The sequence below is a fragment of the Sinohyriopsis cumingii genome, chromosome 3 (genome assembly GCF_028554795.1).
Source record: "Sinohyriopsis cumingii isolate HCF-2022 chromosome 3, ASM2855479v2, whole genome shotgun sequence".
Lineage (NCBI taxonomy): Eukaryota > Metazoa > Mollusca > Bivalvia > Unionida > Unionidae > Sinohyriopsis > Sinohyriopsis cumingii.
In genome coordinates, this window is record NC_142963.1 from 78,732,251 (window position 1) to 78,846,148 (window position 113,898).

Below are 113,898 nucleotides of genomic sequence, written 5' to 3' on the forward strand. Positions count from 1 at the left end.
TCAGCATTTTTTTTATTTATTAGGCATTATTAGTGATAGTTTCAGTAATCAGAATTTTTTGGAATAGTTATTTATATAGTTTTTGCCAAGAAAATGTAACATAATATATGACTTATTACAATTTGAGTGTTTTATTATTATGTAAAGTAATATAATCAAACTACCTTAAATTAGTCAACTCCTTTAGAATTGTGATCAAAGATAGCAAGGTAACCATGCAAATGAGTACCTGGAAATCAAAATGCTTTATTTCACATATATGGTTTATTATCGAGAAACAAGTTCCAGAATTTATTGTTAACTTATAATTCCTGACTTGGCATTGAGATTTTCTCAAAGATTTGCAATAAAATCATGGCATCAATATTTTGCAAAATGAACATTCTGCTAATTGAACAATAAAAAAAACTGTTTTGATGTTACCGGTAATTCATTACCCCTGGAGATGTTTTTCATTTTTGCCTCAAAATGGAGTAGGAAATGTATTTTGATGGTTACTTTTGAATACATCCAAATACATCTGATTCCAATAGATTTTCACTGTGTCACTGAAAATTTACTCAGTCTGTGTGTTAGTATAGCCAAAGTAGAAATTTACAGATCTTTCAGGATTTTGAGCTCTAACAGCAATGCAGAGAGAGGATTCACAGGTTGCCTTGCTCACTGCCCATCTCCAAATGTTAGCATGTTGGTCTTCTTCCAGGTCTGGTCCAGTGTTCAAAGTAGCTGATACAAGTACTGTCTATACTCGCTTATAAGTCGAGCCAAACAACAAAGAACCTGATCTGAAGTAGTATAATACTCCTGCAGATCAGGGTCTATGTTGTTTGTTTTATTGATTACTCCATTCATTCTGCTGGTAATGTTCTAAATGAATCTTTCACATGTATGACAAGTTTATCTCCAATGCTCTCTTGGTTTTTTGTCACTGCAGTCAACACAATGCATTTTGCAGGACCACCTTTGTCAAACATCATATTGGTCAGTCTACGCATTTGCATGAGACTTGTACTTACACTACAACTACTTCCACCATGATCACCACTATGAACACCACTAGTACAGTGACACCTGTTTTGGGTGAATATTCATTCATGTGATTAGGTCAGGTGTTCTGCTGAAAGAGGTCATCACATTGCTGAATTTGTTTTTATGAAGCAATCAAAAATTAATTTTGTTACTCTTTGAAAACAAACAATGTTTGTTTCCAATTCCATTATTTAAAAAAATCACATGGCTTTGTAGTGGTATTTACATGCTAATTAAACATGCTACAGCTGTATTCAGTCTTTCCAAGATAATACCTGTTTGAGGTCAAGATTCTGCAAACCAGATCAGATTAGCAAGGCTACTAATAGGGAAATGAGGCCACCCATGTGTATTATGAATACTGTACCATATAGTTAAAGGAAATGCCAGGTGGTTACTACTGTAAATTTCTCAGTCAGTGACATTTTTGAACTTGCAGATGGAACCGACAGCAATTTAATATACATCTAGCGTAAGCAAAGATCAAAAACAGTTGCCGCCTAAGTACAGGAAGAGAACATGCACTTAAACAAAATTTTAATTGTTGGGAATGGACAGGTTGTTATACTTGCAAAATTAGTATGCAAAATGGTCATTCTTGGGATTTAACCAGATGGAGACAATATGGATATAACCATTGTGAATATTTAAACCCTAAAGGAGTATGGTGTGTATTTTCATAGTTTACATTTACTCTTTCATTTATTAATGTTTTCTCTCTTTGACAAAAGCTTCAGCAACACAGGGGCAATAAGTAATAAAAAAAAAGAACCACAAAATCCACAAAGAGCTGAACTCTTACTGTCTCTCTCATATATTGGACCATATTTGATTTTGATCACAAGGTGCAAAAAGAAAAATGCTATGGAATACATATGCATCCTTCTCTCTGTACCCACCCCCAACCCCTGGAAAATGCATTTTAGTAATGATGATGCAATTTCCCTATTGCTGGCATACTGAAAAAGCATATTTTTTGTACTGGAAGTTATTGTAATTTAATTCCACACAGAATTGCAAGTTTACCCTATCTGTAACTCAATAAATATTCAGGTCAGCGTCATTATATATAGCTAAAAGTACATAATATGTTTAAAATACTTCTTGTGAAATAAATTAGGTACTTTTAGTTACATTTAATGAACCTGACTAGAAAGGTAACCGATGTACAGGTAGGATAAATATTCACTATGCTGTGTGGAACGAAGTGAAAAACACAATCTGAGGTGTTGATCTGGCCTTGTCTTACATAAAAATGAAGAATTGAAAATTTGTCCAATTTGCTGATTCGATTTATACTCTGCATCAACTTATAGACCAGCAAATATGGTATGGATTCAGCACCAGACCAAAAAACAAATTAATTAAAAAGATGAAAAAATTCTGAGACAAAGTGACCAAATTGACTCATATACATTTATGAGGTTAAACTTGTATCAGATTGGCTGAGTTTGTTGCCACATTTAATTTTGCTTAAATTATACTATCATCATCTGACTGGTTGAGTTTATATTTATTATCCATTTGCTTTAGATAAAAAATTTAAAATATATTTATGTCATCTAGACCTTGGATGATATTGACTGTGCACAAGAGACATTAATTGTCCCCTTATCTTATGAAATACTGTGTCCCAGACTAAAATAAAATGAGTCAAGATTGTTTTTGCATTGTATTCTTACAATAGTACACAAGTCTGTTCAGTAATATTGTCCAATGTTATGCTATGCCTGTCTCATGAGCAAGTTCAAGGTCACTTGGCCTCTTGTTTCAATATGAATTGGCTCAATAACCAGCATCTTGAAAACATGTCAGAAATGTGGGTATGTGAGAAAGCTTGCCAGTAGCTTCTCGTGGGTCTCTTGAAAACATGTCAGAAAGTTGTTGACAAAAATATATTTTTAAATAATATAAAGCTTAGATTTCAAGTCTTTAATGTCATTAATTTAATGTCATTATGAAAAAGCCTGAAAATCGCATTTTCCTTAAATGATTTTTATCAATTAATTATCACATATACAGTCAAGACCTTTAAGTCAGTACTTAGAGTAGAACACATTGTGGAATTTCTGGATGCAAGTTTATATAAAAAGTTAAAATAATGTAATATTACGCCATAAAATAAAAGAGGAGCCAATTAATTCTTATAAATTTAAGGTCATGTTTAAACATGGCTAGGGGCTCCAAGTGGCTGAGTGGTCTAAAGCGCTCTCCGTTAAGGATCACTGCCATCTCACCTCTGTCTGCGTGGGTTTGAGTTTCAGATTTGGCTAATGTGGGTATGTGAGAAAGCTTGCCAGTAGCTTCTCATGGGTCAGTGGTTCTTTATGGGGTTTTCCCGGGTTCTTCCTCCACAATTAATACTGGCTGCCATGTATAGCCTATCGTGTGCTGAAAAATGGCGTTAAACCCTACAACAACATAAACATGGCTAAAGTTGTATCATACTTATTATACAAAAAAATCAGTAATGTGAAATTTAGTCTTATATTACATACAGAATAATGCAAAAAATAAACTTTTGTATCTTCTTTTACCCATACAGAGAGGATTCTACTTGAATGCTCTGTTCGTATCATATTTATCATAAAAAATCAGTCATTAATTTCACAGATGTTTTGGGAACCCTAAGAAGAGATGTAAATCATTCATCGATTTTCATAAATTTCATCTGAAATTAACCTGAGTGGATGATTTTATTTCTTATATAAGCAGCTTTTTATGTAAGTTAACATGTAGGACTAACTTTAATTGTGATGACTGATACAAGACTGATATATTTTATGACATTTTGATGTGATATTAAGTATAAATCAATGTTATCACAAATAGGAAATGTCTGTATAAAATTCCCATAGTTATGACATTTTGAGATATTTTTCATTTGAAAAAGGCATATTAAAATAATATTCTCATGGTTAGTTTATAACTGTCCAGGAAGCTTTGCAAAAAGCTGTCTACATTTTATTATGCATATGCTCCTAAAAAGAGTCTTGAAGGGCTCACAGTAAGCGAACAATAGTAATTAGCAGCTACCTCAACTGAATTACTTGCCTTTAGTGCACTGTGACCACTGTGAGAATGAAATGAAATAAATAATATTACGTCTGCTACTTACGAATTAGTTGATTATTAAATGTAAGAATTTTCTTCTTTATTTTTTTTTTTTGCACCACTTAATCTTCATAATCAAACAAATAACCACCAATATCTCTAGAATTTGTTGACAGAAAAAGAAAAGTTTAGACAACAAATCTTTAAAATAATTTGCTTTTTTCTTTTACCATACAGATTTAGTTAGAATTTTTTGTTTTCTTTTTTTTAATGCAGTTAAAAAGAATGCCTATATTTTATTACACTACTACATCAAAAATAAGTAATTAGCATCTCTCAAAATTCTGAGTATGCATCCAATTTTAGTAAATTTAAATTTGCTATAATATTGTTCATCATAAGCCTAGAGATTAGGATGCAAGGTAATGCAGATTATAATGAGAAAATATGATGCATTTCTATGAATATGTTGGATTTACAGAGATTGCAAAAATGTATTATCATTAAACTGGTATTATTTACACCAATTAAATCCTAATAAATTGGCTTAAGTAATGTTGTCAACATGGAAAGGTGATCAATCTGCACCTCTCATTACACAAACTTCAACATTTGGAGATGGATTACACAAAACATACAAACCCATCCAAACATATCTCTGATATGCATAATATACAAACTATGTGCTCTTTAAATATTACATAAAACTATCAGAATATTGGATAAGTTGGTTACGAATTTCATTACACAGCATAACTTATAGTTCAGTATGCAAACCGTAAAACATTAATGTTCACGTTCATTTTTCATTCTATAATTTTTTTTATAATGTCATCAAAATTGGGTATTGCTGACTACTTATCTGCTGTTTTCTTCTCCATAGTTTTAATGACAGATTTTTAAAGAAAAACTGAAGCCCATCTTGAAATCAAACTAAACTGAATTGAATGACTACTATGAAATGCTAACTAAATACAAAATGTAAATCAGCTGGCAAACAAGCAATTAAGCATGAGTTGAAATTATTATTTTCTCCCAAAGAACCAGAATATTGTATATTGAAGTTTAACACATTAACCCCTTGAGGTTTTGTCGTTTTCGCCTGAAATTTGAGTAGGAAACACATTTTTGAAAGCTATTTCTGAATACTTCCTAATACATCAGCTTCCAGGTGATTTTCCAATAACCTAATGCCTAGTTGTGTTTTTCATTAGCTAATTGGCTCATGCATGAGCAAAAGGGTGAAAGTTGGGAGTTCTTTTTCATTTTTTTTGCTTAATGGACCCATTATTTTTGTATCAAGACCATTCTTTATTCCAAATGCCCATCTTATCCTACTTTTTGCAAAGCTTCATCTATCTGTTTGCAGTTCATACTTGTCTGCCTTAGATCTGAGACCAAAAAGTCTAAAATACGAACACAAAATTAATTCCAACTACAGGCGAATTTTGGGTGGAAAAAAATCAGGTGCAAAAAATGAGGTTTTTCCCTCTGTATTTTGTAGTGCAACTAGAACTTCCAGATTATTTGGCATCATTGTAGAGCTACATCTGTCTACCTTTCTACAATAACACCCACGTTAGTGTATTATACATGACCTTGACGCTACAAAGCTCAGCAGTAGGCTACTACCTCCTTTCACATAAACTCATCGCCAGGAGTTAATGTATTAACATGACACAATTACTACAGAATATGCTGCATCTGATAATACGAATATTAAAGATTAAAGAAAAATAGCATATAAATCCAACTCACAGATGCTTCAAATGTTTCATATGAAAATTCCTTACAAAATTGAAAAAGGACTTTAATTTTATACAATACACCAGAATGAGATACATCTTACATTTTATACAATACACCAGAATGAGATACATCTTACATCATTGTTAATGATATAAAGAAAAGGATCACTGATAAAATCTCCAATTGACTGAAAACAGTCTAAATTTTCAAATTAATCGATACCTAAGGGAAAATGATGAAATACAAATATCTGCATCTGTAGAATCAACTATTTTTCTGTCAGTAATAGCATTAATGACAACATGAACAATAATAATAATAATAATAATAATAAAGGTTTCCAAAATTCCCCGCCCCCCCCCCCCCGAACCCATTTGTTTGCTAAATTCCTTATTTTCTGGGCACACATATACACACAGAGAGTTCCACTCTACAGTTACTGTGTACTTATAAGAAAGGAATCAGTATGTGGTAAAGTTTTTTGCACAGACATCATCCACAATGAAGACTGCTGGCATACTTCTATGCTGCTTTCATGTACTGTGACTGAAAGTTGTTTACACGTGGTATTTCCAGAATATGGTCCATCTCATGTGGGAACTTTTCAAAATTATTTTTTTTAGAAAATAAGTATGAATTGTCCAAAGTACACCAGCTTCAGTGGTTTTTAAAAAGGAAATTTAATTTTGTCAGAGTTGACAATAGCAGCTTGTGATAGTGCAATAAATTAATTTTAAAATTAAAAAAAAAAGTAAAACAATTATTGGCTATGAAAATTTACCACTGATGTCCAAGAAATGACAATGACTAAGCAAATCTAGCAGTCATTTGAGAGGTGCACATCTGAAGTAAGATGAAAGTTAATACGTTAGAACCCAAACTAAACCTCTTCAATTGTGTAGGTACACATTGTACTAAAAAGTTATGTTAACAATTCCTAAGATAAGCAAGATCTAGTTTTAAATCACTAGGATAATATATATATATATATATATATATATATATATATATATATATATATATATATATATATATATATATATATATATATTTGTCATTATAAATAATATTTCTTTTGATATACTGCAACTTTCCATTTCAAGGAAATTTTAATATCAAGCGATTAGCATTAGGCACACTGTTGTTTTGTAGGACTCTGTAAGTCAGGTTTTACCACTACTTTATAATGTCAGCTTTCTTTTTGATCATGTCATTCAAAATCACCCTTAAGTGGATTAATCAGATCATGTCATTAAAATCACCCTTAACTGGATTTAATTGGATCATGTCATTCAAAATCACCCTTAAGTGGATTAATCAGATCATGTCATTAAAATCACCTTTAATGAACTGAGCATTCATTTTAAAGGTCTGACAATTACTAACATGAACCTAAGCATTCATTTTAAAGGCCTGGTAATTACTAATATGAACCTAAGCATCAATTTCAAAGGCCTGGCAATTACCAAAAAGACACAGGTAAAAATACAGAAACAAAAGATTTAAATTTTCTTTCATTATAAGTCTAGATCATAATAATTCAGTCAATGAATTTCAAGAACTCCATACCTTTAGCTTCTTTATGGAATCCAATTGTAGCAATTTCCCATTAAGAAAATGCATATTCTATTAGAATCTTGCTCTTATTGATAAATAAATGATTTGTACTACCTATAAATGCTTGTAAATCAAGTCAAACTGCAAGCAACAAGGATCCTGATCTAACATAGCATAATGTGCCTGCAGATCAGGATCTATGTTGCTTGTTCCATTGATTATCCCTCTGGTGAATAATGCAACAGCAGATCTGGTCCAGAGCAGTTTGCAGTTGGACTAGTCTTTTAAGCAAGTACATACGTAAAATGTTGTCTTCTTAAGTTTTGACAAATATACAATTTCCAGAAATGATTGTATAATAAAAAATAAAAATATATCAGGAGTCTTTTTTCAAAATCTTCAATTTGAAAATAATGAACAGTGCATGTTATGAGAAAATTTCTTAATTATCAAAACTGGCAATGACTCCATGAACCTGGGATCATGTTCCCTGATTATAAGTATAATAATAATACATATTTCAACAAGACATACTTTAGAATGTTCAGTGTCTCTGTGTCAACTTTTCATGATTACTAATGGATTTAGAAGCAAGACTGTGTCATCCATGTCCAATATATCTGTTGCTGTGAAGTTCTTCACAATACTGTAATCACTGATATTCATGAGGTCTTTATTCAAACATCTCTTCTGCCACTTTTTCCATTTTGACATCAAACATAGCTACATTAGTGACTTCTATACCAGAATATGGAACAAGAAGCACTCTCAGGACTGACACAACTGTCTCGAAGAATATGCAGGAATTTGTGAGAAGTCTGTTTCCTCCCTCCTTTTACCTTTTTCTGTTGAAACAATCTCAAATATTGATGACAAACTCCAACATAGCAAATTTGGTAACATAATTATTTTCTCGTATGTTGAGGTAACATTTTTGCAAGATAAGTGCAGTACAAAAAAAACGAGGTTACGATCTTTAACCTTGAACATGTTATCATTGACAATGACTTAGATACTGTCAACAAATGCATTTAAGGTTTGATTTGATAACATATTATTTTGCCTGGGAGTTATAATGTTTGGTTTTTGAAATGTTAATCCATTCGGGTTTCCCTGCATGGGTTTGGATCCCATCCTCACTGTCATTGTAATCTTTGGGTCTTGTAAAGAGAGAGGAAAAGACCTGTTTCTACAAAGATGCTGATTCAGCATAGGGAAAGTCTATATTACCATATAGCACTGCTTCTAGAACACTACATAAATTATTCAACTGGTATCATTCAAGGTATTCTTGCTATATCCTTAATTTTGTATTCATACTTGATACCATGATCATAAGCCATCACAAAAATAATGAAACACCTAAGTCTGGTTAAAATGTATTTGCATGTGTATGAATCACTGTGTGTTGAAGCTCAATAAAAATGCAAGCAGTGATCTATGACTTCAAGGTTATATCATGTTGAGAAAACTAGAGCTTTCCCAAGGACACACCAAGGCAGCTGTCCCAAGGACACACCAAGGCAACTGTCCCAAGGACACACCAAGGCAGCTGACCAAGGTTGGTCTGTGGTCATGATCCTTAGCTTACAAGCTGGATGCTCTACCAAACTGACAGCTATCTCTCTTTATATGAAGTAGAGATAACAAGATTTTTTAAATGGCAAGAACAGTTTACTACATATATGTGATTTTTTTTTGTGTGAGAAGTCCATATTGATACAACCATTCTTTTAGTAGAACAAGCCTTAATAAAATAGTTAAGAGGCCACCAAGGTAGCCATTTTAGAGTTCAGATCAGCATCATTTTAACAAAAGACTAGCTAAACTGCAAGAAGTGATGGAGTGAAAACACCATGCTGATACAGCCATCCTTTCCAGAAGAGTAACCATAACAAGAGTTTCATTATAACTGCTGTGGCAACCATATTAGAAGGTAACGTCCACACCATTTGTATTCAGTACCTATATACTATAAAAAGTCTTTTGGCATAAACTCTATGTTGATACCACCATCCACTTATAAAAAGTAGCAATAATATTATTTTCAAGATTAGTTTCAATCTAGGACACTGGATCAATGTCATTTTCACCTTCTGCCCATCCAAATCTAACTACTAGTCCCTCAGGAAAAACATCATATATATCTGACCATCCATGCAGAAGAAACAGTGATACAATTTCAAAGATGGCCACCATGCTGGCCGAGCTAAATGAAAGATTGGTGCCATTTTCATTTAGGACAATCCACATCTTAAGAAATGTGATGTCAATAAGACCACCCATTCAGGAGAATAAGATTTTTAAAATGGCCACTATGGCATCCATATCTGATTCCAGACTGGCACCATTTTCATCTAGACCATCAATAAACCATAAAAATTCTTTCAATGAAAACAGCTCATCAATATGACCATCAGTTCTGGAGAAGTAAATATAAAGTTTTAAGGCAAACAGGAAAAACATTAGACTGGTACCATGTTGTTTCAGAGCCTTCTAAATGTTAAAAAAAGTCCTAAGACGAAAACACCATGTGGATATAACCATTCTTTCATAACAAGTAGCAATAATAAGATTTTCAGGATGGCCATCCTGGTGGCCATTCAGGATATCATATTGGCACCATGTTCACTTAAGACCAATGGCATCATCAGAAGTGTTTCATTGAAAACATGAAGTCAATATGACCATTTAGAAATGTGTGTCAAATTAGCATTGGGTCTTCAATGACCTCTATCAATTTTTAAATCATATATGTTCTAAATCATATGACTTTGGCAAAGACCATGGCTCCCTCAACCTGGCCAGGTACTTCCCTGCCAGACAGCACAACAGTTATGACTGATTTCTGTGGTACATGCTTTAAAATCTTCCATGTCCTTTTGTCCAACTTCCGTAGATGCTTCTGAAAGATGTAGAGGAAGTTTATGAGAGAAAAAAAGGTATGCTATTCTGGAATATTAAAGAAATTTAAAAGCAAATCTAAAAATAAAAATTAAAAAATGAACAGACGCAAAATAGAGTCCTCTTGGCACAGATGAGTTTGTGTTCAGAAGTACATCTCTTCAACCAACAATCAGAAACAGGAAAAACTGTCAGATCTACTTCTATCACGTGGAAAAATTGTCAGGTTTATAGATCCTGCAGAGAAAGTACCTAACTTAAATGGAAGAAAGAAGTATATTATCCTTACCACTGTATGTTCCTTAGATGTTTGATTTCATCACTTTGATAACTACTGGCTATTATTACCACCTACAATTATCAAAATAACAAAAGCACAGTACTGTTCAGCTCAGGTCAGCATGACATCTGCCACAAAGGAACAAGAGTCTCTCAAAGTGATTGATGCTCTACTATCCAAAAATAATGTTCAGAAATTCCTGAAAGGCCATTTTTTCTTAACTAATGCATGCTGAAACCATCTCTGATATTCTTCAGCCATGAGGACTTTACGTTAGCTGCTATGCCAGCCGTATTGTATGTGAGATCAGTACCATTATTACTGAGGACAAATTAGACACTATTAAAAGACTTTGTTAAAAAACCATTCCAATAATTAGTGACATGATTTTCAATATGTTCATTGTGGTGGCCATATTAGATGTCTGTGGGGCCCCATTTTCAGTTAGGATCAAACTATATTATAAGAATTCTTTTGGTGAAAATCCTATTTTGATATCACTAGCAATTCTAGAGGAGTAGCTATTGCAAGATTGCAAGATGGCCACTATGGTGGCCATACTGGATGTCAGCTCTGCTTCGTTTTTGTTTGAGGTCAACTAGACACAACACGGCTTTCATTTAAGAGCTATAAGAAGATTTTAAAGATGACTACCATTGAAACCAGACTGGAGACATTCAGGTCCAACTAGTTATCATAATTAGTTTTGTGGTGAAAAACCCATGTTGATAAAACTTTCTTTTTTGAAGTAGTAGCAATAACAAAGTTTTCACCATGACTGCCATGGCAGATACTTGATGTCAGATTGGCACCATTGTCATTTAGGTCCAACCACACATCATAATAAGTCTTTTTGTGAAAATCTCATGTTGATATCACTATCAATTTTGATGGAGTAGAAAGATGTTCAAGATGGGCATATTTGATGTCAGATCAGCACCATTTTCATTTAAGACCAAGTAGATGTCATAAGAAGTCATTCTGGTGAAAGCCCCATTCAAAAATGACTTTCCAGAGTGGCTATAACAAGAATTTCAAGATGACTGCCATGGCAGCCATACTGGACATCAGTTCAGCACCACCTTCAATTAAGGACCAAGTAAACATCTGAGATGCCTTGGCAGCAGTATTTTGGTTTAGGTCCAACTAGACCTAGGGATGAATATTTGTGTAAACTTCATGAGGAGTAATGATAACAAGCTTGTATTAACAGATGGACACAACAGATGACAAGACAAAACCTAATGGACAACGTCTTCTGGTCTATGACCTGTAGTGCTAGAAATGGTATGTTAGCCATCATACTTTCTCAGATTACAAAATCTACTTGAAAGTGTGCCAAACTAAAACCAGTCAATCATGTGACAAGTTCACTTCCTTTCCTGTGCATTTTGTTTAAAAACTATTACGGCCAGTGAAGGAATAATTTGTTTTAAAAACTGCAAAAAATATTAATAGACATTCCCAGTTTAAAAGTAAACGTGAATGCAGTTTGGCTAACAAAGAGAGGAAAATTTCTTTGATCACTGCCATAAAATTAGCAATCAGAAAGATTAAAAATAAACATCATCACAGCAGTGGCAAAACTGAATGGATGGATAATGATAGTTACACCCTGATTTTATTGACACCATGACTGATGATTATTCATAATTATATAACATAAATTTTGTCTTACTGATTGATATTGTGATTTTTAAATGAAATATTAAGTATTTAAAATTAGTGATGCCTTTCATACTTTATTATTCTCACATTTCTATGATCCTCCTTTAGAAAGGCCAACCTTCTTATGCAGTAACATGACAGTGCATATTATTTTACAACAGCCAAGTTGTGACACAAGAACATACCAAGTTTCATGAAGATGCCTCAGCTGGTTAGGGAGACCAGAAGAAAATATGCAGTCTTAATATATGATGAGGGAACTCTGAAAGTGTGCATGTGGTTTGGATTTTTAAAGTAGCTTTAAAAACATTTCAGTCATATCGCTACAGTGTCTGCAGTATGGCAGTTTATAGTGATGTAGAGCATTTGGGCATCATGCCACAGACACATAGCATGATATCCCACCCAGTCACATTATCCTGACAACAGGCAGATTAGTCCTAACACTAATCCCTTTATGCTGAGCACCAAGCAAGACAGCTGTTAGAACCATTTTTTATATGTCTTTTGTATGACTTGGCTGGGGTTCAAACCCGTGACCTCCCACATCTGAGGCAGACACTCTAACCACTGGGCCACTGGAGTGGTCTGATTCTAAATCTGTTGAAGATGAATCTTATTTTGACACAATCATCCATTTGATAGGAGAAAAATTAACAATATTTTCAAGATGGCTAAACTGAGGGTCAAATTTGCATCATTTTCACTTAGGACCAGTTTGACACACCAAAAAAAACAAATGTTGTGATGAAAACCTGGAGTTAAAATTTCTTTCATTTAAGAGTAGTGATAACAAGATTTTCAAGATTTACCACAATGGTGGCCATATTGGATGTCAGTTTAGGACAATTTTAAATGAACTCTTCTGATAAAAGCTCCATGTTGATATGACTCAACATATTGGAGGCATAACAAAAACAAGATTTTCAAGATGGATGCCATGGTGGCCATGCTGGGTATCAGATGTGCACCTTTTCCATTTAGGACCAGCTAGACATCACAAGAAGTCTTCTGGTGGAAGTAAAATGTCAATATGAACAGGAAGTGGTGATAATAAGATTTTCCAGAGGGCTACTGTAGTGACAATATTGGATCTCTGAGTGCCACCATTTTCACTCAGGACCAACTAAACATCATAAGAAGTCTTTTATAAAGATGATTAAAAAAATCTTCAAGTAAAATATGTTTCTTTTTCAATACTTACCTAATCATAATACCCTAGGAGAACTACTACTACCTTGCAAATCCAGCCCTCCTAGGTTAAAATCTTTTAGCTAAAAAACTAAAAGTTATCTGTCCACCTAGGTGGCAGATGGGAAAAGTGATCTCCCCTTGGTAAAGGGATTGGTGGCTAATTTTATGAATGTCTTAGATACTACTCAAGCAGAATGTATGCTCTCTAAATGGATGTAACTGCAGGGAGGCAAGGAGGGTATATATGTATTATGAATGGGTAAATATATGCAAAGAAATACATTTTACTAGAAAAAGTTTAATCTTTGAATGTGGTACCCAATCATAATACCTTAGGAAAATAGGCAAGAGGCAGAGGGAGATACATTCCTTTACCCTGGGGATGCCATCTCGGGTCCCCTAAGGTATGTAAGACAGCTTCTGGGTAACCAAACTGGAGAAGACTCCATCTGTTGGGGAGTGGTCTCAAAAAGGGAAACTTTTCCCTCCCACAGATCCATCAGAAGTTGTAAAGCCATGTCTTATGAAGCTCTCCAACAATCTGGAAAGGTGACATGTTGCACCAGTTATAGGTCCTACTGGATCAAGTTGAGCTCTTTGGGTTGAAGGATCTCTGGTCAAATGCTTCTTTGTGGCAACATCTCTAACCTTGAGAACTGAAATGTATAATAAATTCATTTAAGCTTGGGTTATTTCTCAATATCAACAATGAATAACCTGCTTAATCTAGGATGAAAGGGTCTGTACTGATACATCCAGTTCCTGTTTGAGAGGAAAAATTAAGTGTGATCTCCCTTGACACATTGGCCTTTTCTTGGCAATGAAAGATGCCATCGTGAGTGAAACTTACCCATCTTGTTGGATCTACATGTAATTTGGATCCACTGACAAGGCATATAATCACAATTATGCCTGCCATAGCTAATGCAAATGTGGAAGGTCATGTATGAAGAGTAAGCCACTGATGTCCTTGCAAGTGGGGGCTTCATGAGCAATATTCATCCATCATGTCGGAACTGTAAGTAGATGGGTCCACCAAGCAATGTATTGCTATTTTTGCCTGCCAACTACCAAAATAGAGTGTTGGCAGGAATTTATGATTAGTGAACTAATGTAGCTCTTGAGTGCAGTTTTGTTGTTAGAATCACATTCAGAATCCAAGGTGTTTAGACATGTATACCTTCAGCCAGTCAAAAGTATAGGAACCAGCAGTTTGCCAGATCTTAGGGCTCATGATTAGTGTGACAAAGTTTTGAACTGTTGGCAATCCACCTTGTCATTAGGGTCCATCTTAAGTCAATCCCATGCATTACGTATTGTATGAAACAGTGGGATAAGAAGGCCATTCCATTCAAACAAGTTCATGCTTGCAGAAAAATGAGTCTACTAAAACAAATGCCAGCCTGTCAAAATGAAATCAGGATTGTCACTGACGGCACCATGTTTAGAAAATCCCAAAAATAATCCAAAGGTCCAAGTACATTTGGCCTACTTTGCTGTTTAAGATCAGTTACCACAGTGAAGGTATCAAGGAGAATGAGAACCTTATTCCAAACCTAGTTTGCCAGCCACCAACAACAGGCTTTCCAAAAAATGGTGTCCATTTCGATGATGTGGACAAATAAATTATGTCAGTCCAAAACGGTCGGAGGCTTGCTTCCCCCTTCCAGTCTCTGTGTGCACATCCATATGAATAATAACTGCTGGAGGATGTGTTTGCAGAGGTTCAAAATACCTTCATGATTCAACCTTGAATGGTTGCTGACAGAGAGATGGTAAAATTGTCAAGGTTCAGTCTCCACCTGGACCATGTAATCATGGATAAGAGAGCCCAATAAAGCCACTAAGGACTAAGATGTCCACTGCCAAAATGAGCCAAAAATCAGTCCCCAAATGAATACTGTCACAAATGGATTGCTCCAATAAGGCAAAGAACCTACCATTCCATGAATTCAAATCTCGATTCCAGGGGACAATTTATAAGAATCCAGAGCTAGTTGACCCAATCTTGAAATCGTATGAGGTTTAAGATGTTCTGGTTGAAAATAGATAGCGACTGAGAGGAGTAACATGTAAATTCATGTCTTGATCCAAAATATAACTAGGCGAATCACAGAACTTGTGATTTTTCCATCAACCAGATTATTAAGAGGGAACAGATGATGAAGGTTGCAAGTGTATCTTGGAGCATGAGGGTGTCTATATAAACTGTACATTTTCCACAGGAAGTGCCTAGCAGGCCAGCATAGTTAAACTGATTGATGAGAGTGCCTGTATAGCAGAATTGCCAACCCTGACAAGTCTGTCTCAGTAAGTCAGCTGATTTTTTTCCTTAGATTCACTAGTTTTCAGTATGGTAAAACAAAAATCATAACTGCTATTGTAATGATGGAAAAAGTAATTAAAAGTTCGGTATTCAAAACATGCAGTGAATATAAACATTATGTTCAACTGAAAAGTTTTTAAAGTATGTGCAGACTTTATTTACCACTAGTACAGCTGCAGAAACTTTAGTTCCAAACCCTATGCAACTCAATGGCTTGTCACTATCTCTCAATCTGACATAATTTTTGGAAGCGGGAGGTTGTGGGTTTGAACCACCGGCCGAGTCATACCAAAGACTTACAAAAATGGAATTCAGTGCCGCCTCACTAGGAGCTCAGCATTAAGTGGTTAATGATAGGACTGGTCGGTTTGGTGTCAGGATGATGTGACAGGGTGGGACATCATGCTACATGTCTGTGGCATGATGCCCCAGTGCTAGACATCACTATAAACTGCCACACTGCAGACATCATAGCAATATGACTGAAAAATTGTTAAAGCTACCTTAAAAATCCTGCAAACACAAACACCATTTCACATGATGACAGCAGTCATGTCTCCTGCCACGAGATATACTCAAACTGGAATGTGATGTCCAATAAAGGTAACTGTGTCCCTTCCAGCTTTTAATCACAAGAATCTGAATATTCCTTTTTATTCTTCTGTGTTGATGATTAACACTTTTCTAGAAACTTACTTTTCCCTTTTGTCGTAAACATGCACTGCTTGCTGGATGCCATTAAAAAAATAATCTATAATCAACAGTTTGATCATGCAGACGCTTTACATCAACAAATAGGTGCAGTTTAAAGCATATGGGGTGCTACTGTAAAGTTAGTCTGGTTCCCTGACCAATTTCACTAATTCTAATATGAAACCTTGATCCAAACTAAACATGGATGAACCAATTTTGTATTTTTCAGCAACGATCATTTTTCCATAGTTTTTGCCATATCTTAAGGGTATATTTTGTAAGACTTACGGCACAATTGTAAGAGTTGGCAGATCTGATATAGACTGGGTGTCATCCACAGGCAGTGCCCAGCTCAGCACTATGCAAATAGACTAATCCATGTATGGCTGGTTCTGTGAAGTAGTTTCATCAGAATAACAACTCTAAATGGGGCATCATACTTGGGAAGAATCTGGCAGCACTAATCCATGTATGGCTGGTTCCATGAAGAGGTTTCATTGGTGTAATGGCTCATAAATTGGCATCATACCCAAGAAGAATTTGGTAGCACTATTCAAGGCATAGAACTGGACAAGTTTGTTTTTTGATGGCTGACAATGTATGATCAACTGCAATCAGTTTTATGACCCTGAAGGAACATGGCCATCTTGGCTGGTATTACATAGTCCAGTTCTTGGGGAAGGGATGTGTTACAAAATGTTTGATCCATATATCTAGTCCATAATTCTGATATGAGAGAGTGTAACAGATGCTTGAAGCTGCTATCCATCTCACTGCCCTTGTGTACAATCTGATGCGTTCATACCCCAATTTATGATAGGCTTCTGCCAATAAGATGCAAGTCTGACATGTAGTCAAAGGGTGACAACCAGAGAAACTACACCTGTTGAGTGGTTATCAGAATGGTCTTGCCAAAGGTCTAAATCTGCAAGACAAAACAGATAAGACTTCTAGTGTAGTGTGTCCTGTTTTATAAGCAATTGAGCATCCATGCAGAATTACTCACGAAGATGACTACCTGTAAAGGGGTGCACATGACCTGTACAGATAGATAGCTATTAATATTTAGAAAGTGGATGCTAAAGAATCAATTCTAGCCACAAGAACCAGTAGGCATGTGAATCTGACTGCTTCAACAGGTGGAATCACTGGAGCATGGTTTATAGTAATGCATGTACGAACAGGAAGACAAAAAAAAAATAATTAATTTTAGTTACAGCTTACCTGTAGGAAGGCTAATGGATTGCCTTTACAGATAAACATCACTCAAACATCACTACATTAACATGCAGGACATGACTGAGTAAACCATGTGTAGAAAGCTTACCTATACTTGTCTAACCAGAACAGAAGCTATACGTGAACATGCACAAGTCTCTATATTACACACAAAAGACCTGTACATACAAAAAGGAAATGAAGCACCATTATTAGATACTTATTTATCCATCATGAGACAATTTTACCTTTAGGTAAAGGCACAGTGACATTCTGTACAGGTAAAATCAATAAAGTGCCATATGTATAAGACTATGAATTAGTGCTAACAGATGACCTAATGAGGGCAATGATGCATCAGTATATAACATCAATTTCCATTTACAACAATAGCCTGTACAGGTAAGTTCAGTCCATATGATGTTGTGCCTGGAAATTAATGATAGCAGACAAGCTAATAATGTAATGAAGTGTCCAGGTATAATATAAGTTACAATACTACCTGTAAGGTACAAGTAAAATCACTGATGCATGGCACCAAAATGCTAAGAATGCCTTGGTATAAAAGACTCAAATGCATGTACCTGTTCATAGTGGAATTAAAATATATAAAAGTTGTCTATAAGCTCTAAAGACTATAGCCCGAACATAACGTGAAGTCCCAAAGGCTATGTCTGCAAGTAGCTAAATGAGAGACAACAACAAAATATTAGAAAATTAGGAAGAGAAAAAGGTAGAAATATAGATGGAGTATCCTTTCATTAGAAGTGAGAAAACTCCTCCAACTTGTAGTGGTATTTCTTCCAAGTAGATTCTGGCTTTTCTCTGGTGATGAGAACATGCTTCTTGGCACAAGCAGAAATAGTAAGTGGGATATTCTTGGGATTTGGCGCCAATCTCTGTACCAAGGGGAGATCAACCTGCCCAACCAAAACTTGGCAGATAATTTTTAGCTTTTTAGCTGAAATCTTTTTAACCTGAGAGGGCTGCATTTGCAAGGAAGCAATAGTTCACCTAAGGTATTATGATTAAGCAATGTATTTAAAGAAGAGTGAATAAATTGTCAAATCTCCAGATTATAGCTCACAGTATAAAACATCTCTCATATACTTGTATAAAAATGTTCACCTAACTGCTAACAATACAGAAATTTGTGGGGCCCTGAGTGGCTGAGTGGTCTAAAGCGCTCTCTGTTATGGACCACTGCCATCTCACGCTGTCTGCGTGGGTTCAAGTCTCAGATTCGGGTAATGTGGGTATGTGAGAAAGCTTACCAGTAGCTTCTTGTGGGTCGGTGGTTTTTTCTGGGGTTTTCCCTGGTTCTTCTTCCACCATTAATACTGGCCGCCATGTATAGCCTATTATGTGCTGAAAAATGGCGTTAAACCCTACAACAACAACAACAACAACAGCAACTTGTCTGACATAATGTCCCAGCATATCATGGCCCATGCAGTTCATGTAAATATGATCATCTGTCCAAGGTTGGCATATTTAACTTGTTTAAAATGTCATTTTATCCATAGCAATCCAAAATCACTAAATATTTATCAGTGGTATACATTTGCTTATACTATTCTTTGATCAATATCTATTTCAAACTAAGGGTCATAGAAAAGTACAGGAAAAGGTACCATGTCCATTAAATAATATCTAAATGAGTGAAATAAGAAGTTATGTTGTCAAGTGAATTTTTATATTCATTAGGACACAATTATTACAATGGCATCAGTCTTCTGCATGTGGCCAATTTGCAGCAGGTTGTAGACTGCTCAAGATTTTTCCTCATGGTATTGTAAACTTTTTTCAAACAGCTGTTATTGCAATTCATAAAATTTCAAATGCATTTTCTTTCTTTTTTTTACAAGAGACAAGTTACAAGAATATTTTATATCCAGTATATATGAAGCTTGATAGTGTTACAATACAACCAGGTAAAAAGGTGACTTCATATGTAAATGTCATAATGTAATCACAATATTTGGCAAAAAACATGTGCATGTTTCCAATCAGCAGACTGTCCTTGTTTTTGTTGCTGATCCTGGCACATTCCCTCAAGCATAAACAAAATAATTTTAAAAAATTGATTTGTGCATCTAATTAAGCTGGTTTTGCCCATTATTTGAAGCACTTATTACATTATATATACTAATCATTATTTTATATATAATATTTTACCAAAAAAATACCTACCCTAATTTTAAAACCAGTGCAATAAGCAACACATATTTTAGGGGGCTCTATGAACTGATTATATATCAAGTGACTACCTTAAAACAAAAAAATAAACATTGGAAGTTGAGATGCTGGGGAATTATGGCACAGAAAGAAAAAAAATGCTTCATCTCTCTTCAGTTCTCCAGAAAAGAAACATGCTAAAGACTTAGACTAAAGTAAAATTCTTAAATTAGAAACAAATAAAGCCAAAAGCTTTAAAACCTTATAATGAGATCAGACCATATTTTCTAAATATCATCACTCCAGGTACCTTTCTTTCTTCAGGATCCATTTCCTGGCCTACACTTTCCAATAGGAAATTTCTGTAGCCATGGAATGTGACATAAATGAAGTCTTTCTCTTGTAAAGAAGATCTAGCCAGTCTCATCCTCAACCTGTCAGATTCAGCTGTTAATGTATTCTCCTGGTTACTGTTTGGTAACACTGGCAGGCTGTCTTCTTCATCAATCACAACACCTAAGAGACAAACAAATAATTATTTTACTGTAGTCAAAATGAACTGAACTGAATAGAAGGAATAAAGCATAAGGCATTTCTCCAAAATCAGGTTAGCCCTATGACAAGGGTAAGTCTAATCTTAGATGGAATCCCTCTCTTTTGGGGGCAAGCTTTTAACTACATGGTTCCCACGCTTTTCTAAAGATAAATTTCCAGGGTTTTTCCAGGATGAAATTACTTTTTCAAGTTCATATATGACCATTACTGAATGGAATTAAAGTACATTTTAGACTATAAAACATGCATTAGCTAAATCTAAAGATGTTTCCCTTTCAAGACTCTCCAAAACAGGTAAGTCAGAAAAGATGACCATGTACAAAACCACAAAATGTATCACACGAAACAAGTTCGATTATATTCCTATAAACTGGCATGTAAAGTCATTTTAATTTACAGAATAAAAATTCCAGCTTAACTTTGCTGACCTGCATTATGTTACTATGTTGCCAAGTGGGAACAACATAATGAACACAAATTAGTTTTGTTTCCTTTCAAGCCTGTAATTCTAAAGCAATATATATATATATATATATATATATATATATATATATATATATATATATATATATATATCTGCATCTTATACGAAGTAAACATTTCCTATTACAGTATAAAAAAGCAAATTTTTAGTAAATTATGTTTCTCCGAGAATACTTACCCGATCACATTAACGTTAGGGATATAAGCCTGCTACCTCTTGAATCCAGCCCTACTAAAAGACGAAAATTCATCTTTTCTGTCTATCTCATATAGACCAAAGGGCAATAACTCTTGCCCCTTACCTCCCCTTGCCACTGCCAGGTGTCACTAGTTTTTTTAAGCTGAGCGATATATATTATACGAGGATGCTCGCATAGCGGGGTGGTTGGGAGGTTTTTAAGTAATGTGATCGGGTAAGTATTCTCGGAGAAACATAAATTTACTAAAAATTTGCTTTCTCCTTCAAATACGTTCCCCGATCACATTAACGTTAGGAGAACAGGCAATAGGAGGAGGGAATGCTGAGCATCCTACCTCTACCCCGGGTACCTTCTAGGGAATGATGGCTGGATTCCCCATTTGAACAATAACCCGTTCTCCTAATTTCATTAGCAACACAGCCTAGGGTCCCGTGATATGTGACCCCTATTTACGGTTAAGAAGATAGTTATTGAAATCTTCTTACGTACGAAATTTCACCGGCGAAGCTGATAAGCTGTGCTGATTGTTTTAAATGGGTCTGGTGGTCATCTGGGCTGCCGACACCGGACCTACCAGATTCAAGGTTTCCCTCTGCGAAGCCAAATCTCTGAGATAAAAACTGGAGAAGGTTGACTCTGCATGCCAGCCAACAGCATCTATTATATCTCGGATCGAAACATTGCGTTCGAATGCAAGGCTCGCCGAGATTGCTCTAGTCTCATGAGCTGTAATCTTCATGAGGCAACTTTGATCTTGTGAGACCTCAGAGTATGCTGAGCGTATAACCCACTTCAGCCATGAAGCAAGGGCTTGAGGGGTGATATCCTGTTACCAGCTTTGACCGGAAGAAAGAGGCGCTTACATGTGTCCCGACACGCCTCTGTGCATTTTAAATAGTGCTTGAGTGCACGAACAGGATCTTGCATGGCTGTTGCTCTTGACTTATCTATGTAAGAGAGCGAGCGAATGACGATTCTTTGATTACCAATGGATGGTAACCTATTTTTGGCTACAAAGCCTGGTTGCGTCAGGAGGACCACCGAACCATCTGATCTGAACTGAAGAAAGTTCGGGTCACTGGAAAGGGCATGTAACTTGCTCACCCAGCATGCTGAAGCTAAGGCTATCAAGAAACATGTTTTGTACGATAGTAGCTTTAATGAAGTGTGGGCTAAAGGTTCAAATTTGTCTGAATTGAGCCATGTTAAAACCCAGGACAGATTCCATTTTGGAAACAGGGTGAGGGATTTTGGTCAATTGAAATCAAAATTGGCTAAAAGATCTGACAGATCTTTGTTATGCCCAATATCACATCTACCATGATGGCGGAATGTGTCTGATATCATGGAGCGGTAGCCTTTGATAGTAATTGGGGCCAACTGTTTCTCCTCGAAAAGCCAGAGAAAAAAGTCGGCTAGTTGAGGAATTGAGACACTCAAAGGGGGGGCCCCCGAGTGGCCGACTGGTCTAAAGCGCTGTCCGTTACGGATCACTGCCATCTCACCTCTGTCTGCGTGGGTTTGAGTCTCGGATTCAGCCAATGTCGGTATGTGAGAAAGCTTGCCAGTAGCTTCTCGTGGGTCGGTGGTTCTTTCCGGGGTTTTCCTGGGTTCTTCCTCCACCATTAATACTGGCTGCCATGTATAGCCTATCGTGTGCTGAAAAATGCCGTTAAACCATACAACAACAACAACAACAACAGCAACACTCAAAGGGACGATGTTATTGCTATGGCACCAGTCCCTGAAAACATGCCACTTTCCCTCGTAAGCCTTCAGAGTGGAGGGCCTTCTTGTTCTTGAGATTCTCTCCATAATCGAAGGTTTAAATTGTTTCTCCCAAGGCTGTCCAGACAAGAGCCAAGCGTGAAGAAGAAGACGGTCCGGGCAGGGGTGGAACACCCGTGACCGCGGTTGTTTGAGAAGATTTGGGCTGGTTGGAATCTTCCTGGGTAGATCTATCGCTAGATCGAGTAGATCGGTGACCCAGGACTTGTTCCATCTGAGAGGGGCAATCAGAATTATCCGACAGTTCTGACCCCTTAACCTCTGGATTATTTTCGGTACCAAAACCGTGGGAGGGTAGGCGAATGCCCACAACCCTTCCCAGCTGATTGACAGAGCATCCACGGGCCAAGCCTCTGGGTCTGGAACCTGAGAGACTAAGGTGGGCAACTTGTGATTCCACCTTGTCGCAAAAAGATCGATCATCGGACGCCCCCAAAGTGTGCAAATCCGAAATAAGACTGATTGATGGAGTGACCATTCCGTGTGAATGACTTGACCTTTCCTGGATAGAGTGTTGGCCAAGACATTGAGTCTGCTGGGAAGTGTCTGATTTGTACATTGATGTGGAGGTTGTCGCACCAACGTAGAAACTGCCAGATCAGAATGCACAGGTCTGGTGATTTGGTGCCCCCTTGTTTGAGGAGGTAAGTCACCACCACAGAGTTGTCTGACATAATGAGGATAGTTTTTCCTGACAGTTGATCCTTCCAGAAATGAAAGGCATTGATGACAGCCCTCATTTCTAAAAGGTTGGTGTGGAAAGGCCTCTCCCCTGGCTCCCACGTGCCGCTGACTGTAGTGAAGTCCAGCAACAGGTGGGCACCCCAACCGTAGGTACTGGCGTCGGTACATACCGTTATCTCCGCTTGGGGCATCTCCAGAGGAATCCCCTTGGACAGCCAACCGGGGTTGTGCCACTGATGCAGGAATGATCGTATCTTGGGTGTGATCATTGTTTGATTGAGGGGACTTGAAAAGGGGCGCCATTGTGCCAGTAACGTCATTTGTAAGGGACACATAAAAAGACAGCCAAGTGGAATCAAGTCCGCCGCCGCATTGAATAATCCGAGGAGTTGCAAGCATTCTCTCGCTGAAATCCACGTCTTGTTGGAAACGGACTCGATGAGTTCGATGATCCGGATTACGCGAGCGCGAGGAAGCCATACCAGATTCAGATTGGTGAGAAACTCCATACCCAGATGGACAAAACGCTGGGATGGATGGAGACAGGACTTTTTCCAGTTCATGAGAAAGCCTAGATGATCTAAAAGATCGTTTCTGCCTTTGAGCAGACTAGAACTTACCATATGTTTCTGGAGGATGTCGTCCAAGTACACTGCCATCCCTGTAGATGAAGTCGAGCGGAACAGGGTGAGGACACAATCCATAACCTTGGTAAAAGCCCAAGGGCTGATGTTGAGGCCAAAGGGTATGACCTGGAACTGATAAACCGTGTTGCGGTAAGCGAATTGGAGAAATTTCCATGACGCGGGGTGGATAGGGATGTGAAAATATGTGTCGGTCATATCTAGACTGATGGCATACTCGTCCCGTGGAATGGAAAGATGGATTGATCTCGCTGTTTCCATCTTGAATTTCGGTGGTAAAATGTATTGGTTGAGGCGACTCAGGTCAATGATCAGCCTCAACTTACCGTTTGCCTTCTGGATAAGAAACAGCCTGGAATAAAACCCTGGCGATTGCGTTTTTTTTCTTTCACAACATCCACCGCCTGTTTTCCTATGAGCGACCATATCTCCTATTGTAGAAAGGTATCCTTCTTCCGATCGGACGATATGTCCGTGAAGAGGGGAGAGGAGGACAGGGGAGGGGGTTGGATAAATGAAATCCGAAGCCCCTCTGAAATGACCTGGATCACCCAATTGTTCTGAGGAAAAAAGGTGGTCCAGTGGTCCTGAAATTGCAGGAGGCAGCTGCCCACAAGTAGGCTGTCCGCGGGTGTTGGGGAGGGTATGTCAACTTTTAGAGTTAGGAGGCTTGAAGACAGAGAAACTTTTGTTTCTTACCGCCTCTGTATGGTTGCCTCCTAGCTTGATTAGACTGCTGTCTCCTGGCATTGGGTTGGGATCTATACTGCACATTTGATTGTAAGGATCCCTTGTCCCTGGTCTGCCAATCATCCCTCCGCTGTGGCAGGGGCTGATTTTTTTTTTCTAAACGCCTGCGAGGGTTGGGCGGTGAGTTGGAGGGGCAGTTTCTGAGCTGCCTGCTTCCGAACTTCTTAAATTTTTTCCTCCAAAGAGTAAAGGCGACCCAAACTGAGTCATCCGTAAAGCCAGAGTATGATGGGGCTTGAGCGACGTGGACCGCAGACATGCGTCACGTCGTATCAGGTCTAAGTTGGCAGAAGCAGTCAACGCATTAGCCATGGAATGGTGAGCTGCCCTGTTAATAACTCTAGCAATCCGGGCCATCGCTTCCCAAGCGTGGTCATTGTCAGATTTTTCTGCGAGTCGGAAAATGGCTAATGAAGCCAAGTCTAACATTGAAGACGTAGCGACTACGTTCTGGACTAGCTTTGACGTGGCATGGAACACATTTTTTTTTGTCCACTTTGTAAAACCGTGGAGCGGACATGTGAACTGCTGCCATATTTTTTGTCCAGGGCCGGAAGATCCGTACTGAAGGCATGGAAGATCCGTACTGAAGGCATCTGAATGAGTTTTGTACCAGCGACACGAGAACGTTGCTGGTACTTGGCTTTCTGAAAAGAACGCCTTAGCATTCCCCGGATCACCTATTCGTCCTGATAGACGTCATTGATCTCCTTAATTTTTGCTGACTGGGGAAAGAGCCGGAAGGAATTCTGAAGTTGCCAACACCCTATAAATTGCTTCCACTGCCGCCTTGAAGCCAAGCTCAGTCCGTTCCATGGTTGGATCTGTGTACGACTGATTTGCAGGAGTTTCGTCACCCTCACTGTGTGCCGAGTTGTGTTCTGGAATAGCTTGCATCTCTGGATACAGCATACCAGGTGCCACAGATGATGCAATTCCGTCAGCCTTGACACTGTCACTATCTCTCCCTTGTGGATAAGCTGTGAACATATGGACGGCCAGCCCTGCCGGCTGGTTTGTCTGGCTTGTGGTTGGCCTGAATGTTGGCGACAGTCCTGCAATCACCGGTACCGGCTGCTCCAATGGCTTGGCTGGAAGGACAGATTTCTCACTAAAATCTCCGCCATAGTATTGGTATGTTGGCGGCGATACAGCTTGACGGACGGATTTATCACTAAGATCCCCGTAAATCATATTTGGTCGGACCGTTTTAGCAATAGGGTCCCCATGCTGGTACAGCTGGACGGCCGGTGACGTAGAGGTTGTATAATGAAATGGATCCGATGGATCCAGTAAAAACCCCATGCGTCCTGACTTACAGGCCCGAAGGCCATGCTCGGACATGCGGGGGGACTTACGCCCACTAGGCAGCCTAAAATTGGGGGAACATTCCCCCAAAGAGTCAGAAAAAGCTGTGGAAGCGAGCGAGGGAAATAAGGGTAATATCCGGCCTGATGCCAATAGCTGCATTGTCGTTTCCTGGACCAAACGACGCATCTGTTCAAAGGTGGACTGTTGTACCCTGTCAACATTATTTTCCTCCATTGCCGCTGATGTTACTGTGGCTGATGGTTGCAAATGACGAACTTTAGGTGGAGGGGGGACCCCAACGTCCCCCACTCCCTTTTCTGCCTTCTGGACTACATCAGCCCACATTTGCTCTGTCCAAGTATTACACACGCTGCATGGTATAGATGATGTACACTTGGTACATACAATACAAGAGTTATGGTTGTCTTCTTTTGCTTTGAACTTTTTGCATTTCATGCATTTGGTTGACATTTCTATTGAAACGACACAAGAAAAGAAAACAAAGCACAAATTAGCAATTCAGCATGTTATTAATTCGCTAATACTACAACCGTTACTAACGGAGTAAGCGAAATTAGTCAGTGTCGCGTTAACTCTTAATTGACAACACAAGTTCAGCAATAGTGTGTGTAACATGGTCTTCAGTAGACGAAATCCGTAAGGGTGACAAAGTCACTCAATTTTGAAAAAATTGTTAAAATAATGTATACAACCTGTAGAAGAATGAGTGTCAATGCAATAAATCCAAATTTAACTTCGGATGGTCCAATTTAATGCTTAGATGGCTTGGATTGTTTGGAGGTATAATGTACTTGTTATCAGTACAAGCGAAGCTTAAAAACTAGTGACACCTGGCGGTGGCAAGGGGAGGTAAGGGGCAAGAGTTATTGCCCTTTGGTCTATATGAGATAGACAGAAAAGACAAATTTTCGTCTTTTAGTAGGGCTGGATTCGAGAGGTAGCAGGCTTATATCCCTAACATTAATGTGATCGGGGAACGTATTTGAAGGAGAAAACAATAAACGTAAAGAATTAGAATCTTGTCTTGTAACAAAGAGAGTTTAACCCTGAATTTATGTGCCAATAAAATCCCAAACAAGTGGGTTTAACCCTGAATTTATCTGTGCCAATAAAATCCCAAACAAGGGAGTTTAACCCTTAAATTATCTGTGTCAATAAAATCCCAAACAAGTGGGTTTAACCCTGAATTTATATGTGCCAATAAAATCCCAAACAAAGGAGTTTAACCCTTAATTTATCTGTGCCAATAAAATCCCAAACAGGTGGGTTTAACCCTGAATTTATCTGTGCCAATAAAATCCCAAACAAGTAGGTTTAACCCTTAATTTATTTGTGCCAATAAAATCCCAAACAAGTGGGGTTAACCCTGAATTTATCTGTGCCAATAAAATCCCAAACAAGTAGGTTTAACCCTGAATTCATCTGTGGCAATAAAATCCCAAACAAGGGAGTTTAACCCTTAATTTATCTGTGCCAATAAAATCCCAAACAAGATTTCTCAAACACCCTAATATCTTAAGATGATCCAGTTAAAATTCCATCATTCAAAAAACATTTTCAAGAGGACTGATTTAAATTTTGACAAAAGACCCTCAAAATTAGATATTGTTATATAAACAAGGACTGAATTTTCAGTAAAATCAACATGTCTTCTTGTAATTTGTTAAACCAGTCCCAAACCTGTACTGATACAAGGGCTTGTATTGGTTTTTAATATATAATACAAGGGATGACAATTTTTCATTTCAGCTCTTAGATTCGAAAATATGGACAACAAATTTGGCTTAAAACGAATAGCAGTCCATTTTCTAATCCAGATTTCCTCAGAATATTCCCACCCTATTTTTCACATTTGGACATTTATGTTGGGGTGTGGGATCATTGCAATTGCATATAGAAAATATGGAATTTGCCGTCGACGTGTGGCAACAGCATATGGTAGTTGCTTACCAGCGGGCCCAGAAAATTTAAACTTACGTTATATCAACTCATATCAGTATGAAATTGATAGGAAAATAATTTATTTTCTCATAAATGGCAAGTATTATACGCATTATGTCTTTGATCTGTTGATAGACTAGACAAAACTACGGCATAGATGAAACCTGACCCGGTATTCGCCACTTACTAGTCACATGACTTCATACATCTCAAACGATGCCATCAGAAGTCCAATCGTCACGTGATATCAACAACACACTCCTTTTTAATGTTGTTGAACAGAAATTCAATCATATTAAATGAAAGTTAGATACCTTTTGTAAAAGCCAGAAAGAACATACAATTCTCAACATATTTTGAGGACAACTAGAAGCTTGTCGCTGTCGCAGCAATCTGGTCAGTCTGATTCATCAAGCAGACAGCACATATCAGCATGGCAATCATGTGATACATCAAAACTCTGGAAGTTGCTCTCAGAATAAATATGGAGAATTTTGTGTTTTTGTCATTTTGTATTTTTATTACCAGTATGCAACTTTCATTTAATTTTTTTTCTTCTCTACAACATTTATCGATCCAGTGGCCTAGTGTTGGAGCATCCTCCTCTAATGCCAGAGTTCATGGGTTCGATCCCCAGTCGAGTCATACCAAAGACTTACAAAAATGGTACAAACAGTTGCCTTGCTTGGCGCTCAGCAATAAGAGGTTAGTATTAGGACTGGTCAGTCTGGTGTCAGGATAATGTGACTGGGTGGGACATCATGTTACATGATGCTCCAGTGCTAGGCATCATTATAAACTGCCACACTGCAGACATCGTAGCGATATGACTGATTTTTTTAAAAAGCAATGTTAAAAATCCAAATCACACACACACACTATAACATTTTAAAATGTGTGTTGTGAAATTTGTGTACTCATGCGACTAGCAGTGCAAATACCGGGTCAAATTTTATTAACCCATAGTTTTATCTTGTCTTTCAGCAGATTAAAGGCATAACGATTTTAATACTTGCAATTTCTGAGAAAAAAAGTAATTTTCATATCAATTTCATGCATGTATGACTTGATTTAACAATGTTTAAGTTTGCTAGTATATCCGGTAAGCGGCTACGCTTTGCCACCACCATGTTGGCCTCTTATGATGCTAGCCTGGTTTTCATACCTTCAATGTAAGGAAAGATACGGATATCATGATGACTGTGAAAAAAAAGTCTACTAGACAAATATATCTGTTGAGAGTTTGGATTGACTCAGCATAGATGTTTATTGCAAGCACCCAAATGATCCATACTGCACCCTCCGAATATTTTGGCTAGAACTCGATAAATTCAACTCACGATCAATTTGGTTATTGTTTTGGGCATCAAGTGGTGGCAGAAAATATATGGGTGTTTCCCTGACTTTCATCAATATTTGCAAAATTCAAGGACATTTCGCGGATGGGAAAAAAATATAATTTCTCCTGACTTTTTCCCAATTTCTTGCTAGCATGGAAACCCTGTAACTAAAGATAAGTCACGTTTTTGAAATCACACAAATTCTTCTGTATCTCTTAACTCTGATATGGGGCAAGTGAATCTTTAAAATTTACTTGCCCTTAGCATGTCTGTGAGAAATATTTTTTGAAGCTTTGCTCCTCTGACCTGAATCTCTTCCCCAAATGCCCCTACTTTCTTCTGCTTCTGAAGTTTGCTCTATCAACTTTAATATATGGAAATCACCCAGGACTATGAAAATCTAAATAGACTATTTTCCAGAAATTAATATTTTTGTGAAACGTTACAAAAGTCAGGATTTTTATTTCACGTACTATTCAAATTATTTCAAGTAAAAAAGTTTAATTTGCCAAGCAATGTCTGAATTTGTGCTGGGAAATGGAATTTTCGTTCATGAGTGAGTGAGCAAGCAAGCAAGTAAGTGACCTAGTGGTTACAGTGTCCATCTCGGATGCAGGAGGTTGTGGGTTCGATCCCCGGCCAAGTCATACCAAAGACTTATAAAAATGGTACTAAACAGCTGCCTTGCTTGGCGCTCAGCATTAAGAGGCTAGTGTTAGGACTGGTCGGCCCGGTGTCAGGATAATGTCACTGGGTGGGACATCATGCTAATTGTCTGCGGCATGATGCCCCAGTGATAGACATCACTATAAACTGTCACACTGCAGACATGGTAGCCATATGACTGAAAAATTGTCACACACACACACACATTAAAACTTAAGGTTAAACCTGTTAGATAAAGCACTATTGGTAAAAAAAATCCAAGACTGTTTCTGGTGGTACATAATCTTCTTCAACAAGTCTGAATTAAAAAAATTGTCTAACAGGGTGCAGGTATGATTCACAGTAACCTAGTTATGTCTAAATGCTTCTCAATACACATCTGCATATCAATTTACATGATGCTTCATGCATTAGTGTCCAAGAAACTGCTAAAGGCAAATCTGAACCAAAGCAATGATACTAGAAAGATGGACAGACTGATGAACACACATTTTAAATTCATAGGATGACACGCTTTGAAATTAAACCAATATGGCATTCCTCCCCACAAAAAATTCAGATTTCATGAGCAGATTACCTACCCAAATGTGTCTGTTGTTCTGCTCTTTAATTTATTCAGTGCTTCTAAAGTTATCCATAAAGAAAGTGACTATAAACTTCTTTGTGCAACCACTGCAAAAACTAGGGAATAACATTAATCATCCATGCCAACTAGAAAAAAAAAATTTTGTCTGGAAAACTGGTTGTCCAAATATAACTGTTTTTTTGATTGGGGATCTGACTTTTCTGGGGACAGGGTTGTAGTCCATATAAATGATTTTTAATTGGGGATTTGACTTTTCTGAGGGACAGGGCTGTAGTCCATAAAACTGATTTTTGATTGGGGATTTGACCTTTCTGGGGACAGGGTTGTAGTCCATAAAACTGATTTTTGATTGTGGATTTGTCTTTTCTGGGGACAGGGTTGTATTCCATATAACTGATTTTTGATTGGAGATTTTTTTACTTTTCTGGGGACAGGGTTGTAGTCCATAAAACTGATTTTTGATTAGGGATTTGACTTTTCTGGGGACAGGGTTGTAGTCCATAAAACTGAATAATCTGGATACTTGGAATTCTACTGTATATCTATAATCTTTCAGTCACTTTTTCAATTGTTGAGATTTTAAATAATTGTTCAACTAAACATTTCATTAATATGCAGCTCTACTGTTTTATAATTAAATGTAATTGTATTGAAATTGTACACTGAAGTCTTTGAGGTGGCAAATCTTTGGCTAGTCCCATATCTTTCATTATGACTAGTATGTCACTTTCAACAGCCACCTGTCCATGTGACTTGCAAAGAATACTTTTCTCAAAACAAAGCACTTGTACCTGTCAAGCAAACAGACCTAACACTGAACTCTTGGCTCCATTTTATGTAATTTATCTTAACAATCTGTCACCTAAATATACATTACCTGTTTTCTTAACATCTTTAATTGCATCCATTATGCTGTGAGTAATGTATCCTCTGTGGAAGAAAACATTTCGATTTTTCATCCCTTGTGACATTTTTAAAAACTTCGCCCTTTTTTTGTACTTCAGCTCTTGATTTTTCTGTTTCTGTAAACACTTTGCACACAACACTGAAGGAACAGAGGCAATTTCAGTATTTTCAGCATTTTGTCCACTGCCTTTATTGCATTCTGAACACAATTTGTCCAAAGTCAACTGAAATGTTTTATCCTTTTGACATAAGCACATTCTTTTACTTGCTTGACATTTCTGTTCTGTACTGCTGTCAAATGAACTTTTGTGGTTTTCTGCAGTATTCATCCTAACTGTATCAGAGCCATTCCTTTCAAGCTGACAATCTGGACAGAAATCATCTTCATTTCTACTCTCAGCTACGTGCCCTGGTGGGTCTTTACCGTCTTTGACTGAGGAGAGAGATTCTGAATCTTTCACAAGTGCATCATCTTTGGTTTGCTGCAAATCACCCTCCTGTTTAGTCTCTATTAAATCACTTCTGTAACTATCAAAGATAGCTAGAGGACCTCCATTCACATAGTCACCAAAATGTACACCTGAAAGAAAAATTTTAAATATCAAAATTCAAGATAACAAATTTTTTCATTCAAATTTCTTTTTTAAACAATACCTACTGATCATAAAACACAAAAAGATATCTACTACCTTACAAATCCTGTCCACCCATCCTGTTTTAAATTCATCAGTTACTACTTCCCCTTGTACTTGGAAGTATGCTCTTCACCAAGGTAGCAGATGTACCCCTAATGAATTATGATCAGGAAATGTATTTGAAGACGAGATCCACATACGTATTGAAAATGATCACTTCATTAAGAGGCAATACAAATATTGTCCCCCTTGGTTACATCCCCAACCACCACACCATTCATTAACAGGCAAGACACACACTATCCCTATTGGTTACATCCCCCACCACCACAATGTTCATTAACAGGTAAGACACACACTGTACCCTTTGGTTACATCCCCCCCACACACTATTCATTAATAGGCAAGAAAAACATTGTCCTCTTTGGTTACTTTCCCCACTACCAAATGTTCATTAAGAAGCAAGACAAACATTGTCCCCCTTGGTTACTTACACCACCACCACACTGTTCATTAAGAGGTAAGACAAACACTGTCCCCCTTGTTTACTTACACCACCACCACACTGTTCATTAAGAGGCAAGACAAACACTGTCCCCCTTGGTTACTTACACCACCACCACACTGTTCATTAAAAGGCAAGACAAACACTGTCCCCCTTGGTTACTTACACCACCACCACAATGTTCATTAAGAGGCAAGAAAAACACTGTCCCCCTTCGGTTACTTACCTTTACCAAGCTTCAGGAGGACTAGTTCCATTGTGGCTTTTGCATCTTCCACTGAATTGTGCCCACTCTGGCTATCCTGAATGGATTTTCTGAAACAACAAACTGAGCAAATAAAGTAAGAACTTAAGTGATAATGACTCTGAAATCATTTACTTTTGTAAATGTCAATCTTGGCTGAATTGTGAAAAAGGACAACTGAAACTTGACTATTGAAAGATGTCTTATTTTCTTTCCAAACATATGATTGCTAATCAGTCATAAAAAGTCATGATTTGTAGCAATGAATAAAAGTAAATTCACTCTTATGTTGTACAATGCAGCAGCAGCTGATATTTAAACTAATACTATAATAATACTGCTCTCTGGACAAGACACTGGTAACATGCTCACCTTGCACCTCTCAAGTACCAATTTTGATGCCTGGTTTCTGGGGCGGGGGGGGGGTCAAGCAATCACCCATTCAAGATCCAAGGTCAGTGGGTTTTTTTCTCGATTTTTTAGTTTCTTTCAACTGAGAGGCCCCTCTGTAACCAGACGTGCACTGTTCACAGTACATGTACAATGTTCCTTCTTTATAATCAGCCATTACAATGTTTCAGCTTTAATTTTCTTGAAGGTGAATGAATATTTTGTTCCTTGGTTTTACCAGTATGGGATCAAATTCTTCTTTGAAAGTTTCACTTCCTGTTTCATTTTTATCTTGGTTTTTTTCTCTTCTACTAACCTGTTCACTACAGTCAGTGATATGTTTATTATGTTTCTCATAGAATACTTACCCAATCACATTAACATCTGGAAAATAAGTCTGTTACTTACAAATTACAGCCCTTCCTGACAAAAATAGTCCTTTCAGTGTATAGGTCTCACTGGATAGTTTCGTATTTTGACACCTCCCTAATTTTTAAGGTAGAAGGCATGAACGCCAGGTTGGAGATCAAATGCGTAACTTGGGCTGCAAATGAACAGCCCACTTAGCACACATATTTATGTATGACTGTTTCACAGGTACATATCTAAAAATCGAGATGGTTGAGAGGTGATGAAAGGTATGCTAATTTGTTATAGTACTAGTGAACTTTATTCATGCATAAAGCACAAACTAATTCTTTTAGCTGCCTTGTCACTGGAAAACAATCAAAATAGCTCTTTGCAGTGTTGGTTGAATATAAAAGCCACCAGTTGTATAAGAAATTAGAGTAGATTTTTGATGCAGGACTTGTCCTATCTGAGAGGGGCTTTCACGATCAGTTTGCAGCTGCAAGGTCATAAGGGGCACATAAAAAGGCAACCCAGCAAAATCTGACCAACTTACAGTTGGAAATGGTCTCTATGAATTCAGTGATCAATACCATGGGGGGGGGGGTCATACAACACTGAGAGTGGCAACTCTATACCCAGCTGGACAAAACACTGGGATGGATACAGATTGAATGTTTCACAGTTCATGAGGAAACCAAGATAACTCAAAAGGGGTAAGAAATCAATCCTGACATGAATAGAACTTGTGATACTGGAGGATGTCTTTCAAATATGCAATCATTATATATGAAATCTACTAGAACAGGATGATAAAACAGTTCATAATCTTTGTAAATGCTTAAAAGGTGACCAAATATAAGAGATTTAAAACGTAAATATTCTCTCAATATGAAAATCAAAGGAATTTATGTGATGCTCTGTCCATAAGGAAGTAAAAGTACACATTGTTCAGATCAGGACAAACAGCCAGTTCATCCATTCCAATAGACAGATGGATCAATTATGCCATCTTCATCTTGAATTCTGGTAGAACTACATAGTTGTTAAGGTAGCTTATGTGTATGATTGAACTGCCAACATGCTTTTAGCCTTCTGTACCACAAAAAGCCTAGAATAAAACCAGACATTGCAGTTTTCGATCAATCTCCACTGCCTACTTGTCGATTAATGAGCTGCATAACTGTGCCCGTCTCAGTGTCTGACGGTATATTCACTGTAAGCAGGGAGGAAAGAGGTGGGGAGTTGAATGTATGAAATCTGAAGACCATCTGAAACTTCAACCACCCACTCATTCTGCAGAAATAGAACAATCCAACAGTAAAATGCTCAGATTTGTTGTGGGACTTGCCCACTTGGCTGCCTAACAATGGGGTGGGACAGTCCCCCATATAGTCAAAATTATCTACTGAGGTTTGAGAAAGATATACAATCAGATACAGCTCAAAGTTTCATAGCTGCATCATTGCCTCCTGCACGAGGTGCCTCATCAGTAGTTCTAACAATGTTGTAGAAGACTTCAACGACAGCAAACCTGCAGTGCCTTGCTCCTCCATTTCTGCTGATACAATGTAAGCAGATGGTGCCATACATCTAAATGTTTGGTGAGAACATCAACATCATTTAGGACAAAGTAGACATCATTAGAAGACCTTTGGTGAAAACCCCATTTCATAAGGACTATTTATTCAGAGGACAAGACTTTTAAGACAGTCAACTATACTGGAGGTATGACTAGCACCATTTTCAATTAGGACTTGGTGATAATCCATTCAAGAGTAGCAGTGATAACAAAATTTTAAGACAGTTGTTGTGGAATCCATATTTAGATGTACATCTGGCACCATTTTCATTTAGGACCAACTAGATATCATAAGGGCTGCTACATTAAAAAATACGAAGGACTCAGGTAAGGCACTTTTAAAGTGGGGTACTCACCCATAGATACAATTTAAAATTTCTCATCATATTAATATGAACTCTGTGAAATCAAAATACCCTGGCATATACTTTTTTTCAACTGCATTCCATGTGTGTTTAAATAGAACAGCCATAAGAAGTCCATAAGAAGTCTACTGTCCATGTTCATATAGCCATCCATTTGGAAAGGAGTAGAAATTTTCCATTCAGTAGTAGCAATAACACTTTTTAAGATGGCTGCTGTGGCAGCCATATTGGATATCAGATTGGTCCATCTTCATTCAAGACCAACTGGACATAAGAATAAGTTTTCTGGTGAAAACCCTATGTCAATATGACTTTCTATTCAAAGAGAGTTGTGTTAAGAAGATTTTTAAGATGGCTGCCACGGTGGCTATACTCAATATCAGATCAACATAATTTTTGTTCAGGATCAGCTCAACATAAGAAATCTTTTAGTGAAAAGCCCATGGTGATATGTCTTTTTGGAAATACTGGATTGGGGGAGGGGGTAGCTTGGTTATTTTCTGTAGTGTTTTTGCAGTTGAGGAACACATTTGAAGGAGAAGGCTGGTAACCACTAGTAGGCTGTCTGCAGTCAGTCAGGGTGACAAGTCAACCATCAGGGTAACAAGTCAATGGCAATAGTTAGGAGACTTGGGGAATAAGAAACTTTTACACCTCCTAAACTGAGTAGGTTGTTGATTGTTGCCTCCTGAATCTGATTTGGATTCAGCTGATTCTTCCTCCTGAATCTGATTTGGATTCAGCTGATTCTTTAATGCAAAAGTAAATGGTCCCTCATCTCCTTGTATCCAATCATCTCTCTTCTGATGTTGGCATTGATTTGGCTTGTATGATTGCTGAGGCCGGACAGGAAGTCGAAGGAGCTGTTCCTGAGCTGAATGCCTCCTCACTTCCTTAATTGTGCCTCCAAAACAGCAATGGTGATGCAAAAGATGTTATCCTCAATGTCAGGGCATGATGTGGCCTAAATGAGGTCAAACACAGGCATGTGTTTTGTTGCACCAAGTCCAAGTTAGCAGATGCAGTCAAAGCATTCACCATGTTAAGATTTGCTGCTCTGTTAAGGATGTTCACAATTCAGGCCATTGACTCCCAGCATGGATGCTATCTGATCTTTCTGCCAGCTGGAAAACTGCTAACAATGCTAAGTTCAACAATGATGACATAGCTATGATATTCCATGCCAGTTTCACTGTAGCATGCAAAAAATGTTGTTCACTTTATAAAAAGTAGAAGCAGTCCTATTTACAGCCACAAATTTCTTGTCTAAGGCCAGAAGCTCAGTCTAAAAAACATCTGAGTGAGTTTGTATCATATGAAGGAGGTATTTCAGTCATCCCTGTATGTCTTACAGTGCTGCCACAATGGTTATACCATGAATATATATCTAGCTGTATCCATAGGATACATTTATCATACCGGTACAGATGGCTGGTTTGCTGGAAGAATGGTTAGTATAGGTGTCAATCATGTGGATGGCTCTGGCAAAAGCATGGCAAAATCTATCAGTCAGATCTCTGTAAGTATCCCCATAGACTTGTATATGGTACACACTGCTGAAATGACCGATCTATGATCACTGGGCATAAGGTCCAGATGACCTGAGATCTGAAAGGGCTGGGATGGCATCACACAGTATCACAGAATGGATCATTAAAATCTGGTAAAAAAACGACATTGTGGTGATACTTACATGCCTGAAGGCTATGCTCAAATAATTGGGGAGAGTGGGGGCAAGACATGTCTTGGCTGCCAAAAAATGGGGAGGGGGAACAAGCCCCACATATGGTGAAAATCTATCTCTGTCTGTCTGTCTTGTCTGTCTATCTAACTATCTAGATAGACAGATAGATAGATAGACATACAGGTGGTAACTGCAGACCTGCCAAACCATCTCAGTATTAAGACAGCTGATTATATCCCACACATCTGACCAATTTTCAGTAAGGTGTAATAAAATATGTACTGCTATTGTAGAGATTGAAAACATGTATTTAAATGTTTTGTATTCAAAACTGCTGCAATGAGAGTAAACATTACATTCAACTGAAAAGTTTGTAATGTAAACAAAGACCTTGTTCACCTATAGTACATATGCTCAATCTTCAGTTACAAACCTATGCAGTTCAATGGCTTTTTGCTATGTCAACTTCACCTAATTCCTGGACTTCTTTTATTTTACATGTCTTTGGCAATCGTATCTCTCGCTATGAGATCTACTAAAACTGACACATGATGTCCAATAAATGTAACTGTGTCCCTTCCTACTTTTATTCACAAGAATCTGAACATTCTTTTTTATTCTTCTCTACTGATTATGAACACTTTTAAAGATGCTTAGCTTCCCTTTTTTCTTTAATATGTATTGCTTGCTGGATGCCTGTTTTTTGAAAAAATTTATATAATCAACAGTTTGATCATGCAGACACTTACCATGAAAAATATGTGCAGTTAAAAGTGTCAGAGGTAAAGTTAGACAAGTTCACTGACTAACTCCACTAAATATAATACAAAAGCTGGAACCAAATGAAACACAGATTAGCCAATTATATGGATTTTACTGCAACAATTATGTTTCCATAGTTTTTGCTTTTATTTCACAAGTGAACAAATAAAACACTCAGTGAAAACAAGAAACATAGAAACATGAGTCAAAACACACCTGAGCAATACTATCTTGGAGCATAAGGTCAGAATAAATGAAGGCCAAGAATCTGACAAAGTTACATGAAAATTTATATATATAAATGCCACATTTGCCGTTTATTTACTAGACATTTAAAACCCAAACTTCTGGAATGGATGGTTGAAAACCACAATATACATGCTGGATTTTCAGAAGGTTTATAGCACGATGTTGCCTGTACTGCAGCAAAAGATTAAAACTAGCAACACCTGGTGACAGCAAGGGAAGGTACTGTGCAAGAGTTACTATCCTTTGTCTATGTGATAAAAACAGAAAATAATCTCTTTTTTTTTTTGTCTTTTTGGGAATGCTGGATTTGGAAGGTAGTAAGCTTATTTTCCAAATGTTATTGTTGGGGGGGGGGGGCAATATTTTTAAGAATAAACTGGTTATCTGTTGTTGTTTCATATTTACATCACAGCTAACTTTTGACACCTTTACAAATGTAAATGGCACTCCATATAGTCATATCATTTCACTGGCAGTGTGTCTGGTAATTAGGATAATTGTTCCCAGTGCTACAGTATTGAATATTGACTGAAACCAATTCTTCATCATCTTACCCCAAGAAATGAGCTGTCAGCTTCTTCAGTCCTGTTTTTATCTTCCTATGTCCAGACAGGTTGTAAATCACACTGGTGTCAATAACATAGGGGTGAAAAATCTGTAAAAATATGAAATGAATATATTATCTTTTTTCCTTTCAAATCAAGTCTTGCAATATAACTGTACAGTTCACAAGAGACAAATAATTATTATATGCTCATTTTTGTCTCAGCTAACTTTACATTGTCAGAATCATGCAGTATTTTACGATACTGAACACCTTCATATTGCACACAGTGTATGACACATGTGCCTAAATACAGTATAGCGTATTAGGAACTACTTTGTAAACACTGAGTCTGAAAGGGATTGCTCTGAACTGGAAAACGGTCTCTCTGAAGGTGAAGCATGTGAACTTCCTGCAAGATTTGTGAGCTGAGACAAGATAAGAGCTGGGTACTTCTGAACATACCATGATATGTACAATGGTATACTGTCATTATATTAGAGACCAAAAATTAATTTAATAACAAAATTAATCAGGAATTTATGAATATTCCTTGCTGAAAGGAACTACCAATGTACTGGTATGATGAAAGAGTACTGTGTATGTACCTCCAGAAAAAATATGGCAAACCTGTAAACACCTTTGCAGCTTTATACTTAAAGCGAAGTCTCTATCCTGAAGGATTTAAAGCCAATCTTGATGTTTCCAATCTGAAACATGATGCATGTATGAAACAACCGTGAGCACTTAAGTCTATAACTGGTCAAAACATTAGCCAGGAACAGTCTTATAAAAAAGACTGGTGATTTCACATTGTGAAGAATCTCTATATCTACTTTTCTGGCTAAGATTGTTTATTTCTCACTGCAGGATGTCTGCCTTGAACAAGTCTTTGGGGAATTCTGTAGCTGAGAGCTGTTAACTGTATGGGCAGACAACTTTTAGATTTCATAAATTAAAGTTTTAGCCTGGGAGGACTGAATTTGCAAGGTAGTAGTAGTACTCCTATCTTTGTGTAACGTATTTGAAGAAGGAACATGAATTTAATGTCTTAGACTTTAATTTTTCTTTGACACAAATATGCTGTTTCTTTGCTACAAATACCAGAAGGTCTGTTTGTACTTGTATTCTGTATATGCTCCTTTATAAGCATGCACTTATTATGCAATTTTACTGAACTTTGCATACGATACCTCTCACAATGAAGGTGGGGAGAGGGAAGATTTTGAAAACATGAAAATTTACTTTCTGAAATGATGAATCAATAATTTTGTTTCTTTTCCTTTTATTTCTTTATTAATTTTGACCACTCCCTCAACAACTTGCATACTTTGTCCAAAAAAATAGCTTTGTTTCAGATAGGATCATTGTGGAGAACCGAGTTTCAGAGATTTCCTGAACTGGCACTTTGAGATATCCTTAAGGATGAGAAGTATCACTAATATATGATGGCATCAATATGTTACTGACTGAGCAATACAAAAATTCTGTTTCAACATAGACAATTGTTTCGTGAAATAAATGCTGCCAATTTGGGGAAAAAGGAATCTGGTTTTGTGATATATCAACAGTTAGTCTAGTCCTTGTTTGTAGATTCCCTGCTTCAAACTTCCTATCCATCAGTGATGCAGGAAACCAGACTAATCAAACACAACAAAAGCAATGACATAAGACACAAAAGTTCTATACACATATGAATGTTGTTTGAAACCAGTTGGAATAATGTTAATGATCTTTCTTTCAGATGTTGAGCATCATGAAAATGAATGTAATTCATACTGAATAACAAACAACTTTATTAAAACAGGCACTTTATTAACAAGTATTCTCGACATGATAATAAAACGAGTTACCAGACATGTCCAGCAGGGATGGATCACTTATTTATTGGTGGTCCCTTGGTAACTCATGCCCTCATTTATGGTGCATTTTGACCCCGCTGTGCATGAGTTATCAAGGGAGAGGTGTACTTATTTCTTTTTTTTTAATTCCTAAAGTTTGAGCAAATTCATAACTTTGCAATAAAAGAAGACTCTTTTTAAGCTAATTCTAGATATTACAACCTTACTTTTAAGCAATGAAAATGTTGCACAAATATTAGTTGCCAACCAAGTAATGCAAAAGATATTTTAAACACTCAATCTGTGGAAGAAAGTTTAAGATTGTTAAAGAATCCATTTGTCAGATCTACATGCAAAATACCATCAATATGATGTTGCATAAGCAGTGTGAACAAAGTCAAACTAACTGGCTATGAACATGTATTATTGACAGAAAGTGCCTCTTCCAAACAATGTCTGAATAAAGAAATAAACTATAAAAAGCCCTAGATAGCTCAATTAAACCTGCTATTAAGAACAACTCAAACAATGGACACTGACTGATAAAGAAGAAAATAAGTAATGCTTACATAACTGTCCATTACATATAGAAAAAAAGTCCAATGCATACAACTCAACTCTACTTTAAATCTTATGAAAGATGCCTTTTTATACAAAACAAAAATGTTTGCTCCATCTAAAGATTCCCCTATACTGACAATTCACTCCATCTAAAGATTCTCCTATAGTGCCAATTCACTCCATCTAAAGATTCACCTATATTGACAATTCACTCCATCTAAAGATTCCCCTATAGTCACAATTCACTCCATCTAAAGATTCCACTATAGTGCCAATTTGCTCCATCTAAAGATTCCACTAAAGTGACAATTTGCTCCATCTAAAGATTCCACTATAGTGACAATTCGCTCCATCTAAAGATTCCCTTATAGTGACAATTCACTCCATCTAAAGATTCCACTATAGTGCCAATTTGCTCCATTTAAAGATTCCATTAGAGTGCCAATTCGCTCCATCTAAAGATTACAATATAGTGACAATTTGCTCCATCTAAAGATTACACTATAGTGACAATTTGCTCCATCTAAAGATTACAATATAGTGCCAATTTGCTCCATTTAAAGATTCCACTAGAGTGCCAATTCGCTCCATCTAAAGATTACACTATAGTGACAATCTGCTCCATCTAAAGATTTCATTATAGTGCCAAGATCATTAAATGTCGACTCCTTTCTAGAAATGGCTGGGTGCTGAACAGTAGCAGCAAAACATAGTTGCCACCTTTAGAATAGGCCTGGTTACCAACCTTAAGGGCTACTAAATCCCCATTTAGGGACTGACCACATAGAATAGTGTCTGGGGTCAGAATCCTTTTCAGGTCCCTCTGTACATCTTCTAATCTGGTGGTCACTGGTTCCAGTAAATCCTTTGTTATACCACTGTACCTGTAAAAGATTCAAAGGAAGATGCTGTATCACTATCTAGGCGTACCTGTATGAGATGGCTGAGGAAAAACTGTGTAATTTGAGTTTTGCATGACTTAGTGCCCATCTTGAATCCAACACAACTGCAATTCTGTAAATTTTATGTGCTACTCTTTAAACTAATTTCTCAAGTTTTTTTTAAAAACTGTAATATCTGGCTGCATGTTAAATAAAGCAAAATATAGCAACAGCAGAATACTTTTACTGGGAATAATCCAAGCATTCTCTCCAAACAAAGAAACTCAAAGCTGGCAAGCTCAGCTTGAGTTGTACTCAAATATTCAGAGTTTAAATTTAGAAGAAAAAAAATGTATTCAACTAATCTACAAAGAGAACTGCATAATTTTCTCCAGTGCTAATTAATGTTGGAGTACTGTTAATATATGGCCAGTCTTTGTTATAAATTACTCAGAATTATTATTACTGTTAATACACAGATGGTATTTCTTATGTTGGTCAGATTTATATTAAAGTACTGTTAATATACATCCACTTGTTATTATATATTAGTCCAATTTAATAATATACAGCCAGTCTTTATTACAAATGTGTGTGTTTTGGGAATTTTTAACATAGCTTAAACAATCTGAGTCATATCACTATGATGTCTGCGGTGTGACAGTTTATAGTGATGTCTATCATGCCACAGACATGTAGCATAATGCCATAAGCATGTAGCATCATGTCCCACATAGTCACATTATCCAGACACCAGGCTGACTAGTCTTAACACTAACCTCTTAATGCTAAGCACTAAGACAGGCAGCTGCTAGTACAATTTTTATAAGTCTTTGGCTCTGGTTCGAAAACATTATCTTCTGCATCTGAGATGAACGTGCTAACCACTGGAGCAGTCCTTTATTACAAATGACTCAGATTTAATATTAGAGTACTGTTAACATGTCCAGTCTTCATTATAAATTAGTAAAATGAAACATTACTGTTAATATAAGGCCAGTCATTTTTATAAATTAGTAAAATGAAACATTACTTTAATATAAGACCAGTCATTTTTATAAATTAGTAAAATGAAACATTACTGTTAATTAAGGCCAGACATTATTATAAATTAGTAATATTTAATATTATTAGAATACTTTTAATATTATAAATTAGATTTAATATTAAAGGCTTATCACAGGCATATATGTGAATAACCCTCTGGCAATTACAGTGCAATCTCTCTGATATATAAAGCCTAAGAACCCAATAGGCTTTACATAAGATAGTATGATGTCTTCATGTAAGAAAATTAATATCTCTAAGATTAAAAATGCCATCACCTCTACCATAAAAACTGGTTGGTCAAACTTGGGTGATGAATATCAACAACGGTATGATCCGTCTAAGATGTTGCATGTCAGTACCATTATGGTATTATCTAAAAATAGGAGAAGGGAAGTGAGTGTAAATTAGAGTGGTAATTTTACTTTCAGAAGTTGCTCACTCAAATTGGCAGCTGAAAAATCAATTTTATTCCCCAATTTGCATCTGTATCAAGTGTGAAGTCATGCCTGTTTCAGAACTTAAAAAAAGTATACCCATCTGGGAAAGAAACATAGATGCCTTTGTGTAGGCATTGGTTAATGCAGAAAACTGCACAGAAAAACTTCTCTAAACCAGATACTGTCCAGACCAAATACTAAGGTTACTTTGCTAGTGTTATGTGAAGGTTTAAGTAGTGTTAGAATGGCCTTATTGGGGAAAACAAAATACCTCTGGCCAGTTTAGAGGGAAAAGGTTACAGAGGGGTTATTATGTAGGACAGAATGGGTTACACAGGGGCCCGTTTGCAGGAGAAAATAGATTACAGACAGGCCAGTCTGTAGGAGAGAATGGGTTACACCAGGACCAATTTGCAGAACAGAATGGATTCCAGAGGAGCCAGTTTGCCGGACACAATGTGTTACAAAGAGGCCCATTTGCAAACAGAATGCATTACAGAGGGGCCTATTAGCAGACAGGATGCATGACAGAGAGGCCAATTTAGAGAACATTCACTGGATATGTAATATATCTTTCACGTAGTCTAATTTCTTTTCAAGCAAAAGAGATTTCTTTAAGATCTCCATGCTTGTTTCCATTCTCCTCAATAATTTCTTTGCATCAATTATTGAATGATCCATCGATAAATACTGTTACAACAAAATGATGTTGTGTTCCCTGGCTAAAATGAAAATATTATTATTGTGATGCATGACTAAAGGGAAATATATGGAAAGCCCTAGCAAGGAAAAAGTGTATTCCAAGTGGACAATAAGAGTAATCCAAGCAGAAAAAGAGTAATTCACATATAACATGATAAAAATTTAATGAGCATATGTACAAAATTATTTATTTATCCCTTTGGACTTTTAACATCAATTACTGCTTCAAGTTTCTGTATAAAACACTTAAGCTTCAAAAAGCAACAGACTCTCATTTTGCATTTCAAAACACTTGTACCAGCAAAGACTATGAATGTTTTGCACACCTGGGTTACAGAGCCTGGATCTGATTTCAGTTTTATTTTTGTTAACAATACTGAACAATCTCTCACAGTCAGCATTAGAATGGTAAAGAACCAATATTCCATTCATAACCTGACAAAGAAGAGGAAATTTATATCTTCCAGTTATTGGGTCTTTTAGCTGGGAAATAAGATGAAAAAACCCCAACTCTGCATGAAGTACATTGTCTGGTAGTGTGCCAACTTGATAGTTCAGGAGTTCTCCTTCTAATTTATAAACAGCTTTTCCTGCAGCATCGTGCATCATATAACAAGACAACCTGATACTTACAATGATGGAGACATTTTTCAAAATATAGAATGCAATTCCTTTATGAATTCTGAGGCCCCGAGTGGCCGAGTGGTCTAAAGTGCTCTCCGTAACGGATCACTGCCATCTCACCTCTGTCTGCGTTGATTCGAGTCTCGGATTCGGCCAATGTGGGTATGTGAGAAAGCTTGCCAGTAGCTTCTCGAGGGTCGGTGGTTCTTTCTGGGGCTTTCCTGGATTCTTCCTCCACCATTAATACTGGCCGCCATGTATAGCCTATCGTGTGCTGAAAAATGGCGTTAAACCCTACAACAACAACAACAACAACAATTATAAATTCCAGTCATCACTGATGCAGTATCAGTTGAAAACCCCATACAGTTCTGCCAACTTATATTTATTCAAAGCATTATCAAGCCAATAAAAAATGTTTTCTCCAGTGGAATCTTCTGTTAATTCTGGTAATGAAAGAAGAGCACTCCGACTTTGCCCTTTTTGTTGTCAAAGTCTCTTACACAGACTGGGTACAGCTTTTTGTCATCATAATCACTACTCCGGTCTGTTGCAATACTAAATGGCCCAATTTACATGGCTTCTGCAATTTAAGTTAAGTATCTTCTGTTAAACACCTAACAATATTAGATGATTTTGTTCTTGCACATGCATATTTTCTACAATTTCGGAATCAGGAAACATCAGTCTGAACAAAGGACCCATGTAGTCTTCTACTGCTAGGGGTAGTCCATGTTCTATTAAGATCATGTTCTGCATGACTAAAGGGAAATAAAATTGTTGTGATGCATGACTAAAGGGAAATAATGTTGTGATGCATGACTAAAGGGAAATGATGCTATTGTGATGCATGACTAAAGGAAAATAATGTTGTTGTGATGCATGACTAAAGAGAAATGATGCTATTGTGATGCATGACTTAAGGGATATAATGCTGTTCTGATGCATGACTAAAGAGAAATGATGTTGTGATGCATGACTAAAGGGAAATAATATTGTTGTGATGCATGACTAAAGGGAAATAATGTGATGCATGACTAAAGTGAAATAATGCTATTGTGATGCATGACTTAAGGGATATGATGTTGTTGTGATGCATGATTTTAGGGAAATAATGTTGTGATGCATGACTAAAGGGAAATAATGTTGCAATGTGTGACTAAAAGGAAATAATCTTGTGATGCATGACTAAAGGGAAATGATGTTGTTGTGATGCATGACTAAAGGGAAATAATGATGCTGTGATGCATGGTGAAAGGGAAATAATAATGTGATCAATGGTTAAAGGGAAATAATGATCTTGTTATGCATGACTAAGGAAATAATAACTTGATCAATGGCTAAGGTGGCGCTCTACAGTTTTGTATTTTGTATAGGGGTAGAATTTTAAACAAAAAGAATTTCCCTCACTTTCCTCACTGGTTATACTGGCTATTTAAAAATAACCTTGTATATCTTAGGTATAATTAAAAGAACCTTTAATTCCCTTTATTTTCATGTATGATTGATGGGTGTAATATGGGTTATAGTGTATACAGCTTGGCCTTACTCCAGATGTGCACCTTTCAAAAAAGTGCTAGCTCTACTTGGTCATTTTCACTTTCTGAACTTGAGAGGTAAACTGTATAAAAAAGAGCCGATAACTTTTTTTACATTTTACATATTTGGTAATTCATTCATTGCACTTTCAGAAGCTGGTATTGTCTAGTCCGGCAAAATTCATTTTAATAAATTTTATGGATAGTGTACTTTAGACTAATTCAGGCTGATTTTTTAGCACAAGGGAGCAGTCATTTTAGTTAGCAGTGTGCTTAGATCATGTACAATTTCCAAAAACACAATATCCAAAGAAATATCATCCACATTACATTAATGTAGCATAGATGTATGCCAACATTCTCTCCATTGTGCATGTTTTAAATGCAAACAACTTCATCTTACATGTCACTCTCTCAAACGTACATAATAACTGGTGAGCGCCCCCTAAAGTGAAATAATGACGTTGTGATGCACAGTGAAAAGGAAATAATAATGGCTAAAGGGGCACAATAATGTTCTGATCAATGATAATGGAAGATAATGATGCTGTGATGCATGGTGAAAGCGAAATAATGCTGTTATGCATGACTACAGGGAAATAATGATGTGATAAATATGAGAATGTCTAAAACTTACCTTGTGAGGTAATCTTTGATGGGGTTATAGGGTTTAACCAGTGTATCATACACAGTCTCTAACTCTTCATTTGCTATGGATACTCGAGTTACTTCATGTTTCCCAACTACTGTCAAGCACTGAAAATGCAGATGAAGAGTTAATACTTCAGACTGCTGTGAGAAGTTAACTACTGCAACAACTAAAATTATTGCATAGTTTCAAAATGTAGTAGTATTTAGTTCAGGTATCATATGATCTTAATTTTCTAGAGGTCATGTGGTACCTTTTGAAATTGCCACAATGAATTCATCTCGAGACTTCAGCAATATTTTAAAATTAATTCATTTTCTCTCCACAAGTTGCAAAAGTTCTAGGTACAACTTTAAAACCAAACTCACAGAAGAAATCAATTTTTTTCTTCAAGGAACTGTTTAGAGACAATGCCACACAAACATAACCTGACTGGTAATATGCATCTAAATGCTGAATATTAGCTGAAAGTTAAGTAAATTAAGATCAAAATATTATCATAGCTGCCAACCCTGAGTAAAAATCTATGGACTGCTTATAACAAAAGTACTGATTTTCAGAAACAAACACTAATTTTTAAAATGTAATGCATATGTAATTATTGACATCATCTACAACCATCAGTAAAGAAGAACAGTACAGAAGGACAATGTTCCATTCGGGTGCCCATTCAGAAGGTGCAAAAGTGCAACACACTAACATCAGGCACAGACTGTTTATAGAAGCCTTTTTTGGACCTTGTTTTTCTCCAACACTTATCGATTCCAATGTACCATCTTGCATATATGATCTTAATTCTGTGTGATTTTCTTACTGAACTGTTTTGGTTCTAGCACATGAGTAATCCTTTGCAGTTTTCCTATCTGGAAAACGTATGCGAAATAAATTGCCAGCAACACTAGTAACTGAAAGAGAAAGGTTCATTTCTAAAAGAAATTTAGAAAACCGAACTTTGAATTACATCAAGGTTCTCTCTGGTATTTATATAAGTCATAAGTTCAGGTTGAGTTGTTGATGATGAAGCAGTAAGCTGATGTTTATTAGCTTTTTCATGCTGTTTCATGTCAAGGGTGCCTCCATGAACCAATCATATTTTTTTAACTATTCCTATATACATGCGATACTTTTCTATCAGAATGGAACTTCCGTTCTAAACAGAAAATTGCAAAGGAAATTATTCATTACATTATTTTAAAATTAGAAAACAAATTTTTAACAAGAAAAACATACACCCATATTCAAGTTAAAAATATGGGACAAATAAGGAGAAAATGAGACAAATGGCAGCTATGTATGATTCTTAAAGAACAAAAAAAACTGCATGTTGATTTTTATGATAACAGGGTTAGTAGCATATTTCTTTCAAAATATTCAAGGTTTTTCAAGGTTTTGTCAAGGTTTTTCAAGGTTTGAAATCATGTTTTTCAAGGTGCATTGTTACATTAATTTTAAAGAATACATCAATGAAACTGTGTGTAAACATAACTTAATACTATTACTTCTTACGAGGAAGATTTCTTGCAAATTTATTACAAAAAAACTACATGAAGTCAATTGAGAGTATGATCATTGATATCATTCCCATTACTAAACATCCTATATCTGGACATTAGAATAATGTACAGTCACTGAACAATGTTCATTTTACTCTGTCATCGCTACATTATTTAAAAGTCCAAAATATTTTAGAGTGAATTTTTCAGTCCTTGTAGCTTGTCATCAATCTGTTTTTCAAGAGCTCCAAGTTCAGTGATTTTGTCCTTAACACTTTTCCTCAAACTATTTGATGTTGTGATAAAGAAAATTTTCCTATTAGTCTCTGCTTTCAATGCACAATCAGCAGCAGCTGTCATTGTCTCAATGTTTTTTTCCGTACTTGCTATTCTTTTTCACCCATTCCCATAAAACAAACAAAAAGTAACAAAGACATTTGCTTTATTTACGTTATCACTTATATAAAAACAGTGTATGGATATATTAAACTATTTCATATTATAATATGATTTCTCTCACCTTAGCTGTATTCTATATTTTTAGATTTATCATGTTCATTTCAATTATTTTCAATCTTATTCCCACTCAATCCAAAAACAGAACCTGATGGAACTAATTTCAAAGACTTTACACAGTTTCTATTTTAAAATTTGAATCTCTTTGTTCACAGATACCCCTTTCATGTTTTGCTGTAATATGTGTAATGGGTGTTTTTTCCCCAGCTGCATGTGACCGAAAAGCACTCTCTCCCACTGCACACAAATCAATATCACTCTGGCATAATTTGCATTTTGCAAAGATCTAATAATCCAAACTTTATATTTTTCTTCGTCTAGCCACAAAAGTTGGAATTGGCAGCCAGACATTTCAAAGTGTACAAATTATTTGAATTTAAACTGCGGCTACATCTGGGCTTTGTACAACTGAAAGTTCAAAATGTATGACTGCGCAGTGGTCAGATGTGAAAATATCCATTCCAGCACAAACTTAGCAAGAGATTGTTTTGTTTGGGTTTTTTAAATTATCTTTTTCGTTTTTCTTTTTATTTAAATCTTTTTAAATGAAAACTATTAATTCCTTTCGAGTTCAATAAAATCAAGGCTTTTCAAGGTACGCAGACAATATTTTGAATTTTCAAGGTGTTTTCAAGGCCTTGAGGGACAAATTCATTTTTCAAGGCTTTTCAAGGTCTGCTACAGACCCTGTGATAAATTTAAATCATAAAATTATATAAAATATTTGGTCTGTATTTTTTCTTGGGCTTTATTTTGACATCCTTACTAATTTAACACCAATTCCTAAAGTATGTATATCTTGTGTTTTGTATGACTCAAAACCTGTGTAAATATCATTATGTAAATATCATTATGTGCTAACATAAAATTCAAATTAAGCAATGAAGTTATAAAATTGTATGGCAAAATTATGAACATAATTTAGAGACAGAATTAGAAATTATTTGAATTTCTTATGCACCCTCTAAGTGGGAGATAACTAAGTAACGAATGTTCAAAATAAAGTTAATCTTACTTTTCGTGAAACTTTCTTGTCTGTGGTTGCTATTAGAGTTAAATGGGGGGGGGGGCTCCCGCTCTGAAAATCAGCACAAAATATTCAGAACATTTCCTAAAGTTTTCTTTATAGTCAGATGGTTAAAATTATGCCCTGGAAATGATTAAAACAGAAGAGCTTTTGGGGGTTTCATCCCTTGGTACTCACTGTGATTCCATTTCAAAGACCAATCACCTATTTGTTTACACCCAAATAATATTTTTAGATCTGCCTCTGGCAATGGATTCAGAGGATACTTGATAATCAAAGATAAAAAGGACATGACGATACAAATGAATGGTTGATACTTGTGTCAAAACTAAGTTACCATTTCACAATCAACAGCCAGCAATGGACTCCTGATTCCAACAGGTTCATAGTAATCGGAGGAGAAGACAAAGCTGTCATATTTCCCTGAAGAAAAATACAGTATATGAAATATACTTCTTACAAATCTGCAACTGCCTGGAAAATCGATGGACAAAATAAAGACAGCATATGAAAGATATAATTTTCTGGTACAAAATTCTGACAGCTTAAAAAGAGGAACAAAAATATGAATAATAATCTAGTTTTAAAAAATATACAAAAATCTTCAGTTTAGAAAAAATTCAACCAACATTGAGATTTCTGAAAATGAAATTAATGTAAATAACTGAAAAATAATAAAGAAATGATCAAATGAACAGAAGATACTTGCATGTGTGTGTGTGTGATTAAGATTTTTACCATAGTTTTAACAATTTTTCAGTCATATCACTATGATGTCTGCAGTGTGGCAGTTTATAGTGATGTCTAGCACTGGGGCATCATGCCACAGACATGTAGCAAGATGTCCCACCCAGTCACATTATTCTGACACCAGGCCGACCAGTCCTAACACTAACCTCTTAATGCTGAGCGCCTAGCAAGGCAGCTGTAAGTACCATTTTTGTAAGTCTTTGGTATGACTCAGCCGGGGTTCAAACCCATGACCTCCTATATCCGGGATGCACACTCTAACTACTAGGCACTGAAGCAATCAAGATACTTTTATTTTTAGACCAATTATAAACAGTAAATTGCCTGCTAACAAGAGGTTTGTAAAACAATTATTATGAACAGTCAATTACCACCTAATAATGGGTTTGTAAAACAAGAGCCTCATGTGAGTGGGCCTGGGATCACATACCAGGGTAATATCTGTTAGAAGGTTTCTCTAATTTTTGTATCTTCATCCATATCTGAAGGAACATCAGCATATTTTGTGCAACAACTAAAGTCCTCCGTGCCAGGATGCTTTCTGTTGATATTGGATAAATTCTGTTAAGCAGATTTTTCATAAAGCCATTTAAATATTTTTTATTTTTAGCAATGACACCCACATCTGATGAACTGTTATCATCTTTATAAATGTGAAAGGTCTTCAAGCTAGGAAGCACTGTCAAAATTGGTAAAATTTTATAAACATTTTTCATAAAGGAGTTGTAGACATTTCTTCCATTTTTTTGTAACTGCGGCTACATTTGATGGCAGATCACCATCATTTGTACCAATTTTAAAGCCCCTCAGGCCAGAATGCTTTCAAAAACATTTCATCAAATTCTGAAAAGTGGGTTTTGAAACATAGTTGTTCAGTGGTTTTAGAAACAAAGTTGTTCAGTGGCTTTTGCAAAGTCTTTTAAAGTTAATTGTTTTTTTCTTTATTCAAGTAATAGTCAACATATATTATGGCCTATCAGCTTCAAATTCAAAAGGACATGCCAGGACAAAATTGCTTGTGGGCTTTTGCAAAGAAAATATTTATTTCTTTGCACTATTTTAGTAATGGTGATATTTTATGGCAGTTCACCATATCTGATAAACAAACTGAAAGCCCTTCATGCCAGGATGCTGTCATATTTGGTCTATTTCTAATGAGCAGCTGTTAGGAAAAGGTCTTTTTCATATTTTTCTATTTTAGTACAGGACAAATTTTGGTTGAAATGACTCTAGTAGTTTTGGAGATAAAGCTGAACATGGCAATTGATTTGCATTAATTTTCCACCTACCCAAATGTGATTAATGCTATGGACGCAGAAAACAAGTAAACAATATTCTGAGATGCTGCCAGGATTAAATCTAAATGAGAGAGCTTACCCCTTGTTACCAAAATAATGGGGGAATAGAAACGAAGGTGGAGGAGAAAATGGCCATAGTTAAATATTCACCAAAAACTTCAACACCCATCTTTCTTCCTTTTCCACTCTGTTAGAGCTCAAATGAAAATCAAACTCTTTAAAAGATGATGCCCCTGGTTGTATAAGCATTAGTATGTTGATTGTCTCTGAGCATAATCTGTTCCTTATCTGTTTATGAATATTGTTCAATGCCAAGAACCCTCCTGTTAGTCTGTGGGAGCACATACACAGCTAGGTTAGCCAGATTAATATATTTGGAAATTGTTCTTTACCTGTTATGTATAATTTTCCTGAGTTTGCAGGTATTAATCTTTTGGATACTTCTGCTCCAAAATAAGATTTTTCACCAATATGAACTTTGCAAAAATTTCTTATCTGTTCCATAGTGCTGTATCAGTGCTTTAAATCCATCAATGCCATAATCTGCTTGTCCAGACAGAGGTATTTTGATCAAATAAATATCTTTAATTCCTAATTTCATTTTTTTAATTCTTATTCAGTAAGTTTATCTTAAACCCTTATAGTATAGGACTGTATAGTTTTGTAGCACATGATCACACAGGGCTACACAATTTCAGAAAAGATATGAAAATTGTAATCTACTTTTATATTGTTTGCATTTTATTTAGATTAGTATTCTGCCCTGTCTACATTTCAAAATACTGCTGAATGAGGGTTGACTGGCTCCTGCATCTAATGATTCAAATAAAAAAAATTGCTCAATCAATGATTGCTTTATATAATTACAAAAAATATTTTCTCGTCATCACTGCTCTAGCACACACTGACACTGATAGCTTTGTTGGGGTGGAGGCAGCATCTCAGTACATTCCAACATAATACAACAGCTTACAGTACACAACATTGTTAAACTAAAGACTTCTGATTGTGAGTTTACCTTAAAGAGTGTCGTATTTAATTTGTGAAATCTACATTCAAATTATTATTATGTGATATACTGGCAACATGGCAGTCTAGTGTTTATGTAATGCTTCATTTGAATTTTGATATCACTTAATTTTAGTTTTAGTCTTTTTCATACCATATTTGTCCCTTGTCTTCACCTAAAATAAAATAAAATTTTCATTTTCAGTTTTTAGAACTTTACTTTTAATTGGTATCATGTAGCAATTTGTTTGCTGAGGTGCCCTTAAATACTAAAACATACATACCAATGTTTATGAACATAACTTGAGGAATTGCCCAAACAAGTTTTAGTTGAATAATATGCCCTTAAACCTGTTACTGGGATTGCAATGAGAAAATAGGGGACACTAAATGAATATCATACATACACAGGTCATGACTGGTACGGTTTGTGACAATCTGCATGATTAATGCATATATTGTTGTTTTCAATAAGCTAATACATGAAATTTATTTGTTAGGCTTTGGAGTTTGGTTTTGTGCATCTTTTAACTGATAACACCTCCATGCCTCTCTGTACCCATAAAATCTAGACCCATTTTATTTGGGTTTTTTATATCAATTTCATAATGGGAGATGTCATGTAAATTATGATTTCAACACTTTCTCAAAGGATGAGATCAAAATGTATCTGCTTGATATCAAACCCCAAGGGGTATACCCTTTACCCCACCTCCAAACTTGTATATGCAAATTCTCTAAGCAGATAGTCTTACTTACTGCTATCTCATTCTTACCTAGACTGTCCACAATTGGCATAGGGTAACCTTCATACATCATCTGGGCAGTGTTCAGGAGCAGACTCGTCCTTGGAAACACGTCACTCTCTGGTAAATCACCATAATACCCTTTAACAAAAATAACCAAATCTCAACAAGTTATTTTATGATGCCAGTTTAAATCAAATGATGAAACTTAAGTGTACAGAAAAAAGGTTAGACCTGCATGTTCTCATGCTATCATACCCTTCTGCAAGCCTGAAGCTCTCGCTATCCTTGCCAAATTCTCAGGTTTGAGAAAAAATGTAAATGCAAAATCATGTCATGTCCATAAGTCTTTTTGCATCACTAAATAAAAGCCATGGATGAATACATATATTTGAATATATTTTAAAATTCTGTCAACTTCTCAAGCACTTAAATGAACAAAAAATTGATATCTGTGAAATTTTGTCCTTTGCCTGAAACTGAAAAACAATTCAAGTCCATAAGAGCAAAATGTGAATATGGTCTTCAAGACAGATCTAGCAAGTACTGAAGTATTCTGGCTTCATTGACCTATCAGAAATGGGGTAAAAAGAACTGAGCAGTGACTTTTGCCATTGATACGTGAGATGCTATAAAACTGAGAAGCAAAAGTGAACCATGGTTTTCTGTGTACCCAAAAGAAGCTTTTGTGATATAAAGCTGAAACAAAAGAAACCTTATCATGCTGACCGGTGACATTGAGGAAAGGACCCTAATGACAATGAGAATAATAATTTCCTAATGATGCTATATAAGTATACAAAGCTTCATCCATTCATCCTTAACATATGTTAAGCTAAAAACCAGAAGGATACAAGAAAAATATTGACTTGAGACCTTGTCTTTGAAGGTAGAACCTCAAATATGGTACAATATAGGTTTTCTGTGAAGATATATCAATGTACAATGTTTCATCTATTTCAAATGGCCCTAAAAAGAGTGGAAAGGGAATTGCAATTGAAAAATTCAACATATAATAACATGACATTGACCTTGAAAATAAGAACTCTAATGTGGTGTATGCAGATCTATATGTACTGTGTTGCTGACCTTAATCTCAAACAGCTCTAATGATTATGAAGACAAAGAAACCGATGGAAAACTTAAAATACTATGGTGTGAATTTGACTGTGAAGAACACACCCTTCATGTTAGCACACAACAATTCTTCTATGGATACAAAGTTTTAACATTTTAATCACAAATGGCTTAAATTTATACAGCAAACTTAAAGTGTAACAGATGGACAGACAGACATGCTAATACAATGCCTTCAACCTTTCTTATGCATAAAAAGGGAGGTGCCAAAAACAAGAAATGTATCCATATGACATGCATGAGTCTACCAATATGAAGCAACTGGAAGGCAAAATTCTAACTCAACCAGTATCATATTGTAGAATAATAACTTTATTTTAAACAAGGTACAATAGACAGAATGACTTTAAAGAAAGGAACAAGAAAAACGTTGAATATCTTCCAAAACTCCTAAATATGGTTTGAGGTCTCATACATAAGAACTTGCTACTCAGCAGGAGCGGAAGTAGTAACAAAGGTACGTGTGGCACCGATCAATATATCTATGAGAGATCACTCTGTCACATGTGGCAAGACACATTTAATTCACATAAAGATTTTTAGCTGGAAGGGCTGGATTTGGAAGGTAGTAGTACAAATCATGTTACAAGGATACATTGGGTTTGTAGTATATAAACAGCAATGGTGAATACAACGTTAAATAAATAAGATTTTACATGTGACCTAAACAGTTAACATCAAAATATTACAAAGAGGCAGGAATTAACTAAAAAGACTACTGAGATATTGACATACATCATAAAATATTAACAATAGTCTAAGATTTTGAATTGCACATACCTTCATTTCCTTTACTATATGGTCCCAAATCTTCTACACTGTATGAGAGTGATTCTGCTTTATCAACAATGAGACCCCCATGATCTGAAAAAGAAAAAACAACAGTAGCAATAAAGCTTTGATTATCCCATTCATGACTTTAAGGACAATTATGTTGATCATACCCTGAATGTGTGTCAACTGCTGACATTCGGATCACTTCAGCCTTTTACGAAACAAGTACTGACTGAGAAGTTGCAACTGGTCAAACTGCTATTTTCATACGTAACCTCTCTGTTAATGAAACAGTCAATCCAATCATATAAATATCCTAGATGGTTTATTTTGGAGCTATGTTCCTCCATTACATTCAAAATTTGAATATAACAAAGGTGAAATTTGTACAGTTGCATCCTAAATTATTATCAAGGCTACTTCAAATTTTTTTAATGTGAGACTTTAATGCTATAACTCATAGCTTCTGTGATTTTTGGGTTAAAAGATGAAATTCTTCTCAAACAATTCAACTTTGGTGGAGATTACATTGCTTGTTAATGATACTGTGAGAATTCTTGATATGTAAAAATTACACAATAAACGAATGTCCGATCAGGTCTCACACAGATGCCTTAATGAAATTTGTGGTGACAATATTATGAGTGCTGTCTACATTTTTGTGAAATACATCTCATACAACTATTCTGTTGTTTCTAACAACACGGGGCCCCGAGTGGCCGAGTGGTCTAAAGCGCTCACCGTTCCGGATCAATGCCATCTCACCTGTCTGTGTGGGTTCAAGTCCAAGGCAAGGCTCAGCTAGCGTTGTTACTTGGGAAAGCCTGCCACTAGCTTCTCGTGGGTCGGTGGTTCTTCCCTGGGTTTTCCAGGGTTCTTCCTCCACCAGTTATACTGGCCGCCATGTATAGCCTATCTAGTGCTGAAAAATGGCGTTAAACCCTACAACAACAACAACAAAAATCTAACACTCTGTAAACTAGCAATAATTTCTGCACACGTGAAGGTGATCCACTTTTTACATCAGTCCATTGTTAATCAATAGTTTTAGATTGTACAACAAACATAAGCACTTTTGTACCCATTTACAATAATACATTATCACAAATATTGAGACATCAAGAAAATAGAAGTTACAATTTTATTAAAAGTATATGAACCAGTAAAACTAAAGGATAAAAAGTATGGTAAAAAATCCATTTATCAGAATGACATCAACAGTCTCTTTTCATCAATTTCATCATTAGTTAATGACACTGCTTCAAAATGTTGTTGTTGTTATTGTTGTAAGGTATAACGCCATTTTTCAGCACACGATAGGCTATACATGGTGGCCAGTATTAATGGTGGAGGAAGAAACCGGGAAATCCCCGGAAAGAACCATCGACTCTCGAGAAGATACTTGCAAGCTTTCTCACATACCCATATTAGCTGAATCCGAGACTCGAACCCACGCAGACAGAGGTGAGATGGCAGTGATCCATAACGGAGAGCGCTTTAGACCACTTAGCCACTCAAAATGTTGTATTAGATAATAGTAATCCAATCTGTAATACATATACCAAATGATGGCTTGGAACTAACTTCCAAAAGGTCTGCAGAAAATATCACCATGATCAAAATAGACATAATAATGACCAAACACAAACATGACAAATTTTATTCATCTTGCTTTTGGTTTACACAGATCAGCCAGTCCCTTATGTTTAATGTCATTTAATTATTGCACACAGAGCATGTACTTCATTCGGTAATACATTTGCATGATATGAAAGTTAGTGTCCTCATTCTTTCATTGCCATAGTGGTTCTGCCAGCTAGAGATCTACACTCACTTAATTATGTTGTATGGGGACACAAACAGGACAAATTTTATCCAACTAGAGATCTACACACACTTAATTATGTTGTATGGGGACACAAACAGGACAAATTTTATCCAACTAGAGATCTACACACACTTAATTATGTTGTATGGGGACACAAACCGGACAAATTTTATCCAACTAGAGATCTACACACACTTAATTATATTGTATGGGGATTCTCTGATGATGTTGATTGTTTCTAAATTTAATATGATCCTCCTCCTCTGTGTAAAAATATTATTCTGTGCTGAGAACTCCCTTTCATTGTCTGAAAAGGCATATGCATAGCTAGCTTGAACAAGTAAACTGTTCTTTATGGATGTGCAATTTTCCACTTCTCATAGGTATGGCCCCATAGTTATTGTCTCTTGAATATCTCTATTCCTGTTTCAGGGCCCAATGTACCAATCAAATTTAGTTTAACAGCCATTCATGTCAAACAAAAGGATCCAGCTTTTTTTAATGTTTGCCCGGATGTCACATAAAGTGCTGCGAGACCTCTAATTGCAGTGCAAATTGCATCGCGAAATGCACTTTGAAAGTTAAAAGTTAAATAAAATTTGCATACTTCACAAAACACATTTTATATGCGTGATATTCACTTAATTTGCTTTAAAATTACACCAATTCACAGAAATTTTGTGCACTTGGCATCATTTCAGACCCAATATGTTTTATTCACGCAAGTTAGACTGCAAGGAGGGGGTTAGATGCAATTTTAAATATATAGTTGTTTTTTCTGACAACCCCACCAGTGATTTCTCATTTTCTTCACACAACCCACAACAGAAGTGATTTTCCTAACCGACCTTCCACTGTCAGAATCAAAATAGTTTGAAACACAACCTCCTACTGAAGCTTTTTGAAGTATTGTCCCCAGAGGGATATGTTTTACGGGAACAGCCCTCATCTTAAATTAAATAAAAATTGTTGTTTTAAAATCTAATAATGCTTTTGTTTAACCAAAGTCTACTTAATCCTGATTATTGAATATTCTGCACTTAACTGTCATCAAGAAACTTCCTGACAATTTTTTTTTTAAGGCTATGGACTTTTGGTGGCTGGGTACTAAACTGGGACAAGAAAAGAAAATGTTGAGTCCAATCATTAAAAACAGGGTAGTACAAATAAGTATTATCAACATTTGTTGCTTTCACTGTGGCACCACAGAGTGCAACATTCAATCCTGATTGTGCAAGATCACACCTCTAGGTTGATCTAATCCAAAAATGTCTACATACTTCAGCATTGTTTGTTTATGTATTTACTTATCAAGGCATGTAAATAATGACCTTCCAAAGGAATGTGGATGAATGAGAATCCAAATAAAGTGAATAATTGCTATTTAAAGGTATGATGAATCAGATTCTAAAATAATCGACACTGAACACCTATATGACATGAATGACTTTCACTTCAGATCATCTCATTAATATGTTTGGATCTTATTCATAATGGCATTAATCCTAGATCTTGGATGATTTTAAGTCGACATGTATTTATAAAGCTGAATGAATAATGGATCAGAAATAGTCTCTAAAATATCCAGCCAATCAGATGCAAGTTCACCTCCATAATGCCTATGAATCTAACTTGTTATTAAACTCATGAAAGAGCTTGATTATGTAGAGCTACATTCCAAGAATTATTAAAATCAGATCACAGATATGGGTTTCAGAGTGATACCAGACAGGCAGATTGATGGATATCAGCTCATCTTCCAAGTTTATCAAAATCATATCAAAATATAGCTTCCATAAAGCAAAAATGATCACCAATATGCACATGACTTGCTCACTGTCATGCTTTTCTGAGATCTTGATGATACAAGCTGATATGTCATAAGTCTGGTCAAAATCATTTATTACTGAACTTTTCCAAGATGGTATATACTTATTCTCAAAATTTTATCAAATCAGACCAGAAATATTACCTACATAGTGGTTACAAGCAATTGGAGGAGGTCACACAAGACCATAATGTAAAATCATTTGGCTTTGTGGCCAGGACAGCTAATGATAATGGAGAATGTCAGAAATTTCATTCAATACCTTAATACATGAGACCCCATCTTTTTTATTGAGTTGACTTTTTATTTTTAACATTAAGCTTGATTTAAAACTTTAAATAATTGTTTTAATCTAGGATACTGACAGATAGTGATCACTAAGCAAGCTTTTGCCAGGAAGAGATGAACAATAAAGCTGCATGCAAAACTTGGTGCTGTGGAAAGAAATTTTTTCCAATAATGATCATATGAATGTTTGGGATACAATTCTGCTACCTCCTGAATTCAGCCTTACTGAATCATGCCCCCCCCCCCCAAAAAAAATTTGTTTCAATTTGGGGGCCATGACTTACATTGATCAAATAGGCCTTTCTTCTTCATCTGTGAAATACTGAGGGGAACTTTTAGAAGATCCTCCTGTACTGTGCTCCCATACTGGACTGGCGAGATTAACTCTACTGACTGCAATATTCATGGAAGTGAAAAAGATCATACAATGAAATACAATGAAATACAACATAATTTAGCATCTTCTCATTTTGCTAAAACACAAACAGCACACTGATGGCTATCCCTCAAATGAACACAACAAACATTGTTTTAAAATGTAATAGTTTGCCTACAATTGTTACAATCTTAACCATGTCAAAACTTTGCAACTTAATAGCACCTGAGCGAATTAGTTCTATCTATATATATCACGATTTGAACAAAATGTGGAATAACCTGGAAAAAGGGTAGACAGCTTTTCAAAGCAGTAGCCAAATGCCAAAACTGCATGAACAGATGTATATCTAACAAAGTTACAAGTACAATTTACAATACCATTATTCACATGTGATCCTTCCTCATTTCTGTGAAAACAAATGTTTGGGATTGGAGTATAACTGGATCAAATAATAATTACATAATGTTTCCCGCTAAAGTCTCCTGTTGACCAAAACAACTAATATGCCCATATTTGACAAAAGAAGATGATCAGATCTGCCAGGACCTAAAAAAACTGTTTATAATGAAAACAGTACTGTTGCTGTTATGTCCTCTGTCTTGCCAGTCACACACACACACACAATATAAAGGACATAATACAATTTTATCATGAACTATTCTTTCACACTTATTTTATCATATAAAGGATATCTGCTTGAAACGAGTCAATAAGACATATTTCATCACATGGCTGAAAAACTAAATGTAATATATTTACTTGCAAATTTTCTTTTTATTTTATCTCAAATAAACTGGCTAACAAGATCTACTGTATAACAGATTGATGTGGCATATGTTGTACTGTGGCATATTTTGTACTGGATCCTGCATGTTGTCAGCAGTTTACCATTTATGTTTGGCTGCAATTCACAACTTGTTGGTTTTGAACTTGAGTCATTTTTAACAGGAGGCTGCAATATTTACGACTCAACTACATAAGATTTTAAGAGTAACTTCAAATTTCATGGTTATAATGTTATCCATGTCTACTGATGACCAATGAAAAATTAAATTATTTCACTGCAGTGAAATATCAAGATTATTTCTCTCCAGTTATTCACATCTGAGGGTTATTCACACCTTAGGTGTTTATGCTCATAACACAATTAGGTTAAGATCTGTTTTAATGACAGAAATTCGTTTAAGCTAGAAAAGTATCTGTCACTTCCATAAGAAATTTCTAGCAGGTGCACTGAAAATGTCTGTAAACTAACAGCATTCCCTGTACTTTTTTATTCATTCTATTCTTTGGGGGTTTTTTTTCTCTCCAATTCTGGCACAAGTCCCTGATTCCTCAATTTTGCTGATCAAGATTTCAAAATAGATGTGTTTATTAAGATTTAAAAACTATACTGCTGACAAAAAATCCTCAATTTTGCTGGACAAGATTTCAAAACTAAGTGATTTTATTAATTTAAAAACTATACTGATGAAATATAGATGCCATATAAAACCCAAAATGAGATTTATGGACAAGAGTAACACCTACTGTTCATTTCCACAAAAATGTAATCATGCAAACATAATCAGAATGAATGCATTTCAAGCCATTTAAGAAATTCCAAGATTTTGCAAAGAGAATGAAATAAATAAAAATAGTTTGAACATATGGTAAAGACTGTAATGATTGAAGTTTAGAAAAAATAACCATCAAATCTTACGATATCAAAAGCTGACTTGAGTGTGGGAAAGCTGTCTGGAAAGGACTGGAAATCTTGGGCAGACACGCCTTCCAGTACAATGACAACCACTTTGGTCACCTTTGCTGCACGTAGCAGGCGACACCATCTATAATAATAATAACAGTCATAATATTAATAACAACAAATAACAAGTTCTGCATTTTCTTTAACTGAAAAAAGCAGATATTTAAAAATTACATATGACAAAAGAAAGATTGTGATTGGTCTACCTCTGCAGATGACCTGAATAATTTACTGAACCAAATCATGGATGTCCTATATGCTTGAAAAGGAAACCGTATACCCAGAAAATTAATCAAAGTGCAAAGTACAATTTCTATTGTAAACAAAATGTTGGGTTTGCAAAGTACAATTTCTATTGTAAACAAAATGTTGGGTTTGCTTGTATACAGTTAACTATAATACTGTATTTATCATATATTTTAATTTTTTGTAATGCCCCAGAACTTATGGTGAAACTCATTTTCACCTAGGTCAAATGTCCCAAGACTTAAGAAATTAAATAAATTTGTGATCTAAAAGTGAGAGAAAATAGTTTCTGCCTTGGAGTAGAATAGAACTTACCATTTGTTTCAAGGACTGATATTGAAGCCAAAGGGAAGGACAATAAATATTGTCATGGTAAAAAAACAACATGGCATACTCATCACGTTGGATGAGAGATGGATTTATTCCGCCATCTCCATCTTGAACATCATTGGCAAAATGTATTGGTTGAGATGACTCAAGTCAATGATCATCCTCAACTTTCACTTCACTTTCTGAATAAGATACAGCCTTAAAATAAAAAATCAAAATCTCCACCGCCTGTTTTTAAATAAGTGACCACATCCCCTGTTGTAGAAAGGCACCCATCTCCCAATGTGAACCTCCATGAAAAGAGAGGTTGAAATTGGGTGGGGTTATATAAATGAAATCTGAAGCCCCTCCAAAATGACCTGAATCATTCTGAGGGAATAGGGTGATCTAGTGAGCCTGAAATTTGCAGGAGTTCACCCACATGTAGGTTGTCTGTGGGCGGTAGGGGTGGTAATTCAATGTCTAGAGTTAGGAGGCTTGAATGCAGAGAAACTGTATGGTTGTCTCCAAGCTTGTTATATCAGGTCTAAGTTGGCTGAAGCAGTCAATGTACTGACCACAAAATTGTGAGCTGCCCTGTTAATAACCCTAGCAATCTTGGCTGTCACCTCCCAAGCATGGTAATTGCTGGATTTCTCCAAGTCAAAAAATTACCAATGAGGCCAAATCTAATATTGAAGACATAGCTACAATATTCTGGACTAGATCTGATGTGGCATGGAGCAAAGTTTCGTCCACTTTATAAAACAGTGGTGCAGACATGTGAACTGCTGCTAGATTTCAGTCAAGGACTGGGAGATCAATACTGAAGGCATCTGTGTGAGACCTGTAACAACATCGCTGGTACTTGGTTTTCAGAAAAGAAAGCCTTCGAATTCCCCAGGTCACTAATTCTACCCAACAGGCATTCACTGATCTCCTTAACTTTAGCAAATTGGGGAAGGAGCCAAAAGAACGGCATCTATTCCTCCTTAACTTTATAGTTTTTAATAGCTGCAGGAGGTGGAGTATAATCTGTGGGTGCCAAACACCCCATAAATTTCCTTTACTGCAGCACTGAAGCTAAATGCAATCTGTTCCATGGTCACATATGGATGATCTGTAGGAGCTTCATCACACTTAGTGTGTGTTGAGTCCTGATCTGGTCCTGCTTGTAGCTCTGGACAAGTCAAACCAGGTGGCATCGATGACTCAATTCTGTCCTCTTTGAAAATGTCACTAACTCTTCCAAGTGGTAAAGTAGTTAACATATAAAAGTCTGACACTGCCAGAATGGCCAGCTGGTTTGCGTGGCATATGGTTGGCCTGGATGCTGGTGGTATGGAAACAGTCCAGCACTCACCAGTACTGACCACTCTTAGGTCCTGGCTGAACAGGCAGATTTCTCACTAAAATATCTGTCATAGTAAGGTAATGTCACAGACATTACTGCTAAATGGAATGGATCTATCACTAAGATTCCCATAAATCTTAGTTGGCTGGATCATTTTATCAGAAATGTCCCCATGCTGGGACAACTGGATGACTGGTGACAGCAAGGCTGTTTTAAGTAATGGCTCCAACAGATCTGGTACAAACCTCATGCATCTGGACTTATGTGCCCGAAAGCCATGATTGGACTTGCAGGACTTACACACACTGGCAGCCTAAAATTGGAAGGACTCTTCCCCAATGAATCAGAGGTGAGCAACAGAAATAAAGATAATATCTGGTCTGATGTCAATAACTGCACTGTCATTTCCTGGACAAGACAACGCATCTGTTCTGACAGTTGTACCATCTATTCATTATCCTCCCCCATCACTGATGTTACTGTGGCTGATGGCTGCAAGCGATGAACTTTAGGTGTTGGGGAGTCCCAGCATCTACCAAATGACTCACAATGGCAGTTGACTTTGGATGTATACTGAAGATGTCAACATTATCTTTCCTTGACTTGTTCCATCTTTCCTTCCAATTTGTCAAACATTGTAAAAACAATGTATACAACCATAGAGAAGAATGAATGTCCAACACAATAAATCCAAATTTAATGGTCCAATTTTAACACTAACATGGCTTGGATTGTTGCAGGTATAATGTACATATTTATCAATACAGCTGCAAAGCTTATAAGCTAGCAAAACCTGGTGGTGGTATGGGAAGGTAATAGGCAAGAGTTATTGTCCTTTGTATGAGATAGACAGAAAAAACAATTGTTGTCTTTTAATAGGGCTGCATTTGCAAGGTAGCATGCTTACATCCCTAATGTTAATGTGATTGGGGAATGTATTTAAAGGAAAATTTATATTTCTTGAATTTTCCAATGCTGCACAACCAAGAAATCTATAAAGTAATTAATGTGTGGAAAGTTTATTACATTGGCCTCATGTTATGAAAGAGAATCCTCTCACAATGAACATACTTTTTAAATTTCAAAGCTATACATCATACACCATCAAAGAATGAAGTTGGAAGAGGAAGGAACTAATTTTTATGATGTAATTCTTACCTGTTGGTATTGCATAGCTGGCTCTTTTTCAGATGGAGGCACCCTGACAATATGATGAGAAGTCATCTTCCAATGGGGTAGACAAGAAGGTTCTGGAATACCAAAATACCCTTGGGCTAACCTGCAAATATCTTGCCTATGTGCATTCTCCTTTATTATTTTTCAGGATGTAGCCTAAACAAGTGGGACATCAATGCTGGGTGGGAGGAGGGAATCTGGCAAAAGCAATCAGTATTAGATCATTAATATTAATTTTACCCCACTCAGCAAAACTACATTTTAATATCAATTATTGTAATTTAATTTAGCAAGGAAATGGTCTTCAGAGTAAGGCTGGGTAAGAACCTAGCTATACTGAACATAATCAGAAAAACTGTGAATAACTCTTGAGACAGCTCTATCTGAAGACAATTTTTTGGGGGCTCATGGAAATCCCACATCCATAAAAATGAAGCACACAGAGAAGAACTAAAATCACTATGTTATACATAAGGTGGCACTCTACAGTTTTGTATTTTGCATAGGGTTAGAATTTTAAAAGAAAAAGAATTTCCCCTGGCTTTCCTCACTGGTTATACTGGCTATTTAAAAAAGACCTTGTATATCTTAAGTATAATTCAAAGAACCTTTAATTCCCTTTATTTTGATGTATGATTGATGGGTGTAATATGGGTTATAGAAAATACAGCTTGGCCTTATTCCAGATGTGCACCTTTCAAAAATGTGCTAGCTCTACTTGGTCATTTTCATTTCCTGAACTTCAGAGATAAAATGTATAAAAAAGAGCCCATAACTATTTTTTACATTTTACATATTTGGTAATTCATTCATTGCACTTTCAGAAGCTGGTATTGTTTAGTCTGGCAAAATTCATTTTCCCTATTTTAATAGCTGCTATGGATAGTATACTTTAGACTAATTCAGGCTGATTTTTTTTAGCACTTGGGAGCAGTCATTTTAGTTAGCAGTGTGCTTAAATCATGTACAATTTCCAAAGAAATATCATCCACATTACATTAATGTAGCATAGAGGTATGCCAACATTCTCTCCATTGTGCATGTTTTAAATGCGAACAACTTCACCTTACATACGTCACTCTCTCAAAAGTATATAATAACAGGTGAGTGTCCGCTCAAGCAATGGCAATTTCTCTACAACATTAATTAAAACTGCTGTAATGTCCACGATCTGAAGAAAAAAAAATGGACAGTGCACATGAGCAAGGTATCTACCGGTTTGACCATGTGTGTTTTGATATTCCAGAACCTACTGGTTCACCCTATGGGAGGATGAATTTTCATCATATGGTCAGGGTAAATTCTGTCTGGAAATAAGCCAGCTCCACAACAGGAACAGATTATTTATATTATTAAATTAATTATTATTTTATATTTATATTATTAAAAATAATGTTAAATTAAAAATAAAACATAATCAATTATGCATTAAGAAAAAGTCTGATATCTTCATGTACTTTGCTGTGGACAAATGGGACCCTTCAGGATGAATGAACCTATCCAGTGATATTGATGTTTCTATAATTATGAACTGACCTGGGTTTAAAGGCTGCATGCTCTAGCATCATAGCATACAAAATCAAATGCTGTACATCTAACATGTACAGGGGTGGTTGCTGCTTAACTCCCTCATCTGGCAGCCCTGGGAAGTTTCGGGTAAGCTCATCCATGGTTAAAAAGAGTTTGGGTCTTTGCTGGAAAAAGCCAGAAAAGTAAAAAATACTGTAGATTGACAGCATTAAGGTGGTGTCTGAACATGTGGTGAATTTATCTGGACTTAATATTGGTCACAGGGTGTTCAAAATAGATAAATTTCAAACTTTATCAAGTATCATTATCTGCTAATTATTTTTGTATTAAATGTTGATCCTGAAGCCCTTATTTCAAATCAAATGATCCATGATCAGGTTCCAGATGTAATAAAATACTGCCACACTCTTTTTACAAAAGGCATAAACAACCTATAAGCCATGATGATTTACCATAATAATACAGGGATAGTCCTGGCTTTTAAAAAGCTGTCGCCAAAAAATCGCCAACCTCAATATTTTGTCGCCAATTTTCAAAAAGTGTCGCCAGAACAAGTAGTGTACATTTTTTCAAGTGTTAATTTAGTCTGTTAATGTAACAGGCAATGTAAATTACAAAAGATGAGTTAGTTAATACTCTAATTACAACAAGCATTAACAAAAGGTTACAAAGTGTTGCATGAAGATCCGTCGCGATTTTAGGGCTGCCCACTTGTTGAATGCAGTTTTAAAGTCTAATTTTTCACATCTGTACATGCTGATTCTCATTAAATTCTCGAGAGATGAGATGCAGAGTTTATTTCTGATGTCAGTTTTTATGAGGTTCATCTTACTGAATCCACGTTCACAGTCTACAGTGCTGACAGGTGACACCAGTAGTCTCTCAGCAGCCCCCCCCACAACCTTATGGCTAGCTTCACAAAGCTTGTAGTGAATTGCTTCCTAAATCCCAAGAATGATCACTGAATGCTGTATACATTTTCTTGACAAGCAAAATAGGATCTCCATTCCCACGAATGAAACTTACACGAGTCAACACCTGGCAATATTGGACCGTATATATAAGCATAAATTCACACCCAATTTAGGGATTCTTTCACTCCTGTATTTTGAGAAATAAATAATTATTATTAATTATGCAAAACTGTTTTTTTTTCCTATTTCTTGTTGCGGAGTTTAAGTCTCTGCAGCTGTAACACGGATTGATGGCAAAAGGAAAAGATCAATGAGTAAAATGCTGCGCTGGCGACAGATATAATTGTGATTGAGATTTTTTCCATTTGCTTTGTATTTATACGCAGTAGTCGGTACTTCAAAGGTTATAAGTTTTCTATGAAGGTTCAGCAAAACTATTGTATTGGTATATGTCAACAACAACAACAACAAAAAAAAAAACAACAGAAGAATTAGCCATTCAATTAATTGTATCTGTTCTATTCGCGTCTTCAGAAGTCGGTCAGTTGTAGGTATAGTTCGGTAGCATGATTGACTGTATCACAGCATGCAGTACTCGGCCCAGATGTCAGCATAAGCAGATTATGATGTAACAATGCATGGTAAAGATGGGGTTGTCAATATGAACAAAGGATTGTTTGTGTAACAGATTGATTCCAATGCATTGCTTAGTCAAGTTTGTGGCTTCCTTTCATTCTCCCTTTTAATTTATCCAGTCCAAATCCATGATTGTATGTACAAATTAAATAATCAAAAAGTCTGTCGCCAAAAAAATCGCCAGATGGGATATTTTTGTCGCCAATAAGGAAAAAAAATCGCAATTTGCGACATTGGCGAAGCCCAGGACGATCCCTGTAATATCATATAACCTAATCTCACTACCAGCTGATGGAAGCAAGGCAACGTCACCATAATAATATCATATAACTTAATCTAACTACCAGCTGATGGAAGATAGGCAATGTCACCATAATAATATCATATAAGCTAATCTCACTACCAGCTGATGGAAGCAAGGCAATGTCACCATAATAATATCATATAACCTAATCTCACTACCAGCTGATGGAAACAAGGCAATGTCACCATAATAATATCATATAACCTAATCTCACTACCAGCTGATGGAAGCAAGGCAATGTCACCATAATAATATCATATAACCTAATCTCAATACCAGCTGATGGAAACAAGGCAATAATACTGTAGATTTCACAATTATTTATGAATACCAATTGTTGTTGATTTCTTGGTTGCTATGCATCTCAAGTTTAAACACCAAACAAACAGACCTATTGAAACAATAGCCCCACCCCTCTGAATTTACATTTTTCAGCATTGATTTAAGTGGTTTCTTCTGCAAAACCACCAAAATTAATGAAGACAGAAAAAAAACAAAAAAGTGTTTCTCAGACTCCAGTATCTGAAACGCATTATTATGCTGATGTATCCACGTCATGTCTGACTTGGAAAACTTAGTAAACAAACAAGTGCTGACATTATTGCTGTCACCACTATAAATGAGATACATAAACAAAAGAGTGTTTTGTGGAAAGGTACCATAGACATTTTCTGGCGCTCCTTCAAAATTCTCTTAACTTCCTGGATCTCATCCTCTGTCTTGCTTTGCTTTTCAGAGTTATCAGTAGTCTCACTGTGGGTAACATCTAGACGGTGTTTTTTGTTAGCTGGTTCCATACTGCGGTCAGAAGTACCTTTGTTTGATATGCATGCATTGTCTGCCTGAAATATAAATTAGGATTAATATATTTGTGCTGTTTTCATAATTATCATTATAAAATCTTTAAAACAAGTGGAGAATGCATTGGGTGACAAAAACAAAAACAATAATAATACACCTTTTTCACAATTTGAAACATTGGTTGTCCTCCTCTGGAAATAGCAAACCAATTATGATTACCTCAATCACTGTAGAGAGTTAAGTCTATAAGGTAGACCCCATATTATCAAAAGAAAATGTATACAGTCCGACCCTATTAGATCGATAGCACTTAGGAGACAAACTGCATATACTGAAGAAAATGCAAAGTCCATGACCCTTAGTATATTATTACTACTACCAAATCTGGAATGGTTATGTTGACATCAAGATAAAAAATAAAATACATGTCAGCAGAAGTCATTGGTCCAAAATTCATTGCTTTCTAATTGTTTATGTTGACAAGCTGCCAGTTTCTACCCATACTATGTTCTACTGTACAAAATATTTGATGTTTGCCACCAGGCTTTAATGCTGCCGTCACATTAACAAACATAAATTTGTTTGGTCCTCCAATTACTTCAATTAACATTATGCACCCTTCATCAGAGCAAACCATCTGCAATCTCCAATGAAACCAACACAATAAGTCAGCATTAAGCTTGAATAAAAACAATAGAATATGATCGATGGTTGCATTTTCCAGTGTTATTGGTCATTGAAACCACAGGAGTATGATGTTATTATCAATAAAATATGACAAAATATTGTGACAAAACAAAAAAAACCTTATCTATACAACAAATAAATGGTTCATCCATTCTTTGGTGAAAGCTTAACTGTGTAGTAATATTCATATTTGACAATGTATTTAACTTTTCAATTACATACACATAAATATAGAGAAAGCTAACCTGCCACATATCTGCGACAATCTGTTAACATTGCTCACCATTCCATTGAGCAATGTTGACAGTAGAGATCACATCAGTCTGCTGATGAAGTCCTAAGCGTAAGGACAAAAGCTTTAGGTTAGCTTTCTCTATAATTTGTGTATGTAATTGAAAAGTGAAATACATTGTCAAATATTCATACATTGTAGATTCAGTGACTGAATTATTATTTTCTCACTTCAGCGAAACGTTTCAAAAATTATCAAATTAATTATGCAGGGCATCTTGATGAGTTATATATTATTTTAATGAATATATTAAGATCATCTGATGAAAATTTAGTTCATTTTTGGGAAAAAGTAGTAACTAGTAGAAAAATGCACGTGGGGGTGATGCTGTGGCAAAACTTAAGTGCATTTCAGTAAGGCTGCACCCATGTAAACCATACATGATGTGTTTCTCTCCAATCTTTTCTACTGGGATTGAACTGTCTCCTTATTTGCCCATAATTTCATTTTGATATCATGCCTAGTTTTGCTGAAGTGGATGTGATATTTGGAAAGGATAGAGCAGTTATGGTAGAAAACCTGTTCAATCGAAAGTGAAAGCTGAATTTGAAATCACCAGGGAAAAAGGCAAGTTTTTTTTATTTAAACTTCTGCACATTTCACAAATTCATCACTTGATTATACTCTCTCTCTCTCACATTGTCTCTCTTGTCATTTCTGATGCACAGAAGAAATTCAAAAAAATCCAACACAGTAAGATACTTTTTTGCAACCATTCAATATTATACTTCATTTGAAAGAATATCCTTCTATTAGACTAATACAATTCCATTCTGCCTGTCTGTGAAGATGTTGCTAAATGATGGAACTTTATTCTATAATTTGTTCCACACAGCATCATGAATGATATTGAAGTCTGTTTCTCACTGCATGTACCAATCAGCATCTTGAAATGCAGCTAAAACTGAATTTGTTTTGTGCACAAATGATTTAAATATAATTCACATGGACATACAGCATAACATGCTGAAAAAGACTGATTTGTGTACATGTAATCCTCCAAGTTCGTACTGAGTTCTGGAATAGTCAGTGTTTGATACTGCAAAGAAATCAATTGGAGGCAACTATATTACGGATAAATGTAGTCAAATAGGACAGCTGATCACTCATAAACAAACTCTTCCAAGGTTATGGCAGTACTGGAGAATTTGATCTAAAACTGGAGAATATGATCTAAACAGACCAACCTGTTTCTGAGTGCCGTCTGTTCTCCTGCTTGTTAATACAAATGTGTTGAAATGGTTTATGTGTGAAACGAATTCATTTAAAGATGCTGATGTGAAAACTGAAAACACTAATATAATCCATGATACTATGTGGAACTACAGTAGTACCAGGCATTTACTAACTGTACATTTCTGAAAACTGCACAAATTATTTGATAATATTAAATAAAAAATATCAGTATCAAAATGCTTATAATTTTCAAAACGTAGAATCCCAATTCTATATCATCAGAGCACAAGTGTCACAAAATGAAATAGTTTAAAGCATATGACACCAGCATCTAAGAATCACCAGTTTATAACATTTGGAATTATTATTACCAAGTTTTAATCAGGATATGGAAGAATGTTTGAAAATGTACATATAATAATACAGTGAATGCGACCAGTTATACCTTCTTCTATTTTTGTTTTTGTCAATGTTTCTTTCAATTAATTTTTTTTAGTGTTTTATCTATATTATGGGCATCATTTTTCCAAGCATTTATATGTTACCTTGGCATTCATTGCAAGGACTATACCAAGAAAGAAATAAGTGTGCTTTTCATTCATATGATACCTGGATATAACTAAATTTAATCTCTTAACAATACTGAAATGCTGATAGAAACAGTCAAAATTAATGTATTTCATTTCTATAGCCCGATGGATAATCATTACATCTTTTCAAAGACGTGCGCAGAAGAGGCCAATATAACGCGAGTCATGAAAACAAGGGAGAGGTATCCCGTGTCCAAAATTAATATTTTTAACAGAATATTCTAGCGATAACAATGCAACTAGAGGGCACTTCAGCCAGGCCAAGTGCCACCATCTTACTACCTTTCTGCAGAGAGGGTACCCCTCTTTACGGGGCTCCCATTCTTTTAACTTTAATTGGATAATTTCATGAATATGGGGAACATTTCATGAAAAATCCACAAAACGTGTGGATCATGGAGGGTTTACTGCAGGAGAGGTTTTATTTATGTATCTAAATAAAGAATGTGCCAAGAATATTATGGTATTTATCTTCATTTCATGAGAATATGGTTGTATAATAATATACCCTCCATCTCATCTTTAACCAGAAATGTGTGTCAGTTCTTTCCCTTAAGCACCTGGTAGAGGCAGCAACCACAGAGTCTGACATTTTATCAATAAGTAGAACGAAATCTGTGACAAATGAAATAACCTTATCACTATAATAAATATATATATATTTATAGTATATAAAGGTAATTTATTGTCAGGTATTTACTGACAAAATGTCAGACTACTTTGGTAGCAACTATATACTCAATGAATATAAATATCATTGCTACCGCTACCTGTTGTTGTTGTTGTTCTAGGGTTTAATGCCATTTTTCAGCACAAGATAGGCTATACATGGCGGCCAGTATAACTGGTGGAGGAAGAACCCTGGAAAACCCAGGAAAGAACCACCAACCCACGAGAAGCTACTGGCAGGCTTTCTCAAGTACTCATGCAAGCCGAGCCTTGGACTCGAACCCACGCAGACAGGGGTGAGATGGCGGTGATCCGGAATGGTGAGTGCTTTAGACCACTCGGCCACTCGGGGCCCCCTACCGCTACCTGTAATCAGCAGTTTGTTTTTATTATTACTGCTACAAAATAGTATAAAACCTGCTTGATACCTTTGGATATGAAATTAATGTAGTAGTAAAAAAAGATTAATACAAATTTACACTTGTATCTTCACAGATGCAATGTGACTGTTTGCATAAACATCTTCATTTGTCTTGCAATTTTATTGTTATTTTACACTGTTTAAAAAATAAGTTAATATTGATTTGAGAGAGAAAAAAATGCCAGCACAATCCAACTATGCAATAAAGCAAATGCAAAATAAATAAATTAAATAAAAAGTATTTACCATACATTATTTAACTTTTTCCAGGAAATATTAGAGCAAAATAAATATTGTATGTAAACTTTCAGCCATAAAAACAGTATTTTTAGATGAATTAGTCTGAACACAGTCTAATACAGGTAAGCATTTAAAAGGAATAAATACCTAGATTGTTTTGTTACATTGTCCTATAGATTTCTTTTGAAAAGAAAGGAGGCAGATGTTATCAATCCCTTTTGCTTTTTACTTTCACATGAATAAAACATGAATAAAAACAAGCTTTACACATAATATGGCTTTTGGATTGGACATACACTCATAATTGTAAATTCTGAGTAATTAAACTGCAAATTCTGGTTTGGCTGATGCACATTTCCCAAAAATTTCCTTTTATATACCACATACATTTGTAAATTATGCCTCAAGAACAGTCTGGTTATATTCTCTAATAACTGCTTCATTAATTAACCCAAAAAACATTTCCATTACTGGATTTGTTTTCAATATATACACTGTACAAAAAATGCTCACTTTTCGGAGAATTATTTTTTTTGTGCAGGCAACAAGTTGTATGCATTTGCTATGACCAAAAACCATGAAAAGGAGTATACTTTATTTGCTAATTTGTTATTTCTGATGCTTTGTTCTTCTCAAAAATACTATAGTTATTAACCTGAAATGAAAATTTAAATTTGGTTTGTTATCCGTAAATATTCTGGTGACAATTGCCTCTTTTCAAATGGTAAGCATTGCAGTATTTTATATTCATCAATCGGTCTAATTCAGTAAGCATTTTGCTTCAATATTGGAGACGGAAACCTTAGGTGCACAGAAATGCCTGACAGCATTGTGTTATATATATATATATATATATATATATATATATATATATATATACACACACAATGCTGTCTGGCATTTCTGCACACCTAAGGTTTTCATTTCCAATATTGAAGCAAAATGCATACCGAATTAGAGCGATTCACAAAAATAAAATACAGCAATGCTTACCATTTGAAATGTTGCAATTGTCACCAGAATATTCTGTTCAAAATAATATTAATTTTGGACACGGGGATACCACCCCTGTTTTCCTGACTCGCGATATGTCGGCCTATTCTGTGCATAGCTTTGAAAGATGTAATGTTTATCCATTTTGCTATAGACATGAAATATATTACTTTGGACTGTTTCTGTCAGCAGTTCAGTCGAGTAATTAGGTCAGGTGTATAGCTAGTTTTACAAAATTCAACGTAAAAATGCCAATAAATGGCAAAAGATCTTAAGCAAACTAAACTGATCTTGTAAAAAAGTAAAGTTCAACATTTTATGAAAAATAAGCTATTACATGGAAGAGAAACAACAGCGAATGGTATGTAATGTGTTTACAACATCTTGTTGATGGGGAAAAATTACTATAGAGTTTAGAAACAGACTATAGGCTGGGGAATTTATGTTCTAGCGGCAAGTAGACACATTGGGTAGCAGAGAATTTTATATGTGTGGGACAACTTCTTGCAAAATTGGAAACTTGGATTAAAATAGCTTTGTTTTAAGGTACACATTTCCATCTTTTATATAATGTATTTATTTGTATGATTCTAAAAGATGCATAGTAAATTGAATTTTCAGGGTTACAGGTTCAAGAAGGTCATGGAGTGGGTTTTCATGTTGCCATTTAGAAATCAAATTTTTATGTGCATTTCGAGTCTAAATGTGGGATATTTTAGTACACTTTATGAATATCACTTTTCTTTTCTTAATTAATGTACAATTCTTCTTTCTTGATACAAAATGGATTTTTGACCCAAAATAGCATGTGATCAAATGTTTACAGTATCGATGTGCAGAATTACTCGACGCGCAGAATAGGCCAACATGGCGGTATATATATATATATATATATATATATATATATATATATATATATATATATATAAAAGTTCAAAACACAGCAGCTCGGATCATACTTAGAGTACCACGATCACAGCACACCTCCCCGCTGCTCTGTACCCTACACTGGCTATCCATTCGATCCAGAATCAAACACAAAATTTGTTCTCTGTGCAGCATTTCACTGTTGGACTCGAGTCTAACATACCTATCTGACCTCACCCATGTGTACACACCAGCATGATACTTACGCTTCTCTTCTGACAATCATATACTCGTTATTCCCACTATGAAAACAAAGTCATATGGACAGCGTTCTTTTGCATACCAGGGCCCAGCAACGTGGAATGAATTGCCCACTGAACTTAGACACAAAGACACAGTGATCACATTCAAGAGGGCTCTCAAAACTCACATATTTCGACTGCAAGAACAAACTTAAAGACCTAATAATGTTTCCTGCCTGAAATATTCTCAGCATGTTTTTTATTTTTTAATGTTTTTCTGATTTCATGTTGTTTGTTTTTGTAATAATATTATTATATGTTTTTTATCTTATAGGTGTTGTCTAATGTTGTAAAGTGCTTAGAGCTTCTAAAGATTTGGCGCTATACAAAGTCCTCATTATTATTATTATATATATATATATATATATATATATATATATATATATATATATATATATATATATATATATATATATATATATACCGTATTAATGACAGTTACATTGTAAGCAACAATACGAGCCTGTGGGTTATTCCTATTTAAGGTTATTTCCAGTCCTACTACATAAGACGTATCAGTGATACTATCACATGTTATTTTTTAGCACCTAAACATACAATTTATGATAACATATGATACATCTTACATTGTACTATCAATATTTTACTAAAGATAACAGTTCTCTACCTCACTCTCCTTTACAAGACGCAGGAAGGCTACTGCTTTTCTTTTTTTCGACTCTAGTCTTCTCTGCGATTTTGTTAAATCTTGTTCATCCATTTTCACTGTTAAAACAACACGCACACTACAAACTGGGCGCAGACATCTTGATATGGAATGAAATGTCTATATGGGTAGCGGGTCAGAAAGGACCGGTACGGAAAAGGCCCGGGTTAAAAAGACCCGGTCCAGAAAGGTTAGTAACGGGTCAGAAAGGACCTGGACGGAAAAGGCCTGGGTTACAAGGGACCGTTCAAAAGTTTTAATAATAATAATAATAATAATAATAATATGACGAAGAAGAAGAAGGAGGAGAAGACGGCTTTTCTACAATACTCATATCTATTCATTTCTAAGTCAATGAGATTTTTACAAAACACGGAGCACGGATAGCAAACAGCAGATCTTTACCGATTACGCCTATTGTAATACCGATATTAGGAAAGAATCAGCGATCGCATTGTACTTTTCGCACTTCCTTTACCTGTTTTCGGTTTTACATGCAGGTCATGCAGAGAATTAAATCTGGTATGATATAAAACAACTAAAATATAAGAAATCACTTTACCACGTATGATCATGGCGGCGGTAGTTGAAGACAAAGACGAGCCGATGAACCCAACTTTGTTGCATATATAAACAATTAAAATATAGTTAATTAATTTCTCATAAAATTTACGGTGTTTAACCAGAAATGCTGCTGACAAGTTGTAATACTATTTTGTTCATGATGAGCGTTTATCGAGGCAAATTTTGCATTTAATAAATATACCTTAATCGTTTATAACAGGTTCCAGTGACCATAGGTGATCAGATGAAGACCAAGACGAGCCAGTAGACCCTCCTTTTTTGGAGTTAAGTGTAAGTGATTCAAATTCATAAGGCGACACGAGGAATTTTAAGAACACTTGTAATAAGGTAAATAACAGTAAAATCGTGTTCATGGCGTATTTATGTTGTATATATAAACAAGTAAAAACATAGTTTATTCATTTCTCATAAAATTTACGGAGGTTATCCAGAAATGCTGCTGACATGTTTAATCTACAAGTGTCCTGATTTGCCTATTGGCGGTATTTGAGGAGAAGGGGAGGGAGAGCACGGATATATCCAGCAACAACAATCGACCTACCTTAAGCGAGTGCAAGTTTTCTCGTTTTCTTACATGCAAAGTTTCAACCTGTCTAGCATTGGAACAGAACCTGAGGCGGTGAGCTGGATGTATTCGTAAGGCGATCAATTAAACCACTCGGTTATCGACTGCCTTAATATCTATATTTCCATGAGTCACAAGTTGCCGTTATACATGAGTAGTTAAGTGGGATACTATACGTACAATGGGAATTAGCATTACGGAGACCCCTGGGACAATATACGTACAATGGAAATTTAACATGGCAAAAAATCGTGGGTCAATATACGTACAAGGGGATTTAACATGGAGAAAAATCGTGGGACAATATACGTACAATGGAAATTTAACATGGAGAAAAACGCTGGGCCACTTTAGGGACAATGGGAATTTGACATAGAGTTTGGGTCTGTCTAGGGACAAGGGAAATTAACATGGGGAATAGAGTTTGGGCTTTTAGGATTTTTTTTTTTTTTTAAAAAGTTTTTTTAAATTTAAATTTAAATTTAAATTTAAAAAAAGGGGTAGGCAATGGAAAGGCTATCTCTTTTCGAGAAATATGGCTGGCCCTGAAAAGGGCCTTTGGGTTTATGTTAATGTATTCATTAACATAAATGGTACCGCATTGGTCTTCTTCTTGTCCTTAGGCTACGTCTCACTGTTGGTCCGTAAATCAGCACTCTTTTCTGGCATCCTTGTCTTTCTACGTAGATCCTACGTATCCACAGGCTGGTGTTTGTCCTGCGGACAACGGCCCACTTGGATCGGACATACATGGGTATGTCCGTCCGGAACATCATGGAAGACACAAGCGTAGAAGATTGCACATCGGTCCACATCCTGAAGCGACGAGAACAGGTGAATCAATGCACTGAACTGCGCTTATTTATAGGTAGAGGCAGGATTGAAACGGATTGAGTTCATTCACCAATCCAAACACGCGTTACAAAATTCAGTCAGCCCGCATCCAATCCGAAGAGAGTAGTCTGTGACGTCAGTTGGTCTGTATAGATTCGCTAGCGCTTGTGTGCAGTCAATCTATGCGACAGTGATTCAACATGACGGAAACTCAGAAAACGATCCATTGGGGTGCACCAGCAGGGGAGACTGCCCAAGGGAACCCGGACTTACTTTCAGAAGAGGTACATTGGGATTTTGTGGATTTTCTTACCTCGCAAGAATTTGTTCCGGAACCTTCGTTACCTTCTTCATTACCGCAAGTGGAGAATTTTAGACAGAGACAGAAAGAAGAATTGGAGAAATTTATGCAACGACAAAAGGAAGCGGAACAAGCTTTTCTCCTACAGCAACAGCAACAGCAACAAGAAGAGGTAAGAAAAAAACAACAGCAACAACAGCAAGAAGAAGTAGCAGCAAAGAAACAAGAGGGTGAAAATCAAACGGCTACGGTACTGTTGGACATTTTAGCGGAGTTAAGAAGTCTGAAACAAATGTATCAGACTTCTTTATCACGACCGAAGAGAATACGACCTTCCCGAGCTAAACACGCCAACCCTGTGACTAAGCCTGTCGTACCACCCTTAGTGATTTCAACCCAATCATCAGAAGTAGGCCTTGGCCGTGGCAAAGGCTTAAGGCAGTTAAAGTTGATTGGTTAAACTCACTCCTACACCATAAAGAAAAAAGGCCCTTTTCAGGGCCACCCACATTTCTCGAAAAGAAATACAATTTCAATTTGCCAATAACTCAAAAATAAACCCACCCATTTTACCCTTATAGTACGTGTCTGTGTATGAGTGCGTGAGTGTAGCTTCTTATTTTAAAATCAAAACTCACAGACACTTACCTTATATCATTCATGTATTCTTTTATCCATTTTTTACAATCCAATTCACAATTCACCACAGAACACTTTAAAAAGTTCGTACACTTCTTCTTTTTCATTATTTAGTCTCTCTGTTTTTTGAATTTCTTCACCGTTTTTTCCTCATTTTCTTCCCTTCTTCTTTTCTTCTCCTGTTTCTTTGCCTCTTTTAAATAGAATTGTCTTCTTTCTTCCTCTTCTTCCTCTGAAGAATCCCTCTCTTCTTCCGAAGAATCCCTCTCTTCTTTTGAAGAATCCTTCTTTTCTTCTGACTCCTCTTGTTTCTTTTTTGGGCAATCTGGAGACCAATCTCCTTTTTCTTTACAATAATAACAGGTATCTTGACTTTTGTCTTTTTTAGCCCCTGTTTTTGTTCTTTTTTGACGGTCTGGACACTCTGAAGACCAATGCCCTTTCTTCTGACAGATATAGCAAGTATCCTGACTCTTATCTCGAAAGGAAGGAGAGTAGTCTGTCGGCTGGTCTGAAGAGAATTTTCTAATGACCCCTCGCAAAGCTCTGACGAAACGTTCCATCTGGGTAGTCTCTTCCATCGTTGTGCTCAGCTTGAGAGTGAAATGAATAGTGAAAGGACAAGACACACACCCTTTTTATATACGCTGGTTTGCCAAGACTATAAATTAGTCTATGGTGTTTAAACTTGAGTCATTTGACGTTTTGCACTCAAGATGAAACGATCCCATTCATTCGAGAAGAAAGAAGAAGAAGAAAGTAAGAGGCAGAAACGTGATCTATCGCCTCGTACCAGGGCTGAAATCTTGGCACAGATTCATGCCAGTGATTTTGAAGAGGACATGAGTGAACCAGAATTTGAAACCTCTAAACCAAGTTCGTCACCCTTAGTCAACCCTGAAAAATACTATTCCATTCGAGAGACGGAAAAGCGCTCCTCTAGAAAATTTAGAACCACGGCTTACACCTACACGGTGAAGTTTAAAGATTTCAAGGCCGACGTACCCTTGGAGAAAGCAGAAGGGTTCATCACCGAGATGTGGGATTCTTTGCTCACCGCACTCAAGCGACAATGTCAACCCAAAGAAGACGATCGCCTGACACTATCCATAGATCACGACGGTTTGAAATCCCCTGTTTGGATCGAGTTTAGCAGACCTGCAGAACTGACCCCTTCCAAAATCATGGACAAGATTCAACACGTGCAACAATCTAATGACCAGTTTGACATCACCGATGGTAAAGCCACACTGAAAATGGCCCACGTCTCTCTTCCTCAAGGGACAGGACGCAAAAAGATGTTATTGGTGAACGAGCTTCGCAGCATTAAGCGTAGTCTTGTCCAAATTCACAATCCTCATGACCAGATGTGTTTAGCCCGTGCCATCGTGGTGGGACGAACCTATGCCAACAAGAACGACACGACAGAATGGAAAAGAACCTGGAACACTATTCAACGATCCGATCGAGCCAAACAACGAAACGAAGCAGAACTCCTGTTGCAACAAGCTGGCCTGTCCAAAGACACACCCTGTGGCATTCCTGAGATGCAAAAATTGCAAGATGCCCTAGCTCCACGCTACACCTTGAAAGTGCACCCTCAAGAAATGCGCGGGTCTCTGTTGTTTCGAGGCCAGGATTTTAAGGACGGAAAATACATTCATGTTTATCATCACGATGACCATTTCGATACCATTACCAGTATCACCGGATTCCTGGGATACGGTTATTATTGTGAGAAATGTGATTATGGTTATAACAATCGAGAGCAACACAAGCATTGTGGATTGAAATACCCAGGATGTTTGGCCTCTCCACCCTGTCTGAGCGAAGAACCAGTGCCTTGTTCGACTTGTCTGCGCACGTTTGTCAGCCCTGCCTGTTTACCAGCAACATTTGAAAACACAAGGTTCACAGAAGAAATGTGCTTGTCAACTCCTGAGATTGTGCCCTACGTGTGGACAAGGCATACTTACCAACAATGCCAAGGCACACGTATGTCGAGGAAAGAAAAAAAATGTCACATTTGTCACCACATCGTGGACTTGGAACACGAATGTTACGTGCAAAAATACCAACCCCCACCAGAGAAAGAGGACGGTCACAAGAAGAAAGGCAATTTCATCTTTTTCGATTTCGAATGCATGCAAGAGACTGGCATTCACATCCCTAATTTCTGCGTGGCTCATCGAACGTGCGAGAAGTGCATTCAAGAACCTATCTTCAGTCATTGCCCTCACTGCAGCAAGATTCCTGGAGGACGTGAAAAAATCTTTCGGGGACCAAACACGTTAGCCGATTTTGCCCAATGGGTCTTAGACCCCATCGACAAGACGTGGAGCCAAGAGGACATCGAACGTTACGGAGATTGTCATCGTCATGCCACGGTGATGGCTCACAATTTCTCCGGATACGATGGACAGTTTCTTTTGAGGTACTATACGGAACATGGCACCGAACGTCCTAAAGTGATTTTGAACGGAGCCAAAATCATTTTCATGCAAGTGGGACAAGTACAGTTTAAAGATTCGATGAGTTACTTGGCCATGCCTTTGAGCCGAATGCCTAAAACGTGTGGAATGACAGAAATGGCTAAAGGGTACTTTCCACACTTTTTCAATACGGAAGCCAATCAACATGCTGTTCTACCCCATTTGCCTGAGGCTCACTATTACGACCCCGACAACATGCGTACCGAACAACGAGAAGCTTTCTACGCTTGGCACCAAGCTCACGCCTCGGACCCTTTCGACTTTCAGGAAGAAATGTTAAAGTATTGTCGTTCCGACGTGGACATTTTACGACGTTGCTGTGGAAAATTTCGAGAACTGTTCATGGAACACGGAGGGGTCGATCCTTTGAAAGAAGCTTGCACCATTGCCAAAGCGTGTTCCTTAGTGTACCGCCAACGATTCATGCCTGAAAACACCGTGGCTGTCATCAGTCCTCAAACGAACCACTATGTCAAGCGTCAATACTCGGTCAAAGCCCTACGTTGGTTACATTACTTGTGCGACAAGGAAGACAAATGGATTCAGCATGCCCGCAACGGAGGAGGCGAAAAGACCATCGGAACGTATTCGGTAGATGGCTGGGACTTAGAAAACCCCAAGATCGTGTACGAGTTTAACGGTTGCTTATTTCACGGATGTCCCGTCTGTTACCCTGACCGTGACACTAAAAATCAGTTTTTGCAACGAACCATGGAAGACTTGTACCAGGACACTTGTCAGCGACGCCTAAAGTTAGAACAGCAAGGATACCAAGTGGTGGAAATGTGGGAACACGAGTACGATCACCGTTTGAAAACCGATCCCGAGTTTAAACGCCTCGTGGAAAGTTACCAGTTCATGGACCCGCTGAACCCGAGGGATAGTTTGTACGGAGGAAGGACCAATGCCACCTGTTTGCTGTACCAAGCCGACGAAGAGAAAGGAGAAGAAATCAAATACTTGGACGTGTGTTCGCTGTATCCCTACGTGTGCAAATATTGTCGCTTTCCTGTAGGGCACCCGCAATTGTTCACAGAACACATCGACCTGAAAAACATTCGACAATACGAAGGCTTGATCAAGTGTAAAGTTTTGCCTCCCACGACCCTATACCATCCCGTCTTACCTCACCATTGTCAAGGCAAACTGATGTTTCCATTGTGCCGTACTTGTGCCGAAACGTGCAACCAGGACGAACCTTGCCATCACAGCCAGGAAGAACGTGCCTTGACGGGAACCTGGGTCAGCGTGGAATTGTTCAAAGCTCTGGACATGGGATACCAACTGTTAGAAGTGTACGAAATTTGTCACTTTCCCAAGACACAACAGTACCACAAGGGTGACCCTACTCAGAAAGGCATTTTCGCCGACTACGTGGATGCCTTTTGAAACTGAAACAAGAAGCCAGCGGCTATCCTTCCTGGTGTCAGACTCCCGAAGACCAAATACAATTCAAAGAGAAATACTACGCACAAGAAGGCATCTCTTTAGACCACATCGAAAAAAACGAAGGCAGGCGATCGTTTGCCAAAGTGATGTTAAATTGCTTGTGGGGTAAAATGGCACAACGACCGTGTTTACCCAAGACGGAATATTTGACAGAACCTTCCCGCTACTTCCAGATGATTCACGACAAAACCAAATACATGAAACACGTGGACGTCGTTCGAGAGGATTTGATCTTGGTCAATTACGAAGAAGATCTGGACTTTGTACAAGACGACCCTTTTGGAAATGTCATCATTGCAGCTTCCGTGACAGCTCATGCTCGCTTAAAATTGTACGAAGCTTTAGAACTGTTAGAAGAACGCGTCCTGTACTTTGACACGGACAGTTGCATTTACATCCATCACCCGATTCAACAGCACCCTGACATCGAAGGAGACCGTTTAGGAGCCTGGACAGACGAGCATCCCGACGACAAGATTCTAAGTTTCGTCAGTGGTGGTCCCAAAAATTACGGCTACGAATACTGGGACAAACAAGGAGAAGTGCACACGACGTGCAAAGTGAAAGGACTGACTCTGAATCATCGTACCAGTCGAGTGGTCAACTTTGGGGTATTGAAAGAAGCCTTGCAATCGGGAGAGGATGGAAACTTTAAAGTGACCACCTATCAACCGAACAAGATTGTACGTTTACCCACTCACCACATCGTCAGTCGACCCTTGGAAAAAGTCTATCAAATTGTATACCAGAAGCGAGTGCGACTTCCCAATCACTTCACCTTACCGTACGGTCACGTCGGTATTGGTCTGTATATGAAAAGGAACCCTAGGCAAGATCGATAGTTCATTGTTCATTGAAGTAACTTACCATGTCGTTGACGAAGAAGAAACCAGAGTGGTTAGGAGTCAAATGTTGGACATCACCGAGACCAGGGTTTTGAGGCTTGGACACAAGAGGTGGCCCAGTATGCACGAGAGTTATTCAAGAAAAAATGTTACTTTTCAACCTGTGTTAGTGACGGTGCCAGAAGAACCCGTCACCCAGGACAGGACTGTCGTGGACAGGCCTGAAAGACCCTTTCGGGAGGACACTTGTGTGACCTTACCCCTACTATAGAACTGGTTAGAACTTTACCCAAAACATGTTGTACAGACACTTGTGTTTATTCCACGTTCATGGTTATCATGTGCCTTTTATTCTTGTACTTAAGCCTTTGGCTTTTATGCATTTTTGTCTTTCGTATTCATGTTTGAAACATTCAATAAACGTGTTCTGAAAAAGTATATAAACTCTTGTCTTGTTTGTTTTTCGTGTCACAAGTGACATTTCTCACACCATGGCTACCTCTGCTGTCTCTGCTCCCTCTTCCTCTACTGTCAAAGTCATCGACGAACACTTAGATCGTGCCAGTTGGGAGGCTTTGTATCTTCGCCATCCCTTTAACATGCTCATTGTTGGACCTAGCGGTTCAGGCAAAACCGAATTCGTCAAACGTTTGATCGAACATAAACATCATTTGATCGATCGACCCCCTCAACGAATCGTATGGTGTTACAAAGAGTGGCAATCGGCGTACAGCCTCTTGCGAGAAAGTCAAGGCGATTCCATCGTGTTTGTGGAAGGCATTCCTAAAGAAGACGACGGCATCGTCTCTGACTCCCGTCTAACCCATTTGGTCATTTTCGACGACATGTTAGGAGAAGACGAAGAAGAAATTAAACTGTGGTTCACGCGCAAAGGGCATCACCGTAATGCCAGTGTCGTTTACATCACCCAAAATTTGTTTCAACAAAGTAAAGCCCATCGCACCATCAGTCTCAATGCGCATTACGTGGTCTTGTTTAAAAGCCCTCGAGATAAATCACAAGTGCAAGTCTTAGCCAAACAGTTAGGAACGCCTTGGCTGACTCAGGCGTACGAGGATGCCACTCAAACTCCACACGCCTATTTACTCGTCGATTTGAAACCTACGACTCCCGAGGATTTGCGATTTCGTACCCACTTGTTTCACCACTGGTGCCAAGACGGAGGGCCTGTCCTGTACACGTCTCCGTCCTCGACTTCATTTCACTCCCCATAAAAAAAAATCTATAAAAACCTCAGACCCTTTTTCGTCTGTCTCACTCTCAGTGCGAACATGACGTCCCTTCAGTCGCATCTTCCCGTCAAATTGATTCGTGCCTTGTATGGCATCAGTCGAGAAAAAGATCCACAAACACGAGCTCGTGTTTTAGAAGCTAGTCTCAAAGAAGTCTTACGATGGTTCACGGTGACGGCACGTCAACTACTCCAAGGAATCATTCAGATTCCTCATCAAACCAAACGCTTTTTCGATCGAAACAAAGTCGCTTTGGTCCAACTGGCCGATCCCCGCATCGACACTCAAACCAAAAAACAAATCATTTTGAAACCTGGAGGGAGCGGTACTCTAGGAGGGGTCATCATTCGCTCACTCTTAAGATGGGATCCTAATGCCCCCAAAGTTATACCCAAGACAAAAGTCCAACGAAGCCCCAAGAAGAAAAAGACCAGGTCCCCAAGGAGAACTTCTCCAGTGGCAGGACCCTCCTCTGACCAGACACCACTCCGGAAAAAGAAAAGAAGCCCCCAGAAAAAGAAAAGTCCACAGAAAACTAGTCGCAAGAGAGGCACTTCGGCCAGGACGCAAACTTACACTCGCAAACCACGACCTGCCACAGCGGTGACTGCGTCTCCGGCAGCTTCACGTTTGTCCACTTCTCCGTTAATGACACCCAGAACTGAAGAGTACTTGGAGACGTTGATCACACCAAGAACTTCTCCGTTGATGACCCCCAAAAGAACTTCCCCAGTGGCAGGACCTTCCAATTTAGTGGCAGTGGCTGCTGCTCACAAAGTACCTTCTCCCAAAATCAAAGTTCAAGAAAGATCGGGCATGTTACAAAGTTTACTGGATTTGTCCAAGCAAGAACTGGCTCGATTTAGTCCGTTGCGTACCCCTGCACGACGTGTCATGCCTGTCCTCAAACTGATACGACGTAAAGACAATCAGTGGCGACGCGTTCCAGTATAAAAAAGGCCTGTGACCAAGTCGGGTATCAGTGTTTTTTCGGTGCTCCTGAAGACTCAAAGATGTCACCCTCCAGAAAACCCCAAGGAAAGAAAAGGAAAGGACTGCCACCACGTTTAGCCAAACATGGGGACATGTTATCTGTCCTGTCCAAAGCTTCTCCACCCCTACGAAAAAAACTCATTCAAACGGCCTCCAAAGAGGTCATCGATACCGTGTGCGAATGTTGTTTGAACGTTTTGAAAGGCACGATCCCTTTGTCCAAACACCAGAAACAATACTTAAGCAAACATCGTCACGTTCTTCGCCAAATGGTTCGAAAGAAAATTCCCATTCGTCAAAAGAAGAAGATGTTAGTGCAACGTGGAGGTATTTTACCTCTCTTGTTAGGCCCCATACTGAAAGGAGTCTTGGGAACCATGTTGGGAGGACTGGTGGGAGCAAGATAAAAAGGCCTTCGGAAGTCCCAAGATCTCAGAATCGACCCCTGACAACCCCATGGAAGGACGAAAACTAGCTTTAGTGCCTTACAAACGATGGATGGAATACCATCGGTGGCAAGAACAACGCACCCCTCATTTACCTCCCAATCCCCATTTGAGCGAGATGTCCCAGTTACAACACGAATTGCAGTCCTTGATGGATCGCCAAGATTTGTCCGAAACAGAAAAATCGCAAAAGTACGGTCAACTCTTGCAACGACTGCAACTCTTTCACCAGAAAGCTTTAGACGAAACAGCTCTACCCACTCTGAAAGATTTTAAGACCTTGATGAAAAGTCCAGCACCATCACCAGTACCAGTACCAGTACCACCAGTACCCGTGACCAAGACAAAAAAAGGTGAAGAAGAGGAAGGGTTTCAAACTCCACCAGAAAAAGTACGCAAGTTAACAACACCACCTACCTCCAGAACTGGATGGATTAAAAAGATGATGGCCACCCCTTCTTCCTCACAAGAGAAAAAGAAAGTGAAGACAGAAGTGAAGACAGAAGTGAAACAAGAACCGATATCCCCCGCTCAGACATCCTTCTCCTCTTCGACGCCTATTGCTGGCCGCACACGCAAAGCATTGCAATCCAAGAAAATACCCCAAGAGAAAAAGAATAGCATCCTCCAAGAGTGGGTGTCTTATTAACACACCAACCAACACAAAAAATGGAAAAAGTCTTAGCCAGCATTTACCACGATCCCTCGCATCCTGCAGGTTACGCAGGAGTTCAAAAATTGTATCGTGCTGCCAAAACTCGACTGAAAAGTCTCCGTTTACCTCAAGTGCAACGATGGTTACAAGAACAAGCTACCTACACTTTACACAAACCTATTCGACGCAAGTTTGCCAGAAGTCGCACCCGAGTGGAAGGCATCGATCATCAATGGCAAGCCGATTTAGCCGATGTCTCTCATTTGGCCAGCTACAATCGTGGCTACAAATATTTGTTTTGTGTCATCGACGTCTTTTCCAAATTTGCCTGGGTCGTGCCCTTGACTTCCAAATCGAGCAGCGAGTTAGTGCGAGCCCTGCAACGAGTGTTGAAACAAAGCGGTCGTCACCCTCTTCGATGGCAAACGGACAAAGGTACCGAATTTCTGAACCAAGCTTTCCAAAAAGAATTAAAGAAACGTGACATTCATTTTTTTACCACCGAGAATCCCGAAACCAAAGCCAGCATCGTGGAACGTTTTCAACGCACTTTGAAAGAACGCATGTGGAAATATTTTACGCATCACCACACTCTGAAGTACATCGACATCTTACCGCACCTGGTGAAAGCGTACAACCAATCTTACCATCGAAGCATCGGACGTGCCCCGCAAGACGTGACTCCCGAGAACGAAGTGTTGGTGTTTGAGCGCCTCTTTGGTACGTCCCCGACGAGGGCTGTCCCCAAGAAAAGTGGAGAGTTGGCCGTAGGAGATTGGGTGCGCATTGGCAAAACCAAACGCACTTTCGACAAAGGTTACTTACCTAACTGGACGACCGAATTGTTTCGTGTCACTGGACGAGTGCATGGCCGTCATCCTGCCGTCTATAAATTGGAAGACATGAACGGAGAAGTGCTCAAAGGAACGTTTTATTTGCCCGAGTTACAACGTGTCACCAAAAAAGAAGACGACGTGTACGACATCGAAAGCATTCTCGAACGCAGAACCCGTAAAGTGGGCAAACGACGTGTCAAAGAAGTCAAAGTACGTTGGAAAGGATATCCGCCCAGTTTTGATTCTTGGATCGACGCTTCGCAAGTCATCGACTATAAAAAGAAGTGACCATCATGCCCTTTCACACAGCAGACGCAGCTACGTCGACCACTCCTCCTTCCCCTAGTTCTTCTGTACAAGATTTACAAAAACAACCCTTGTGGGTGTGGTGTGGAGAACGTGTGCCTAAAACGCAAATCGTCTTTTTCTGCCAAATCTTCGTGGTGTATTGTGTCATCGGGGCAGCCATCGCCAATTTGAGTTTGCAACAAGGAGACAAACAATTGTGGACCATTTTATTGAGCAGTTGCATCGGTTACCTGCTTCCTAATCCCTCCCTGAAATTCACCTCGAACGGGAACCCCGGGAACCTTGTGTCCAGTGCCAGTGCCAGTCACCACTTCAATCACAACCAGAACCCCATTTTAGACGGAGACACGCCTCTGACGTCCAGTAACCCCTCGGACAGCCACAGAACTCTGGAATTATGAGTCACCAAAACCAATTTTACTTAATTTTACCCAGTGACAGTTCCATGGAGGTGTTTCCCAAGAACACGTTGTGCTGTTACACGGCCAAATTACCTCAGGCCATCCAGTTAGATCACGAAGCCCATTGGGAAATGGCTTTAGTAGAAATGATTCACCCGACCCAAGTCCTCAATGTCCTTCCCAATCAAAATTTTTTTGATGTGGAAGTTCATGACGAGCAAATGCAACAGTGGATGGATAGCAATGTCAAATATGACAAGAAAACCCGTACACAAAAGTACACCACCTATCACTTGTTCATTCCCCCAGGCTATTATTTTAGTGGTCAACATTTGGTCAGCACCATAACCTCCAGGTTTAATGTCGTGTTTCTGAAAGCTTTGGAGCATGTCAACAAAAATGTCACCATGGAGTACCACAAAGCAGCTCGTCGCTTCTTGATGAAATTTGAACGAAGTAAAATCGTGTCCATTTTATTTTGTCCTGAATTGTATGACATGTTGGGCGGAGACATGGACATGAGAAAGGCCATGCTCAAGAAAAACGAATTACCCATCGTTTACGACAACGAGTCTTTTAGCAAGTTATTTCGTGCCCCGGTAGAACTGAACCAAGGACTGAATTTGATGTTCGTGTATTCCGATGTGGTGGAGTACAACGTGGTGGGACACACCTCCGTACCGTTACTGCGTGTCATTCCTTTCAAAGTGGATTCTGCCACGAACGCTGACGAGGAAGGTGGAAACACTTACCACGTCCACCGCGAATTTGTACATCCTCACTATTTGCCTGTCAGTAAGTCGTATTTGGACACGGTCAACATTGCTATAAAAGGAGATTTGGGACAAAATATTCCATTCACCAAAGGAAAAGTCACGGTGAAACTCCATTTTCGAAAACGGTTCTCTGACGACTCGTAAGTAAGTCATGTATCCAGTGTACCGAGGGGTTGCTCGACAGCGAGGACACGGTTTAGGAGACATGTTAAAATCGACCTTTCGTTCGGTGGCCCCGGTGTTGAAACCGATGGTGACACGCGGATTGCACGCCTTGAAAGATGCGGCACTGACGCAAGGCAAAAAATTTCTCCAAAATGTCATCATCGACAAACAAAACCCTAAAGAAGCCTTCATGAGGGCAGGCAAAAATGTCTTGCTGCAGACGGGTAAAGACATTTTAGGCCAACGAGAAACACCTATAAATGCCCTGCACGCTACCGAGTCAGGCATTCAGCAAGGACAAGGCAGAAAGAGACGACGACGAAAACACCCTTTCACCAGACTTCAAGCGAGAAAGGCCAAGAAAAGAAGAACCGTTTGAGACTTAGACGTTTTCGATTATTGAGAAAAGAGACAAAAAAATGATGCACCGAGAATCTTGCGCTTGTTCCAAGACGGAACTGGATCTGTTTGCCATGCCCCCTACCATGATGACCATGCAAGAATCCCAGTGGGTGGAATTTCACCCCGTCTCCTCACTGACCGATTCCGCTCCCATCGAGTTTGAAATCAAAGGACAGCCCGAAGATTACATCGATCTGAATAGCAGTTACTTGTACCTGAAAGTCAAAATTCTAGATAAGACTGGAGGTGCTATAGACGATGAAGCAGTAGCTCCCGTCAACAATTTCATGCATTCCTTGTTCAGTGGAGTGGACTTGTACTTGAATAACAAACTGGTCAGTAGCAGCATGGATACTTACCCTTATCGTGCCTACCTGGAAAATCTCTTGACGTACGGAATAGATGCCAAGAACACTCATCTCAATGCCTGTGTGGTATGGGAAGCTGACGAACCTACCAAGTTTGAAATATTGGAAACTGATGAAAAGAAAGACAACAATGATGGATTTCTAGAACGAAGAAAGAGAATCACGGGAGCCGACACAAGTTTAGAACTGATGGATCGTTTGCATTTGGACATGTGGTTGCAAGAAAAGTATTTGCTGAACGGGGTGGATGTCCGCCTGAGACTGAATCGTAGCAGTGCCGCTTTCCATTTGATGGCTGATAGTGACGGTTACAAAACCAAAATCCTAGAAGCCAGACTCTACGTACGCCGTGTGGAAGTGTTACCTAAAGTGGGAAACGACATCAGTCAGACGTTGAGTAGAACGACCGCCAAGTATCCCATACGACGCGTGGAAGTGAAAACCTTCACCATTCCCAAGGGACAGCGATCCATGATCGAAGATCATCTGTTCCAAGGACAGTTACCCAAACGTTTGATCGTTGGTATCGTCGAGAATACAGCCTTCAACGGAGCTGCCGAAAACAATCCTTTCTACTTTCAACACTTTGGCGTGTCCAAAATCGAAGTCAGTCGCGATGGCAAGACCTTGTGTACCCGACCTTTCGAACCTGACTTTACCAAGAAGAATTACTTGAGATCGTACTTGTCCCTGTACGAAGCCACCGGACAGTTAGGAACCAATACCAGTCACGGTATTACGTACGAGGATTATGCAGGAGGCTACGCTTTGTGGGCTTTCGATTTCACTCCAGACCAAGGCAGCGACGAGGGACATTTCCACCCTATAAAATCCGGCCAGATTCGTGTGGAAATTCAGTTTAAAGACCGAGACCCTGATGATACGGTGAACGTCATCCTGTATGCAGAATTCGATAATACCATAGAAATCAACATTTTGAGAGAAGTCATCCTAGATTACTAGAAACCATGGAAGACTGTTATCCCTCTTTACCTAGTGGAGAAACTTTTAGTGTTGGATTATTGTTAAAAATGTTAGAGTTGTTGTTTAGTGTTAAGTGATTTTTGAATAAAAAATGTTGTGTTTTGAAAAAAATGCCTTTGTCTTTTGTTTAGCTATAAGAATGTTGGATTGATCCTCTTTCATTTCTTACTATCCCTCTCATGACACTCACTAAACGTTGCGACTCAAAAACTGTGTGGGGGATGTTTTCCTTCACGTCCGCGCTTTAACTTTAAGAACCGGGTTGTTTCCAGTCTAACCATCCATTGTCGACTCATCCTCCTAAGAAGATGTGCTCCAAACTAGCTAAACTCAACGAAGCCTACGTGAATTTGCATAGGGTCAGACACAGTCTGATACCGAAGCCAGAAGAAATAGAGAATGTGAGAATGTTAAAAATCACTGAAGACCTGATAGAAGAGCTCTTCAGAGAAGAAATGAACAGGGAAAAAGAAGAATGGACAGAGAAGTACAGACTTCAGAGACAGCAGCAACAACAACAACAAGAGCAGCAGCAGCAGCAACCTGAACCTGACAGAGGCTTTGTCGATTGCCGTATCGACACCAAAGAGTTCTTCTTTTCTTTCCGAAGAAGCAGACCTATCGCCAGAAAGTCTATCCTCAGAGGACATCGCATTCTTAGAAACTAAAAAAGAATGCCATAGCAAACAAAAAAAAAAACAGCCCTTTTCAGGGCTACCCCAATACTCTAGAAAAGAAATAACGATCGATTTGCCACTGTGTGTAGGTAGAGTAGTGTGAAAATAAACACTAACTCTTTTTTAAAAAATGTGAGGGTATTTGTTTGTGTGTTAGTAAGTGCTTAAGTAAGTTGGTATGAATAGTAGATTAAAATCATGTTTTTTTTGGTGTTTGAGGTGTATATTTGGAGTTAGATTGGATTGCTTTGCGTATGTGGATAGTCTAATGAAGTGATTTATAAAAAATTTTAAAATAGTGATGGGTAGCATAAAAAAGTGAGTGAGTGTTTCTTTTACGTCCGCGCGTTGTTGTTTTTGGTCATGATGTAGGTAACATCAATTTTATGTTTTTAGGGGGATGTTTTCCTTCACGTCCGCGCTTTCACTATAAATTGAAACTCGCTGGGCAGTCTAGCTACCCTTGTTGATTGATCAACACCAAAAATGAACACGAGACTGTCTAAACTGTTGAAACTTCATGTGCATCTGGAATATGCCAGGCGCCTGTTGAATGAACTGGCCGCGGAAGCCATTGTGGAGGAGGGAAGGATAAGAGAGGAGGAGGAAAGAAGAAAAAAAGAAGAGGAGGAGAGAAGATATAAAGAAGAAGAAGAGGAAAGAAGATACAAAGAGGAGGAGAGAAGAAACAAAGAAGAGGAGGAGGAGAAGGAAAAGAAGAGAAGAAGAATAAATTTCAGAATCCCAGAGAGCGAAAATTGGGATTCTGAAGCGACATATCCTGCCTCTGCTCTCTCCCCCAAAAAAGTAAAAAGCAACTGGGGATAAGATGTGTATGTGGCGCCAGGTCTGGAAGGTGCCACCATTAACCAGGTGTCCATGAAGTTCCAAAAAAAAACAGCCCTTTTCAGGGCTACCCAATACTCTAGAAAAGAAATAACCATCAATTTGCCAATGTGTAGGTAGAGTAGTGTGAATATAAACACTAACTCTTTTCTAAGATAGTGTGAGGGTATGTGTTTGTGTGTTGGTGCTTGTAAGAGCTAAGGTATATTTGTGTGAATAGTAGATTATGGGTTTCTTTATTGTTTCTTAGCGTATGTGGAGAGTATAGTTTGGGTTTTGTATCCGCTCACGTACGATTGTGTGGATAGTAGATTATGGATTTTGTTTATTGTTTCTTAGCGTATGTGGAGAGTATAGTTTGGGTTTTGTAACCGCTCAGGTACGATTGTGTGGATAGTAGATTATGGATTTGTTTATTGTTTCTTAGCGTATGTGTTTGTGTGTTTGTGTTTGTGTGTTTGTGTTTGTACCCGCTCACGTACGATTGTGTGGATAGTAGATTATGGATTTGTTTATTGTTTCTTAGCGTATGTGAAGAGTATAGTTTGGGTTTTGTAAGTGCTCACGTACGATTGTGAGGATAGTAGATTATGGATTTTGTTTATTGTTTCTTAGCGTATGTGTTTGTGTGTTTGTGTTTGTGTGTTTGTGTTTGTACCCGCTCACGTACGATTGTGTGGATAGTAGATTATGGATTTGTTTATTGTTTCTTAGCGTATGTGAAGAGTATAGTTTGGGTTTTGTAAGTGCTCACGTACGATTGTGAGGATAGTAGATTATGGATTTTGTTTATTGTTTCTTAGCGTATGTGTTTGTGTGTTTGTGTTTGTGTGTTTGTGTTTGTACCCGCTCACGTACGATTGTGTGGATAGTAGATTATGGATTTGTTTATTGTTTCTTAGCGTATGTGGAGAGTATAGTTTGGGTTTTATTATATGAAATGAAAAAGTAGGGGATGTTTTCCTTCACGTCCGCGCGTTGTTTGGTCATGATCTAGGTAAGATCAATTTTACGTTTTAGGGGGATGTTTTCCTTCACGTACGCGCTTTAAGTATAAGAACCCACAGTATTCGTCGTTCAAACCATTCTGCAAAGAATAAAAAAAGAAGATGGCTTCTAACCAAATGGTCAAAATACAAACATTACAAGACGTTTTAGACAACTTAGGAATGATGGAGCAGATGTTGATAAGACTGGTTGAAGACCATTATTCCTATAGTCCCCATCGTGTAAAGATGGAAATTAATAACTTAAAAAAGGTAAAGGACAAGATTAGTGGTGTCATGAAAGAGATAAAGGAGGAGAAGGAGGATGAAGAGGAAAGAATAAGAATAAGCAAATGGAACGAAAAGATTGAAAAAGAAGAAGAAAATGAGAAGAGGAAGAAAGAAGAGGAGGAAGAGAAGAAGAAAGAAGAGCAGGAGAAAAAAAAGAAAGAAAAGAAGAGAAAGAGTGTTGGAGATAAAATAAGAACTTGGTGGAGAAAAAGAAGAAACTAGAAGCAGAAGAAAACCCAAAGGCCCTTTTCAGGGCCAGCCATATTTCTCGAAAAGAGATAGCCTTTCCATTGCCTACCCCTTTTTTTTAAATTTAAATTTAAATTTAAATTTAAATTTAAAAAATACTTTTAAAAAAAAAAAAATCCCAAAAGCCCAAACTCTATTCCCCATGTTAATTTCCCTTGTCCCTAGACAGACCCAAACTCTATGTCAAATTCCCATTGTCCCTAAAGTGGCCCAGCGTTTTTCTCCATGTTAAATTTCCATTGTACGTATATTGTCCCACGATTTTTCTCCATGTTAAATCCCCTTGTACGTATATTGACCCACGATTTTTTGCCATGTTAAATTTCCATTGTACGTATATTGTCCCAGGGGTCTCCGTAATGCTAATTCCCATTGTACGTATAGTATCCCACTTAACTACTTACATGTGACGAAAATAGATATAATTTTTAAAAAATCATTATCTGGTGCGAAGAAAAATAGAAAATGGAATGGTTTTTATTGTTTGATTTTTTTTCATAGATCCCTAGTATTGGCGAGTTGTCGAATGATATTCCTGTGGCTGAGTCAACGGAAATTGAAGTGGATCAATATGGAGCAAGTACGATTGTCCACATCCCCTACATCCCCGATACAGACACTTCATTCGATATCATTGATAGAAACATTGGTCCATGGAATCTTACTGAAGAAGAGTACATATATGCAAGTAATACTAGTAATATTTGCTAAGAGCATGAGAAACGTTATTATAAACTTGATTTTGAATTCCTTGGTAATCATTTACAAACATGAAACATGTGCAACCGCTAAACTTCCTTAAAACATAAATGCATCAATTTTGTATGATTGCTTGCATAAAATTGTTTATTTCGGGTCAATACACGACGTTTTGACTGAGACAACGGTCGAATACCGTGGTATAACGTATACAGTCCTAGAGGGATCTTCACAGAAACATACCCGGCTATTGGTGTCCAATCTTGGTTATTCATATGGGGTAAAGGTGTGTGAAAATGCAAAATTATAAACAATAATGTTGTCTATGTCTTGTCGAAAAAGTGTGTCTGCGTTTGAAAAATACACACCAACAGACCAGAAGCAGCAGAGAGGGTGAACAGACCATAGAATTCCGACAAAACAAATAAAACAAACAAATAAATCATCTCGTAGAAAGGTCAAGATTTTACAAATGAACTTTCCTTGAGATGTTTATTTTTGCAATGACCGATTGTGCTAATAAAACCTCAGTTCGAAATAGTAGCTGAAAAAATAAAGTACTCTACGTGTTTATTTATTTCTTGTTTATTTTTTTGACGACCAACGTTGGTAGGTACCCTCTCTGCTGCTATTAATTTACCACCATACCAAGTTTGATGAATATTTTTCAACGCGTTCTCGCTGTCGTTTTTCCTCATCTGTTTCATCTTCATCTGAATCTTCGGAATTTGTTCTATGTTTCAAGTAATATTCAAGTTCTGATGGTGGTTTTTCTATTTTTGGATTTATGTTCTTTCTGTGTTTATAATATATCATCAAACTTCTGTATCGATCTCCACCGCAATTTTTGCAAATCTGATATAATCCTCTAACGCCGTTGTTACATCCAACACATCTTCGTGGACCAGCATGAGGGTTTTTCTTTATAAGATAATTATGTTTCTTGCAATATTCTCCACGGCACCTTTTGTTGCATTTATCTGTTGTTCCTTGACGCAGCCACGCACAGTTGTTCGTTATATTAATGATATCTGTTTAATTAAATTTAATTTTATCATCACCCCTGTTACCCAAATATTTTATCAATACCCACACGATATCTTGTTCTTGGATCATGTAAATTTATTGTTATAAATCCATGCGGGGTAGCTTGCGCTCGTGAGAAGAAATTTTTGAATTTAATTATATCCATGTCGCCACCACACCAGGTTTGATGAATATTTCGCAACGTGTGTGTGTCTACGCCATTAAACACAACTAAAATGTTGCAGTTGTCTCTGATCACTTTTGGTATTTGTGTATATCGTTGAGTAACATAGATCACATCTGTATTTTTATGTCTACCTCGGGAAAATATTCTGGCTGGATTTGATTGTTTATCTAGCATCACATCGTCGTATACAACTAAATTATTAATAAATCCGTCTATGGAATCTACGGATGGTGCTTCATCAATATCGGTTATAAACTCTATAACATCATTATCCTCATCCAGTAATCGCGCGTTTTCATTGAAATCTTTAAGTACATCATAACATCGCTGATCATCAACGGATGGTGCTACTAAATACAACTTATCCCATTTCAACCATCTCATTATCAGATTAAGTAATAATTGCGTCTTACCCGATCCAGATGGTCCTATGATAATCATTCTGATGGAGTTCGGTAGCGCAGGATGATGCTTAACTGGCTCTCGCTGCCGAGTTGCTGAGAAATCAATTATATCCATATATATTATAACATGAATTTATATTGTTTACGCTGTAAAGTTAAAACTCCAACTATTGATTTAGCTACAGTTACAACAAAAAACAAAAAAATAGCGTACGGTGGAAAATGTTCTGTATGCTGTAGAAAGAAATTTTCATTTTTACCTAATAAGCGCGGTGGTGATATTGCTAATATGATGTCAAAGTTTCCAGGTGCTCCATGGGCTAAATACAGCGGAGAAAAACATCTACCAGGATATAATTATTGCGGTCCTGGTACCAGACTTGATATCAGGCTCGATGATCAAGATCAACCAAAACCAGGCGAGGAACCAATAAATGCTATTGATCGAGCTTGTCATGCTCATGATGTAGCTTATAAAAGTAAAAATCTACAAGATAGGCATATTGCAGATGTAAAATTAATTCATTCATTAAATTCTATAAAAAAATAAAAATATTAGAGAATCATTAGCTAATTGGTTAGTAAGATCCTCGATGAAAGGTAAATTAGCGATTGGGGCTGGTAATTAATAATGGAATCAATTTATTATTCACCGAGAGGATACTGGAGAGGCAAAGCAGCAATTGGTAAACTCGCTGATGCAGCATCGGTTAAACATTCTACTGCTAAAACGTGGTTATCTAAACAAGCAATATGGCAAATTTATCTACCACGTCCTAAACAAATTCAGTACTCGTATTTCGATGTCAGTGTTCCTAATGAAGTTCATCAAGCTGATATTCTGTTTTTACCGCATGATACTGTGCGTGGAAAAACGTACAAGTACGCGCTAACCGTAGTTGATGTTGCAAGTAGATATAAAGAAGCAGAGCCGCTATCGGCGAAAACATCATCTGAAGTAGCCGATGCGTTTGAACGAATTTATCAACGAGGTGGTCTGCGATGGCCACAGCTACTACAGGTTGATCCTGGCAAGGAATTTCTTGGTCCAGTATCATCGTTGATGAAACAACATAATACCAAAATACGACGAGGTCATACTGCAATTCACCGTGATCAGGCAATTGTTGAGCGATTTAATCGAACACTTGCTGAACGGTTATTTGGATATCAATACGCGAGGGAATTTATTCAGGATAAAAGATCTCGTGAATGGGTTGCAAGATTACCAAACGTGATAGCTGCATTAAATAATGAGATCACACGAACAACCAACATGAAACCCATTAGCGCGGTCACAAAAAAAAATATACCAACACAACGGAAAGATGCTGGAAAACAAAAAATATTAGGTGATGTCACAGTCAGATATTTATATGAGCCTGGTGAACTTGAAGGTGGTAGCGCGAGAGCAACTGATCCTATTTGGAGTGTTACCACACACAAAATATCTACCGTGACAAGATCCACTGGAAGAAATGTAGGCGTTTCCAGACCTGCAATCTACAGATTAGATTCTGCTGCTCCTCAACGTGGATTTACGCGTGAACAACTACAAATAATTCCCGCGGATACACAACTACCGCCGCGATCACTTCGGTGATTTCGATCACTTAACTAGCGCCTCTACGTCGATTACACTCAAGACAGGTTAACATGGTATTTTCTCGTGTATGACCGCGACTATTATCTTTTCTATGTACGGTAAATTGTCTTGAATCATTACTCGAATACCGCCATAACATTATACAATTACAACTGGTGCAATGATTGTTCTGCTGCTGTTTTAACTCAATAATAAATTCAACATCAAGATCAAAGTCACGTTTATTTTTTTTTGTCAGATTGTTTGTATCCGATTAATTTTTTTCTTATTATATCATCATCGATGATGTTAAATTTATCAACGATTTCAGGAATTATGATTCTACGTAATTGAGATATATTTCTGACCCTCGATACCGCCAAATAAACTAAATTTGACCACTCGATGCGATCGTCTACAATCCAGACTCGTGTGTCAGAAATAGTTAATCCCTGTGACGAGTGGATCGTCATGGCGTATCCCAACACCCATGGAGATTTGTCAGCGCGTAATGCATCTTCGACCACACTGATATCAACGGCGACAATATCATTTAATACGAGAATCTGTTTCCTTGACTCTGTCAAGGGTCCTGGAATATCAACATTAATATTCTGTTTTCGTGTATCTGATGGTCTATAACATAACGGAACGGGTAGTTCTGAATATTGTTCTTTATGCAGTTGAAATAACTGTTGTTGTAAAGCGTCTCTGATTATTTTTCTACTTGCTACGATCAAATCGTTGGGTCTCCATGAGTTCAAAAAATCACTCATTGATGTCTCTGAGATCACTCCACGTATTATTTCACACTGAATTTTGTTTGATTGTAATCTGATTAATTTTTTAAACTCCTTCAAATTTGCATCAAGAGCTCTATGATCATCATCTATTTCTTCGTAATAATCAACGAAATGTTTTAACCAATCATGTGGAGATGGTCCAACAAAAGGCGGCGGTTGACCATGATCGCCACACATTATTATGGCGGTATTTTTCGTCAACAACCAATCAAGAAACATTTTTAATGTATCCAATGACACCGTGCATATCTCATCCCAAATAATTATTTTAGGTATATATTTTTCTCCCATCCGTTCAGGAGTCCATGTATCCCCGCGCCATCGGAAGAAACTATGATACGTACACGATTGTACTTGCCGCTGTTTCATCTCACGTGCAAGTCTATGTGTGGGTGTCAGCACGATTATATCTGAATTTCTAAAAACATTAATCGTTCGAGTTGTTTTGCCGCATCCACCAGGTCCATTGAGATATACTGTCTTATATCTGGTTATTGGATCACTCAACGATGGTGCCTTTGACATTTCTGATATTTTATTACCCTCACGATAAAAATCTCTCACTGGAACATCTGCTGATTCTGTGTAATTGTGTAATAGTTCCTTTTTTATTCTCCACGAACCCCATCGTTCATCATTACTTGTAAATTTCATAACAGATTCTAAATATTTACTTGAAATATAAAACGAGTCCGTTGCGACTCTGACTGCGGTCTCAGGAAATCTATTAATCATCGATAATAAATTTATAGAAACATAAGCCAACATGGAAGATCTTAGATGAGTATACTGTGGGAAGACGTCATTTACGTAACTAACGATCGTGCCCAATTTTGTTCTGTCGGATAAATAAACATTTTCTCGACTTACAAATATATTTCTCGCTGTTGTATCAGCGATTATAAAATCGTACTCGGCATCATCTAAAATTAATCGTGTGTGATGTCTTTTATGGTCATATGCACCACCTTGAGTAAATTTACCTATAATTCTTCTACCGAGATCTTTTGCGGTTTTGAGTTTATTAGGAATATCATCTTCGGAAACATCCTTAAACTCGCTGATAACTTCAGAATCTGACATGGGCAACCAAACTTTGGTCTGTGCATGATATGATATAATTGCCTCACTGACCACCAACGATGTCAGTATCGCACAATCTAGCATATATCGCAACAAAACTATAGGTGCCCAACGTTTTTCACAAAAATGTCTGCCAAACCAAACATAACAAATCTTGTGAAGATTTTCGTTAAACTCGAATGATTCAATACAGGCGAATCCAGTCAGATCAAAATCAGGTAATGGTCCATTAATTGCCACTCGCGTCATCTCGTTTGTAGGGTGACCAAATCTTTCAAAGTACGTAGAACAATCTCCGTATCCCAGAAAACTTCCTGGATAACATGCAACCATATCAACCGAAATAACATCATTGTAATTGTATTTGGTATTCCATAATCCGCCATGTCCATATTCGACGCAACTTGCGCGTACGTCCTCGAGTAAATCAAATCGTGTTGGTTTCCATGAATTTCGTTCTCTGGCGAAATGAGCCGCAACAGATGGAACGGTAAAACAATTAGTTAGTAATTTGTCAGTATTTTCCGCGTGCTTGCACTGTAAAAACGTCGCAAGATTTTTCATCTCGTCATGGAGGGATTCTGTGCGATATATTTCACCGTTTGGTTTGACAAACTGATCAAATTCACCTTCCTCATTACTTTTAAATAACCATACCGATACAGGATCGGTTTTACTTATTTCGTTGATAAAATCAAACATACTCATATCTGTGGGGTAAAATCTAACAGTTCGATCACGTGGAAATATTGTTACCGCGTTAGTCCATGCGTGCGCGTTATGATCGATAATATTTATTGGAGCTCCTTTCGATTTATATTTCGACTGGTACAGTACTTCTCCCGTTATTGTCGCCACAGTTATTGGAAATTTTAATATTTTTCCTAACTCAGCAACATCTTTTATTGTAGCACCGGTGTCCTTAACTGAATCAGCCCACGAGTTTATTTTTTCACGCCTTAAATCAGTTAATCCATTTCCACGCATCGCGTTTGTAAAGTGTTCTATTACTCGTTCGGCTACACAATTTAACCTTGAAAATTTCATCGGCGCTAGTTTATCAACGTTGGGTTTTTTATTTCTCTCATAAATTCCATAAATAACTGCTGTTACAGGATACGCTCGCTCATAATACGGTTTATCAATACCAGTCAATAGACCCGGTCTGGAATTTTTACTTAATATGATAGTTTTATTATTACCAAGGACAGGATCATATTTGTCACGGATAATCCAACTATCTGTTTCTGTTAATACAATAAATTTTACTCTGAAGAAATATTTTTGATTGCCCTCGTATTCAGCGATGTAGTTAATGATAGTTGCCGCTCGCTTGTCGTTCATTGTGGCGTCCGTGACAGTGTTGCGTATAATCTTGAACGTTGACCATGTATGAGATGCACCATCCGTGTAAAATTCTTTCTTAGCGTCGTGAATTTTCGAGATCAAACTTTTATTTTTCGGATCAACCAGATCTCGTACTGGCAAGTCAGAAGATAATCTGTCAAGGTTGAATTTATACTTAACAGGCCTAGTTTGGGATAATCTCTCAAACTCGTTCATATAATTAAAACAAATATTTAAATAAAGAAAATTATATATATATATATATATACAATGTCCCAATGTAGATGGTTGATGATCGGCTCAGTAAATCGATGCAACAAATCCTGTAGAAAGGAATTTTGTTGGATGCACTCACAAAACATACGACGAGGAAGTCTAGGACCAATACCATGTCTACGGTGTGGTATTGGAGTGCGAGGAAAGACAGAATTATGTGGGAAGTGCGGCGGGAAACGGTTCAGAGAGCTCAAAAGATATTATGACAAAAAAAATAATAGCGGTGAAAACGCTATAAAATCCGTGGAGGATTATATATCAAGATTTCAGACAAACAATGATTTAAACATATAATATTATTATAATGGAGCAAAATATATTTGTCCCACATCCTGTCATAACAAACTATGAATCAAATATTAATGGTATCATCAGACACTGCAAGTTGAAGAGACCAGTTGGTTGTATTAATAATGTTGGTTATCTTAGATTTACAGTTGGGAAGAAACATTATCTATGTCATAGATTTACGTACGAGTGTCACAAGGGTTTGATCAAAGACGGTCTTGTTATTGATCATATTGACGGGGACACTCAAAACAATAATTTATCCAACCTTCGTGTTGTCACATACAGCGAGAATAATACACGTGGAAATACAGGAAGATATAAGACAATCGGAAAGAGGGGGGTAATTTCTACAAACATAGAAACCGGTAAAGAAATTATGTTTCAGTCTATGAACGCGGCTGCGACATATTTTGATATTAACTCGCGTTCAGTACAAAAAGTAGCAGATAATATAACCAGATCTGCTCTCTCGAAAAAATATAAGCAGAAAATTACATTTCAGTATCAATAACTATCATCACCACATTATTAACTATCATCACCACATTATTAACTATCATCACCACATTATTAACTATCATCACCACATTGAATTAATTTTTTAATTTATGTCACAGTAGGTCCTCCATACACTACTGAATTTTTGATTACATAAGGGGAGATTACTTTGTAATATATAGTTTTCTTCGTAGATGGTTGGTTTTTTATGATCGTAATTAGTCAGTTTAACTAATTGCATCGTAACTAATTACATCGTAACTAATTACTCGTAGAAGTATTATTTATGTTTTTTAAATATTTCCCCATCATACAACACATGATAATATTATTGATCCGTAGGAAGCTGTGTGTGAAACAGAAACCGTTGCTCATTGTAATCGACCTGCAGTTGTGCATTAATGCCACTGTTATTATTGATTTTCGGTCTACTTAGGAAACCCGCTACAAATACAGAAACTATTATTCAGAAACTGTTATTATTGATTCTCAGTCTACTTAGGAACCCGCTACAAATACAGAAACTATTATTCAGAAACTGTTATAAATACAGAAACTGTTATTATTCAGAAACCGCTACAAATACAGAAACCGTTATTATTCAGAAACCGCTGTTTACTGTAAATATTGGTTCCTTAGCTATATAGCTAGCTATATATTAACTTCCGAAACATATGTTCGTAACAATGTTTGATAGCTCGATCAGTATGGTATTGGACTGTGACGCTCGCGGTCCAGGATCGAATCCCCATGGCTGACAATTTGTCGGTGGTGCGCATAATTGCGATTTTTATAATAGTGGGGGGAACCGCAAGAACCCCTCCGCTCAGCAAATTCACAACCACAATATTGACTTGTGGTTGATACATATTTTCGTATCACCCACTGGATTAATTATTGTGGGTGTGATTTTGCTGAGCGTACATGTTTGTACTGTCCTTAGTTAGTACCGTTTCATTCATAATCTGAGCTCGCTAATACACTCGATAGGGGCTCTTCATTCATTGTATATATGTTATATGTATGTCCGATAAACTTGGTAGATTGCGGTGGCAAGCTACGAGTTTAATGAGGACTGTGCTGTCCTTGTGCTGTCCTTAGTTAGTGCCGTTTCATTCATAATCTGAGCTCGCTAATACACTCGATAGGGGCTCTTCATTCATTGTATATAACCATTTCATTGTATATATGTTATATGTATGTCCGATAAATTTGGTAGATTGCGGTGGCAAGCTACGAGTTTAATGAGGACTGTGCTGTCCTTGTGCTGTCCTTAGTTAGTTATATGTTATATGTATATCCTATAAACTTGGTAGATTGCGGTGGCAAGCTACGAGTTTAATGAGGATTGTGCCGTCCTCCCTCTTGGGCCTTCTAGACCGTTGTTTGGCGGGTTAGGGGCTCTCGTAGAGGGAATATTTGCCTAATGAACTTGGTAGATTGCGGTGGCAAGCTATGAGTTCTTGGTTGTGCTGTCCCTGAAACATCCCGACGAACTCGCTAAACACTCGATAGGTGTTCTAGGGATATTTTTTTTATTTTAAAGATTTATATATTATATAATGAACCATGAAAATATCAATGATGTAATTGTCGCTATTAAAAAATTAAAAAAAGATGGAATTAATATATCTGATGAACTTAATCCTGAAAAAATAGTTTCTGACTTTGAGATTTTACAAGAACGTAAAACCATGGGGACACACACACTATCATCTGAATACAGTCTCATGAAACGGATTCAATCGGCAATGTTTCAGTCGCTAGCTACCGTAGAAGATGATCATGTGAAGGAGTTAAGTAGTAATTTTGAAGATGACTGAGATCTTTGATCAGAAATATTATTCTGAATTTGATGGGTTAGTAATTTGTTTTTTTTTACTGAAATTTAACAAATTTGTACAAATTTCTTAATTTTGACTACCATTTACCCCATCAAAAGCATAAAATTGTACAAATTTCTTAATTTGAGTACCATTTACCCCATCAAAAACATAAAATTGTACAAATTTCTTAATTTTGACTACCATTTACCCCATCAAAAACATAAAATTGTACAAATTTCTTAATTTTACAAATCATTTATTTCTGAATTAATTTATTTATTTACTGAATTAATTTTTTTTTTTTTACTAAAATCAAGAAAAATGCACAAAATACTTGATTCTGACGGGGTAGTTGGTAGTCAAAATCAAAGAAAAATGCACGAACTACTTGATTTCTGACGGGGTAGTTGGTAGTCAAAATCAGGAAAATTGAGCAATTTCGTTGTATTTTAGTAAAAAAAAATAAAAATCTCAGTAAAAATAATATTATTAATAAATAAAATTAATTTATAATAAATAAAATTTGTTAGGAACAATTTGACAAGGTTAGAACTTTCTTGATTTTGACGGGGTAGTTGGTAGTCAAAATCAAGTAGTTCGTGCATTTTTATGTTTCTGACGGGGTAGTTGGTAGTCAAAATCAAGTAGTTCGTGCATTTTTATGTTTCTGAGGGGGTAGTTGGTAGTCAAAATCAAGTAATTTGTACAATTTCAGTAAAAATCAGGAAAATTAATAAATATTATTTTTTTTAAGTTGATCGAATTTGAGTCTGATCTCTGTTACAAATGTTCTTCTAACTGTTAAGAAATCCTCGCGTGTAAAACCCTCCATTACATGAAGATCTACGACAAAAGTCCTTACGACGGAAGCCCTTACGACGGAAGTCTTACGACTTTACATACAGATTTATTACAAGCTCTTCTTCACGTATGTCAATCAAGCGATTAAGGTGGTCTGTGAGTTTAAAATTGATTCGTGTTAACATATTATTGTGACACCGCAAATACACGGGATTAGTTGGTTCTTGCACGATTAAATTTCCAGGGGGAACCTGTGGTGTGAACGTGTACAGGATGTATCCTTGTTGAGCCTGATTTGATCTTCCGAGATCTATTTGATAGCTGCCATCGATTACGTCACAAACCAGATTGACCGCGACCGTCGGTGTTATATTAACGATCCGCGGAAATACGTGTCTTCCGCCGCCATGTGGATCATTATCATGTCTAAGAACAGTTGGAGGTGGAATTAATTTTCTCCATGCATCGAGTAGTTTAGGAAAAAACTCATCAATGACATCATTGATAGATTTTCTTAACTCGGTTACACTATACCCGGGAAATTTATAATTTAGTACATCGGCTTCTGTTAATTTATATTTTTCTAACCATTTATATACATCAGGATTTTCAGGTGATTTTAAAAGACTAACCATCTCCTGAACTATTCGGTTATTAAAATATTCCATATCTGATATAAGCTGATTTAATATTTCCACACGCGTGATGATTTTTTCACGCGGTGACGCTGATATGTCAAAAATATGTTCGTTAAAATATTGATTTAGTTGATCTAGTTGTTTTTTACACTCTTGATTGATTTCCTGAAAATATTCAATAATCTCTTCTCGATAAAAACCCCTAAAATGTCCTGTTTCTCCCGGATTTTTAAAAAGCCATGCCTCAATTTCACCGAAAAAGGCAAATTCGTGAAGCATTGATTTATTTTTTATAATACGTAGTTCTTCCCCGTATGATGGATTAATTTCATGATATGATTGTCTATCCGTGACATAATCAGACTTTTTCGGTTCTGGTGGTATCGGTGTTATCGGTGGTGATATTTCAGGCCAACCTAGTACGGATCTGATTGAAGATTGATAAATATCAACGGCATAATCAGGCGAGTTTATTTCAACCGTCGAGGACAACGTCGGCTCATGAACGTTTATTGATATTTTTGATTCCTTTCCCGTTATTGATTTTATTCTACGCGCAAATTCCTCACCGATCTCTTCAATCTGGTAACTGCCGGTTGGTATTCCAACAACAACCCAGTCAGGTGTTCCATCGGGTTTGTTGTTGTTAGTAAATACGAGCGAATTATTTACTGGTGTACCATTAAATGATTTTGATCTGATATTTGGCCAACTGTAATATACTCGTAATTGTGCTAGTGCTATTTCTTTTACTGGAATTGCAATAGGAAAATTAACACTAAATTCAGGATTAGTTGAACTTACCGAGATCATCGTTATCTTTGGCGGAGTTGTGTTGGTCACGATCTGCTGGAGTAATTCTGTCATTATTGATACTTGTATCTTTAATACCTTCGTCGTATATTTTGGTCATCATTGAAAATTCGAAATCAGATATAATTCCATCACTGAGACTCGCTGATAACAACGAGGATAATTTCGAGTATGCTACCGTCGCTGTATGTAATTTTATTTTGTAATCGGATAATTTTTCGTTCGTACAAGTACATATTTTTTTTTGTGATGATACCAAGCACACCTGCAATAGTTGTTGCTGCTGAAATACAGATAGTTACAGCTACTGGTGCCATCGTTGTCAACGCTGATAATATTACACCGGTTCCAGCAACAACAGCGGATACTGAATAAACAATCACATCAACGATAACCAATCGTCGTCGATATTTTTTTACTTTTACTGTATATTGATCGACTTGATCTTTTAGCGCCGCCTGCCATTCACGCGCTTGATTGTATCTGTATTGTGCACCGTCTATATATATTTTTATGCCGTAACCAATTGAGGTGTTTCAGCTACAAATTCCAAACACCACCAGAAGGATGTTGCGGTCAATTTCTTATCATCTGCTTCCAGAATAAATATTTCTTCGGTTCCGCTATTTAATACAACAGATACAACCCCGGAAAACCTGTCTGTGGAATGACGATATGGAAACGTTGTAAATATTTCAAATTTTGCAGCACTAAACACAGACAGCCTGTACACGCCAGTGACTGTTGCGGTATATTTGATAGTATTATTTTGCTGCGACCATGTTGCAAATCCCGATGATACCGTGCATACGATGTTTGTAATATGCCCGGGAGTTATTGCAGCTGGAATTTTAATCAAATTGGTTTTACTGACAATCTCAGGAATTCCCGCTACGACGTCTTGCTGTGTTTGTTTGATCGTGTCTAGGTTATTTTTGATATCAACGAGTTTCATGTCAATAGCGCGTGGAGTACCGAAGAATTTATCTATAGATTCATCGGTTTTTTGAAAATTTCTTCGGAACCTTGAAAAACCGGTTACGTGAACATCATATTCGGCCCGTAACGTGGATAATTTATTATCTACGGTGCCATAGTTTACGTCGACGTATTTTTTTGTTGCTGCATCTTCGTCAGATGTTGGATCTCTTAAAACTACTATTTTATTTCCGTTCATGCTGAGTTCACCCGTCATTGTGTCACCGGTGTTTCTCACGCGATTAGCAACACTTTTTGCAATTTCATCTCTGATGGTTGCTAATGATACACTTGAATCTCTGATTTTGCCGCTATCAGTAAACACGGGAATATTATCTGTAACTGCACCGAGTACTCGCCGGACTATATCATTCCATTTGATATTGCTGGTTTTTAGTTTACCATATCGATCTTGAAAAATAATAACTTCATCTGGGTCAACTCCAGCAAGGTTCATAATATCAGCGAGGTCATCTTTAGTCGCATACTTTGACTGATCAACGTCGGATTTTATTTTCTTACTAGTAGAAGATCTTCCGTAAATGTCAACCATTATAATAAGATCCGTTGTTTAAAATGCTTTACGCGCAACAAATCGGTTGCTTGTATAATCGTGCACGACTTTATGTGGCGGCCTGGATGATTTTGATATAGCGTCGAGTACATTAATTACTTCACGGCCGCATATTGGTGGATCTGTCATTGTTTGTGTGGGTAGCGTTGAATACCAAACTTTGTAACCAGAGGTTGTTGCGTGGAGTGGTGCGACATACTTGATAAATTCAACAGGTGGAGCTAACCCGTACGAATCAAAATAAACAATTCCACGCGGGTCAACCGCGTATGATACCCAATGAGTACCAGGTCCGGAACGTTTGTCAAGATTAATAATACCTGTTTCTAGTTTGTTTGGTTGTTTCGGTAATTGATCTCGCATAAAAACACCTCTAAAGGCGGATATTTTTAATTTTTTAGCAGCATCAAGTAAATCAAAATTTGATGCTGGAACGTCTAACGAAATGATCCTGGAAGCCTTAGGCCTCTCCCCCAACGAGATCCCGGTAATCTTAGACCGCGTCCCTTTTTTTTGTATCCCTGCCCTGTTGCTTTCTTTAGTGCCATTCCAGCGGCTGTTCCAACAGCACCTAACGCGGCCGCTTTTGCTACGGCTGGAGCAGCTGCAGCTATTAATGCCGGAATGGCCGCAAGAAGTGGAAATATACCACCCGTTTTAACCATGTCTTTGATGGCGCTCGGGGAGAGATGAAATTGAACTCCAGTTTTTGATTCTAGGGCTTTATTGAAATGTTTAATCTGATTATTTGTCAACGATAATTTGTTTGGACCACCACTAATATGATCTCGTTTTAGTGATATTTTAGTTCCGCATTTGTTGGCGGTTTTTGATTGAAGCTTTTTTACCTGACCCGGGGTCAGAGTAACATTAACATGACTATACGACATTTTTATATAAAATATATTTTTCTAAATAACACGATTAAAGATTTTCCACCGGTGCATCAACGACCCTCATTCGACCACTACCACCTTCAAGTAACATGGCTTTATCGCTAAGTATGACCGCGATCGCTTTGTAGGCGCCGCGAACAATTGGTGGACCGGGTATATCAGGAGGAGGGTTAGTAACATGAGCTCGAAAGTGTATATCAACAACAGATTGTTTGGATAAATCAAGATGTTCTAGTGAAAAATAATAAATCGGATATAGACCTGTAAAATCTAGTTGTGATATTTGCAAGCCGGTATCTATATTTTGATCACGTCCCATGAATGACATTAAACGATGATATGCGCGCGCTACATGATTTTGAACAAAATTTAGTTGTATATTTTCTGTTGGTTCTTGATGTCCATTTATTCGCAAGGAAACTTCATTAACTCCAAGGTTATCAAATATCATATGTGAACGTTGTTGATTATTCGTCCGAGCATTATCTTGTAGTGCAATAAAAATATGTCGTGGTGCAGAAACACCCTGTTGTGATGCTATATGCCATGTAAATAAACCATTAATATTGCTTTGAGCAGCATCTGTGGTTACTGTTAACCATGATAGCAATGATTTACCGCCTTGATCCATAAAAGATAGTAATTTTTGTTCCTCAGTAATAGATGGAGTCATTACTGGCATCCACAATGAAAGTTTTGTTATATCTACTTTACCAGCATCAGCAACACCATCACCTCGCCAGATTGCATCATTATCATTACCTTTTCTTACGAGCACAATTGTGTGTTTAGCTCCAAAGATGACTTTTCTAACATTTCTGCAAAACCCAAAGATGTGAGATAATGGAATTGCACATGAAAAATTTCTATCATTTCCTAGCAACATATTTCTACGTGCTGCAAATCCCAGGTTGTAAGTCGCACTAACACTTTTTATAATATCAAAAGCAGCAGCTGGTCTGGCTGCGTATTCAGGACCATCAGCAACCGCTTGTGGATCAGATGCAGTATCTGCTGGTGTTCGTACTTTGGTATACTGAACATGATCAGCGTTGTTGGTAATATCCTTAGCAAACATCATTGTTGGACCAGCTGATCTTGTAAAGTCGTCAGAATATCTCGCCAGACCAATTATTGTTGTAGCAACATCAACATCCTTCTGAATTGATTCAATATTTTTTCCATCAATCATGTATGTGGCGCTATCAAACAGTGCCATAATGCCGTTGTTGACAAAACCAACACGCAGATTGGCACCATATGCCGTATCATCCCCCTTTACAAGTCTACCTTCTACTTCAATAAACGCTTCAGCGGGCAAGAAATATCTACTTGTATCATGAACCTGTAATTCGATTCTCCCCGGATGATTTGGTTGTCTTGCGTCATAAGAATAAAACTGATAATCACGTACTGACTCGTACTTAAGGACAGGTGCCTCCATATCAAATGCTGGGTCTGATTCGCGCCTGAACATTTTTATTATAGTTACCATTTTTCCAAATGATGATCATCGTCGACGAAGACCGCTTCCTGCTATTAAATTTGCTGTTATATTTTTTTCTGCTTCTTCAGATATCGCCGCTAGTTTTTGATTTGCAGCCTGATTTATTATTTTACTGACATCTGCAGGCATCACCTCAGTACTTGCCAGTTTCACCGGTGGTTGTTGTTTTCGTCGCAATAATCGTGATAATCTTTCTTTGATCGCCGAGAACGCCTTACCAGCAACATTGACAATTGCACCAGGAGCTTTATCACGAACAATATCAATAGCTTTCATCGATAATTGTTTTGCAACAGGTGCTACTTTTGGAGCTATCCTCGTGAATAATCCCCGAATGACATCACCAAGTCCATTTCCGTAAATAACACTATAGATTGGTAATCGTGAGTTTACCGCTCTAACCTGTGTGGGTTTACGATGATTATCATGCACAATCATCTTATTTTATTTACCATTTATCTAACAACTAGTCATCAACGAGCTCATCAATAAGTTCTCGGTAAACGCCAATATCCATGATACCACCTTGAAATAGTCGCCGACAAATATCAGCTGCTTCATTGGTTATTTCTGGTGAATTATTTCCAGCTCGTTTTCCTGCTATGAGAACTTCTAACCGTGACACGTCATTGATGATATTATCAGGACAAATAAAATTATTTCCCAGACCACTGCCAGTAGCTCCTTCTTCTTCTGATTTCTTAAATAGTCTTAAGGGTGATCTTTTCTTAAATAGTCTTGAGGGTGATACTTCTTCTTCTTCCTCACTTATTGTTCTGAGAGATTTTGGTTCTTTTTGTGCAAGATACATGTCTATTTTTCTGCGATAATCATTATATACCTCATCACTAGAGTAAACTCTTTCTTTATTGTAATATATACGATATATCCATTTATACCAGATTTCAGGATCACTAATACGAGCGGAACTATGTTCAGGTCTTAAAAGTTCTTCTTTTTTATTAAAACTTTCTACTGCAAGTTTTGATAACGTATTAATATCCTCAATTTCTTTTATGAACTTGATACCCGCACTAGTAAATTTATTGCTCAGCATAATCATTTTCCCTTCTTCTGATTTTGTTGATTCACGATCTTTCATATCACCTATCGCAGCACGAAGTTGTCCAGTTTCTTCAAGTATTTCCTCACCAACAGGTGGAGGCTGAGCCGCAGCTATTTTCCCGGCTATGCCAGTTGGAAGATCTCGTAAAATCTTCTTTGCCTGTTTAGTTCTTCTTGCTATTTTTTCGGCCTGCGCCGCAGTTTGTTTTGATACCGGAAGAAGATCTTCTTTGATGACAGTTGTAACTTGTTCAGTTGCTGCAGTGACGGGTTTAAATAGTTTTTTAGTGTCCTCTTCATACTCAACTTTTGCTTCTTGCTGCGCTTGTAGATTTTTTCTAAATGAGTCTTTGACAGGAAGAAATTTTTTAATTGCTTCTAATCGTTCTCGAGCTGTTCTTGCAGTATGAGATTCTGGATGTATCATTTTATTATAACATGATAATTTAATTAATATCAGCAAAAGAGGAGCAGCAGAGAGGGGTGATGATAAAATTAAATTTAATTAAACAGATATCATTAATATAATGAACAACTGTGCGTGGCTGCGTCAAGGAACAACAGATAAATGCAACAAAAGGTGCCGTGGAGAATATTGCAAGAAACATAACTATCTTATAAAGAAAAACCCTCATGCTGGTCCACGAAGATGTGTTGGATGTAACAACGGCGTTAGAGGATTATATCAGATTTGCAAAAATTGCGGTGGAGATCGATACAGAAGTTTGATGATATATTATAAACACAGAAAGAACATAAATCCAAAAATAGAAAAACCACCATCAGAACTTGAATATTACTTGAAACATAGAACAAATTCCGAAGATTCAGATGAAGATGAAACAGATGAGGAAAAACGACAGCGAGAACGCGTTGAAAAATATTCATCAAACTTGGTATGGTGGTAAATTAATAGCAGCAGAGAGGGTACCTACCAACGTTGGTCGTCAAAAAAATAAACAAGAAATAAATAAACACGTAGAGTACTTTATTTTTTCAGCTACTATTTCGAACTGAGGTTTTATTAGCACAATCGGTCATTGCAAAAATAAACATCTCAAGGAAAGTTCATTTGTAAAATCTTGACCTTTCTACGAGATGATTTATTTGTTTGTTTTATTTGTTTTGTCGGAATTCTATGGTCTGTTCACCCTCTCTGCTGCTCCAGAGACACGTCTCGACGTCCCTGATTTGTCATGTCGGATTAAATGGAATGCCAAGACCTTACTTAATGAAACAAACCTTAAAATAAGCGTATATGAGCATCGCCCCGTTGTGTCGCTATTTTTTTCAGATCAATACAACAATACACACGTCCCACTCGACTCAAAACTTTGTGTGTATCAGTCGGAAACTGCGTCCCCGTTTACGCGGTGAAAATTCAACCTGTTTTGCTGTCAGCTTGCGCACTTTGCTTCGGAATTACTCACCAAAGATAACATCAAGAAGAACTAACAGTATTTCAATAATTTATGTAAACATAGACAAATACAGATGATCTATTTCCTTTTTTAACACAGAGTAATATTGACATAACCGGATTTCCTCTTTCTCAATGGTGAGGTTTGTGCATGCCAACTTTGTCATGGTAATGCCTTAATTAAATAATGACGATTTCATTAATGATGGATGAATATTTCTATTTGAGAAGACTATAGACTCTTCCTATTTCTCATACATTCAGTATCGTTAATACGTGTAAATGCGTAGTTTATGTGCGTTGATTATAATGTATGCTTTCAATAGACATTTCTTATATTCTGTGCCTAGTAGGCACCGTTATTGCGATGTGGTTGCAATGAAAGTCAAGTCAAAATTGGAAAAGAATTAAGAGGTTATATATATATATATATATATATATATATATATATATATATATATATATATATATATATATATTATGATGGGTTAGAAAGAGGAAAAGAAGAAAAGATATAATTTCTGA

The 113,898-nt window shown here is 37.2% G+C and overlaps 1 protein-coding gene across 1 annotated transcript; it reads right to left on the minus strand.

The window, feature by feature from the left end:
• Positions 1–1,699: 1,699 nt before the first annotated feature.
• Positions 1,700–76,416, minus strand: LOC149803163 (uncharacterized). Its single transcript, XM_089952784.1, has 15 exons — positions 76,271–76,416; positions 69,264–69,446; positions 66,757–66,914; positions 62,091–62,217; positions 60,294–60,402; positions 56,072–56,155; positions 54,185–54,295; positions 50,690–50,775; positions 47,305–47,423; positions 42,181–42,319; positions 39,044–39,144; positions 33,092–33,180; positions 31,697–32,305; positions 20,161–20,366; positions 1,700–10,294 (listed from the first exon to the last, which is right to left on the minus strand). The coding sequence occupies exons 1-15, from the start codon at positions 76,361–76,363 to the stop codon at positions 10,154–10,156; spliced, it is 2,355 nt and encodes a 784-aa protein (XP_089808910.1). The 5' UTR covers positions 76,364–76,416; the 3' UTR covers positions 1,700–10,153.
• Between the last annotated feature and the right edge of the window lie 37,482 nt (positions 76,417–113,898).

Excerpts from the sequence above, each read along its gene's own strand:
- LOC149803163 (XM_089952784.1), bottom strand. The coding sequence starts at position 76,363 with ATGGATGAACAAGATTTAACAAAATCGCAGAGAAGACTAGAGTCGAAA. Across the intron at positions 69,447-76,270 it reads GTCTTGTAAAGGAGAGTGAG|GCAGACAATGCATGCATATC; the intron begins GTAGAGAACTGT and ends TTTATATTTCAG. Across the intron at positions 39,145-42,180 it reads GGGATTTAGTAGCCCTTAAG|ATTTTTCACCCCTATGTTAT; the intron begins GTTGGTAACCAG and ends ATATTTTTACAG.